We start from the raw sequence: 125,851 nt of genomic DNA, 5'->3' as shown, positions 1-125,851 counted from the left end.
TCTAATATGATAACATAATGAAGTAATGACATTATATATCCATAAGGTTAAAGGTCAGCTTCACTGTGACATCATAATGTTCTGCATAAAAAACTTTTCTTGCCATTATTGAATGTCATATCTCAGGAACAGACGCAAAGACATTTGGTCAGATACTGAATTGGTGACACTCACCTTGTGTGCCCACCCTGAAACTGTGCTGATGGAATAGATCTTCTATGCTGCTGGGGAGAAATGAATATGGACATGGATATAAACTGGGACAAAAACTTGACAGGTGGCACAATGCCTCTAAAACTGGAGCTTCAGGGGCCCTTCAAGGTCTGGGGTCAAACCAGTTCTTTCTTCTGTATTTGGTAATGGATTAAAGTTTGACTTTAATTCATTACTTTAATTCAGTCTTGCACTTCCACAGGCAATTGTTTGGTGATTATGGATTCTATATATTCATGCCATATATGTCATGCCATCTATTATCTTTAAATAATATATATATGTATATATATATATATATATATATATATATATATTTTTTTTTTTTTAAATATTGAATGTCTTCCATGACTCAGCATATTCACCCCACCAAATAATCTACCTATTCTTTCTTCCACTGTAGCTGATCTGTGAGAGAGAATAACTCAGCGCTAATCTAGTCATACTGTGAGAATGTTAAAGATATTTTTTTTTTTTTGTCTAACAGGGTTATCAGCAGTCTGAAGCATGCATTGTCAGCTTATTGCAGGTAACATCCCCCTGGCACTGCAACTGCTTATCAGTCACATTTCATCCTCCACAGAGCACCTCCACATTGAACAATTCGATGAAGTCTTAAACTGCAGATTCTTAGTTCTCTGGCTTGTGGATTTAGTGAGTGAGTGGGTCACAATCATTTAAAAGGATGAGTTTAACAAATGCCTTAAGATGGTAAGATGCTTTTTATCTGTAAGAGTACAACATTGTCATGGAGAGAATGAAACTCCTCCTCGCTTTACTTTTGTTTTCCTTTTCATATTATCTGTATTTTTGCTTTCTCTCAGATTAAAGAGAATAACTAACTTTTAACAAGAAACCTTTGAAGTCAGAGTGGTATTTGCAGGGAGGGGTGTGTTTGTGAAGTGTCTGGGGAAGTCAGGGGATGGAGAGTTTGGCTTTAGCCGTGCTTCGTCTCACGGTCAAAGTGCAAAACACAGCAAGTGGAGGAGAAGATTAGCTGCAGCATTATCAACCCTGTAGCAGACAAGCTTGCGCACTCTGATCTCCCTCTGCCTCTCTGACTGATTTCATTCTTAATTAAACTTCACAGGGAAGGTGGGAGGCTGGAGGAATGGAGGGAGGAGAAGAAGAGGACAGGGGTAAGCTGTGAAAGAGTGACTAGGCAAAAAAATAACAACAAACAATTGGCCCAGGCTAAAAACAGAATAAGAGGTGTGAGAGATCCAGAGAGGAAAAAAATGACTAAGACAGAAGTATGACATTAAAGATGAGAAAGGGCAGAGATGGAACACATCGAGAGGAGATTGTGTGTTTGTATGTGTGTGTGTGTGTGTGTGTGTGTGTGTATGAAGAAAAAGAGAGTAGGATGAGAGATGGAGCCAGTCAACCAGGCTGTGTGCCTCTGTGTGGGGGAGGGTGCAGCAGCAGCAGCAGCAGCAGCAGCAGCAGCAGCCTCGCTGTGACTCAGCACTAAAATCTGCCTCTCTCACTCTCTCGTCTCCCTCAAATATCAGTCCTTAGTCATCGTACCAAACGCACTATTAGACCTTCTTTTCATCAGTTTTTGAAGAGCTTGTCACGACAGTGCATCCTAAGTGATTTGGCTGCTTTGTTGAAACGTTCCATCTGATTAAGCTTATATGTATTCATCAGAGCTGATGTCAAATCATTAAGGCATAAAATAGCACTAAGTGTACTTAAATATATCTCATTTTCTGCTTATGGTTGAGGTACTTGTGCTATACCTGTGTACTTCTACTTTTATGTTTCTTTTAACTTTACTACATTTCAGTAGGAAATATTGTACATTTTCCTCCACTTCATTTATGTGTAAAAATTTGCAACCCAAACTTTAAAATCAGTCTATATAAAATATGATTTATTGTTATGGAATAAACTACTGCACAATATGAAGTAGTTAAAGGGTAACTTCAACCTGGACCCTATTTTTCCATGTTTTAGCGTCTAAGTGACTACTGGGAAGACCAGTTTTTGAAACTGGTCCAGTATTGTGCGAGACCACTGCAGCAGCCACGAAAAAGGCTGCAGTGTAACTACTTGGGGCATTTGTGCACCATTAATTTACATCCACTAAAAGTGTTTGTTTATGCCACTGAAGGCTCAGATTGTTTTTGTGAGTGTCTGACAACATTATGGAAAGGATCCCAATAGAGACAGCCCCTTTTGTTAACGAGTCATTTAAAAAAAAAAAGAAAGAAAAATCCCTGAAATTGCTATTGCCAAACCCACCAGACTCCTTAAAAAAACAGTGTTTGATTCTTCAAAGTTGGCAGAAACAAGCACATACAAGCACCGTCCAATACCGGCACACCTGAGGAAGGAAACAGAGGGATCAGCGCTGACGGGGTACCTGCCGCCGCAAGCGAACACTTTTGCAGTCATTTTGACTTGACCAGCAGACTTTACTACAGGCTGATTGGCTGCTGAAACAGGTGATGTGCTTCGCCTTCTAAAACCAGACCCCGGCGATTTGACCAGTTGCAGGTTACACCATCAGCCAGCTTGAGTCGAGCTGGGACCAGCCAGTTTACACCACTACAACTTCTCTCTGCAATGTTATAAAACTTTTTCGTCTTGTTGCAATTATTGGTCTGAAGTGGGCATAAGAGTGTTATTATGATCTTAACTTAAAGGTTCTGTATGCGACATTCACAGCATTAATATAGCAGCAAACCACTATTTGCTATGTAAAGGTATAGTGGAATACTGGAGTCCTTAGCTGAGGATAAAGTCTATGTGTGTTGTAATTCAAGCTTGTCTAAACTTTGCTGTGGAAGCTGGACCTGTATAGAGCTATATTGCAGCCAAATTATTTTGTACTTGAAAAAATAAAATTTGAAACTGAATATTCAAGTTTTGATCTTGAATTTTGAAAAAATACATCAATGTATTTAAAATAAAAATAAGTGTAAGTTTTAATAATATAATGTAATTATGATTCACTCTGGTAATTCTTTTGAATAAATTATTTATTTTCATTTTTCACTTCATTTAGATATTTGAGATCCTATTTCTTTCAGCTGCACATTTTATCTTTTCAGATTCAGATCTTATTTTTCAACTAAAAAGAATCATCTCTCCCCAGGAGATGGTTCTTTTTAGTTGAAAAATAAGATCTGAATCTGAAATGTCAATGTCTCTATTTAAAGATTCATCATCATAGAGGTGATGACTTAAATGATCTCTCTTCAAATAACAAATCTGTTCACAGAAATTATCATCAGAGTTTGCAGGATATTCGTGCATGCTGTGCAAATGGAAGTTTGTCACTGACATCAGTTTTTTCACTGCCAATCACATGGTGTTGCCTACATAAAGCGTTGAGTTGAATTGTTTTAGTTCCTACGTTCCCCGAGGGCAACGTGATAGGGGAAGGTCCCTAGGCATTTTGTTAGCTATCCATCACGATTCCACACCCCTCTCAGTTGATGCCACACCTCCAAGCTAGATCAGGGCCAAAAGTCTGAAACTGAAAAGAAAAGATCTGAAACTGAAAAAGAAAAATGAATCTGAAAAGATAAAACGTGCAACTGAAAGAAATAGGATCTCAAATATCTAAATATATGAAAGTGAAAATGAAAATAATAATTTATTCAAAAAAATTACCAGAGTGAATCATAATTATATTTAATCTGAAAAGACCTTTTGTACACTTATTTTTAATACATTGATGTATTTTTCAAAATTCAAGATCAAAACTTGAATTTTCAGTTTCAAATTTTATTTTTTCACGTATAAAACAGCCCCAATATAGCTCCATAGACCTGCTGCATGTGCATGTGAGTGTTAACAACATCCAGCTCATCGCTCCTGCTCTGCACTGCACTGATACAGATACCACTGATATCAGGATTGTGTCATCATAGCGTAGCACCATCCTCTGGTAACCCCCCGGTTAACACTGTTAGTTTTGACTGCACTGTTGCTGTTGTTTAGCGCAGTTTAGCACCATGAGTCTGATTCTGGATGAGACAACAGAGTCTGATTCTGACTCATACTCTGAGTCAAAGATATACTCTGAATGTCATATACAGCTCCTTTAAAAAGTATCAAGAGTAAAACTACTAATTATGCAGGGAGAATTACCCCTGTAACAAGATATATAACACAGCTGGACACATACTGATACCTTGATAATATGCGAACAGAATATTAAAGGGAAACTGTGAAATCTGCGTCTTTTTTTGTTTGTGTTTGTTTTTTAGGTTTAAAGAGCAGAAAAACAGAGGTACCCTTATTACATAGTGTTAGTGTTAGTACACAGGAGTTTGACTGCTAGAATATGTTGTGTTTACTCGCTTCATACACGCAAATAACTTGTGTCATATGTGCGTGAAATTGCAGAATTGATAAACAAACCTTACCGGTGCACCCTCCGTGTCACACATCCCCAGAGGATCTCAATGCTGATTGGCCATTGCAGCACAAATCAGTAGCTCAAGTTCAGATTTTTCAACTGTCAAATAAGCATATGATGCAAAATTGCACTACTCGCATGTTTGGTTTCCCATCCATCGTACCACCCGGCAGGAATTGGAATCAAATCACGTCTTTACATTACTTATATTACTTTACATTACACATGTAATTCACCCATGCAAATTGTTTTATATGCGCCCGGTGTAAACACAACATCAAACAAAACACCATACACTACAGACATACTACGGTAACATGCAACATTTTTTTATAATAAAACAAAAATCCGGATTAATAAACAGTGACAGGATATGTTCTAAACCGGATCTTACAGTATATTATAGTCCTAGGGTCAGATACAGTTAATTATACAGTTAATATTGTATGACAATGCAACATATTTTATAAACTAATTACAGTTTTTCCAATCTGGAAATCCATCGGTTAAAAAAAACAAACAAAGATTTTGTTTTTTTTGTAAATTGCAGAATCTGTCTTGAGTGATTACAGTTTTTCTAAAATGTTAATAATTTGGCTTAAGTTGTTCAGTCAAAAAAGCATTAACAAATTTCTTTCTGAAATGTATTGGTGTCTAAAGAAGCATAAAATTGAAATAATCAAAAGTACAGTACATGAGAGAATGTACTTTACACCACTGAATATTGCTGTGTATTTAAACAATAAAATGTTTAGCAGTATGATATATCAGACTGTCTCTGCAGGTTCTCCTCTCAGTAGTCTAGGTCTCATTTCTGATTGCGGTTACCTGCAGGCCTGCTGTGTTGTTTTGTCTTAACAGAGGCGCTGAACCGTGAGCCAACGCACATCAGCAAAGACGTGCATGAAGAATAGTTTCCAGTCTCATTCTGCCCACTGGGGAGAGTGATACTGAATCTCATAATTGAGGTATTGATAGATCGGGAGTGAGTGGCGACATTGATAAGTGTGGGACTGAAGGTCTTGTATCCGATGGTGAGGATGGTTGTCAGAGGGAGAATCGATCCATATTGACCTGCAGCTCTACACCTCATTGGCCTCTTTCTTCCTTGTCTTTCTATCCTTGCCTTTCCTTTTTTTTTTTTTTTTACTTTTCTCTGTTTGTCTTTTCCCTTACTTTCTTTCCTCACTATGTTTTCATCTCCTTTTTGCTTTAATGCAGCCCAGTCGCCAGAAGAAAATGTTGGCATTGTGCATTTTTGCTAACTACAGATAGGTTACGTTTGTATATTTCATATCAATGATTTTAAAGTAATTTAATATATGAGCTGTCTTTGTCATTTGGAGATGGAGGGGATGGTGGATGTGACAGTTAGGCAAGACGCCTGCCACATTGTAGATCACTGCAAACCACTTATCATTACTGTGTTTTCATTGGCTTTTTAGCCACAAAAAGTGTGTATTTTTTAGCAACCTGTCACTTTGTTTCCACCAGGGGTAGTGCCATAAAAAGTGGTTGTTTTTACTGAGTCATCACTGCATTCCCTGCTGGGATAGTGCCATGAAAAGTGATTGTATTTTACCTAGTCATCGCTGTGTTTCCTGCTGGGGTAGTGCCGCAAGGGGTTATTTTTTAATCTAGACATAGCTGCATTTCCACAAGGAATAGATCCACAGAAGCAGTTTTTTTTTTTTTTTTTTTTACCAAGACTTCGCTGTGCATCCACTTGGAATAGTGCTATGAAGAGTGGTAATTTTTTTACAGACATCGCTGCTTTTTCTGCCAGGATACTCCCACTAAAACTTGGTATTTTAAGCCAAAACATGATCTTTTCCTAACCATAACCAAGTAGTTTTTGTGCCTAAACCCAACTAAATGTTTAACGCAGCATTGTTGAAACGTAAAGTTTCAACTTATCCACTACATAATAATGTACATATTTAACATATTTGTGGTTTGCAGAAATGAACAAATGCCAACATTTATTCTGACAACTGGGTCGGTCATTTTGCATCTCCCTCCTCTCTTCTTTTCTTTTAGTTTTTTCTTGCTAGTGTTGCACATAAAACAGACTTTAGGTGATGTGTAGTATATGTGAATCAACAACAACAAGAAAAGCAAAGGCCTGAGTTAGAATCCTTGTGTGTAAACAGCTGAGTACAACAGAGCAGAGAAGACCAGACTAGAGCAGGACAGAGCAGGACAACAGCACCACATGATGCAACATAAGGTTATGTAACTTATCAAGTGTCTTGATCTAATACCAAAAAACAAACACAAACCCTGGGTAGTGTCACATAAAGTAACACAAGACATACTTCAACAAGATAATGTAACAATATAATAGAGAACAGGGGAGGAAAAGGCAACAAACGGAACAGAAGAGACCAGGGTGCATTGGCCCAGAATCTAACATCCCTCCTGGCTAGCTCACAGGAAGTGGCACATTACTGCCAACTGAACTCAAAATGCGCGTACTCTTAATCTCCCATATGTGCCTATGTGCACATATAAATTGCATTTAAAAGTGTGTGAGAGTGACTGAACAGCTGAGATTGCCCTGCTGCAGAACTGGGGTTGAAATGACAAGTGAGCAGGGAAATGTAATGAGCTCTGGATCAAGACAGGGACAGTAAGACATTTCTGGGTTTGTTCAGGGTCCCTCTACTTCTGCAACCATTTTTATCATGATTGTTAGCTCTACCAGTGATCAGTCAACCACTATATACCAGACAACTATTGAATGTAATGCCATTATATTTTCAGGCAGACATTCATGGTCCTCAGAGAATAAATCCCATTGACTTTAGTCATCCCCTGATTTTAACTCTAGCGCCACCAGCAAGTCATAGTATCCACATGAAAATTGAGACAGTTCATCTACATATCTACTCAATTGATTGGCGCAAAATTTTGTACATAAATTCAATGATTAATTCTAATGACTGAGGTTGCCATTTGTGACTTTATGTAAAATGTCTCAAGAACTATTGGATGGATTGCCATGTATTTTAGTGCACACACTCATGTCCCCCTCAGGATGACATGTAAAAACTTGGGTGATCACTGTTTGTGATTGCCTCCCTGTGAAGGGGGAAACAGAAAAATTAGCTGTAGAGACCAGGACCATTTTTTGTACCAGGTTGTAAACATTTAATATGGGGGTCTATGGGGATTGATTCACTTTTGGAGCCAGCCTTAAGTGGCCATTAGAGAAACTGCAGTTGACATTATTGTTTCAGCCACTGAGGTTGCTGCTTGGATAAACATTATACCTGACAATAATGTCAGTTAATTGGCCTAAAAGGTTCTGCACTAAGCTGGTTTAATCTTATTTATCCGATCGTTTCCAGTTTGTTCATGTTCACGATGAATTATCCTTACGTACTAAAGTTTGTTTTGGAGTTCCGCAAGGTTCTGTGCTCAGACCAATCCTATTTACTCTATATATGCTTCCTTTAGGTAACATCATTAGAAATCACTCTGTATATTTCCATTGTTATGCGGATGATACACAGTTGTATTTATCGATGAAGCCAGAATTAATTAAACTTCATAATTGCCTTAAAGACATAAAAACCTGGATGAGCACCAATTTCCTGATTTTAAATTCAGACAAAACTGAAGTTATTGTTCTTCGCCCCAAACAACTCAGAGACTCTTTATCTGATGACATAGTTTCTCTAGATGGCATTGCTCTGGCCTCTAGCACTACCATAAGAAACCTTAGAGTAATATTTTATCAAGATTAGTCTTTTAACTCTCACATAAAACAAACCTCACAGATTGCATTTTTTCATCTGTGTAATATTGTGAAAACTAGGCCTATCCTGACCCGAAATGATGCAGAAAAATTGGTCCACGCTTTTGTTACCTCTAGGCTGGATTACTGTTACTCCCTATTATCAGGTAGCTCTAGTGAGACTTTAAAAACTCTCCAGCTAATTCAGAATGCAGCAGCACGTGTACTGACAGGAACTAAGAAACAAGATCATATTTCTCCTGTTTTAGCTTCTCTGCACTGGCTCCCTGTAAAATCCAGAATTGAATTTAAAATCCTACTGTTAACTTATAAAGCTCTAAATGGTCAAGCTCCATCATATCTTAGAGAGCTCATAGTGCCATATTATCCCACCAGAACACTGCGCTCTGAGAACGCAGAGTTACTCGTGGTCCCTAAAGTCTCCAAAAGTAGATCAGGAGCCAGAGCCTTCAGCTATCAGGCTCCTCTCCTGTGGAATCATCTTCCTGTTACGGTCCGGGAGGCAGACACCGTCTCCACATTTAAGACTAGACTTAAGACTTTCCTCTTTGATAAAGCTTATAGGGCTGGCTCAGGCTTGCCCTGTACCAGCCCCTAGTTAGGCTGACTTAGGCCTAGTCTGCCGGAGGACCCCCCTATAATACACCGGGCACCTTCTCTCCTTCTCTCTCTCTCTCTCTCCCTCTCTCGTTCTATTACTGCATCTTGCTACTAACTCGGCTTCTTTCCCGGAGCCTTTGTGCTCTACTGTCTCTCAGATTAACTCATATCGCAGTGGTGCCTGGATAGTGTGACGTGTGTGGTTGTGCTGCTGCCGTGGTCCTGCCAGATGCCTCCTGCTGCTGCTATCATTAGTCATACTTCTACTGTTATTATACACATATGATTATTGTCACATATGTATACTATCAGACATTTATATATACTTTCAACATATTGTACCACAATAACCAGAATTATATCATTATAATATCATTACTTTAATTAATGTTGTTGTAGGCTCCTGTCATTACTGTCTGTCCTGCATCTCTGTCTCTGTTGCTCTTTCTGTCTCATTGTGTCATACAGATTACCGTTAATGTATTATGCTGATCTGTTTTGTACGACATCTATTGCACGTCCGTCCCTCCTGGAAGAGGGATCCCTCCTCAGTTGCTCTTCCTGAGGTTTATAACGTTTTTTTCCCCCGTTAAAGGGGTTTTTTTGGGGAGTTTTTCCTTATCCGCTGCGAGGGTCATAAGGACAAAGGGATGTTGTATGCTGTAAAGCCCTGTGAGGCAAATTGTGATTTGTGATATTGGGCTTTATAAATAAAATTGATTGATTGATAATTTGAAAGATGGTCACAGTAAAATACTGCACACAGTGGACTTATATCCACATATGAAAAAAGATGCTGTTAACAGTGACACTGTATGGGTTGGTATGCAGAAATTTTCAGCCAACTTTCCCATGCTTAAAAAGAACGTGACATTTCTAAACCTGTAACCTTAAAGCTGCCTTCACTTCCCTTAACTTTTCCTCCTCTCTGCTTCCCTTCCTCTCCTGTCCCTCCCTGTCAACCTCTTTCACAAACTCCTCACCATAGTGCCCTCCCTCCTCTGTCCTTTCCCTCCTCTTCATCATGTATTTAACCTCCAGGGTACAGATCAACACTCCTTTCCCCTAGCTCCACTTCCCCTTTAATCTCACTCTCCTTCCTCATCCCTCTCCTCCTCTCCCTTCTTCTCAACTCCCTTTCATCCTCCTCCCTTCCTGCTGTATCTTTAGTGTGTCCCAGAATGTGTGTGTAGGGTCAGTAAGGCCGGGGTCCTGGCTGGCCAACTACATATCACTGGTTCCATGTCAACATATATGTGACCGTCATGATTCATTCTGTGCTCTTCTCTTGGTTTGTGCTCTGCATGATTTTCACCAGGTATGTCAGTGTGGCTCGGCACATGTTGTGTGTGTCTTGATTTTCCTCAAATAATCACATACATAGATCTGTTGTGTAAGTGTACGTTTATGTGTGTGTGTGTGTGTGTGTGTGTGTGTGTGTAGTGTATTGGGCAACTGACACTGCAGTGTGCATGCAAATGTTTCACCCCAGAAGATCGAAAGCTAGATTAGCTCCCAGTGTCTTGCACCTGCCTGTTGCTATGGAAACTGGGTATCCTCTGTGCGTCACCTGTGCCCATGTTTGGTCTGGTTTCCTGCTCCTTTCTATCAGTTTCCCTCTTCCTCTCTCTCTCTCTCTCTCTCTCTCTCTCTCTCATCCTAATTTACTGTCTGGGTCTCTTTCCCTCTTTGTAGTTCAAACCATGCACGCTGAAACAGAAACACACACACAGATTTACTGGACACAAACCGCAGCCCTTAAAGTCTTCTGTAAACCAAATGAATTAATAGGAGTATTTGCATAAGATATAAACTGTCCCTAATTCAGGCACACAATAACACAACTAGAAACACCACAACAATAACAAAAAGAAAGTATGAAATACATTGGAAACACATGGATTCTAATCATAAGGAAAATAGCAACATAATGTTACTCTGTGATGTATTAAACAGAATTGGCTGAGCTTTGATTAACAGTTATTTATGCTTCAAACAGATGTGTCGTTCTTTATGAATCACCAATGGGAAACAGTGTGGCTCACGCCAAAAGCAGTGATTAGTCATCATCAAGGGGACTGTAGATGGGATTATTCATGTCTGAAAGTAAGGATGCATCGATCTGACTCCTCCTACTCCAATATTCAAATAGCTAAACTGATATTTAAAATCTGTAAATTTCTGTGTGAGGAAACGCCTTGGATAATTCTTCTATGTGTAAGTTGAGACTGTTTCTGTTGCAGTTGTACGGGAGGTCATTTAACCGACTGTTTCTTGGCTGGGTGCAGTGACTTCCTGGAGTCTCAGCTGGTTGCCTGGCAACCTCATGGTGAAGACAAGACTTTAGGAAGTCCTGTTCCCCACCAATAATTTGTTTTACAACTCTGTGAATTAGGTAACGTCAATGTCAATTAAAGGTAAACTAATGACCCTATTTCCTCATGTTTTTGTGTCTAAATGGCTAATGGGAACAACAAATTTTGAAATTAGCCAATTGCAAATGTTCAGTTTGTTATTCTTTGTGTCTGACAACATTATAGAAAGGATCCCTACAGAGAGACCCCTCTGTTAAAGTGGGAGATCCTTTTTCATAACTAGAAACAGCCCAGAAATCTCCATCACCAAACCCACAAGACTTCATTTAATTAAACAGTAATTTTAGCATGTATAGAGCCAGGATGTTTTCACATCTAACTGGGGGAATTAAGAGTTTATTTTGACCAAAACAGTGTTGGTGATTGTTGGATTTGTTTGTTGGACTTTGAATGAAATGTGCCTGATAAATGCACACTGTTTATTTATATGGAGTCTGGTGGGATTGGCAAAAGAATTTTGGGGGCTGTTTCTAGGTAAACAAAAGAAAGGTCAGTCTCTCTAGGGTTCCTTTCAATAAGTTTGTCTAACACTCATAATGACAATCGGAGACTGTCAGTGGCAAAAACAAGCACTTGCTTTTATTGGACTTAAACTAATGGTGCAGACATTCCATGAGTAGATACATTACAGTCAGTTTAAAACAGTTTCATACTTTGACACTATGGTTAAGGTTAAGGCACAGAAATGACAACTAGGTTCAGCAAATGGTTTGGGTTAAAATAAGTACTTTATTATGGTTAGGTTACCTTCATCTTCATAATTACAACAATAAACATTTGGTTAAGGTTAGGAGGAAAGAGTGCTAATGCTTTAAAAGAAACAATGTTGACTCTTGGTTGGAAACTGAGAACATGGAAAGCTGAGTCTGAACAATAAATAATGCTACCATGACAATATATTAAATGACTATCAAGGTGACGCTTCAGGCACCAAGCTCTTCTTCAGTCTGACTTGGGGCTCAAAACATCACCTGGTTTGTAATTTAATGCATATATATTCACAGGAACTTTCCATCTCTCACAAGTTCTTCTCTTGAGCAACATTTTGGCATGGAAACAGGAAACACACAGCAGTCTCCTGTGTTAAATCATTGATATAGCAAAAACACTACTTGCTGTGTCAAGATATAGTGGAGTAATGGCATCCTGAGCAGAGAAACAGGTCAGTCTTCCTCTTTGTGTATTGTACTCCAAGCTTCATGTGGTTTGCTGTGGTAGGCTGGTCGAGCATGCATGTTGGTGCATACGTGTATCCCACTGCTCGTCGCAGAGGCAAAGTGCCCACCCTCCACTTCCCCCACCGTAAACACTAGCAAACTTAGCAGTGTTGCTGTTGTTGACACTGTTTTTGGAGTTAGCATCATTTGCTGCTATCTAACTGTGCAGATAACTCATAGACTCTGAATTTTGCACAGAGACATTTAAAGTCAAATGTATTGTTGATCCAAATGTCCATCCTCACCACTTACTGAGATGGACTTTGTTGCTCTGTAATGACATCCTCCTTTGCTCCTGCCATTATTAATATGGCTGCTAGAAAGTTATGTCATTTAAACTTAAGGCTCTTGTTGAAACAAGTGATGCTATTGTTCTTCTTTGGAGGACAGTCTCCAACAGTAACTTTTCTCAACACAGTAAAGAAATGAAGCAGAACAGCAAAGTGTTTTCAATGTCATGTCTGCCCAGTACCCAATAGGTCGGTGTCGGTGCTATGCCGATTCAAAAGAATGCATCAGTACATCCCAACTAAAAGAGTCCTACCCCCTTCTAAACCCCTTTAAACTGCCTTGCAGACAAACTCAAGAATAAGTTTTGTGCAATTGTGCTAAGTTACTCTTTGGCAGACGCTGACGCAACTAATAAGGAAAAGTATAGGCCTTGGCTAGCTTGCAATGTCTGCACACAGCAAGACTTTGACACAACTTCACCAGAGGTTGCCAGATTAGTTTTGGACAGTGGGGCGCCAGGTATCAGAATGCAGAGGAGGAAAATGAGGATAAGGACATAGAGAGAAGGAGATTCAGGCAAAGACAGACAGATGAGACTCTGGAGTGAATGACAGCAGAGAAGAGAGAGAGAGAGAGAGAGAGAGAGAGAGAGAGAGAGAGAGAGATGGGGTCTATCAGTGTGAAGTGAGAGGGGGAGGACAAAAAAGCTTCCACTGCAGTGAAACAACCCCGACCAGGCTGACCCTCCTCCTCCCCTTCCCTTCCCTTCTCTCCTCTCCTCATCGATTTGGTGGTGCAGCAGCAGCAGCAGCATAACAAATGTCTGGCAAAAAAAAAAAAATCTTCTCAACTTCATGCTCTGCAGTGGCTGCCCTGCTTTGGGAAAACACCCCCCCCCCCCTTTTTTTTTCTTTCACTGCACTCCTTACACCCCTCCCCAACCCACTGCCACCTCCCCTTTTCACCCCTCCTGCATTTCGGAAATCTGTACCCCTTCCATGACACTCCGTCTCTACTGCTTGAAATTCCCCGACGCAGCGATGACAGGCCAATTTTTCAGAATACACCCCTTCACCACCTCTTTTCATCTGTCGACTGGTTTATCCCTCTATCACTCACACACACACACACACACACACACACACACACACACTTGTACTTCTATCTTTGTAAGGACCCTCAATGACATGATGCTTTCCCTAACTCCTTAACCTAACCTTAACTACCACAACTTTATGCCTAACCCCAACCCTTAACCTAAACCCAATTGTAACCTGAAACCCAAAAGTCTTAGCCCTAAAACAGGCCTTTGAAGAATTGAGGACTGGCCAAAATGTACTTACTTTCCAAAAATGTCCTCACTCTGTTGCTACATTGTTTTGGTCCTCACTACATAGCATGTCTCAAATCTCATCTTACCTTCTATTGTGTCTGACCTGAAAAACAACCATCTCTCTCTCTCTTGACCTCCCATAACCCCCATGCGGATCCTGTTTTTCAGTCACCTCACTCCTCCATCTCCTCTGTTGCTCACCTTAACTCTTTGTTATCCACCACAGGCTGTCAGGGAAAAACATTCACCCACTGCGACTCTCCTCTTCCCTGCAGCGCATTTCTATCTTTACCCGCATGCACGATAATATCAGGAACGTATGAATATTCAGGGATGTTTGGTGTTTCAGGTTAATTGCTCTCTATTTCCTCAGCTGTGGCAAACTGCAGCTCTGAATGCAGCATCATTACCATGCAGTGAGAGAATCCAGTGAGGATGATAAATGTGATGTGCAGAGCTTTAAGGGAAATAATGCTAATGAGAAACATAATCACAAGTGACAAAAAGTCTTCAGACTCCTCATTAGGCCTGATGATGGTTTACAAGACAAATGAATCGCCCTGTTTTTCTAAGAAAAAAAAAAAAAAAAAAAAACTGAAAATTTTACTTCCTATCAGAGTAAAATGAATGCTGTTCTCAAAGTCTCTGGAGATTTGAATATTATTGGAATTATCCTGAAAGTTGCTACCAGTTGTGTGTTGCTGTGTGAGTGGCAGGAGGATTTCTAGCCTCTTTTACATAACTCATCTGTATTATTTATAGGCTTATCAAAAAGCTCTGCTGACAATTCCTTATATAACATTCATATTTTATGACTGTGTTTCCTGGTTGACGTTTGATTAAAATGTCCCTCTTGCTCAGGGATCCAACTACTGCTGAGCGATTGGCCACTGAGGAGGCCTTAATCAACAGGGAGTGTGCATGCAGAAGTGTGTCTGTGTGTGTTTGTGTGTGTGTGTGTGTGTGTGTGAATGAGAGAGAGTGAGAAAGAGAAAGACAGACTGAGCCCTTCTCTCCTTTCTTTTTTTTCCAGAGTACTGAGGGAGACAGTTTGGGGAGGGTGCAGATGATACTGCAGTATAGAACAGAGCCAAATGCAAAGACATAACAGCTGCTAAACTTTTCTAGAACAGTGGACATTATGCATCCTGTAGGAGCAGCTCAACACATTGTCAATAATTCAATAGAAAATGTAAGAGGACACATCTCTGCTCGACTATGACATGTCAGCTTCATTAAAAGCATAGCTGCAGATTAAAGCAACAATAGACGTAAAAACACACAGAGACAATACATCCGTGATCAGTTCCCTAATTAAATTTTAACATTTTTTTCAATATTTTCCTCTCTTCCAATTTCTCGTTTTATTTTATGGAAGTGATCAATGTAAGTGCACTTGTCCTTTAGAACAGTTTTGAACAGTTAGGAGGCTGCACTGCAATGTACAAATCACTCCTTCTCGTGGCTGCCTGCGCTTTTCCTGTCCTCGCGGCTGCAGCTTATGCTCTCTTCATCTACTTCATTGCCACTGCTGTACACAATTTAAAAACTACAACACCCATAATTCATGAAGGAACTGCTACCTTGCTCCCTATTGCTATACACTGCTTCTCAGGAAGAAGAGCATGCAGCAGCTCTAGAGACCCATCTTCAGTTGGTTGCTACAGCTGCTGACTGGGGGTCCATCTCCAGAGCTGCTGCCTGTTCTTGTCTGTGGCGGCAGGAAGTGAGGTGGAGGAAACACTGTTATTTAAGGCTCTAGCTAACGTTAGCTACATGAACGTAAACTTAAAGCCACAGCTGTGGGCCTTTGGCTCCTGTTAGCAGAAGGCTAAACTAGTAGTAACATTTTTTCTCCATCTCTGACACACTTTGCTGATACTGACACGTCTTATTTGTGTTTTGTCTCTCTTTAAGAATCTGTTCTTAATAAGTCAGTCTTTATTTTCTGGGTTGCTTTGCAGTGTAGGCAGTTGTTCCCAATGCTGGAAGACCAACTTTCTCTGCTTGACTCTCTGCCATTGAATCAGGCTTTTACCATCTGAGGGAATGTGCACATGCATCTGCCAAAAGGAACACCCTCTCTCTGAAATGACCTGTGAATGGCCAGTCTCCTGTCACAGCCTAGGTTTTTTTTTAAAGCCTGAAAACAGAGCCTAGAAGAGGTGCAGAACTTTGCACTACATTTATACATCGGTTACTGTTGATATCAGGACAGCATCTTCGTGGCTCTCACCCCTTCAGTTCCCCTCTAGTTAACACCATCAGCTGTTCCAGCATTGTTGCTGTTGCTAGCCCTGTTTATGGTGTTAACACCAAGGGGATGGATCAGGCTTCGCGCTGGCGTAGCTCACTGGCGGCCACATTGTGTCAGGGTCATTCTGGAGTCAACTGCTGTGTGTTGGTGAGTATGCAGCCATAAAATACTCATAACTTGCAGACTTTTTGATCAGTTTCTAAACGGTTTGGTGTCTTACAAACATTACCATTTTAGTAATAGCTATGTTACAGAATACGTGGATCCTTTGAAAATGCTGCTTTTCATTTGTCCAAGAAACCGAATAGTCAGGCCAACCTGATCTCACAGAAATACGTGAAATGACCACGACCTCTTAACACCGCATTCCGTGGTGGCAGCACGTAATGGGTTGAAATTATGTGCCGGTACCACGGAAACAATGCCAGTGTAAAGTCAATTAGGATCCATTGTCGTGGTGGACACACGGATTCCCTGATTCAACGCCATGTCAACCTTGTTTTCCTCAATGATATCTATCTAACAATTCTGTATACACACAACAACACCAAAGTGTCCTTGATAACTCAACAATATGACAGGTTAATGTCAAGGCCATAAAATAAAATAAATGTATTTTGCCAACTTTTGATAGCATAGGGCTTTAAGAGCATTGTACTGTGGGTGGATGGGGTGCATTCCACTACCGTTTTGTAGCTACTGTCTGCCGTCTGTGGGCTTCATTCCATTTCAAATTGCTGTCTGTCTGCTGTAACCGAATCCAAATGCCACTAATAAATAAATAAATAAGAAGAGAAAAATAAGGCTGAGCACGGAAGAACCAGAGAGGAAACACCATCACATGGAGCCGTCCACATCGGGAGGCGGCAACCCGGCCACCCTCCACTCCACCAGGGGAGAGCGGACCCCAAGCCAGTGCCACAGAACCAGCGTTCTCCCCCTGGGGCACATGGCTCCCACTGAGGAAACACTGGAGTTAAGAACTAAACTATGATAAATGACATAAAATGTCAAGATGTAGGCCTTTACATTAGCATTGTTTCCGTGGTACCGGCACGTAATTTCAACCCATTACGTGCTGCCACCACGTAATGTGGTGTGAAGAGGTTGTGGTCATTTCACGTATTTCTGTGAGATCAGGTTGGTCAGGCAGTTTGGCTAGGCTAGTGCTTGCTATTATCTAGTGCTAGCTAAGGTTGAATACATCTGAAATACAATCCAGATTTAAACACAGCTATATTATAGGTTTTCCCAAGTCCAGACAACTTTATTACACCCCAATCTTTTGTCTAAATAACTATCATTATGTCTATGGTTGTATTTTGTAACTGGCTAACAAAGAGGTTGCGAGACTTCTCATTAGCCGGTAGCCTGTGTGCATGGTGGTTGTATTGTGGTAAAGATGGGCCTCACAAATTATCATATTCAAAACTCACGAGTCACGACCCTCCACCACAACATAGCCTACTGTGACAAGTTAACTGAGCATTTAGTGTGAGTTTATTTCATTTTGATGTAGATATAAAACATGATGCATGGATACATTGACATTACTGGCTTTGTGTTCACAGCAGTTGAGTGAGTTTTGAGTCATAAGTGAAGACTGATAAAACGAAAAAGCTGGGTTGAAGATGCCAGACTTCTGCGCAGTGTATGGCTGCTCAAATGAGCGCAGCTGCAAAACAAACAATGTGGGATCACCTTTCACAGGTAAAACATATATCATTTCTTTCCCCCCCGGCTTAGCTATGCCAGTGCTGTGGGAAAAGGACCTGCAATATTATATTTCAAGTAACATGTTGCTACCATTTGCTTAGATAATCTTTGAATGTTACAACTTTTGGTCCAGTCTGTCAGAAGGGAATGGAGGGTGGACAATTTTGACAATTATTTATATTTATGGCCACTTCCTCACATTTTTAAGGTTTCCCAAAAATGAAGAGAGGAGGAGGCAGTGGGAGCTGGCCCTAAAGAGAGAGGGATTTGTTGCATCTCAGAGGGCCATGCTCTGTACTGAGCATTTTAGGCTATTGATTTATTTATTATTTAGGCACTATTCAAATGACAAGATTTTCTTTATCCTGATTTTGTCTCCATTTTCGTCAAGAGGAGGTCCCTGAGCCAGTGAAGTACTTTGTCACATGCTGGAGAAAGACTTGTGGTCTCAGAATGTCCTACAGCTTTGTGAAGACAGGAGGCAGTGGGGAAGCTTATGACATCATTGCTGAAGATGTTCTGGGAAAAGTGTTCTTTGCTGGGGAGGTGAGGGTTTCTAATCATTTAGCCTACTACATGTATACCTTTCACATAAAAAACATTTTTCTAAGTAACTGCTTCAAAGGTCTCTTTACTAAATATATCATAATTTCCTCTCTAATATCTGTTCTATATTGCTGTGAAGACATGAACAAATTTCTCCTTCAAACAGCTGTATTTATTTAAGTCTTTCCCCAAAAACGACATTTTACAAGAATACATATGAGTACGTCATGAGAACATTATAACTTATCTTTGCCCTATACTCATTTTTACTGAATTGAACCTGAAGGCATCGTATTGTTACTCTATGTAACCTCTGTTAGCGTTAAGTTCTAGCAGTAAGTTAGGCTACCATTAACTAGCTCTCCTCCTGCTGATGTTAACACAGATTTGTAGTTCACTTTGTAGCATTATCAGGAAAACAACAGGGTATATCCTAGGACACATCAATAGTAAGTTTACTGCATCTTTTCCTCCCTACAGCATTCCAGGAAAAATCTCTGTTCATCCCATAAAACGTATATTGTCCATGGGAAGATAGGACGCCATTAGTTTCAAGCCCTACTGTTTAGCCTGCGCAAAACTGATGTGAAACAACAGTATATATAGTAAAAAGACCTTTGAACAACAGTTCATTCATTTTAGTGCCTTACTTTTTATATATATATATACATATATATATATATATATATATATATATTTATATTTTATATTTTAATCCAGAAAGATATGTACAGTACAGGCCAAAAGTTTGGACACACCTTCTCATTCAATGCGTTTTCTTTATTTTCATGACTATTTACATTGTAGATTCTCACTGAAGGCATCAAAACTATGAATGAACACATGTGGAGTTATGTACTTAACAAAAAAAGGTGAAATAACTGAAAACATGTTTTATATTCTAGTTTCTTCAAAATAGCCACCCTTTGCTCTGATTACTGCTTTGCACACTCTTGGCATTCTCTCCATGAGCTTCAAGAGGTAGTCACCTGAAATGGTTTTCCAACAGTCTTGAAGGAGTTCCCAGAGGTGTTTAGCACTTGTTGGCCCCTTTGCCTTCACTCTGCGGTCCAGCTCACCCCAAACCATCTCGATTGGGTTCAGGTCCGGTGACTGTGGAGGCCAGGTCATCTGCCGCAGCACTCCATCACTCTCCTTCTTGGTCAAATAGCCCTTACACAGCCTGGAGGTGTGTTTGGGGTCATTGTCCTGTTGAAAAATAAATGATTGTCCAACTAAACGCAAACCGGATGGGATGGCATGTTGCTGCAGGATGCTGTGGTAGCCATGCTGGTTCAGTGTGCCTTCAATTTTGAATAAATCCCCAACAGTGTCACCAGCAAAACACCCCCACACCATCACACCTCCTCCTCCATGCTTCACAGTGGGAACCAGGCATGTGGAATCCATCCGTTCACCTTTTCTGCATCTCACAAAGACACGGCGGTTGGAACCAAAGATCTCAAATTTGGACTCATCAGACCAAAGCACAGATTTCCACTGGTCTAATGTCCATTCCTTGTGTTTCTTGGCCCAAACAAATCTCTTCTGCTTGTTGCCTCTCCTTAGCAGTGGTTTCCTAGCAGCTATTTGACCATGAAGGCCTGATTGGCGCAGTCTCCTCTTAACAGTTGTTCTAGAGATGGGTCTGCTGCTAGAACTCTATGTGGCATTCATCTGGTCTCTGATCTGAGCTGCTGTTAACTTGCGATTTCTGAGGCTGGTGACTCGGATGAACTTATCCTCAGAAGCAGAGGTGACTCTTGGTCTTCCTTTCCTGGGTCGGCCCTCATGTGTGCCAGTTTCGTTGTAGCGCTTGATGGTTTTTGCAACTCCACTTGGGGACACATTTAAAGTTTTTGCAATTTTCCGGACTGACTGACCTTCATTTCTTAAAGTATTGATGGCCACTCGTTTTTCTTTAGTTAGCTGATTGGTTCTTGCCATAATATGAATTTTAACAGTTGTCCAGTAGGGCTGTCGGCTGTGTATTGACCTGACTTCTGCACAACACAACTGATGGTCCCAACCCCATTGATAAAGCAAGAAATTCCACTAATTAACCCTGATAAGGCACACCTGTGAAGTGGAAACCATTTCAGGTGACTACCTCTTGAAGCTCATGGAGAGAATGCCAAGAGTGTGCAAAGCAGTAATCAGAGCAAAGGGTGGCTATTTTGAAGAAACTAGAATATAAAACATGTTTTCAGTTATTTCACCTTTTTTTGTTAAGTACATAACTCCACATGTGTTCATTCATAGTTTTGATGCCTTCAGTGAGAATCTACAATGTAAATAGTCATGAAAATAAACAAAACGCATTGAATGAGAAGGTGTGTCCAAACTTTTGGCCTGTACTGTATGTATATATATGTAGTATATGTAGTATCTACATATATAGTATAGTATAGTATATATAGTTTGTTTTTGTTTTTTTAGTATACATTATCACTCTCCACTTTCTGTCAGTGCTTTGAGCTGCTGTGACATGTAAATTTCCCCAGTGTGGGATCAATAAAGTTTATCTTATCTTATCTTGAAAACATCGGCCACTGCCATCAGTGAATGCCATCTTATTTGCTGATAGGTCGATGGCAGTCAACAAAGTGAATATCGGCTGATACTGATGTGCCGCCGATAAATCAGTGCTTCCCAACAGCATATCAGCATTTAATTGTTTTAATCATGAAATAAATGAAATGGCTAAAATGAGCTGACATGCACACGTTTATAGACAGTGAAACATTGCTCAGTGACTCTCTGTGGCTGTTTCTTGGACATTTTTAGCTTCATTTGTTTGAAGCTATTTAGATATTTCAGACTAAAACAACATCATAAATTTATTCTGACAGCCAAAGTACATGAGGCAGAAACTACAGTGGTTTTAGGCTAATGGCACCCCTCTGTTTTTTATGATCACTGCCAGTGACACAAATGAGCTGTTTTCGGGGCAGAGGAAACGTGTATTTCTGCAATTTAAAGAAAACAGGCAAAGTAAAGCTAATATATCCCCTTACAGAAACAGCATAATAAATTACAACTTCAAAGGGTTAAGTATCTTAAGTGTTTTCATTATGCGCACCATGGAATCTGGTTGAAAATCACTCTAAGCTCAAAAATGTTGTGGGTTTGATTCCTTTTTTCCTTTGGTAACTCAGCAAAAGAAAAGATGGTGATAAACTTGTATGGTAAATGTATTTTCTGATCTTTTACAATTTACGTATTTTCAAATCCCAGTTTTACACAGGAAGTTTAGTCAGTAAAATGCTGCAGCTGTAATCTATCCTGCCAGATATTTATTGAATCTGTTTTTGGTCTTTTTCCCAAGAATTGGTGTGTTTATCTGAGCCAAGACACAGTCCTCTGTTTACCACCCAGCATTATTGCTCTCACTATGAAATTCAAATCAATATCCTCATAATAAAAGTCCCAGGCCTGCAGCAAATTGGAATCTATAGCTTGGAAAGCTAAAGCAATCTATGGCACTGCCAAGGCTGCACTAATGAATGATGAATCACTGCAACACACACACACACACACACACTGAAATACATATGCTCACTCAGTAAACCTGCACAGATAGCAAACATCCACAGACAAACCCACTAAATCTGCTTACACACATTCAGTATACACACATGAGGTGTTGTTGTGTTACATACAGTCAGTCGGGCTGGTGTGAAATATGACTCCCTCATCAATAATGGATGATAAACTAGGATCTTTGCAACACCGCCATTGTTTCACTAGACACAGCATTTCCATAGCCCTGCTTCAGTGTTTACATTTATTGGCTCTGTGGGGAAACAGAGACACAGTGAGCTCTGAAGCCATCGCAGCATGAAATTACAGGAAATAGATTTTCTTTCAACTTGAACCTGTGAATACATACATATATATATATATACATATATATATATATATATATATATATATATATATATATATATATGTATATATATATATATATATATATATATATATATATATATATATATACATATATATATATATATATATATATACATATATATATATATATATATATATATACGTATAATAGCAAAAAAAGGTGCAACAGCTATCTATTAGCACAGTGGTTAGCGTGGGAACTGCACAGAGAAAAGAGGACTCCACAGTGGTAAGATGTCCTCTTGCATGGTCCGGTATAATTAATGATTTTCTTAAAGGTTTCAAGGTTTATTTTATATTTTGCTGTGTAATGTACTCATTGTTATGTCTGCTAACTGTTTTGAACGTTTACTGTGATTTGTTAAGCCATAAAGCTACATTTTGGAGACTTGTAATGATGCTAAACTAGCTTAAATGCTTACCCTTGTTTCACGTGTTGTTAAGATTATCCTGAGACTGACGATAATTTTCACACGCCATTGCTGTGGTGTATGCTGTGTTGCAGGAGAGAGCTCTGTGTAATAAACACCCCATAATTCACCTGGTCATCGTCTGTGGTCTGTAGAAGTGACAGTAGTGTGGAGCTGCATTTCACAGATAGCTGTGACCCACGGGTCATATCATAGTATTATGATGTGCCATGTTATATTATATAATAATTTACTTATTGTGTGATATAGTATCATATTATAATATATTATATCATAGTATATTACTTCATATTACACTACAATACATCACACTATATTATATCTTGCTATGCTTATGTTATACTGTGTTACATCATATTATGTTATATTATACTGTGTATTATGTCATAATATATATTTTTATAATATATTATATCTCTTCATATCATGTTGTAACATTATGTTACATTATGCGTTGTTGTTTATTTATGTATTTATTTCTTTATTTTTTATTTATTTCTTTACTTTTTATTTTTTCTCTTCTCATCACTACAACCCTAATGCCTCAAATATATTTATATGTTTGCTTTTTATTCTGTTTACTTATTTTTCTCTTCTCATTATTCACGGCATACCCCACGCTGTCTAAGCCATATAACACGGACGGATTTGCCCCTCATTCAAATATTGAAATATGCCCCATACATATGCTGTTTTTGTCTATTGTTGTTTGTATGTCTACTCACCTTATGTCTACTGTTTATGTCCTATGTTACTGCTTCTGTCTTGTTGTTTTGTTTTGTCCCTGTCACTCCGTTTCACCAATTAACAAAAAAAAAAAAAAAGATAGCTGTGACCCTTCACATTGGTGCTGTGACCATCTTAATGGATGGCTTCTACTTTGTGCTTTCAGGTGGACGGTGTATCAGCCAGTGTGTAGCATAACTGGGGCACTTGGGCAACTGGGGACAGTTTCTTTGTGTTATTATATGCTTTCTTGTTTTGATTGTGTTTCATGTAATTTTGTCAAGTGAGTTTTGAAAATAAGCTACATACACAGGAATGCTAGTACATCTCCTATTCGGAGTGTTGGCAGAGGTAGGGGTAGAGGTATGGTGTTGCAGTTTGTCAGTACTGTTCAGGGGGGTGAGCAGGTTCTAGCTAAGGCCTCTTCAGTCAGAGCCACCACACTGAACCTCCACCGAGCACACAGGTTACTGCTACTCTCACACAGAACCCTATTCACCTTCACCTGATGTAGTCAGTCAGATGAGTGACATAATTAAACATTTTGGCCAGCAGCTGGCGGATAGTAGGCCCTATAGTTGCACGCCTCAGCCTAGCACATAGTACAACCACACCAAGCACCCCAATTGTACAGAATGCACCCACTGGTCTGGACTTGTCACAAGTCCAGCTAGTGCCTCACAGGAAGGTGAAAGAGCATCCGACCTTCAAAGGGGATGACACAGACACTGTGGATGTGCATGAGTGGGAAGACCTGATGAAGAATTACATAAAGAGGACAAATGTCAGACCAGAGCAGCAGGCTGAGGAAATACTCATTCACCTCAGAGGTCGAGCTAAAGATGTTGTTAAGTTTGGAATGAGGAATGGTGGCATTGATGTGACTCTGAACCCGGATGCCATTTATGTTCTCCTCCGTTAACATTTTGCTGCTGTCCCCTGTTTGCTTCTCCCCCTAACAGACTTTTACACTACACTGCCAAAGAGTAATGAGGATGCGTATGACTACTGGCTGAGGCTCAACCAAGCTGCAGATGTTGCTGCTGATCGCCTCAAGGAACAAGGCAAGGAACTACAGCCTCGAAGTGACACGTATGTTTATCAAGAATTGTCCCTCCAAAGAGCTTGCCATGTCTTTCAGGTCAAAGACAATTGATAAGTGGACTGCGGTGGAGGTCCAGGATGTGCTGGATGAGTACCACACTGAGAGGGGTTCAAGGGGTGCTGCTGCTGCTGTGAGCAGGAAGCCCAGTGAGAATGTGTATGTGAACAAAGTTGAAGTAATTCACACTGCAGCACCTCCACCTGACTCAAAAGACTCTCCCACACCCAAGTCACCAGACTTAGCTGCTCTTGAATGTGTCATTATCATGCTGGAGAAAGTTCTGCTGGACAGATCTACTCCAACCCAAGCTAATTCCACCAGACAGCCTAGATCGAAGCCCTCCAGGATTGAGGGTTTGAATAACCTACCATGTGCTGTCTGTGGCGATGCAACCCATTCTGCTCTCAGTCATTGCTGCAACAAGAAACTCTGCTTTAAATGCTTCTCACCTGATCACTCCAGACGCAGCTGCCCTGTGCAGATGACATCCACCCCATCTGCACAGTTGGGAAACTTAATGGATCTGCATCCAGGGGAGGATGGTGCAGATCCTCTTAGTGTCCCTCCCATGAGTGATATTGAGGATTTTGAGTCAGTCTTTGAGTCAGTCTGTTCCAGCTTGCCCCTAAACAAAACTGTCATATTTCAAGGTACACACAGAATTCACAAGTCAGACAGTTTGTTCTACACCACTGTAACTGCAGCAGGTGTCTCTTTGGAGACGATGATCGAGGGAGTCATCTGGTCACGCCTTAAGCTGCATATGATGTGGAAATACAAGTGTATGATTGAAAAATGGTTATCCCGATGCTTGTAGTGCCTGGAAAGACTGATGACATGATCTTGGGCAACAATGCCATAAAGACAATTATTCAACTGATAAGAAAGACTGTCAGCTATTGGCGACTCATGTCTGAGCCCAGTAGTGTCACCGATGAAGACTGCCATCACTCCTTCTCTCTTCTTTCCAACACAGAGAGGTGGAGAGGTGACACAGTACCGGACAAGGTTGGCACACTGAAGTTGCAACGATGTGTGACACTACAACCACAAAGTGAACATCTCATGTGGGGCAAGCTTCCTGCACCTATGTCAGTTGGCAGTACTGTGATTGTTGAACCAACCCAAGCAAGATGCAGACCCAGAAATGTCTTGGTTGGTAGGATTGTTACATCTATGTGGGGCGATCGATGTCTGCCCATGAAAATCATCAACCCCACCAATGAACCCATCGTGCTGAAGAGGAACACAAAACTGGCGGATGTGTTTCCCTGTGTTGCAGCTGAAGATCTGTCTCAACCTGAACACATCCAAGTTCACTCTCAATCTATGACTGACACTACAACAGCAAGGTACAAGGAGGATGTCAGAAGAGCAATGGTCTAACTGATCTGGACTTGGATTCATGTGCCGTCTCTGACCCGTGGAGAGACAGGCTTCTCCAGATCATTGAGAGACATGAGTCAAAACACAAGATGGACTGTGGAGAGGCATCTGACTTTGCACACAAGATACATCTAGTGGATGAGAGGCCATTCCGTTTGCCCTACCGCAGAGTGCCATCAAGCCACTATGAGAAGCTGAACAGCTCTCAATGAAATGGAAGAAAAAGGCATCATTCGCAAATCCTCCAGTGAGTATGCATAACCCCTTGTCCTCGTATGGAAGAAAAATGGGGATCTGCGCATCTGCACGGATTTCAGATGGCTCAATGCTAGGACTGTGAAGAATGCACACCCGCTGCCTCACCAGGCTCATGCTCTCGCTGCACTGGGGGAAATGTCTTCTTTTCCACCATGGACCTCACCTCCCGTTTTTACAATGTACCTCTGCATGAGGACCACAAAAAGTACACTGCCTTCTCATCCCCGTTTGGCCTGCATGAGTACAACCGGATGCCTCAGGGTCTGTCCAATAGTCCGGCTACATTCATGCACATGATGCTCTCCATTTTTGGAGATGAGAATTTCACCAGCCTCTTGTGCTACTTGGACGATCTCATGGTCTTTGGGCCAACTGAACAGATAGCACTTGAGTGCTTGGAGATGGTGTTCTCTCACTTGAAGAACCATAACCTCAAGCTGGCACTGAAAAAGTGCCACTTCCTGCGAAGGTCTGTTAAGTTTCTCGGGCATGTCATCTCTGAGTCAGGGGTTCAGACAGACCCTGGAAAGGTTGAAGCCATTAACTAGGTACAGGTGTCTGACTTGCTGGACAGTGACGGTGTCACTCCTTCACAGAAGAAGATTTGGTCATTCTTGGGGATGGTGCTGTATTATCAGCATTTCATCAAAGATTGCTCCACTAAGGCCAGGCCCTTTTTCAAGCTCCTCTCAGAACAAAAGACTGGTGACAAAACCTGGCACAGAAGGATGCATGAGAAAAAGCGCTCTAGTCAAGTGAAGTTCTCGGCAGAGGACTGGACGTCCAAGTGTCAGGATGCATTTGACACTCTGAAACACAATCTATTGCACAGTGTGACCCTAGCCGATCCTGACTTCAAGAAGCCCTTCATTCTTGCTGTGGATGCTTCATTTGACAGGATTGGAGCTGTTCTTTCTCACCTTCATCATGGTGAGAAAAGTGCAAGGCCTGTCGCCTTCGCTAGCAAAACACTGTCAAAATCCCAGTTGAACTACCCAGCTCATGGGCTGGAATTTCTTGCCTTAAATTGGGCCATATGCGACAAGTTTTCCCATTGGCTAAAAGGAAGGCATTTTACTGCATTGTCTGACAACAACCCCTTGACCTACATCCTAACGAAGCCCAGATTGGATGCCTGTGAACAGAGGTGGGTGGCGAAACTAGCGGCATATGACTTTGACCTGAAATATGTCCCACGGCCCAAGAACACTGTCGCTGATGCCCTGAGCCGCGAACCCTTCGTCCGTTCCAGCATAAGCCATCGTCTGGTAAAGGAGCCCTATCTGTCTTTGGATGAAATCAATGGAGTTGTAACTGGGACAGTGCAAGATGCCTTCCGGTTAACCACCAACTGCCAGGCCATTCAGACAATTGATGACTCCACTGATGAACAGGAAAATATTTTAGTTTGTCACGCCCGAGTCTCTGAAACAACAAGTCCTTGTAAGCCAGTGTAGTGCTACAGCCAACCTCTGCAGCTGAGGAGGGCTCACCTTTGGTGGAGTGTATTTCCTGAAGCTTCGTGTTGTTGTGCTGTAGGTCATAGTCGGTGTTTCAGACTGAAGGTTTGAGAACATGTTTTTCACAATGCAAAGAGTTTTAGTGTGACTACCTGCAGCAGCAGTGTTCTTGTCATCTTTCTTTCCAACAAAATCAAAGTAATGTAAATATTTCCAACTGCTGAAAGCATTTTCATCTTCCAAACTAGCTTTGTGGCACAACATGCTGATTAGGAAAATTAATCTGCTGATGTGACTGCTGTATTTCAAGTCAGTAGTGGGGTGATAACAAAAGTAACGTTGTAATGTGTTATTTGCATATGGGATAACTGTAATATTGTTACTGAAATTTTATTTTTTATTAGTTACACTGCTCGAAAAAGTAATATTATTACTGTAACACGTGACTGCCCAACACTGACCAGAACCATTCAGAAACATGAACAATTATACAGCAGCAGCCAACAATGTCAGAAGACACAAAAAAGGACTAAATTACAGTCCACAAGTTAAAGGAGCTGATGGGATAACATTTCACTGGAGTTGTACCTTCTATAATTCCATGTAACAAATAAATGATTGATTGATTCTTTCATATTTGTTCAGCACTGCCTACGTTGACAGTTTAACTGCAGTTAACCAGCAGTGATTGACAGCTCTGATTGGTTGTTTTCCTTCAACCGTGGTAGATTCCAGCAAATTCCATTAGAAGCACAATGAGGAAGAGGAGAAACCTGTTTTTTTCACATTGTCTCATGTACTACTGTGTGGATGTCATAATAGTTTGAGCAAATATGACAAAAAGTTATTTTTATAAAAGTTACCAACTGCAGCTTTAAATTAACTATACACTCAGACAACTTTATTAATCCCACAAGGGGCAATTGGTTTGCGCTGCCCAGCACAACAACATGTGAACACAACACATACAATAAAGACGTAGAATAAAAATACAAATACAGTAGTAGAATAAAGTATAATAAAGTATGATTACCAAGGTTGTAGTCTGCAGTGGTGTTGAACTGGACTGGCTCATACTGAGGGGTGTCTCTGATGTTTACCACCGATTATATAAAAAATGAGGACTGATACCAGTATATCTGCGTTCGCATGTATATGTTGTGCTTGCTTGCATACAGTATGCAATTACTGGATTATGCAAAATGCATGTGCAAGGCTATCTGTGTGCATGCATACTTAATGGAAGTAAGGCTATAATGGATGGTAATAATAACATGCCTAAAAGTGGTAACAGTGATACTGTGTGTGTGTGTGTGTGTGTTTGTGTGTGTGTGTGTGTGTGTGTGTGTGTCCCAGTGGGTTGTTTTGGGAAGTGAAGGGTTGGAGTGCTGAGTGCTGAGTAAGCGGTGCAGGACCAGAGCTGGGAGACTGCAGTGCTGCACACACACACACACACACACACACAGACTGATCTGTGCTCAGACTGATACTCAGCAGAGGAGAGGAGAGGAGAGGAGAGATATCCTTGGATATACACTAGTAGTATGTACGTACACACTTACACAGACACACACAAGTACTCCCACTCACACAGACAAATATAACACACACTGCAGCGTTTTCTTCATATGAGGCACAGCAGAGCCTGAATAATGTAAACTTTCATCACACATGCCTACATACATAACACACATGCGTACATAAACATAGCATATTCACATAGGAAACCTCATATCTGTCAATGTTACAGAGCCTTAAATGACACATTGTGAATAAAACAAGCATTCTGATATGTAAACAGCCTTCTATAGTATTTCAACATACTCACTACGCAGGCACACATACTGCAGGACCATATAAGCACGGGCCCACGCCCTGACAGACACACTGCGTCACAGCCAACAATCAGAGCCAGCAGCCTTGTTTACTCCCTCTAACCTGTGTGCCACTTATTGTGCTAGAAAAGCCCTCATCTTCTCCTCCTCCCGCCCACGCCTCCGCTCCCCTCTCATCCCTCCGCCGTGCTCCCTCCCCATCCTCTGAGTCACCCTTCACTGCTCCTTCTCCATCCCCATCCCTCCACCCCCTCTCATCTTCTCACGTCCTTTCGCCTTTCCTTCACTCGCCGTCAGTCCTCCCCTCTCCTTGTCTCTCCTGCCTCATTATGAATGGCTCTGCTGGGTTTTCAGGCGTGTTTTTCATTCTCTGTTCACTGTCTGCATTTTTCTTTCTGTACATCACCACGTATATGCAAGCCTCTTTCTGCCTCCCCTCTCTGCTTTCATTCCTCTCTCCTCCTTTGCCTCTCTCTCATCGCTCTCCTCTCTTCACATCTTTGTCATCAATGCTGTTGTGACTATGTATATTTAAACAATCCAGGCCCTGTGTTGCCAAGCCCCCCACCCCCCCATTATATAACTGCGTCCCCGTGGACCTTGAGGACACTGCAATCTAATTTTATCTGGTGATGGTGGTGGTGATGATGGCAGTGTGCATCAATGCGACATTTAACACAGAATAGCACATTTGTTTTCCTCAGATGATTCTTGATACGAATGTCAACAACTAAAATATGACCCAACTACTGTTCAGCTCCAGTCGGCCACTCTGAAGTTACACATGCAGTCAGTTCATCCAGGCAAACATAACACATGGAGGAGTAAGGTCAATTCTTATCCGTTCTCTAATGGTATCAATATCCTCTGTTTAATAATATGTGAAATTCAGATTTGTTTCAGAGCAGTCTGAGGAGCTAGCATCACAACAGTAAATACACATGGCTGCCATTTTGATGTCTTTCTGTGCTTGAAACACAAGAGCTCCCCCCAAGTTTTTTGTTCTCTTAGCTCAATCAACAACTAAACCCCTGCAGTGCTTAATCTGCCAAACAGTGCCATGCGCTGGTGTCTACATGGAACTGCATCTGACTGAGGAACAGTGCTACTCTGCCTGTAACCTGATGGTGTGCAGTCAGTTCAAGAAAAATGAAAGACGACCAGTGGTGATCAAATATAACTGAACCCAGTGAGCCTGTGCACAAAGAGTAATGATTTGATGAGTTCATGTGTTGATTTTGTGTGACTGTAGTACATGTCTAAGGGCATGCACAATAAGAAAGAAAGAAAGAAAGAAAGAAGAAACAAAAGGCAAAAAGAAAGTCAGAAAGGGAGTAAGGAAAGAAACAATCAAACAAAGGAAGACAAAGACAGAAAAAATGACAAATTAAAGGAAAGCAAGGAACAATATAACAAGGAAAGGAAAGAAGAAAAGAAGAAAGAAACAAACAAATAAAAGGAAAGGAACAAAGGAAAGAGGAAAAAGACAAGACAGAAAAAAAACAGAAATTTGTAGCAATGCATTCTTCAATGCGTGCTGTATTGAAAGATACAGCAAAGCAGCTGCAGAATCCGCATTCTTATTGCATCCAGTTCCATCATTTGACCCAACAGTGACGTAGTTGGAGGCAGGAAGAATTAAAGGTTGGGTTGTGTGTGGTGCGCACTAGATGAACAGAACCAGACTGAAAGCAAAATAAGCACAGCAGCCACCAATTCTGTATTTATGTACAAAATCTTTACAATCAGTACATGTTCCAGTGTACTGACAAATATATGTCTGTTAGATTTGTTAGAGTTTTGTTTTACAGCTTCCAAGAGATACAGTCAATTCCAGCAGAGTATTGTGGATTCACAGTAGTGAGTGGTGTATACCTAAGAATTATCTTTATTTTTAAGTGAATGTTCACATTCTTATTATCTGCATGACTTTGTCATTTGATTATTCACAAAAGTGAATTCTACCTTTGCTAAGTTAGCTTGATGAATTTACATTGTATTGTCCTCAAAAATGTATTCCTATATAATGAGATTGTTTTAACAATGTTTAGTAACATGATGTCTAACTGTGTTGATTAAAGCAGCTGCAATGATTAATTCAAAGATAAACCCAAAGTAAATGCAGTGTCTATAATTATTACAGGAGGCCGGTGCGGCTTCTGCAGTGATACAGGCACTGCATCGGTTCGTTGTGGTGACGAGAGCTGAGCTGGAAGGCAAAGCTTTTGATTTACTGGTCCATCTACATCCCAACCCTCACCTATGGTCATGAGCCCTATGGGTAGTGACCGAAAGAATGAGATTACAGATACAAGCAGCGAAATGAGTTTCCTCCGAGGGGTGGCTGGGCTCAGCCTCAGAGATAGGGTAAGGAGCTCAGACATTCGGAGGGAGCTCGAAGTAGAGCTGCTGCTCCTTCGCATCGAAAGGGATCAGTTGAGGTGGTTCGGGCATCTGATCAGGATGCCTCCTGGGCGCCTACCGCTGGAGGTGTTTCGGGCATGTCCCACAGGTAGGAGGCCCCGGGGAGACCCAGAACACGCTGGAGGGATTACATATCTTATCTGGCCTGGGACGCCCAGGAGGAGCTGGAAAGTGTTGCTGGGGAGAGGGATGTTTGGGGTGCTTTGCTTGGCCTGCTGCCTCTGTGACCCAGCCTCGGACAAGCAGATGAAAATGGATGGATGGATGGATGGATGGATGAATGAATGGATAGGATAATAACTGCAATTTTTAGTTTTGCTGAATATAATATGATATGTGCTGCAGCAACATTACTGCTCTTACTGCATTACTCTCAGCAGAAAACTGCTTGCTTCTTCAGTCTGTTGAATCCACTATGTAAACAGCAGTGTGCTGTGTGACACTCCCATTTCTGTTGTGCCCAAAACACACCTATGATTCATTAAGGGACCAAACACAAAACCTTTGCCCCTTGTGCCTTACTTTTTTTTAGATTATGCTCCATTTAACTAGCAAAGTGGAGTTGGACATGCCCTAACTGCACTTTAGACCATGAGCTATAGATAATTTAAATAGGGCTCTAAGATACCAAAATGTCTGAGTGTCTCTTGCTGTCTAACCTCCTTTGGGTCTACTCTGTGGTTTTTGCCAGCTCCAGCGTTTTCCTCTGGACGTTCTGGCTGAAAGGCATCATGAAGTCATCAAAGTCCACCTCGAGGGATAGAAGCTCCTTCCGTCTCTCTATCTTTGACATCAGCTGGCTGGTGGTGGGTGGCTTACCCCAAACCTGAGACAAACAGAAAAAGTCACAACTGCAATTACTGCCTTGGGGTTGTATGCCCCCTTGCACTAGTCAAGTTGCACTCACAGTTTACATCCATGTCTGTGAAAATATGGATGTTCACACACAGAAGATCTATACAATAAGCACAGTTTCAAGGTGGGCACCCAAGATTAGTATTACCAATTCAGTATCTAACCAAATGTCTCCCCTTCTGTTCCTGAGATATGGCACTGACTAATGGCCAGAAAAGTGATTCTGCAGAACATTGTGATGTCACAGTGAAATTGACCTTTTGATCTTCACTTCATCATTATATGTTTTGTCTTCACACAACTTTGGGAAATTTTGTCATAATTAGTGTATGAATTCCTGAATTATGGCCCAAATCATGTTTTATGAGGTCACAGTGACCTTGACCTTTGACCACCAAATTTTAATCAGTTCATCCTTCAAGTGGATGTTTGTGCCAAATTTGAGGAAACTCACCCAAGGCAATACTGCATTCATGAGAATGGGACAGACAGACAAACGGACCGACAGATGCATGTATAGACAACCTGAAAACATAATGCCTCTGGCCACGGCTATTGCAATGCAGAGGCATAAAACTAAGCAGGACACAATACTGAACTGGCGGGAATACTGGATAAGTGTGCTTGTGGTACCATAACTCCACTGCTTTTTCTACACAGTTAGTGTAAGTTGTTGAGTGAGGAGGCAGGCTGCTCAAATGATGATTCTAACATATGCATTAATGGACTGTGTGTTCAAATGCTCATTACAAGCTTGTGTTGTTAATTACTATCACTAAAACACCCTGTTCAAGTGTTTGTGGATTGGGAACATATTTATCTTGAGTGTGAAATAAATGTAAATAATAATCCCTTTAAACATTTGCATATTTTGATCCTATTCAGCAGCAATACCTATGAGTTATAAGGCCTTCAGAATGTATCAAAATTTGTCAAGATGCACTTCACAGGTAGTTTGTTGGATTTTTTGAAAGGCATGTTAAGACAGGAAGTGTAATGAAAGTACAGTATATTGAGGCATACTGCAGTAAGTGGTGATAAGCCCTACCGTTTTTGGCACAAAGGTGATGTCCACAGTGTTGGTTTTCCCTGTAGTGATCCTGGTGTTTTGCAGGATGACACTCTTTGAATCGTTCTGAGGAGGAGTCTTCCCTGCTGTTGTGGCAGTCGATGTACCTGCACCTTCTGCAGAACCACCCTGTGGGGAACACCAAGACTTTCAGGTTTGCCTTATTTTCTTCCAAGTATTCTGTGCAGTCACCACAAATCAGAAGTCTTTGGACTTTTTAGTTACTTTTAGATTTAAGTAAATGTGATTAAAGCTGGGGTATGCAGTTTAATTTTTGGCATCATTGGGCAAAAATCTCATAATAATCTTTGAGCATATTGTAATTTAGGTGGTGTGAAAGAACACTACACTTTTGCACCTGCTCTTGGCTCTGTTTTCAGGCTTGTGAAAATCTAGCCTGTGCAGGGAGACTTTGGCCAATCACAGGTCAATTCAAAAAGAGCACTTTTCAATCATGTCAATCACTGCTCATGAACTGCGGTCAAACTGCATTGTCGATTTCTCACCTCAAATGTTTTCTGAAACATATTTTAGTGACTGTTTACCTGTAACATAAGAAAGTTGACTAAATTGCAAAATTTTCACTCAATTGTTTTCGACATGGCGGCAGGGCCACAAACTTTCTCATTTCACAGCCAAACATTACACTAAAATATGTTTCTGAAAACATTTGCAGTGCAAGGTAGGCAGTGCAGTTAGGGCTGCCCCCTGGAAGCTGGAGATTTCAAATGTTTTCAGAGACATATTTTGGTGTACTCTAGGGGTGGCCGATATGGCCCTAAAATAATATCACAATATTTCAGGGTATTTTTGCAATAACGATACTCTTGATGTTATGACAAATTAGTGAAAAAAAATTTACTATTAATCTAAGAAGGTAGAAATGCAAGCAAATAAGTGATTTAATTTTACATGTCAACCTAACAGTTTCCTGCAAATATTCAGTAAAAACTGAACAAAAATTCCTAATTTCTTTAGTTTGTTAACAACAGTAACTCAAAGTGAGATTCAGATTCTGTATACAAAATCAAATGTTCAACAAAATAAAATCTACCACAAATGACACATTTAAACAGGTCCCAAATACGAAAAATGTACCCTGAGATCTATGTATATAAATCAACAGGTGACTTCCTTCTCTTTTAGCAAAATCCTAAATGATTGAGTTGTTTTTTTGACACATGGACCTTTATGCTCTGTCATTTCTCTTCTAATCACCATGCTGTTTCACCTGTGACAGGCTGCTGTTATGCTACCATACCTATTCCACATCCACATGTATGTATTTTTTTTGTTGAGCCGCGAACAGAGGTTTACATTACCAAAGGTTTATGACAAAATCACTTGAGGACACCAACTCCCGTGTGCACACGGTGAGAGAGGAGAAGGAGAGACAGAGTTCCCTCTGAGCGGTAAGTGGCTTAAAGAGTCAGAGACATAGGCGTTATAGGCATAGGCACCCCTAAAATTTGAGAGATTTTTTTTTTACTGTATGTCCCTTTTTAACAAGCTAGAAAAGTGTCAAAACCATACAGTACTTGGTTGAAACGTAATATTTTAACAACAAAAATACAGCATTCATAATCGTAGGTCACTGTTTATGTTGTTAGGCAGGAGTTGACATTTTTTCTAGCTAGGAAACGTTACAGGTGGTCAGTACCACTGTCCTCTGTTTGAATTGGAATGAGAGAAGCTAGCTGTCATGTCATGTGCATGTGTTTCAAGCACTTTTCTTTTTTGAAGTGTATTTTTATTTATGTATTTGTATTATATAATACAGACAAGAAGGAAAAAGGCAGAGACAAACATTGAAAAAGTCAATTACTGTTAATGTGTTAATGTTACATGTTGTGCACTGCATTTCAAATAAAAGTCCAAAAAATAAGCCCAAGGTCCATTTTTGGTATTTTTGGTACTCACTATAGGGGGCTGGTTTACTCCAGAAACATACATACTGTTTATGTGTATGTTGAGGAGCTGCTGTATCAAAAGAGTTATCCTCCCCCAGAAATTAGGGTTACGATATGTTTCTTTTATGATTCCAATCCATTCCTCTTTTGCTGTGGCTCAGCATTTAAATAACCTTTATCAGATTTGATGGTTTAGTCACAGACTTTCCCAAAAAGTGTTGTGCTTTTCTTTCACAAATGTGGGAATGAAATTGAGTTAAAATGTACAAAACAGTGAAATTTATTTTGCCTGGCCGGGCAGCTCTCTGGGTGCTCTGCACCCCTAAACCTCCGATCCTAGAATCGCCCCTGGTCTGAGAAGTCCAGGGCTGTTAATAAAACTTACAGGACGCCACAGTTTATTCCACACTACTGAAGCTACTCATGTTTGTGGAACCACCACAGAATACTTTAGCTTTTAGCCATACTTATTGAAAATGTCTGAGGTGAGAAATCGACAATGCAGTAACATAATCTTGATATTTGATCAACGCTGCCTAGTTTAACAGTCTGACCACAGTTCATGAGCAGTGACTGACATGATTGACAACCTTGTCAAAGACCCCTCGCCTCTGATTGGTTGTGTTCATGATTCTTGCAAATAGAGTGCCCCTGACTCCTAAAACCCAGAAATGAGTTGGTATTTGAGTGGTGGTTGACTTCAAGATGGTTCCCTCACATTTTAAGCAAGTGGCTAAAAAAGACTACAGAATGCCATCACGCAAAACACTGACGGCTTCACAGCCTTATTGTAAAGTCATGCTACCATGATGTAGGTCATTTGTAGCCTAACATTAGCTTCTTATTTCTAGGTATTGCATTCAGGCTTCAAAAATAATAAAGTGGTGTTCATTTATGAACATTGCTGAACTAAATGTGCAAGTACCATAAAGGTTTGCTTGCCACAGAGCTTTTTTTGTGCAATAATCTAAAATCAAATTGAAAAATCGCATAGGCTTTTTGACAAGAGTACCAGGGTGATGCTAACTTCTGCGTCAGCCTGCAGCAAAACAACATCCCTGAAAGCACCTCAGAGGTGATGAGTTTCACGAGACCATCACGATGGAGCAGCATTTAGCTGGAAAATTAGGGATGCACAATAACACCGGCACATCATCGGTATTGCCCGATATTGGCTTAATGAACTATCGGAATCTGCCAACATGCTTTTTCTTATTTTGCACAATGAATGAATATTAAATACTAGGGCTGCACGATATTGGAAAAAACTGACATTGCGATTTTTTTATTATTATTATTACTTTTGCAATATATATTGCGACATTAAAAAATAGAATTTTCACCAGATGACTTAAAGTAAAAAAATTAAAAAATAGTGGTGGGGCTTTTACTCACCACAACTGCAGAGGCTACCAGCTTCATTTGAAAAGACTACATTATAAAAGGGCCGTTATTTATTAATCCCTCTGTATCTTTATATTTTTACTTTTTATCCGCTCCTGTTTGCCTTGATAAAGTTAATGCATCGCGCCATCATTTCAAACTCAACACTTTCTGAATGTGTTTCAAATTAAAAGCCCCTTATAACCTCGGCTGAGAGAATCCCTCCATTTTCTAAATAGGCCTTTATTGTGAAACATTTGTAGGAACTTATTGTGGAGGATTCAGTGACTTGTATGTTTGTGTAAGGTACCTCAAATGGAGCTCCTGCCACCTGCTGGGGCTTTTTAGGTGACCACAATAACATTTCAGCTGGCACATGAACAGACACAGTGACTGAAATAATAGTAAAAGTAATAAAAATAGGACAAGAATAACCCGATGACATCAAACACGTTTGGAAAGACGACCGGGGATAATTGCAGCGTGTGCATGGGGGGGTGGGGGGTTGGGGCTGCTAAGGGCTAAGAGAGGGCCGAGCGGAGCGGAGCGGAGCAAAGAGCTTTCTTCAGGGCTGTTTTCTAAAGCAAAACAAAAGTTAACATGTTCTAAAAAAAAAGAGAAAACATTAATTCAGAAAGTGTGTGGTTGTATTTCTCTGTTAAGTAAGGAAAACAGGTGTAGGAATATTTCCTGTCTAGACAGTTTATCTGAATTTTTTGTGAGTCAATTGTACTGTTTATTATAGACTGAAAAAGACTACAGGCGGCACTGACACTGTTGTCAAGCTCTTGTCAAGAATTGGCAAGTGGATCAATGAGGAATAATAACAAAAAAGGCAAGCGCTTTAGACATTGGAGACACTGCTATTGAGGCTGTTATAAATCGACAGTTCTTCTCAATACCGCTAAACATTGTAGTTTGTTTTACTTAGCTCCGCTCCAGTCTTAAAACCCAGGAAAACAGGTCTGCTGACACAGCTATGCATCGGTGTGGACTTAAAGGAGCTATATGTAAGAAATCTAAAGCAAATAGTCGTAAAATCATCCTAATATGTCACAGAGACTAAGGAATAATGTTCATATAACATACTGATCTCATCGACAACAATAGTACAGCCACAATATTCGCATTTAAAAAAAATTTTTACAGTCCGCAAATCATGTTTATGTTTTGAATTTGTGTTTAGGCCTGTTGCGCCACCCACCGCTGTCTACCAGTCACGCAGTCAGTAGAGTCTCAGCATCAGTTACAGTTATGACTGAGCTACAGCAGCACGGCAAGCAGCATTAGCAGTGTCCTGGTACATAGCATTAGCAGCCGGCTCCTCCTCTGCTGTATCCCGGCAGCAGCGTTAGCAGCAGCATTAGCAGCAGAGAAGCTGGACTTGCTCGAACGGTCCGCTGGAAAACCGAAGATCAAGGACGCGGCGACGCGGCCCTGCCACGGCAGCCGCCTGTGGGCAAACAAATCAGTCTCCAGCGTGTTGCTGTCCAGCAACCTCGAATCTGTAGGGGAGGGGGGGCGGACACGACTCGCGGCAGTATTTTGAATTTGAGTGCAGTAACCGTTTTGGCCACATTCTTACATACAGCACCTTTAAAATTACGTTAGGATGAGGCCGATACAGATGAAAACAGAGTGTAACGAGTTGACAATTCTGATATCAGGCAAAAACAGCTGATTTAAAACACTGGAATTATGGCCATATTTTACATGTGTGTCTGCCTCATTTACAGAATGTGAACTGCATGTGAACGTAAATGTGATAAGTAATCGTTCAGGTTCAAAGCTATAAGTAAGTAGATTACATCACAATGAAAAGCATGTACTTTGACTTGAGGGTGCATGCATTATTAACAGTGATTGGCTTGCTCATAAGTAACAGTGGATGGAGGTTTAAGGGGCTAATCAGTTTCTTATAGAGTGAATTTCTGCAGGTCTGTCAACATTGTCATTGTGTGTACAAAGCTCCATAATATGCCTGTGTGTAATTTATTTTGTTTGATGGACATTCTTTTGCCCCCCAGAACTGCTGCTTGTAGCAATATTGAACTGTGAATATTCATGATAAATTTGTGCTACAACACCACTTGCTACTTCCACAGTCCTTATGACAAAACCAATCCATTATGTCAGATTATAGGAAAGGCAAAGTAAAGTTCTAACATATTGTAGTTGTAACATAACACATCTGCTCTAATTTGCTTACAAGCTGCTGCCTTATAGTAATCAGATCTGTGTACAGGTTTAGGTTTCTCATGCTGAAGGAAGAGGCTGGAGAACAGTGGGAGATTACCTCCAGTCACATGTGAGTTAAGTTTTAATTTGACATAACTTAAAGGGACAGTTTGTAGGACTGAAGGGGATCCATAGGCAGGACTCAAATATTATATTCATAATTATGTTTTCATCATTGTATGTCATTACCTGAGACTAAGAATTGTTGTGCTTTGGTTAGCTAATAAGCCCAACATATCTACTGTATATAGGGAGTGGTTATATACTGTATGGTAGTTTGACATTACCTGAAAACTACAGTAGGAGGCCTTAGACCATGGTCTGGGTGAATACTCCATTCTGATTGACTGAAGGGTGTTAAAAACTGATAATGGACACCTACAAAGTAGTTACAGTGAAATTGTCTGTTCACCATTCTAAATTAATGTGCCAGCTACATAATAGTATCAGCCTGTATCTAATGTGAGTGAAGAAGACAGTCAGATCCTCTGTTTACAATTAATTTGCCACACTAAGAGTAGTGCTTTAGTGCCCCATCCTCTGAACACCAGAGGATGGAGACTGAAACACACCCTCTGAACTTAAGCAATCATTTCACATTCAGTTTGCTATTCAACTCGCTACTTCAGACTATGGCTGTAAGTAAGATTACACATGGTGTATCGTTTGTTCGTGAAAATCTTGACGTAGATCTGGGGACAATAACATAGCTGGATAGCTAGCTAGCTAGTCTTGTTGTTAAACATACTGCCAAATTTGTTTGCATAATGTTAGCTTTATGGCTAATAGCTGGGCCAAAGGGTTCCATGAGCTTAACGGACTACTATATAAAAAATGTCTCCCGCTGCCAGGTCGTATCTACGTTCTGTTTACTGAAGATGTAAATAATGTTTCCATTGTATAAAAACCTTATGGGGCAGTAATGATTGTTCCAGGTATTAGGGAAATCCTCAGGTGCTGTAAAAGGAAAAAAAGAATTATGACTTGTGAAAAACATTTTGATTGCAAAAAGCATAAAAACAAATGTTTACGTATGTAAACATGGTTTAATGAATGAAAGTGAACCTGTAACCATGTGACCACATCCTTGGGTCAGAATCATTATACCAAATTAATCACACCTGTGGGTGCTTGGCTCCCTACTAAGCCCCATGCACCCACACACTCTTCCTCTTTCTACCGACTGGGAAGGAAAGCAGGGCCAACCTTCACTGCCGAATGACAGTGATGGGTTAGGTTCACTTTCATTCATAAAACCGTGTTTACATGCGTAAACATTTGTTTTATTTCATTTCAGTGAACCTGTAACCATGTGACTACAGTATACCAAATCAGTCACGAGGAGAGTGAGGTGGCACCACTCAAAGACAAAAAAGGCCAGGTAGTTCAAGAGTCACGCAATAAGCAACAGAACACAATCAAGTTCAGTTGAAACATTTTATTGTAAACCATAGTGTTTTTGTTTTCTGTTTTGGATCTTTGTTGTTTTTAACCTCTGTGAGGCACTTTGTGTTACTGTCGTATGAAAAGTGCCATATAAATAAAGTTGATTTGAGTTGATTTGATTTGAACAAAAAGTGTCTCCAGTCCAGTGTAAAGGCAATAATCAGCACAGTCCAAATGGCAACAAAAACATCCTGGAGCATGAGCCAAACTGCTCAAGTACAAAAAAAATTAACTCAGGTATTTGCAGCTACCCCAAGAACTGAAAAAGACACAGTGGATGAAGCCAGGTACAAAATCTGGTGAAAGTCAAAGAGGATGCCCATCCTGCTGCATCACACACATCCTCCAACAGAGCGCCCCGAAACAGCGCCCATGAGGTAGCCATTGCCCTTGTAGAGTGTGCACCAAGTCCTGAGGGGGGATCTACCCCAGCCTGCACATAAGCCAGGACAATCAAGTCCACTATCCAACGGGCGAGGCGTTGTTTTGACACAGGCGCCGACCAGCGCGCTCTCTGGAGTGTGGGCGAGAATGCTCATTGCCCTGTGACTGCTGTGGTGGAACCCCCTGTCCCGCTCTATCAGAGTTATGGGAGGGGTCGTGCTTAGCAAGGCTGGTGAATGGACTCTGTACACTGCCAAACCTTCTGAGCCTCATCCGACGCAGCCTCTGCTGCCAGCCCAAACACCTCTCCAGGAGTTATCCTGGCATCCATGACTGCAGCCCGGTCTGAATCTGGTAAACCCGACTGACTCAGCCAAATATGCTGCCGAGCCATGGTCAGTTGCGCCAGGGAATTACCCAGGACCCTGGCCTGAGTGCTAGCACCCTGGATCACTGTATCCACTACCTCTGCCTTTTCTGACAGAAGTTCAGCTGGGCTCTTGGATACCAGATCCCATATCAGCCCCTCCAGGAACACCATTAGGAGGACATTCGTGTTCGCCAGCCGAGAGGCCATGGCTGTAGACTGAAAAGCCTTTGCCACCAACCCATCCGTGGTGCGGCACTTCTTATTCGGATGCCGAGCAACCCTGCTGCCCGTGGAGGAGGCCCCACCCAACATCAAAAAGGTTGGACCTACCCTGGCCACACCATCCAGACCATGCTCTGAAGCCCCACTGAGGACACTGAGAGCAGAGCGGGGGGCAGGAGCATCCCTTGGTCGTGCCCATATATATATATATACATATATATATATATATATATATACATCGTTCAGTAGGTTCTAGCAAGATTACTGCACTTGCAAAACAAATTTTCTTTATTTTGTATAGTGTCAGATCAACCAGATCTGTGTGAGGGCCATTCAACTGGAAAAGACTGCACGCCGTAATACTGATGACCATTTGAGCGTGTTCATGTGTCTGATGGATTGTGTCATGCTGAAACACATCTGTGACTGTACGGTGGCAGAGGTGCGTCGGTGTGGAGCGGTGCATGGTTGCCAACACGACTCCGCCGTGCGCGATACAGAGAGCAGAGGAGAATTGAAACCATGTGCAGAAACGCATTTTGTTAGTCTTAAATATGAAGAGCTGTAAAATGTCACTAAACTAACAAATTTTGTTAGTTTTAAATATGAGGAATTTTTATATTGTCACTTCGATGAGGCTGTCAGTCAGTTAGTGAGAGATCACAGGCTGAAATTGGCATTTCATCCTCACATGCAGCCGCAACGATGGTCAAGCTGCACATAGCCTGCAGAGTGTAACTGAAAAGGAGTGAACTACATTCACTAACGCAACATAATGTGGTCCTGTTTATCTTGGAAGGTGAGAGAGCTCAAACACATAATTAGCATTACCATGAATCTTTTCATTCTTTCTGAATGGGTGAGTGTCTCCATCTGAATAGGTTTCCCACTCACTCAGATCAACACACTAAGTGGGCTATACGAACTTTTGATGCAAACATTCACACATCGTCCCTGTCGATGTCTGAATTACCACATAAAAGTGGTATTTTACAATTCTTCACATTATAAACCAAAAAAAATGATTTTGTCTCTTAATAAATGTTAATGTAATTAATGAGCAACTTTTCGAAATGATTTAAGTAATTATTTTCAGGCACAAAGTTATTTTCAGAACGTTTCTCATTATTCTGAGAGACTAAGTCAATATTTTTTTTTAGATAGGGGAGACCTGGGCCAATTGTAGCACCATTTTAGGTTTTCCTTAATAACTAATGCATTTATAAGACTAATGCTGCAGCAGATAAAGGTGGTCATTCTGTTAACTTAAATACTGCTGGGTGGCTTATTGTAACCTGCAATAATATAACAAATAAATAAACAAAAAAACAAATTTATATCATTGTACAAAAGTACTGTAACTAGTAGGCCAAACTAAATCTTTAAGATAAAAGTAGTGCAATAAAAGTGTAATATTCGCACCTGAGACAGTGGAGTAGATTAATAATGTAGCATAGAATGGAAATACTACTAGGTAAACTACAAGCACGTCTAAATCTTTGTTAGTTTTTGTGTTTCTGTGAGGGAAGCGCCATCTCATGGTGAGTGTGGAATCTAGGCATACCCCCAGAGAGGTGGGGGGGAATGGTATTTGCCTGGAAGTTGGCAGGCATCCAGAAGGCTTTCGGATGGCGTGGGAAATTTGAAGTGGCTGCATCTGTACATTAGCAAGGGCTGAGAGGAGGAGTGTTTAGATGGTTGCAATTTGCAACCTCACCACTAGATGCCACCAAATCCTACACACTGTCCCTTTAAGGTGCGTTCAGACAGTGAGAAGCAGCAGCAGCAAGGAGAAGGATGACAACTTCAACTCCGGTAAGTGTACTCACCTACTTTCAGTTGCATTTATAATGCCTGATGGTTTACCTTTTTCAACTGGCTGCAGTGGCTCACCATGTAACTACAGACCTGTACTGCGAAGCAGGGTTTGAAATTAGCTAAGTAACTTCAGGGTTTACCCTAGTTGTTGTTAGTAATACAAATCTTGTTCACTTTGTAACAGGATAAATCAACGTGGTAACTTATGCTTGAACAGCTATCCCACTCTGAAGCAGGTTACAAGCTGAGGATCAGTTGCTGGCCACCAGGCCACAGCAAAAGAAATGGGAGATGATATCAATCAATTCATATCAATATATAATATCTATAATATATGTTGGATTTAAATTTTAATCAGCAACACATATTTGGCCCTAACCCAGTCCAACTAATTGGGCTTTTCAGGACCCATCGGGCTCAGGTTGCAATTAAAAACTCTTCTGTCAATATCCCAACCACTGACCAATTACAAAAAAAAAGTAGCTTTTCTTTTCTTTTCGAGGTGAGTAGAATAATATTATTGTTCCAGGCTTTCTATTCCCACTCTCTTTTTCAAATAAAGTTTTCTTAGCATCGAACCAAATAGCAAAAAATGCTCACTCTTTAGGCTACTTAGCTGAAAATAATACTGATACATATTTTTTAAGTCTTGACCTACTTTGACTATTTAAAAATTATTTCTGGTGTTTCTACATCTTTTTATTCTGTTTTAAGATTACAAGCTATCGTTTGCTCCTAAAACAGAACATTCCTGCCAGTAAGTAGTATCACCATTTCATTTCTTATCATATGAATTAGGCCTACTTTATTCGTGGTTCTGATAATGTCACTCATAATAACAACCCTGCCCTGTTCACATGTGCATGCTCATGGCTGGATAGGAAAACCCATAGTTGACTGAGCTAGTTGATAACCAGCTTCATGATACCAGTAATCAAGACAAACAATGTTAGGGTTAGTGAAGCCAGATAACCAAAAGATATCCTAGGGATGTTGAACCTGCTTTGTAGTGCACAAGCCTGTTTCAGAAAGCAGGTTTTACAAACTCTGAGTCTAACCCTCAACTCTGAGATGACAAGTCCTGAGATGGAAAACTTGGAGTTTTCGGTTGCAGAAGAGCTGGGGGGTATTCCAGAAAGCGGGTTTAGTGAAAACTCTGAGTATGTTAACCCTGAAATGAGGGAAACACTGGGTTTTCAGTTCCAGAAAGAGAGTCAAACTCTGAGTCAATCACCATGGCAACTGACTCTGTGAACCTAACCTGCTCGCTGGCAGGTTTTCTGTAAGAAACCCTGAGTTCACCCTGTCTCCTCCCTTCTGCCGAGCCTGAAGCAAGCTGGCAGACACACGAGTTGTTGGTATGTAGGAAATCCCATCGATATCGAGGCAGAATTAATTCGCAATGCTTTACGCCGAGAGAGGATCTTCAGACCCCGTTTAGATGTGTTGTCTTTCCCCAATGAATATCTGTTTGAACGGTACCGTTTTTCATTAGGCTCAATCATTTACCTGCCACACCTATCAAATCTGACAAACTGTGGACGTGCACTCTCATCAGAGCAAATGTTGTGCATCGCACTACGTTGTCAACGGTATACATGATATTGGTGGCCTACAGTACATGATGACATAGCCACTGAATGACAGGTTATTTAAGCTACTTTGTTTAATAAATCAAATATGTATAAAACTCAAGAAAGGTACAGTCGTGGCCAAGTAAAATATGCCTTACCTGTTTGAATTATGTTTTTATAGCCTATTTCATTTTGAGCTGCTCTCAAGAGTGTTTTTCCCCTGTGAGATTGTACCTACATGAAAATCAGATTTTATTCCAAACCACTCCACCACCTTTTCACCTGTATGCTACGATTTTAATTAAGTGTGGTTAAATGTAAATTAATGGCAGGGCTCTCAAGTTTTGATGTCAGTTCAGAGTGAGATTTTTGCTGGGTGGCGAAGGGGGGGTGGGGGGGTTCTTGGGTATGATAGTTTTTAAAGGATTCAAATTTCAAATAAGTCATCAACCATCTATATGTGCTTAAAATAGCTGCTGAAATTAGCAAGTATTCTTTTTTAATATTTTTGGGGGGGGAATTTTGCCTTAAATTGACAGGACAGTTAAGCGTGAAAGGAGGAGAGAAACAAAGGGATATGGCAAAAGCCATATATATGGGATGCCTGCTCTACCCACTGAGCCACCAACATCCTGTCAAAGAGGATTCTGCTTGCTAAATTTCACATGCCGCCTCTCTCTCCTTGGCAGCTTTAGCGGCGTTACTTTTTTAATGAAATATATGCTCATATTCGCTGTAGGCATTCATGAGCACCTCCAATTCCACAGGTGTAAAATAAGTTGATCGCTTTTTCTCTCCAGTTGGTCCAGAGTAACAAACTTATATCCAACCACAATCCTGATTCTGACATAGCCTACAACAAAATTCCACTAATTAATGCACTTCAGTAATTGCTTTGATGCGGACTGAACCAATAAGAAAATGAAACAGTGTGTAGCTGGCAGAGAGACACTCAAAGTTTGTTAAAGAAACCTGCCAGCAAGCAGGTTAGGTTGACAGAATCAGTTACCACAGCCTCTTCCTCATCTCAGGGTTAACTCAGAGTTTTCACAAAACCGGCTTTCTGAAACAGGGCACAGGCCTAAGGGCAAACCCATACAACACAGCGAGAGAAACAATACAGCAGCTGATTTTTCTGCTAGCTTATCTGAGTTCAATAAATGATACACCTTTACACCAGCAGAGAGCAACAAAAAAAACCCTGCTGTACATGCAGAAAATTACCTTTTCAAGTTGACTCCAGAGAAAAGGAAAGCTTCATTTCCGTAGTTACTGCCCCACCCCCCTTTTTATTATTAGTAATGAGCCTGAATTAGTTTTGTGGACAGTGAATACAGAACAGAGTGCAATTTTTCATTTCACATATACAAAGAAAATAAGAAAGATTGAAGCCACAGGATTTTTATTGTAGCAGGCTGGTAAAAAGATTTTAATGGAGTTACATGGTTACCTTTGGCTTAGCAGGTTTAGGCTTTTGATCTTTGCCCCCCTTTCCCTTCGCTGTCTCCTTTGGTTTAGGCAGAGAATCCATTTTGTCTTTGACCAAGTCGATTATTCTGGAGTCTGCAAAAGCTCTGGCAATGTCCAGGCAGTTTTGTTCTGAAACGAAAAACAAAACATGGTCAGTCAAGTAAGTACAAGTAACAGAGGGATAGCTTGCCACAAGGTTGAATACTTTTTATGAATTGATTGGGCCTTTCAACCAAATCAGTGGCTCCCATTTTCTGTGTTGTTTCCTCAAAATGTTATGTTTTATGTTTTTACTATGTTATTCAGTTATATTTTCATATGTTTATTTTAATCTGTCACTAGTATACATTGACAGTATTCCAGATAAAACTGATTTCAGCATTAGTATTTTAAAAGAACTTTGCGATATTTCAGATTACAGTCAAACCTTTCTTGTTCTCTGCATTGACACTGGCGCCTGCCTTGATGAGGAAGTCCACACAGGAGGGTTGAGAGCTCTCGATGGCCCTCATGAGGGGTGTGCCTCCACTGAGGGCCCGTGCGTCTATGTTGGCCCCAGCCTCCACCAGAAGCTCTATAAGTTCCACTTGGCCAGCATGAGCCGCATGGTGGAGGGGGGTCCAGAAGAATTGGTCACACGCATTCACATCCGCCCTGTTAGGAATACACGTGTTATCAGTAGGGCATGGGCCTTGTTACACACTGAATATAAATCTGATCTGGGAGTCTAAATAGCCTATACTTGTACCATGCAATCAAAAACAAACTTTTCATATAAAAAGAAACACATTTTATAGTGTAACTAAAACACTTAACTACTGAAGCACAGGTTAGCCTTTATTGTGAAGCAGTTGCAATGTTTTGTCAGGTGTTTTTGTGAGGTTAGCACTGACAGTGATCTTTTCTTAAAAATGTAGTCTACAAAATTGGACATTGTCATTTTCTGCATAGTTTTATTTGGTTGCAGTGCAAACAGATACACCAGTTTTTATTTTGTCTTTAGTGACATAGTAACTGCTCAGTGAGTGCTGCCTGCAGAATTCTGGGACCTGTAGTATCAAACCACACTTGCTGATACCACCCCTTACCACATGTCACCAAATCAACAAAGGTGTAATGAATTATAACTGTAAACCTGCAATATCTGTTTCTTAGGCCACTTAGGGGCAACAGAACCAAGTTGTAGACAACACTGACATATCAACAAGCTATAATCTTCTACAATGTACACTACCAGCAGTGATTCATTTGGAGTTATGTTTTTGGCCACCCGGCAAATTTAACTCAAATATTTTATATCTCTTTTAACTCTGTTTTTGGTCTCTACCAACTCCTGTGGGAATGCTTCACTGTGCGTAGATGCTAGTCTCTAACTGTGTCTGTCTGCTGCTGAGCAGGTAGTGCAGACAAGTCACAACAGCCAAATGCTGCGGCAGAAAATGACATGCCGAGGGAAGCTGCAGGTTCAAAAGATCATTCTTTATAGGTTCATCACTATAAGCGACCTCTTTCAAAATATCACATTGTTTTCAGCTGTCATTTGGTACGTTGAATGCGCTTACTTTGTACATGAACACTAATGTTTCACTATTTCTGAATCTCACAATATTCCATATTTGATGCAGGTCATGTAAGCAATATATTCCGTCTGGATATTCCAAGTTAGGCCTTCTCATGGATGAACAACTTTTCAATTAAGACATGGGGGATATGATATAATATTTTGGTCTTAGAAGCATTTGTGTATGTATACATGTATACAGTGCATTCAGAATCTGTGTCTCACTTGGGGTTTTTGCTGCAGCTTGTGACACACAGCCTCTTGGCTTTTTAAAGCAGGCTCTGTGTATTATCATGGACACCCTGTACACAAACCAACTTGCCAAGAGTTTGCAAGGCTGGGGTAGAGATGCACACCCAAAAAAAGGCTTCATTTCTGATCAGATGGAGAAACACCCCTATCTTAAACATTGTGAAAGACTTGGATATCAACAGGTTTTTGGATATGCATAAATATCGCAATACCCCCTTATACTTTTCTATATTTCATGGATGAGGTAAACTGGAATACTGGAATATTGATTTTCATTAGCCATGTAAACAGCTTAGTAGGAATATTGCCGTCTTTTAGTAAAGACAAAAAACCTGAATATTTTGTGCATGTAAACATAGTCATTGTTACTATTAAAATATGGATTATAGTGGCATTAAATTAGCATTATTGTTTATCTATTTTACCTAACTATGATAAATAATCTTTCACCCATTCATTATAACTGGGATAAATCATGTCCGCCATGTGGTTGTGTCCTTCTATGCACCTGTCAAGTTTCTCTTCTCTTCTGCTTCACACACACCTTACCCCCGGCAGCACATAAGATCTATACAATAAGCACAGTTTCAAGGTGGACACCCAAGATGAGTGTCACCAATTCCATATCTGACCAAATGTCTCCCCTTCTGCTCCTGAGATATGGTGCAGATTAATCGCCAGGAAAGTCTTTTATGCAGAACATTATGATGTCTCAGTGAAGCTGACCTTTGACTGTTTGGATATAAAATAACATCACATCATCATTTTATCCTGACATTTGTGTGAAGTTTTGTCAGAATTAGCACACGAATTCTTATGGTATGACCAAAAACATATTTTATGAGGTCACACTGACCTTGACCTTTGACCACAAAACTGTGAGTTTATTCTTCACTCCAAGTGGACGTTTGTGCCAAATTTGAAACATCTTGTGCTGGAGATTAGTGATGGCCTCATGAAGCCTCATGAAGCATTTTCTTTATTTTCTGAGCCCACTAGTTGGCGCTTTTTATTCAACAAAAGGTTTAAAACACACTGAATTGCCATTCTTTGGGCCTCTCTTTTTAAACCAAGAGCACCATCTAGTGGGCTTAGAAAATGAAGAAGATGCTTCATGAGGCTTCATGAGGCAATCACTATTTGAGATATTGCCTTCACAAGAATGAGATGGATGCAAGGTCACAGCAATCTTTACCTTTGACCACTGACCATCAAAATCTAAACAGTTCATCCCTTGAGTCCAAGTGAACGTTTGTGCCAAATTTGAAGAAATTCTCTCAAGACATTCATGTTTCACAAATAGGACTAAAAAGCATTTGTGTATTGCTGAAGGTGGTGAAATCTTTGTTTCCAAAGTCTAAAATCCAATAGAAAAGCAAAGATGATCTGACTCACCCCTTACTGAGGAGGTACTGAGCCACTTCATAGTTGCCACTGGAGCAGGCCACCATCAGCGGGGTCTTGTAAAACTGGTCTTGAACATCCACAGGAACCCCCTGACTGAGAGCGAGGTCCAGAGACTCCAGGTCTCCACTTTTCACACAGTAGTTGATATTGACATAGACCTTCTGTGGCTGTTCTACATACCATCCTGAATCGTTCATTATAGGATGTTCTGGTGGGTGATCATGGTCAAATCGGCTGATGTCTGAGCGGTTGTAATATGTCTCAATCATGAAATGGGGTGGGCCCCCGTCTGGTCGCCGGGGCATTAGCTCCTGAGGGAGGGTACAAATGGGCATGGGGAGGACAAATTTACCCTTCTTCTTACCTCCCTTTCCTCCCTTTTCTCCTTTTTTCTTTTTAGGCATGTACGAGGAGAGGAGGAATGGTTTCTTGATGTACTTGACACCTCTGATGAAATCACTGATGTTGATACACCCCTCTTTTCCCTTATCATGGGCTGAGATGACTGTCTGGAGCTGGTCTAGTTCAACAGGAGCTTTTAGTTCTTCTAACACTGAAATAAACATCTCAGTGGTAACTGTGTCTGATTTGTTCCCAAAGGCTTGCCGTAATTCAGCCTCATACTCGTGAGACCAGTCGTGGAGGGTCAGGCTCCAAGGATCTGACATGAGGGTGACACTGCCGGATTTGTTGCCTTTTCCCTGTTGCCGCTCTGCTTTCCTAAGCTCCTTGGCTGCTGCTTTGTGACCAGCGTCTTTGGCAATCTGACGTGGCAGCAAACCTTCCTGGCTCCTCAGTTTGGGGTTACAACCTGAACACAGAGCATAGTTTTAGGAAAAACATAAATACATGGTAAATGTTTGCATCAAAACAAGACTGTTCATTATTCACAATGCATTTCAGAGAGGTAAATATGATTAAAATTGTAACAAAACCTTTTATCCAAAAATTAAATGAACAGAGCAGTTTTGCTTTCACTTTCGGGTTGTGCTATAATCCTGCTAATTAATCAAAATAAGACATAAAATAAGGTTCTTCTTCACCTGAATCCAGTGCATCTCCTAGAAGCAAAATAAAATTGTACCTAAAATATATGTTTACTAAAAATAAATATGCCATCACAGAATGCAACCACATGAAGACAGTGTTTAGTGGACACATATCTTTGGCCAAACACAACTGCATTGGTTATTTCAGTCTGTATTTGGTAGGAGTGGCTACAGAAACCTGGTGCCAATAAAGCACCAGTTTCTATACAACAGGTACTTACTGGACCAAATCATAATGCAAACTTTAGTGTCTCATTTGGGTGCAATACTGAAGAAACTTTTGTACATTTAAACCTACTAAAAATTATTAAGTTCATCACTCTGTTTTTTTTCAAAAACTGTAAAACTTGTTGAACCTATCTCCTCTCACAATTTTTGCTCAATTGACACCAAACTTGCTACAAAGCATCTTCAGACTGTCCTACAAAAACTACGTTTCTTAGATTTTTGATTTATCAAAAATTGAGCCTACAGTGCATCAAAATGTTTGACTGTAAATGGTACTGTAAACATATACATGCAAATTCTTGCTAAATAAATCTTTAATGTTCATGAAAAAAATGACAAAATTCTAGAGTCATGGTAGATGATGTGTGGCAAATTTCAGAATTTTATCTCAAAAACTGAATTTTTGACAGCATTTTGAATTTTGCTCTAATGTGAACAATTGGAGTCAATGTAAAAATGGCACTTTTAAACATCGGTTTTTCACTTATGGAGCAAATCAATCATTGTTAAAATAAATTACCAACATCTCCATGCTGTCTAGATGCAATATGTGTATTTTCAGATTTTTGTTTCGATAACTGAATTGTTTACAGTGGTTTGAAATCTGCTTTTCCATGCATGGAAGGCTGCTAAACCTGCACGTCTGGCTTAGTCAATTTGTGAAGCTACACACACATTGTCACTGACTAATTAGCTCAGTGAGATAGAAATTGATCCTTAGTCTCAGAGGTTGTGAGTTCAAGCCTCAGCTGATGCAAAAGGCAGATTGTGTTGCTAAATTCCTAAATGTCTTCCAATTCTTCTGCTTGTTGCTCAGAATTGCCTAAAAATGCCCGGACCCGACCCATCACTGCGCAGCAGCTATAATTCTTTCTAATCTTCACTCAGTATTATGATGTGAAGAATATGATTTATTTTATTGACAGTTTAGATTTGTTATCAGTAAGGTATTAAGTTCATATTGTGACTTTGCTGTTTTACTCTTAACTGTTGCTGCTCTAGAAACAACATTTAGTTATCAAATATTCAGTTTTAATCCTATTCTGAATTTATTCTTTTTTAAAATTATTCCACACAGTGGATAGTGCCGGCGCCCCATGTACAGAGGCAATGCCTCGCTGCAGTGCTTGCAGCTTCGACTCCAGCTTGCAACCCTTTGCTACATGTCAACCCCTCACTCTCTTCTCCCATTTCACTCCGTCCTGTTCATTAAAAGGCAAAAAGCCCAAAAAATAATCTTTAAAATAATTCCACATAAATCATTTTAAGTATTAGATCTCTGAGAATCTCTTTCATATTGCAGCAAAAATTGGTATTGTACTTGGAATATCCCCAGTCAAATCAGTATCGAATCGGAAATTGAGTCATATCGGGACCTTGTGAATCAAAATCGCATTGATTCTGGAAATCAGTGGCAATATCCAGCCCTAGTAGCAAGTGTGCAGCTCAGAGAGGGAGAGAGAGCCACACATGACACAAGACAGTGAAGAATTTGCAACCAAAGCAGACGGTATAAAGTTAAACCCAGAAGTGCAGTGAGTGTACAGTTTAGGCTATTAATCAGTTAATAAATGCTATAACTCCTCAACACCCAAGCCAAGCTCCCGTGTTTTGCTTGCTGATTAAAGTGAGGGAAGTTATTCACAAAGTTAGCGAGCAAAGTTAGCCTCACATTGAAAACTGACCAGGCTTATTTAAGGTGGACTGTTAAGGTGGATCAGCTATTCTTATTGCAGTGACATAAGCCACTCCTAAAAAAATAATGATGAAATGTCTGGCTGCTGAGTCTCTCCTGGTGTAAGGAGACAATTACCAACCCCAACTCAAAATTATTTTTGCTATTATTGTTAATGTAACTGTTATTTAGTGTTAAATTATTCTAGATGGTTTGGCTTTATTCATTTTACTATTCATACTAATAAGTATCCTTTCAACTGTTAAGAGTTAATGTATTGTTTTATTTTAAGTTTTAATTTGCCTTTGCAATGAAAACAAAGCTCGGGCACTGTTTCGGCACCAGAATGTTTTCAAAGTCTCATTTTGGCACTGGTATTGAAAAAAACCCAACAATACCCAACCCTAGTTAGATGTATACAGTGATGCGCATTACAGCATTTGTGATATGGATGTTTGCGTTGACGCTGGACAGGGACAGGGATTCAGTGAAGTAACATTGGCAATGTTGTTTCTCATGGTCTTCATGCATTCATCATACTGCAGTTCGCACAAGTTAGTTGTGTTGTTTTGTGGTACAGACACAATTCTTATGCACTCTTTGCATATAATTCGTTATTGCTAAACATCACTTGCCCTAAATCCGGAACACTTCCAAACAAAGGAAGTATTTCACACTTTCCAAAAGTGGCAGTTGGCTGTCAGTTTAGAAAGCACATGATTTGATTCACATTCTAAATGTCAATATTGCAGTTGATCATGTGTATTTCATTGTAGGAGGCCAAAATTGTTATTGAGATGAATATTCAATTAATTGTGCGGCCCTACCACAGAGCTCTCTTTGCCTTATCTTTGAAAACCAAAGACCTATTACACTGTTTCACAGCACCTCTCTGTGCCAGGAACTTGCAGCAGTTAGCATCTCCCGTGGCTGCAGCGTAGTGTAGAGCTGTGCAGTCCTCTAGGTCGATCACACCCATGTCTGCTGAGTGTGCAGACAACACCTGAATCACCTGGAAGGCACAAAACAACACAGAGCAAACACACAAAATCTTAAAAATCTAACATCCCACTTTTACTGATAGTAAACACAGTAATTTGAGTTAGGGCCTGAGTGAGCAATTTAAAAAAAAAACAGCTAATGTAGGGGCCAATAACAGCCACTTCCACTTTGATTTCATAGGTTGGATGAGCAGATGCTACCTCAAAGAAGCCCCCCATGGCGGCATAGTGTACTGCAGTGAGATGTTTTCTGTCCAGAGCGTTGGGGTTTCCTCCTTTCCTGAGAATGGCTTTAACGAGCTGCAGGGAGCCAGCCCTGGCTGCCTCCATCAATGCTGTGACACTGGTTTTCTGACAAGAGAGAGGAGAAGAGTCAGTCTTACGTTAAACAGAATGCATGAAGAACATCTTGGCTGGAAATATTTCAGCATCACCAAGCATGAGCTCAGTTCCCACATACTAAATGCCACTGCCTCAAGGTGTGTTTACATGTACCCTCATATTCCATTAAAAACCAGAATAAAAATGCCTTATGTAACCACCTCAGAGGAGGAGAGGAGGTCAGAGGAGACTGGTCTGATCGCAAGAAATTTTCAATTAAGTTGAGGGGGATGGTGTAATCCATTTAATAGAGAAATATTAGCAATATTAGTTTCTCTCTGGGTGGGATAATAAAAAATTTTCTGCACGTTCCCCCCAAGTGAGGGTAATATCAGGTTACCTGGGGGATGCATGCGCTGCATATGACAGAAAACTATTTTGGACTCTGCTCATGCTACTTTCTCTGCTCTGATATATAAATGTATTCTTTGATAACAATCTTCTGGTGCTACTGCATTATAATGAATCCCAATGAGTTTTACAAGTCCTGCCCTACTGGACAGTGACTGGCTAGTACTCATCACGTCAATGTATCAAGGTTGGAAATGGTTATGGTTAGGAAAAGAGGTTATGGTTAGGGCTACTATTAGCCAATCACAGCACAGTCGGTGGGACTTGCAAAGATTGATTGATTGATTTTATTTATTTAAGTGTCGTGCACCGTGGTGCCCTGCCCATATGGGCTTACAAGACACTAGAACAACAGCCTGGATGGCCACATGACAGATCAATAACAAAAAGTCCACAAAAGGAAAGCAAACCATTCAGAACAGCCAAATTCCATAACAACATCTTATTATGTTGGGTACGTTCTCTGTCTTAAGTGCCAAGCATTTTCTATAAATCTTGCCTAGGCAAAGGTCTCCTCATCAAAAAGCCAACACAACATCTCACCTTCGGACAACCAAAATAAACTCCTTTCCACTGAATTTTTTCAAACAGATAGTTTCTTAAATCACAGCATAAAAGGCAAAGAAACAGATAATGATATTCATCTTCAACAACATCAAGATCACAAAGAACACATATACGTTGCTCCTCCAGGATACCTTTATATCTGCCTACTTCAATAGCCAGAGGAAGGGTACCAGTTCTCAACTGGGCACAACTGCAAAGAAAAGCAGTGGGATCCATAATACAAATTGCTACCAGTAGCATTAACCTGCATTTGAGACATTTAGGGAACACTGGTAAATTGTAGTTTCTACCGATAGTCTGCATGTGAAGTGTTTAGAGGATATCTGTAATTTGTAGCAGAAAATAAAATGGGTTTTACTTTCATTAGTTACTGCTAAAGTGTGCTAAAAGGCAGAGCCACTTCTTCTCCTTCTATACTTCACATATTGAATTAAATATAATATCGAATTTTCTCAATAACGTTTAAAAAAAAAAAAGGCTATTCTTATTCTGGCAGATCACTTCAAAGCAGGTTTAACAAATTTGCCCAATTCAAAAAAGTTCTGATGAAATCCTTTGGAGCATGTAAACGCACACCTTATTAGCTCATTTTATTTAGCGTCCATGTAAACAGTTCATTTGGAATCTCTAATTAGAATGATTTTATTCAGATTGAAAAAATATTGCTAATGTGACTGCTAATCCCCATTTTCAGTTTTTTACCTGATCTACTGCATTGGGGTCAGCCCCTCCATTTAACATGATGAGACACATTGGGGTACACTCCTGGGCTCTTTCACACATCAGCTGGAAAACATGAGTCCCCTGCGCTGACACATTGTTGACGTCTGCCTGGCACTTCAGTGCTACCTGCAGGCAGCGAGAGTGGCACTTGGTGGGGTAGATACAGTAGAACAGCACACCTATAGAGAGAGACAGATAGAGAGATAAAAACAAATCATTTTTGGCAGGGGTGTCCTGGTAGCAAATTCACCATATGACTGCAAAGTCTGAGTTTCAGTTCTAAACAGACACCTGTGTTGTTGGTCATACTTATACACACACACGTCTGTGTGTGTGTGTGTGTGTGTGTGTGTGTGTGTGTATATATACAGTACAGACCAAAAGTTTGGACACACCTTCTCATTCAATGCGTTTTCTTTATTTTCATGACTATTTACATTGTAGATTCTCACTGAAGGCATCAAAACTTATGTACTTAACAAAAAAAGGTGAAATAACTGAAAACATGTTTTATATTCTAGTTTCTTCAAAATAGCCACCCTTTGCTCTGATTACTGCTTTGCACACTCTTGGCATTCTCTCCATGAGCTTCAAGAGGTAGTCACCTGAAATGGTTTTCCAACAGTCTTGAAGGAGTTCCCAGAGGTGTTTAGCACTTGTTGGCCCCTTTGCCTTCACTCTGCGGTCCAGCTCACCCCAAACCATCTCGATTGGGTTCAGGTCCGGTGACTGTGGAGGCCAGGTCATCTGCCGCAGCACTCCATCACTCTCCTTCTTGGTCAAATAGCCCTTACACAGCCTGGAGGTGTGTTTGGGGTCATTGTCCTGTTGAAAAATAAATGATTGTCCAACTAAACGCAAACCGGATGGGATGGCATGTCGCTGCAGGATGCTGTGGTAGCCATGCTGGTTCAGTGTGCCTTCAATTTTGAATAAATCCCCAACAGTGTCACCAGCAAAACACCCCCACACCATCACACCTCCTCCTCCATGCTTCACAGTGGGAACCAGGCATGTGGAATCCATCCGTTCACCTTTTCTGCGTCTCACAAAGACACGGCGGTTGGAACCAAAGATCTCAAATTTGGACTCATCAGACCAAAGCACAGATTTCCACTGGTCTAATGTCCATTCCTTGTGTTTCTTGGCCCAAACAAATCTCTTCTGCTTGTTGCCTCTCCTTAGCCGTGGTTTCCTAGCAGCTATTTGACCATGAAGGCCTGATTGGCGCAGTCTCCTCTTAACAGTTGTTCTAGAGATGGGTCTGCTGCTAGAACTCTGTGTGGCATTCATCTGGTCTCTGATCTGAGCTGCTGTTAACTTGCGATTTCTGAGGCTGGTGACTCGGATGAACTTATCCTCAGAAGCAGAGGTGACTCTTGGTCTTCCTTTCCTGGGTCGGTCCTCATGTGTGCCAGTTTCGTTGTAGCGCTTGATGGTTTTTGTGACTCCACTTGGGGACACATTTAAAGTTTTTGCAATTGTCCGGACTGACTGACCTTCATTTCTTAAAGTAATGATGGCCACTCGTTTTTCTTTCTAGTTAGCTGATTGGTTCTTGCCATAATATGAATTTTAACAGTTGTCCAATAGGGCTGTCGGCTGTGTATTAACCTGACTTCTGCACAACACAACTGATGGTCCCAACCCCATTGATAAAGCAAGAAATTCCACTAATTAACCCTGATAAGGCACACCTGTGAAGTGGAAACCATTTCAGGTGACTACCTCTTGAAGCTCATGGAGAGAATGCCAAGAGTGTGCAAAGCAGTAATCAGAGCAAAGGGTGGCTATTTTGAAGAAACTAGAATATAAAACATGTTTTCAGTTATTTCACCTTTTTTTGTTAAGTACATAACTCCACATGTGTTCATTCATAGTTTTGATGCCTTCAGTGAGAATCTACAATGTAAATAGTCATGAAAATAAAGAAAACGCACTGAATGAGAAGGTGTGTCCAAACTTTTGGCCTGTACTGTATATATATATATATATATATATATATATGTATATATGTACATGTGCATTGTAGCTAACTAATGCCTAGCAGCACAGATGGCCCAGCTGCTAAGGGATGGGACCCACCCAGAATGGTTGACACAGGGCAGGACAGTCCTGATCATGAAAGACCCCCAGAAGGGAACCATCCCATCCAATTACAGACCAATAACCAGAGTTGGGTATAATGCATTACAAAAGTAACACTATGTCACATTATATGATTGTGGAGTCATAAAATCATGCCGTGACTTGGCCGACAGACATGACACACTACATGATGGTACTCACCAATTACCCCCGGTCGTCTTTCACGACGTATGTGATGTCATCGGGTTATTCTTGTCTTTTTTTTATTACTTTTACTATTATTTGAGTAACTGTGTCTGTTCATGTGCCAGCCGAAATGTTGTTGTAGTCACCTAAAAAGCGCCAGCAGATGGCAGGAGCTACATTTGAAGTATCGTACCCAAACATTCAAACTACTATATCCTCCACAACAAGTTCCTACAAATTCACAATAAAAGCCTATTTAGAAAATGGAGGGATTCTCTCAGCCGAGGTTATAAGAGGCTTTTAATTTGAAACAAATTCAGGAAGTGCTGAGTTTGAAATGACGGTATATGTTATAGATATGTTAACTTTATAAAGACAACGGGAGCTGATAAAAAGTAAAAATATAAAAACACACAGGCTCTACACTAAGCGGAAAGAGGGAGGCTGAGGACTAGTGAGCATCCAGAATGAAACATCCAAAATCCAGGAGTACATCAAGAAGATGGTCCCAAAGGATGAGCAGCTAAGTGAATGCCTCAGACAAAAGAAACCTGATGAGAGCAAAGAGGCGGAGGAGCAAACAACATGGAGAGACAAGCCCCTACGTGGTGCATACCATCGTCAGATAGGCAGACAGATCATGAGGCTGGGGAAAGGGCTTGGCTGTGAGTGTTGAGAGTGAGCTGAACCAGGCCTTAGGCAGTGCAGGATAATATCAGGTTACAACTCAACCACCATGATCAGTTTTTAATGTTTTATTAGGCAATAACTACACCAGACTCTGCTCTAGTGTAATTTTCGGGACAATTAGGGCAGGATTTGTCTGTCATTGTCGACATTAGTCACATATTCCAACGACATTTAATCCAGGGCTAGAAGAATTGCCGTTTGAATCGTATTAGGTTAACCCATGTATGTGTGAAAAGTGGTTAAGGTTAGCCCAGGGCAATTCTTAGCCCAGGTCGAAGGGTTGCCCTGGGCTAAGAATATGCAGCGTAAAAAGCCTGACTGTGTGTTAAGGCCAATAAGTCTCTAAATGTATGTGCAGGTGCGCTGCCTCACTGGTACATCAGTGACTGTAATGAGGAAGGAGCAGGTGCTCTTCTCCCCATCCAGCCCATCTTTATAACACTGAGGATAATACAGACACATGTGTATGACTGTTGACACTCAGCCTACTGGGGGAAAGGCTTGGCTGTGAGTGTTCAGACTGAACCAGTCCTTAGGGAGTGCAGGATAATATCAGGTTACTCAGCATGTTTCACAGGAGAGGATCACCATTCGTGGTTGATCTGTAATTAGATGTACCCACGCGGTCTGACACACATGCATGACACCCACACATACCATACACAATTGTGCGCAGACAATCACATGCAACATACAGTGCATGAATTATACAAGAGCATGTATTCATACACACAAATCCTTTTCTTCCTGACTCCCCCCTCTTTCTTCCCTCAATCTCAAAAGAGAGCCATTTGCAGTAATTGAAGCTGCAGACACACTGTAATTGGTGTCATTATCATAATTGGTTTAAAAAGTTCCTGAAGTTGTCTGGGATACCGCCTCCTCATCAATATCTAAACAGAAGCAGCATGCATTTTCATGAGCTGTGAGACAAGGCAGGGCATTCACAGTGAACCTGCTGCTCATACTTGAGATGGAAAACACCGCGATTTGAGAAATCGACACTTCAGGCTCAAATGAGAATACATTAGTGGAAGGGAAGTTGTTCCATTACCACTCATCATTAAAGCCAAGATAACTTACTGACATTACAGGTACATTTTTGCACATTTTATAAGAGTTTTACTTATAGATTCAAATGTTTTGTTGTTTTTTGTTGCCAGATAATCATACGTATAAACTGAAATAAAGGTCAGTTGTCTCGTGTGAATCAGACCTGAATGTTCAGTTCTCTCTCAGTTTGAGACTTAGAGCAGTTTCTATTCCTGTGTTTTCATACTTCAAGTTAGAGCAATGTTGTTTTCATAATTTCATGATGAATTATCAGCCTTTTCCAATCGCAACAATTAATAGTAATTCAACCCATTACCATAAATTCTACCCCACCTTGCAATTTTCAATCAATAACCACAACTTTAACACATTTTTGATCAATCATCATAGCTTCCTGTGAGTTTCACCGATCATAGCAGTCCCCCACATAACATTACCAAACACACTTCCTGGTTACTGGCAAGGAAACTAGTAGGAAAGGATATGACATCAGTGACAGTATTTGAATTTTGCATTGGAGGCAGAGTTTGGTGTCAGTTCTTTTGGAGTCAATGGGGCAGGCACAACAAATCACAATATAACATCATATCTGTGTTGTTTTACTTTTGACTGAAAAATACTTCCACCGGATTAAAAAACACACAATATGTGATGTTGACTGACATTTGTTATCTAAATGTGTGCATTCGTTTTCTTTGTTATTGGTCTACAAGCAGATCATGGCTCTATCCAATCCAGCAGCTGCAACTCAAGCCCTTGTTGGGTCCAAGATTGCTAGATAGTATTGTAGGTGACATGTATTTGATTAACAATAGCTAACCAACCTTCAAAGGACTAAATATTTAGAAGGGCTAACATTAATTGCCAAATCTGTACTTTTATTACTTACTGGTACTTGGTAGTTTGTTTGTAAATTAATTAAGTTAGCATTTGCATTTTGTTTAGCTAATGTTGAACAACTCAATTGACACGCCTCATGTTAATTTGGACTGTAAGTGTCAGTAAGAAATATCCTTACGAAGGCGTACAAGACACAGACAGGAAGCTGCACTTTTGGTAAGTGATCACAAATGCAGCCTCTCTGGCTTAATGATTGTCAGGACTTATGTGAGTGCTATCTAATAATATAGGCTAACATTAGTATGAATGTAAATCACTGTGGCAAACTGCAAGGCATTGTTGCATATGGTCCAGTTTGGCAGATATTTACCTCACTCTTGAGTCTAGCCAGAATAATAATCACAGCCATTAATAATCATGATGTATCATAATGTAGCTTGGAGCAAACATGGGCCCCATTGACTCCAACAGAACTGACACCAAAGTCTGGCTCCAATGCAACATTTTAACACTGTAAATGACCTTTTCTTCTTTTATAGTTACCTTGGTTTATGGTTGTGAAGACGCACATATGTAAGACACGGACGTCTCACATTTGCCAATCTGGAAATCCAGATCCAATCGTAGTTTTTCGACTAACGGAAGTGCAGGGGCCTTGGGGATCGCTCAACCCCTTCACTTCCAGCGGTGCCCCCAGGGAATCGCCTTGTTGTTTACAAATACTTCCAGGTACAAAACCAGCAGAGTTTAGCTATATACACACATATACTGTATATATCACATTTTTCACGTCACTGTATCATCGTTTAGACTAAACATTACTATCTCTGTGTGCACGTTTTGTAATTAATAACATGGTTATCGTAGATTAGCTGGGCTAACCGTTAGCTGTTAGGCCCGTTAGCGGTGTCTGTAGTAACTCAGTAACTCGATAAACGGTCCGTGAAAAAATATTTTTTCCAGCGGATATCTTAGTTACAACATGATTGAGCTAGCAAAGCAGTTTTGTGTTGCTATGTGTGGTATTTATTCAGTTTTGGGAAATCACGATGTCTAGAAAACATCAGTGGCTGCAGCTGATAGGGACAGCTAACAGCAGCAGCAAAGCTAACATCAGTATGTCATCTGTTAAAAGCCTCCTGTTGTCGGATACAACATGAAACTACTCCAGTTAGCTCAATCATGTTGTAACTAAGACATCCGCTGGAAAAAATATTTTTTTCATGTTGACGAGATGGCGTTTTGGGTGGAGCGGTCGCCATGGACGCAGAGCTTGCTGTTTCTGTAGTTACACATTTCCTGGGGACACCCGCACGTCTCGGCCCCGCCCCCTCAATTGTGATTGCCCCCCCCCGTAGTCGTCTTTCACACAGGGCTGCCGACAGATTCTACAATGTAAATTGCAGAATCTGTCTTGAGAGATTACACATTTACTAACAAAAATTACTACAAGAGGCGATGCAGTGTAGTTCCCTACACAAAAGCAGGGGTACACTAGCCTGGAATTCCAGGCTCAAATCTAGAAAGATTTTGAGTCTGGCCCTCACCGATACACCCTTCCTACCCAAGGGGCGGCACTAACTGAAGCATATTACAGTAAATGCCGCCGCACGCAATTGGATAGCACGATAGCCAGTCAGAGCAAAAAACAAGGTGACATATTCATTGCAGTAAGCCCCATTGGTTTGCCGACCAGTGGGGCTAACTGATATATATTATGCTTTTGCCGTATCCCGTCCGCAAAACAGCAAAAACGTCCTTCCTGGAAGCGAAGGCTTCTAGGGCAGACTTCTGTTCCTCTCTCAAGGAGGATAAGTGTAGTTGGCTCAGCGTTTCTTACAAAGCTAAATTGAATGGATGCGGTCCTTCGGCAGCTGCCATCTTGGCTGTTTACTTTTCGACTCCTACGGCGCAGCACTGTCCTCATCATGTTACACCCGCCCAGAGCCCGCCTCTGTCAGATAGACTGATCTGATTGGTCCGATGGCGATTCAACGGGCTCTGATCGTCGGGGCCAGATCCCCATGCAGTGCAAATTCGAATTTGCTAGGGGCGGGGCATCTGGATTTCCAGGTTAGGGGTTCACTGTTCTGCACCATCAACTGACAAACATCTTCTTTAACCACAAAACACACCGGGAGCATTGCTGAAACATGTGGACAACAAACAAGACAAATAACCACAACAGAGGCTGTTGCATCCAAATGTATTGCCAGTGTCGAAAGAATCAAGGTGAGTTAGATTAGTTATGTAAGGTTAGTGGTAACGTTTGTGTCTACAAATCACAAACAGTGTGGTTTTATTCTCACTGGAATAGGTTGCCTTTCAGTTTTTATTATTTACACAAACAAATCACAACTACCTTTGCAATTTCCTCTTGCTCCTGCAATTTCATTGCAAAAAATCATGTTGTTAAATCAGGCATTTTAGGCTGCAACTATGCTTGAAAAAGCCCAAACGTCCTGGAAAGATTATGCCTTTCAGGTGAATTAACGGAAATAGACACATCCACAATATCCACTTTAAGGTGATTTGAAATATTTAAGAGCCTACAAGCAACAAATGTTTATACTTTTACCTGGTAAATTACTTCAGACATCAATCAATTTTCTTTTTGCCAATTATTCAATACTTAAGTAATCTTTTAAGCCCTCATGCATATTTGCATTTTGTTTGATACATAAAATATTAAAACCATGACACCCTACATTTAGGCTGGAACTGTATGTACAATTCTAACATTTGTCCTCCTCTTTACTAGGGGTGGGGGAAGTATCGATACAGCATAGTATCGCAATATTTTGGCAATACTGTATAGATACACAGAATGCAAATATTGTTTTTTTTAATCATATGAATTATTAATATTACAAATATAGATAAGACTTTTGGTAGCCTTAAAGAACACTAAAATCAATTGTTTTTCAGTCCACTAGATACTTTTTGCTAAAATAAAAATGATAAATGTAAGAAAAACAAAACAGATATAAAGATTTACTTTGGGGACATGATTTTTAGTTGATAAAAGGTAATTAATCATAATATTTTGCAATATACATTACACCAATACTCAGCAAATTGCAAAACATTGAAAATTGCAATAACGGTGAGGCCTCTGATTCCAACCCCTACTCTTTACTAAAGCCACTGCATTCTTTACCAGTAGATCTGGACACTTTCATCCAACTGAATCATGTTGCACTGTATCTCTGGATTTCTATTACTATGCACCTCCAGAGGCTTATCATCGTCATATGATAGCAGATGGGTTCCGAAACTGGTGATGATCTGTCACTTCTATGCAGACTTTTTATTATTCAGCTCTCTCACAATTTTCAGATTTCAATTTCAATAAAAGTACTTAATTTAAATAAAGTATTAAATCTATCAAATATATGATACTCTTCTCTCCCAAAGTCTTTTGTTTTTCCAGAACCCACCATCTGCACATTATATGGTGAATGGTAATGCCTGCAGCTGCTCACCTTTACCCTCACTGTCTTGGAGCCTCAAGTCAGCATGGCTCTGGGCCAGCAGTGTCACTATGACATCATTGCCCAGCTCAGCAGCTAACATGACTGGGGTGCGGCCCCTCTTGTCCTGCATGTTGGGGTGTGCTCCCTGGGAGAGAAGGAAGCTGACCAAGTCTGTAAGGAGTGGAGAAACAGTCAGGACATTAAAGTGACTTTAAAACAATACTGATTTTGGTTTGCAGTACATTTTATGAACTGTTGGATTTCTCTCACAAACATTTTGGACTGTAGCCTTGTGCATTCTAATAATTCCTGGATATCATCAAGTTACTGTACAGCAGGAACTCAAAAATGTAATCCACAATATTTAAGAAATACCAAGAAACAACTAATTTAACATAGGAATGCACAGTGTCTAAGCTATGTAAATACCGTCTAAAGCCATTGCTTTCAAATGTTAGCCACTACTAATTATGACTTATTGCTCCAGCAGGCCAGGGCAGCACCATGTCTTAAATGGAATAATGTGACGAAGTAAAGCAGAGGCCCATCACCCTGATTGTTGGTTGAAACTGCCACGTGAAGCACCCCTGTGCCGTCCTTTGGTTCAGTGAGATTGATGAGGTTTTCCACCCCAAGGTTCACCATCTTCTCTATCTGCACCTTATCCCCTTCATGGACGCACTGCAGCAGGCGGTAGATCTGAAGGACCTGCAGGCGGCCCACTGCTACTTTGCTGCTCATCATAGGGTCACACAGGGGTTGCTGGGAAAAAAGAACAACCCATATCACTTTATGACCAAAATGCAGTGATAGAAGAGGTACTCAGATCTTTTAAGTAAAAGTATCAGTGCCACAGTGTAGCAATACTGTGTTACAAGTAGAAGTCCTGCATTCAGCATTTTATTTAAAGGTCCAGTGTGTAGGATTTAGGGGGATATATTGACAGAAATGGAATATAATATGATAAGTAGGTTTTCTATAAGGTGTAATCACCTGAGATTGCTGGTCAGTGTGCTGTGCAGTGTACTTTTGGTCCCCAGACTTTGCTGTGGAGTGAACGCTCTTGATTTTCATGCTACTCTTTGATACAGTCAGCTGCAGATGAGATGCAGCAGCACAAAGAAGGAGAAACTCTCTGCTGCAAGGCTCCAAAATAACTTCAATTTGTCTCTTCTGCTTTAAAGTGGTGAATTTCCAGCTCACAGCAACTTAATTCGACAGTCTCTGGCTTTTGTTTGATATGTAGTGTTGGCAAAAAAAATTTTGCTGAACATTTCCGAACCATCTTTATTGCCGTTAGCTTGTTTACATGACTGCCGCTGTCACACTAAACGTCCCACTGAGTCTGTTCAAATTTTATTTGGAAAAAAAAAAAGAATCGTTGAATATTCATAATAAACAGCTGAGTCTGAGTTTGTTTTGGAGAGGAAGATACCTCTGTGGATAATGCAGCCCCCGGTAAAAACAAAACAAAAAAAAAACCTTAACAAAGAACAATGAGGGAATTCTAACCTGGAGTTCCTGCTTGGCACATGAGAGAAGTTTCAGCTAGGTGCAATCTGCAGTCCTTAGCGCTAGCTAGACACCACTAAATCCTACACACTGTTTCTTTGAGTAAAGGTACAAAAGTATTGGCATCAAAATATACTTAAAGTACCAAAAGTAAAAGTGCTCATTATGCAAAATGGCCCATTTAAGAATAACACATATAATATTATTGGATAAAAGTTATTGATGCATTAATGTGTTACTATAATGTTGCAGGTGGTAACGGTTTTTACCATACACTCTGCTAGGTAGCTTGTAAATTTTGCCAAGGGGTTAATAAAGTTTTACTTTATCATCATTTATTTGTTAATTACTATTTGCATTATTTATCTGAATCTGCCATTAACTAAATTAATAAAATAAATGTAGTGAAGTAAAAAGTATAATATTTCCAATTAAAATGTCATGGAGTACAAGTATAGAGTAACAGATGACAGAAAAACTCAAGTCAAACACAGCTGCATCGCAACCAGCTGTGGTACAGTACTTGAGTAAATGTATTTACTTAGTTATTTTCCACCACTATAAATATGCAGGTATACATGCTAATGGCTAGGGTGAGAGCAACTGTGCAGCTTTTATTTAGGTTGGTTTTTACATAAGAAGTGGAGAATGGGGTTGGTTGTCACATGGGTTTGTTATCACATTCATTAGCTCTCGCTCCCTAGAGGATGCAGTTAAAAAATTTTGATACAGAAATTTTCTGACTTAGGGTCAGAGGTCACCTAAAGGGTCATTTCAGGAGTTAGAAACTTGGCATGAGGTGAGATGACTTTTAGTGTTTAGTGTAAAAATGTAAATATACAGTTCTATATTTCTCTTCTAGACTTTCACACAAGGGGTTTAGAATAAAACAGTTATACCATTAAATTGTATGAAGGGTGAGCTAAAGTTAAGACAGTTTTTTTTTCTGAGCAAGGCTACAGCTAGTTAGCTAAGTCATTCCCATCCCAGTAGGGGACGACTCACATTCTCTATAGGGTTGATTGTCATATGTTTTTGTTGTGTTCTTTAAAATGTTACATAAGGATGAAAAATGCACTTGTAGGAATGATTTACCTGCTTATGTTCTCTCCATACAGGATGAGTATTAGGTTGTTGCATTTCAATGAAAATTTTTAATGAAATGTAACTTTAAAAAAAAAATTAAAAAAATAAGACTGCTTTCATATTTTATTTTCCCCATTAAAAGAACACAGGGACAACCAACCCCACGTCCCAAGTGCAAACAGTGTATTTAGCAGTCCATATCTTTTAAACAGAAAAAGCTTAAAGATCACTTCATTCCTGATATGTTATTTCCATGGCCTAATCAATATTGGTGTATATGAGCTACTGTCTCTCAAAGCCAGAAACCAGAGAAGGAAGTCTCAAACTTGTGATGTCATATAAAGTCTGGAGCTGCTCCACAGACAATGAACGGGAGACTGATTTAGTGGACTAACAGAATGTTTTATTCTGTTGTTGTGTTCTCAGCTCTGGCAAAACTCTTTGATCAATTGATGGTACTCCCCATGATCCACCCTCTTTTTTAGGGTGTCATGTACCCACACAGATCTCCGTTTCCCTGTGCCCAACAAACTATTTGCTGGCAGCCTCTCACCCTCACCCAGAGCTACTCCTCAGCCTGAACAATTTAGGAAACAGCTACTAATTACTGTGAAATAAATAAAATGTGTGACAAAGGGGTGAAGAAAATTCCGAGATAAAATGCATGTTTATTGAACAATAACGGATATACAAACACATGGCAACCCCCGTACACCTTCCTAACATCTGTGCCTATGAGGTGAGTACATTACATGTTTGATTTGAATGTTTATGGAGACGTGAATCAGTCTAGACCGGGAACCCCCAAACGAAAAACGGGGTTCGTTTTCAAGACGTTCATGCAATGAATGTCTTGGTCCAAGGCTAGGAAATAACATGAATGAATGTTGAAAATGGACATAGTTCCCCCTCAAGGACACATTTTTTGTGAGATTCAAATTAAAGTAAAAAGTGTGACAACCGACCCTATTCTCCCCTATTGTCCAATTGTACTCACTCATAATGTGAGCTCAGCAAACAGCACATGGGCTGTGTTGATAGTTGTCACTTAACAACAGTCTGCGGAGCCATTCTAGTGAGCAGTCAGTCCAACAAACCTGCTTTGGTTTGTTAGCGCACAAATTTTCACATTTATTCAACTAAAACAATCAACTTTTACCTCAATTTAGGTCCAACAGAGACCACAGTCTGTGACCTCTAGACACATTTTCATAAATCTAAGAGACTTTTAACGTTACTTTACCTCCAATACATAGAATTTTCAACCTGTCAAAACCATGGCAATCTAACGTTGACGTTACTTGCGTATGAACAGTACTTCACTGCCACTTAACCCAGTTTGTCCCTTACTGAAAGCTGTTACACTTTTACCGCTGTATTAAGCAAGAAAAATGACCTCAGTTTAGCTCAATAACGCTGTATAAATAAAACATTTAGCGGTATAAACACTAAATTTGAGGCCATGGTAGACCAATACACCATCAGCCATCATTATACCCACCCGGCAACGTTAGATTAACGTTAAAGGAATGACGTTAGCTAGCTACCCTGTAGTTCCTTGTTTGACACGCGCTCCTTACCGTGCTGAAAACTTGGACAAAAAGTCCGTGCACTGTTGTTCACATGATCAGCACGTCAAGACAGAGAGGACAGTCACACTTACAGCGAGTTTCTCTTCTGAGTCTTCACCTTATTATAAAGCACAACATCTCACTTTGTGTGAGCCGGGGAGAGGAAACAAACTCAGCTCCATGGCAACGGAACGCGTGAAAATCCCGGGAAGGATTTTGCAGGTGGTTTTGGTGGTGTCTGATGCTGCCTTCAGGGGCTGGTGATGAGCTCGGTAATACGACGATTGTGGCACCAAATACAACTGCAGCAAGAGAAGGTGTACGTTACCTGAAGCATATCATATTCTTTTTTAATTTTTGATAAACTAAACAACAAAAATACACTTAAACTGAAAACAATTAACATAATGGGGAGGCGTTACTTAACACCAGTCACATTTTGTTCCCTAAACGTCACATTTCAGCAACATTCAGGTGTACCAGAAATCCCTGAAAATAGTAATCAACACATTCTGCTTGTGGGGTGAAACATCATTTTTAATTTGGAAAAAATAAATAAATAAATAAATAAATAAATAAAATTAAAAAGAAAGGGGGAAAAAAAGAAGAAAAAAGATTTATTGAATATTTTGGTCTGCTATCATTTTTTTTTTAAAACTTCTAAACCTGCTCTGTGCCAGAAAACAGCCTTGCTCCAGACAAGAAGTCACAACTTCAAACTATTCAAAATGTGTTAAAAGCCTTCAAAATCTAAAACTGACAGTAAATACTGATAACATTGATGTCAAAATGTAGTTATGATTGTCTTTGTTTAAAAATATGAAGTTTTTGTGAAAATTATGGCCCTTCGCAGATGTGTCAGATTTTTACAAAAACATGATTTAATCAGGCATAAAACAAGTTAGCGTTATCCCAAGGAATCCTGTCTCACTTCCTGGTTTCCAAAAAGGCAGGAATGCTGCTTAAATACTGGTAAGCTTTCTATTTTTTGATAAATTCATTAAATAGTACTGCTGTCAGGTATGTCTCAACCTTAACCCCATAGCCCTTCTAAATCCAAACTAAATAAGAATTATGGTTGAAAATGAATATTTTGACAAACTTTACCAGAACTCTTGGCAACTTTGAAAAATTAAATGTCTACCCACAACTGCTGTAAAACTTACAAATATATAACTTTCCGTCAATTCTGTAAGAGGTTGACTCTGTCAGATCTTACCTCTGACATGCATCATGTATGCTATTTAAGAAAAAAATAAATCTCTGGGAGGTTATAGTCCAGTCAATATGTGCTTTGACTCAGAGAGAATTGCAATAGTAACCATTCAGGGTTTTAAAAATTATTCTATATATATATTAAAAGTACACCATTATATACTAAATGGATCAAAGTAAATTTAGGGGTTGACATTTGGGGCCTTTGTGTCACATCATCACACCAAGAAGTGTGAATCTCTGCCATCGAATGAGGGGGTTGGTGTCATCTGTAAAAGGACAGCCCTTTGTTTCAGTGTTGTCTCACAACTTTTTGTACCTTGAGCACATCTGTGTCTTTCTGAGGATTGTGAACATCAGTCCCTGCTAGTCTCAGTCCATCCCCCAACAGGTGTATGAAACGTGTTGTCATTATATGACAGAAACTCCTGCTTTTTCAATCTCAGTGACATAGCTGATGTGAATGAAACCTTCCAGCCAGTCTTTGTATTCCTCTGTACAGGCACTATACTTTGTAGATAGCTGGCTGCTTTACCCATCAAATATTATCACCACTGATTGCCCATAATGTTTTCAAACATAACAAATTTACGTTTCCACTATTGCACCAAATGTTTTTCCTATCTTCCAGGGTAGTCTGTGGAGGAGAACCCCTCATCTAAGACCTACAGGATGTCTCTTTCTAGCACATCACCAGGAGGCAAAGTGTCCCAGATTGCTTTTGCATTTTATGAAAATTTAAATATACTACTTTAATGTATTGAAAAAAAGATAATGATAATAAGACTAAAGATGCCTAAAGATGTGAATAGAACCAGTAAGCCCACAAACATTCCATATCTCCAACCCTTCATGTCCCCTGTGCCAGGATTCCCTACATACGTGTCAAACTTGAAAGGCTGATGACATTATAGATGCTAAACATATGTCTATACAAAAGAACTTATACCCAGTTTAGATGCAGATACATCCATACCACGATTGACCCTAAAATCTTAAAAAGACACCAAATGTTTTGGATAGGTTTGCATAGACATTCCAATATTAACACGATAATACCCAAACCGTGTTACTGTTAAATGTTAAAAATTTGCTTTTGACCTTGAAAAAGAACATGTTCCACTAAATCCATGAAGACCTACTGTTCGTATATGATTCAGAAGGGTATTTGGACCAATAAAATGTTCTCCTGGTTGAGACATTTTTTGAGTTAGATTAACTGGACTATAAGCACAGGGTTTAATAGTCCAGATGTTGATCTTATAAAGTATATTTTCCCAGCCTGATTGAAGAGTAAAAACTCCAACCAAATTGTCCAAATTGTCATGAATGACTGATAATCTAACCCATAATCACAGGTTTCTGACAGCACTGGATTGGACTGAATACTAGTCTGTCTGGGGTCCACACAGAATTACAAGCATAAACACCATGTGCATGTATGTCCCATGTCATCATGCATCCTTACATCCTTAAGTAGCATAGGTGGAATTACCAGTTCTTTGCCCTTGACCGCTAGTGCATAGATCAATTTACAAAGTCTTGGGCATGACTTTGTTTTTGTGAGTGACAGTGGAATGACAGTACCTGAGTGCAGAGAGGTTTATTAAGAGGCCTGTGATTCCTCTAAATAAGTAATGAATGCACAAAGAATGGCAGATGTGATATTTCTCCAGCAGCAACATCACAGCTATGAGGGTAATGATACTGAACACCAGGTGTCACTGCAGTGCAGCATAAGACATAACTTTTCATGCATCTTCTTCAAGTCCTCGGCTAAAATTAACCTATAAAGTCAGGAAAAAGGGATGTGAGAGTTCTAAGCTGGGCCAAAAATAAAAGTCAACCCAGCTGTGTGTATCTTTGAAAGCCAAAAAAGTGCCACATTAAATAAGTCTAAAGCAGGCTAAACAGTTTGCAACGACTGGCACACACTAACACATTTAATAAAGGAACACAATCCAAATAAAGGTGAGACTGTTGACATCAGCTGTGTAAAAGTGGGTATCTGTATTTGAGGCACACATGTGGCAAAAACATACAAAACATATACAATACCTGACAGGTGAAGTGGTAAAAATCTTATATGGGCTAAAAATATTTACATTCCTTCAAGGTTATACAACGCATAAAAACATAAAATTACATTCCCATACTGAACACTAAAGAAAATGTGAAAAGATATGTATTGTGAACAAACCCTGATATGCTGGTATCAATCCATTCATCCTAATGTAATATAATGCAATATGTGGCCCAATCTGCTCTGCTTTTCACAGGTTTGAGGTAAAGATCTAAGACTGTTTTCATGCACTCAACACATACTATTATCCAATTATATTTGTTAAAATCCATGTTAGTGGACACTTCTCATTTTCCAAGATAATCCATCAACCTGACAGGTGTGGCATATGCTGATAAAACAGCATCATTACTACACAGGTGCCCTGGGATGGTCAGAATAAAAGGTCACTCTAAAATGTGTGCAATTTGGCATGCTGACTTCAAGAATGTCCACTGGAGCTGTTGTCCATGTACATCAACAACAACAACAACGTTGATTTTACTACCATAAGTGGTCTCCAATGTAATTTCCTTCAATTTTGCAGTACTTCCAACCATCTTCACAACCACAGATCACGTATAACACAGTGCATTCTCATCCCAAGTCACCGCTTTGTCAGTGGCCTTTCACATCTAAATATTACACGCTAGGTATCCTTATCTGCTGCTGACGTTCTGGGCAATGGGAAACAAAAGCACATGGTTAAGTTTAGAAAAAGACATCATGGTTTGGCTCTACATTCACACAGTAAGCGAACACTGGGCTGACAACTTCGGAACAAGAACGGGCTGTGTAGCCACACTAGCTCAGCATGTCCACATCCAGTTCACTTCCAAGAATGTCTGAGACCAGCCACCCGAACAGCTGATATTACTGATATTACAATTTCTGCACAAACAGTCAGAAACCGTCTCATGAAAGCTCATTTGTATGCTTGGTGTCGTTACCAGGGTATTGACCTGACAGCAGTTTGTCATAGTAACTGACTTGTGCAGATGTGAGGACGGTTGGATGAACTGCCAAATTAAAATAAATCTATCGAGTGCATTAAAGAAAGTCTAAGATCTTTGAGTGAAACCTGTGATAAATCGAAGCAAAAACAAAAATATTGTGGTTAAATTTTTGTTCAGTAAAATCCATTCAAAATTATCTACAAACTTGATATCATGCACGTGTTATTCCGGAGACATTTTAATTGAACTTCTATAGGCAGGAAGTGTCTGCGTATACATGAAAGAGGTGGGATTTGTAGCATAGAGACAAGGGTTCAGCTTCATTATTTGTTTTTGTTAGCTTTCCACAAAAATTCCATTGTAAGATAGACTGATAGTAACAGCTTCATAACTTTACTTGATCCTCCACCAACTTTGGATGGCCCTTATTAAATCAGAGGGGGAAAAAATCCCCATTCTTCCTCCAGGCCATCCTCCTCCTCCCCTCATGTTTCTGGGCATAGCTAATGTCCTAAAATGGTCTTATTGTTTTGCTGCTGTATGATTTATAAAATCCTGTGGTTTCTCGAATGAACTGTCAGTGACTTCATTTGTGTATTTCCTTGTAAAGAATAGTGGTTTGGACTGTGTCCCCTCCGCCTCCATCACTCTGCATTTTTTCCAAGACAACTGGCATTCAGCATTATGTTGCTGGGAATCTGCTTGTGGTCAAAATGAAACTGTGAGCATGAAGGAAAGAAAACTAGATTAGAAATGGGAAGAAATGGTGTGTAGTAACCTCTGAACATACAGTATGATATGCTGTGGGTGGATTACATGCAAAAAAAAACAAAAGACTACCCACATCCTTAATCTTCTATCATCTTACCAAATGTCCTTTCATTAACACCAGACCTGAAGGCTGTCTTGATGGAACAGCATGATATATGGAATTATAAGATAACCCTGCAGAGGCTTTTATCTGAAGACAACAAAGAATAAAAAAACACAATGACTCTTTGCACAAATAGTTTTTCTTAAAGCTGTGAAACACAAAAATTATCGTGGTTGAAAAGGATTCCTTTCCTTCTTTCTTAGCACATAATGTAACATATTTTTCTCCTTGCTGAATGAATCAGTCCAGGTAATTCAGTTATTCGCCTGTTCAACCAGCAGCTCTGTCTCTAACAATCCAGCAAACAAATTAGATGCTCTCATGCTGAAAGTTTCACCAAGAGGTTGAGACTACATCCAATCAGATGGTCTCGTACAGCAGCATGCCACTGAAGATGGTCAGGGGTTCAGAGGAGTAGGCCAGTTTGCCAGTGACAAGGTCGATGCAGACTGTATCCCCTGCCTCCAAGGGCAGGATGATGTTGAAGACAGCCAGAGCCCCAGGGATGTGTTTGGCCTCTGCCATGGGCTTCTCCAGGCCTTCAGGCTGATACCCAGCTGAGTCCACTCGGGCCACACCAGTGTTGGACTTGGACAACACAGCCTCGATCTTCATGTTCTTATGGCCCGTAAGGATGCCGCTGAAGAAGTACTTCCCACTCACTGGAGCTGTGAAATACCCTGGAAGATGAAAGCAGGTAACATGGAAGACTTAATATTATGTATTTGCTGGGTCATGAGGAGCTCCTTATTTCATCAAAAGTTTGCTGGGATTCTTGTTGCTAAGTAGCTTTCATAAACTTTGGAGGTCAATTAAATAATTACAGTTGAATCACATTAATAGACAATGCATGAAAACAATATTTTAAAAGGTCAGATTAGATAGTTTTGTTTTTATATGCCAGGTTTTATCTGGTCAGAAAATAAAGAAAATGGTTATGAAGACTTAATTTTGCCATCAGTAACTGTGTTCACTGACAGCTGTTTACCTGATCTGGAGAACAATTCATCAATCAGAGAAGGATGATAAGGCTCTTTTCTGTGCTGGCTACCTCCCTACAGTCATGAAAAACAGCAACAGCAAAATGGCTACAGGAGTGCATCAGTAGCTGAGTGGTTACAGCGCATGTCACATTATCGCATCGTCCCGGGATTGATTCCAGCCCTTGGACCTTTGTTGCATGTAGGGTTGCAACAGTATGAGATTTTCACTGTACAATAACCATCTCAGAAAATATTGTGGTATCATGTTATTACAGAATTTTATTATTATCAGTCAGAATGACCCTTAGAGGAATAAGAAACAGAAGGGTTTTCTTTGGCTAAACAAACATTTTATTACTTAATTGAGTGTTTTTGCAGAACATTATGATGTCACAGTGAAGTTGACCTTTAACCATTTGGATATAAAATGCCATAATGTCACCATTTTATCCTATTAGACATTTGTGTTAAATTGTGTCAAAACTAGTATATGAATTCCCAAGATATTACCAAAAACATGCTATGTGAGGTCACAATGACTTTGATCTTTGAACACCAAATCTCATCATTTCATTCTTGAGTCCAAGTGGACATTATTGCCAAATTTGAGTAAATCTTCTCTAGCAGTTGTTGAGATATCACATTCATGAAAATGAGATGGACGCAAGGTCACAGTGATCTTGACCTTTGACCATAAAATTCTAATTAGATCTTTGTTGAGTCCAAGTGGACATTTGTGCCAAATTTGAAAAAATTCTCTCAAGGCATTTCTGAGTTATCGCTTTCATGAGAATAAGATGGACATGAGGTCATAGTGACCTTGACCTCTGTCCACCAAATTTTAATCATTTTATCCTTGAGTCCAAGTAATGCCTGGTTTACACTACACAACATTTTTGTCTGTTCTGACAGTCACTATGTCAGATTAGGCGATTGTTGAGTCATAAAACAGTGCCATGACTTGGCCAACAGACATGACAGACTACACAATGGTCCACACCAATCATTCCCGGTCATCTTTCACAACATGTGTGATGTCATCAGGTTATTCTTGTCCTGTTTTTATCATTATTATTATTACTATTCACGTGCCAGCCGAAAGGTTGTTGTAGTAATGTAAAAAGTGCCACCAGAGGGCAGGTGGTACATTTGAAGTACCGCATGCAAATATGCAAGTCACTGAATCCTCCACAACAAGTTCCTGAAAATGTTTCACAATAAAAGTCTGTTTGAAAAATTAAGAAATTCTCTCAACCAAAGTTATGAGGGGCGTTTAATTTTATACAGATACAGGAAATGTAGAGTTTGAAATGATGGCGCGATGCATTAACTTTATCAAGACAAATGGGAGTGGATACAAAGTAAAAATATAAAAATACAGAGGGAATAATAAATAACGGCCAGTTTATAATGTAGCCTTTTTCAAATGAAGCTGGTACCCTCTGCAGGTCTGGTGAGCAAAAGCCCAGCCACTATTTTTTAATTTTATTACATTATGTCCATCTTCATTATGAAGAAGTAACATTGTTTACTAGCTTGATGCTAATGGTAGCACTCAGCGGGTTGATAAAGTGCCTCTGCTGTTTCACCCCATCCTTTTTCCCTTTTTACTCTGTGTGGAAACATCTCTAGAGGAAATATCAAAAAGGCTGGGGTGTTGTTGTACAGTTATCCACAGCAGTAGATCGCTCTGTGTTTCTACTGGTCAAAGCGACGGCTGTGACGAGAGCAGTCGTGAACGACAAAAAGAAAATCAAACATGCTAGAATTCTGTCAGGATGTCGTGAGGCGTTCCAGACGTGGCGTCAGTTGTCGTCTACTATGACACACTACACGAGATGAAATGATGGATTATCGCGTACAACACTCATTGTCGTTCACAATCCTGTACGACGCTGTGTCGGGCTATAATCAGGCTGATATCATGTAGTGTATACCCTGCATAAAGGATTGAGCCAAATTCGGAGAAATTCCCTCCAGGTATTCCTGAGATATTGCGTTCACTGTTTGCATGGCTATTAGGGGTGTAACAGTACACAAAAATCTCGGTTCGGTACGTACCTCGGTACACAAGTCACGGTTCGGTTTTTTTCGACACAGTAATGAAAAAAATAGACAACTATTAAATATCTTTTACTTATTGGTAACCTCATTAAAACATACCACCACAGCAGTTAACTCTTTTTACACAATTTTTGAATGAAACAAATATATATAAAATCCTGCTTTTTAACATTGTTTGAATGAAAATAGAAATATAAAAGTGAAAAATAAAATCCTGCTGTTTTTTTAACACATTTTTTGAATGAAAAATATAAATATAAATTGCTGCTTTAACAGTTTTACTCAATTAAAATAAAAAGTATAGTGCAGCTGGTCAGCTTTAAAGCCTGCTCAGATTCAGTTTTACTAGGAACTTACTTAGCTTTCCCACTTTGTTAAAGTGCAGTAAACAAAACATGCTTGTATCTAAAGTGCAGCTTAAACAATTTTACTCAACTCCAATGGCGTTGATTATTTCTTTAGCACGATTGTCAGGGAAACGCTCTTTCTTTTTAAACGACGATGATATCGTAGTTTGCACCAGATTGCTTTTTCTAGTCATGCCGGTTAACGTTCAAACTCGGGTGGTGTCGCTTTAGATGCGTTAGCACGTTAGACGTGTTTCCAAGTACATACCCGACCGCTGTTCTGCAGTGTCGACACAGCTTTTGTCTTGTCAACTTGTTTATTTCCATCTTCGTATTTTACCCTGAAACCAAAGTGTTCCCAAACGGACGACTTAAGGTTTGTGGGTGGGTCTTCAGGTTCGTCAGGCTCACTTGCCATGTTGTCAAAATGCGAGAATGCGCTGCACAAAGTGAAAACGGAGATTTATGGGACTCGGTCCGTCACTCAATTATGTCCGTCGGGGAACTAGATATTTTAAATGGTTCGGCTCGCAAAAACGGAATTAAAATAAAACAAAATAAAATAAAATAATATCCTGCGCCCAATAATTCGGTACAGGGTCGTGCCGAACCGGAAGTCGCGTACCGAACGGTTCGACACAAATACATGTACCGTTACGGCCCTAATGGCTATGGTGATGGATAAAATACATTTATTTTATAATTTGGGTGAACTGACCCTTTAAGTTCACATGAAAAAGACTTATTTTTCCTTGGTGTAATTTTTAAAAAAGACAGTAATACTCTTGGCAGGCACCAGTTAAAATTCCAACCAATCTAAAGCTTACCTGTTCTGGGATTGTAGACATTATTTTCATTGACAAAGACCTCATTGAACACTATGGTTCCTGCGCTTCTCATTGGACGAGTCAGCGCCGCAGAGAAAGAAAGGCGTGGAACGTGTGCATCAGACCCTGCAAGACCTGATCATGGTGGAGAGAAAAAGAGTAGGAATTAGTAAGAAACAAAGATCAAACAGTAATAAGTGCTTTGATCTGCTGGTTAGTAAGAACAAAACATACCCTGTTCGCCTCTGAGACCTGAGAAGTATGAAACACAAAAACATTGAGTTAATCATCCAATTGTATCATTCTTTCTGTTTATTTTTTATCCCTATCAGAATGTATCCACAGTCGACGTGAAGAAAGACAGATCAAAGATACACCTTGTGATTTAAACAGTGTAATCAAACTCAAAGACAAAGTTTGTTGTCTTTACCTGGGGGTCCAGCTGGTCCCTGCTTGCCCTCTCTACCTGGGAGTCCTACCGTCCCTTGGGGTCCGACAGGACCCTGGGCTCCGCGCTCACCTCTCTCTCCTTGAGGGCCCGGGAGACCAGGTGGACCTGGGGTAGAAGGATATTTGATGAGACATCCCAGCTGGGAAACACCCTTCTGAAAATCCTCTTTACCAGTAACTAGTAGGTTTAGAGTATGACAAACCCCCCCCAAAATCTTTCAATTTTTCTTTTTAAAAAATCTCATTTTTCAAAGTCTCATGAAACCTTCAAACCACAAAATACAGACCTCAGGCATTCAGACAATGTATGACTTTCACAGATACATAATACAATTTGCAGAAAGTGCTCACCATCCAGTCACCCAAAAAATGCAATTCACACAGAAATCTCCAAGTGTCAAAAGTTTTTGATACCAAACCATTGCCTAGATTTTTCTACAGTGTTCTTAGAGGTCTTGATGTCTTAATGTGGTATTTTGGAGGGATTTTGTGTGGTCATAAATGGTCACAATTTGCACCAAGTCTGTGATGGCATCAACCCAAAAATTGGTGCAACTCATGAGACGTATTTGAGGATGGGAATGGCATCATATACTTTCATCATAATGTTCTAAGCCCCTATGCACTCTAAACTCTTATAGTTCGAACAGGCGCTAACCAATCACATTTTAAGAACTTGACACACTTGAGCTGCATCGCAAATTAATCTTCTGCTTCACTTCCCTGCTTTTAGATAAGTATACCACATCCATGTGGCATATACTGTTGACCTGCTATATCCCTCTTAAGATCCCATGCCTCCTAGAAAAGACAAAATGGAACTATATATACAGCTCTCATACCACTGTGGTTAATTATAATAAACTATAATGATAAATCATATAATAAAACAATATCTTTATGCAGGCATATCCTGTCAAATTTAACCATCATTGTTCTTTGCTTGTAGGTCTTAGCATGTCCAAAACTTGGTCCACAGCCAGATAAAACACTGGAAACACTGCATTTTGTGTGAAAAAGAAACTGGCCCATTTGTGGTGCTTACAAGATTAGATTCTTAACCTCCATGCCTGCAACCAAAGAGCAAGCATAGGAAGAAGAGTAATGTTCCAGTTGATCATTTGATTCTTGGACCCTGCAATCTACATGTTGAAGTGTTGTTGGGAAAGATACTGATTTTTTTGTCACTCTTGATGAGCAGATCAAAAACGTGTTATGTGAGGTCACAGTGACTTTGACTTTTGACCAACAGATTCTCATCAATTCATTCTTGAGTCTAAGTGGATGTCAGTGCTAGATTTGCGGAAATCTCTAGGTGTTGCTGAGATATCACATTCACGAGAATGACAAATGGGAGGTCAGAGTGACCTTGATCTTTGACCACCATATTCTAATCTGTTCATCTTAAAGTCCAAGTGGACATTTGTGCCAAATTTGAAGAAATTCTCTCAAGGTGTTCCAAAGTTATCTCTTTCATGAGAATGGGATGAACATGAAGTCACAGTGACCTTGACCTTTGTCCACCTAAGTCTAGTGATTTTCTCCTTGAGTCTGATTGAAGGACAGTTGGACATACAACGTAATGAAGTGTTGTTGGGAAAACTACTGAACCCCCCCCCCCCCCTCCCCCATCAGTGTGTAAGTGTGCATGTGGGTGTTTGTCTCTCCTGATGAGTAGGTGGCACCTTGTATGGTAGCCTTGGCCACCACTGTATAAATGAGCTGTGAATGGGTGCATGTTAACTTGTGTTGTAAAGCCCTTTGAGTGGTCGCTGAGACTAGAAAAGCCCTACATAAATGCAGTCCATTTACTATTTACAACTGCACAACATAAACTCTGAAAAACAGTAATGCTTACTGGCATAGCAAGTGTTACTCCAGTGCCACCAATAAAGTTCACATGCAGCATGCTAGAGACTGCTACCAACATTCCCCGTCTGCTGCAAGGACAAGGCGTGTCCACATGATTTTTTTAGTTGATGTGAATCTCTGAATAAATAAATGTATGGTTTGCCACCAGAAGTAAACATCTGCATAGCTTGGAACCTGACATTTTGAAAAATAAGTGTATTGATCGTTCATCATTTTTAAAATAGATTTTTTTTTTTTTTTTTAAATTAAATATTAGTTTTTATATTTCTTATATTCCAAGATTCCAAAAAAAAAAAACAACAAAAAACTGACAGTTAGTGTCAGTTAGGTCAGCAGTTGCTTGGTAGGCTAATTAATTCATCCACTGTCAAACAGCCAAAAATATGGATTTATTTCCTAAAATAAGTTTTGAATTGAACTATGAATGGTCATCAGAGGAAGATGAGGGAAAGGAGAAGCTGAATCCATCTGAGCACACATCCAGGTTTGTCAGTGTTTCATCAGCGGAGCTCAATGACTTGGAGAAAAGCAACATACTGTCAGATCAGAAGGCAGAGTTGGCTGTGCCTGTGAAGCGACAGTCCACCATGCAGTCACCAGAGACTTATTTCACCGGCTCCACAATTAATGGAGATAAATGTGTATAAAGAGTAAGTGCCTGGCGCACCATGTCTGCATTACATAGCAACGGTGACAGCGGAGTCCTGAGGGAACTATTTTTGTTGGCGGAAGACAAATAAAATGCTTAAATTATCTATTTTGTCCTCATTTTTCAACATTTCTTAATCAGCCTTGCTTATTTAACTGTTGTATAAAAGCAATATCACACTCGAGCTCGTGATGTTGTACTGTGATATCGTCACGGCTGTGATTGTCTTTGGCACTCGGCCTGCGGCCTCGTACAACATCACTCCTTCTCGTGTGATATTGTTTAATTAACTCCCCAAGAATTTTGAACCAAACACAGAGACTAACTAGTTCCTCTAAAATGAATTCTATAAACATGAACAGTAAGCCAAGAAAGCTAAGACATTTAACCTGGTGTGCCTTAGGATGTACCTTTCACCCTCATGTTTACTGAAACTTCTCTTTCAGACAGATTGCAGACTTTATAGGCTCTTTAAGTGATGACAGACTGGATTCTTTCTTTGGTCTATTTTTCCCTGACCTTGCCTCCCTTCGGCTGAGTGCTATCTCTTGTCCAAAAGTCAAATCCCATGCCCTCTGTCCACTGCAACTCACCCATGAAGTCCTGCTCTATGAAACTGTGGAACTCCTTGACCAAGTCCACCACTGAAGAGTTCAGTCTGTGTATGTCGGAGTGGACATTCTCCAGCTGGACGTTCTGGATATCATCGATAAGATCTCCTTGAGACGTTACCGTGACATTGAGTCCATTAACACAGCTCCACAGCCCAGACACATGTCGGTCCAGACCCTCCTTGATCCTCTCCAGGCTGTCTGAAAAAGAGTCCATGCGTGTGCATACTTCCTCCAGCTTAGAAAGTCTTCTGTCCAGACCATCGCTGGACCGCCGGCACTCCCCGATCTCCGTCACATAGTTGCTCCTAATTATTTTGATCTCTTTGCCCAGACTGCCAAATCGAATCTTGGAGTCATCAACATGATCTGTCAGCTCCTTCTGCAAATTGTCCACCTTGTAGAGAATGTAGATACTTGTTAATGTGTGTATTTTGGACAACGTTTGACAAAAGTTCTACTATAAATATATCTTTTACTCAATCTATGCTCCAATTTATTTTTCTATGGTATCTTATACACACAAAAATATGTAAGCATATTATCCAAGCTATGTCTGTCAAGAAAACCCAAATGTTTATAATATACTCAAATATTTTCCTTACTATAAGAATATTATGTGAAGACACTGTTGCCAAGATAGCCATTAGGAATGTTTGAGTGACATAGTGTTGTTTTCAAAGTCCATAAAGAAAAGTTCTGTTTCAATAGATACAGTTTAATGCTCTGATGAAGGTCAAGTAGACTGAAATCTTAAGAAAAAGTGGTACGGAAATCTTTTTTTTTACCAATACCGCACAGATCAGCACAATTACCATCATCTTTATAAAGGTAGCTTGAGCTTTCCTGTTTAATTCTGATCTATGTATTATAGTACGATGCTTCCCAAGCTTGGGCTCTGGACCCCCACAGGGGTCATGAGATAAGTCAGAGGGGTCATATATTCAGAAAGGAACAGGGGGGAACCATATTATGCCACACAGATTATCATTATTTTTTATACGTTTTTTTTTTTTTGGCCAAATTAGCAACATGGCTCAAGCCAGCAGCAGCCTCCAAGGCCGAAAAATGAAATCACAGTGGAAGTGCCAAAAACTGCAGTTCACTGAATGGCTAATTTAGGCTGGCTCCAGTAGCCAGTCAATCACATATTAACACATTTTGTACCAGCCTAGTACAAAAAAATACATTTTAGTCTCCAAACCGTTTCATCTCGTCTTGCTAATGGTTAACGTTAGCCTACCGTGGCGTAGCCTCTGAAACATTAACGTTATCTTCCTTGTGCGTTTCCACTTACTAGTAACGTTAACGCTACTATGTAACATTAGCACTGTTACCTTATTCTAAAACTCATCAATCATCACTGACTCCAGGTGAGTTTTAAAACTCTAGGGTTGCGTTTGACTGTCTGCAATCAGCAGCGTGTTACGGCCTATTTCCACCAGATGCGTGTTGGTTGCGTCTCCGCTCCGGCACGGCAGCGGAGCCGATAGGATTCAATTCTAGTCAATGTGTGTGTTTCCAGTGGCTGCGGCTGTGCTGCGCTCCGGCTCCGTCTCAGCTGCGGCACTCCGGAGCCCTCCGCAACAGATATGCAGGACTTCTATTTCTGCCGGACGCCGGAGCACTACGCAGCAATTCAGCACAGAGCAGTTCGTGCGGGGCAGGAAGTCGTGCACAGAAACAAAATAAAACATCCGGTTAATTTTCAAAATAAAACACACAGTGTTCACAGCAGATCATATTTCCCTGCACTACACCTTGAAAACTACATAATGGGTAGAGGCAGGCCTGAAGTCAACAGTTCAGAGGTTTTCAGACGTCATTTCACCCCGTTGACACCATGGACGAGGAGATATTAATCATGGCAGTGCACCGAGATGTCTTCCGGCGAAGCTGCACCGCTCCGCACAGCAAACGCAGCCGGTGGGTATTGATGGACGGCAGAGCACGCAGCGGATAACCAGCGCTGCCGTTCCGCAAAAGACACGCATCCAGTGGAAATCCGGTGTTACACTCGCTCTTCTCTTCCGTGTATCTAACGTTACCTTGCCAACACCTACATCTATCATAGATAGATGGATGGAGGAGGGGGGAGTAGGCCTTTGGAGGGAGGTGGTTTTGCAGGAGGAGGGGGATGGGACTTTGGAGGGAGGCAGGAGTTGTGGATGTTCAATTTTTTTCTAAATGCTGTGTGAAATGCAAGAAAAGTAAGAGTAGCTTTAACCACAAGATGATTATTTCAGGTATTTAACCAAAAACCCATTGGCTTTGAGATGAGAGAACCAGGAGTGCAAAAATGCCAACTCATTTCAGTGTTTAAGCACTCATTTCTGGGGCACTCTTATCTGATTCTAGGGGTTTTTTCACCAACATTCTATATTTTTCCCACCACAATTCCCGGCAGCATGGAGAAGGCTTTGAAACAGTACCTTTATGTCCAATAAAATGGATCTATATGTCTAATACATTTCTGACGAAATTGCCTGGGAGGAATTATGTAATCTGGTACTAACTGTAGGAAAATAGAGATAATGTTCAGATAAAATTAGAAGAGGTTAGTTGTGTACCTTACCTCAGAAATTATGTTGTCCTTGGTGTTGGTCAGATCAGTCAGTGTGTTCCCATGCGTCTGTATAGTCCTTCCCAGGCCCTTCAGAGTGTCATTGATAGAGTTAAATGTGACCATGACCCCAGCCAGCTCTCCTTGGATGGACTTCAGATCCCCACCTAATCTTCCACTATGGACACCGTGACTGTCCAGGCGTTTCTTCAGATCATTGATGTTGACTTTACATTGTCCAGTACACTCCTCCACATCCTCTCTGAGTCGTCCTACCTCCTCCTGAAGGTTGGAGCACACCTGAGAGCAGACAGATTCTTCTGAGTTGACCTTTCTCCGTAGATCTGTAAGTTCTGTCTGGCACTTGCTGAGGCCGCTCATAGTGGAGTTGGTGAGCAAGCGCAAATCCTCCTCTACGCTGCTACAAATAGAACAGTCCTCAAAATCACGGCCCAATGTTTCAACCTCTGTGACAATCCGGTTGAAATTTTCTCCGTTCTCCCCCGTCACAGCTATTATCTTTTTGACATCGTCTGTTAAGCTGATCACTCTGTCAATCAGCGAGTCCCCTGAAACTGACAGATCGTCTAACTTGGTGTTGAACTTCTGAATCTCCTCTTCATTAGCCACAACTCTCCACTCTAAGGTTTTCACAGTGTCGTCAGTCTTCTGGACTTTTCCATTAGCCCCACAGGTCTCATTGCAGATGTTTGCGATTGATGTTAGCCTTCTGTCCAGGTACGTTGTGATGTTCTCCATCTGACTTAAACGCCGGCTGTGGTCAGTGACTGTATCTCCCAGAACAGACACGTCCAGTTCTATCTTGCCGATCTTGAAGCTGTTATCATCCAGCCGACTGAGGACCATGTTGCGCAGCTGTGTGACGTCTCTCTGGACACTGTCTTTCACATTGTTCCCTGTGTTTGTACACCGCTGCTCCGTCTTCCTCACTGTGTTATTCACCTTCTTCTCCAATTCTCTCAGTCTGCCATTCAATCTGTCCTCTGTCACTCTTCCCTTTCCTCCACTTGTCCCTGCTAGCTCCTTATCCAGTCGTCCTTTAATAGTGTCACATTTGTTAGCAGTGGAGGTGACATGGACCTCCAGATCAGACATCCTGTTCTCCAGCTTAGTGACTGTGGTGCAGCAGGCCTGGGAGCGTTGAGTCTCACTGTGGGAGATGTCCAGGCTCTGCCTCAAGTGTTGGTCCATGGAGCTGACCAGTTTCTCCAGGGCTTGGATCCGCTCCCTGTCCTCTTGCTGCTGGCGCCTCAGGTCCTCCACACCAGCCTGGAGAAAACAGAGATCACAAGGACTGGAATTAATTTGCTAGTTGTATAATTTGTTTCTATAATATATTAAGGTTTTTGGCAATTTGTCTATGTCCCCAATTTTTTTATTCCAAATTCATTTTTAAAAGTAATTTGAATCATAAGGTGTTTTTGGACTAAACAGTTCGGGGACTCCCTAAAAGGTACTGCCACTGGTGAGCTCCTCCAAGAATTTCATACCTTCAGCGTTTCTTTTCTGTTTTCATTTACATATGCAATGTGAGCCAGCCAGGTATAGCAGGAAGAGCAATGTCACTTTCACTTTGGTGAGTCAAAATCATGTATTTCCACCATTGCATAAACTGCATGTTAAATACTGCCTGGACTTTACTGTCAGCCCATTTGTCTGTGTTTTCTCCCATTTTTTTTTTTACAAGCTGTTGTTTGTGTTTTCCTACGAAAAGCAATGCACCCAAATTCGTATATATCTGCAATCACATGACCAATGCACTGACGGCAGTTAACAAGGAAGCAGTTCTGTGTCCTTGTAAAGAGGCAGGTTGGGGTGGTGGATGGGCTACAAAAAATTGACCTTTTTTTTATTTTCGAACTTTTTTGATCATACAAACTGTTCCATGAGAATAGGTTGCCTCCAATTTGTACCAATTATTGGCAAATCTTTGTCAGCTAAGAAATCACCTTATTTGTTTGGGGTTTTTTTTTTGTATAGCACCCATGGATAGATTAATGAATGCACAGACTCAATACCAGTCACTGTTTTTAACAATAAATAACCTCTGCTTTAAGAAAATGGAACCTGCATCACAGTTTTTTTCTTTGATGCATTCCTATAAAACTCTGGATAGTATACTTAAGTATTTTGTATACTATGTGTGGAAAGTCAGCCCAGTCCCCAGAATGAAATGCTGGCATAGTACAACTCTGCAAACTGCTAATATGTTACATTCAGATGTTTTATTTGTATCATATCAACATTTCTAAACTTATATGAGCTGACTTTGTCATCTGGAGGTTCAGGGGATAGTGGATGATGTGAAACCTAGGCAAGACACCTGCCAAGCTGCAAACCAAAAAACAACAAATGTGGTTGTGTTTAAGTGAGTCATCACTGTGTTTCAAGCTGCTGTTCTGTTTCAAATGTGGGTGTTTTTTAGTGACACGTGGTTGATTTTCCAGCGGGAATAGTGCCACCAAAAGTGGTCATTTTTCACAGTGACATCACTGTATTTCAAGCAGCTGTTGTGCTACAAATGTGGGTGTTTTTTAGCGACATATCATTGTTTTTCCAGTGGAGATAGGGCCATAAAAAGTGGTCATTTTTTACAGAGACATCACTGTGTTTCTTGCCAGTGTCCCCAAAACTTTCCCTCAACATAACCATCTTGTGCTAACCTAACCCTAGCCTAACCCTCCATTTCTTTCAAACCACTAGAAAATTGTGTTTGGTCATGTTGCCACTGTTTTTTTTTCTATTTTTCTTTTACTGCTTTTGTGTTATTTGTTGTTAGTGCAGCGGCCTATGTGGGAATGTTGTTTTCTTGTTTTTTACTGCATGGATGTGGCTGATTTTATATTTTAGTGCTTTAGGCAGCAGAAATCACTTACAGAAGGCCACAGGGAACAAAGTCAAAACATTAAAATTTTACAACCACACAAACTACAACTAGACATTACACAGGGTGACATCTAAAAATGTCTCTAACAAAATCAAATAAGGATTTTTCTATGCTGAACCTCACCTGACAGGCAGAGCAGGACAGAGTCACCCTTGTCTCCAGCTCCGTCAGTATCTCCTCCTTCAGGGTGTTCAGCTGGTTTCCCCCAATTCCTCCTCTGACCACTCCATCCAGTTCATTGCCTCCTCCGTTCACCAGGTGGTTGTTGATGTTAAGCAGGGTCTGGTCATGGACCTGAGCAAGCAAATGTCCACAGTGTCATTCAGACTGTTCATCCTTGGATTTGATTTCAGAATAACCCTACTGACTGTAAAGAAAGAAGGAAATGCTGTTTACCTGGGTTCTGTTGTAGAGATGGTCCAGCTTGGTCTGGATGTTGTTGATGGTTTCCTTCATCTGTGGCTGAGCTGAATCAGCAGGGACCACTGCCCCATTCAGACCAGGCCTATAGAGAAGGAGAGTAGAGATTTCCTCAGTTTTTGGTTAACATTTGTCATATATGTTAAATAATATGAGACATCAAAGTGGAGGATGAAAGGATAATTGCCACATTGCGTGATTTGAAAATGTATCATACACAGGAAGTGTGTGTGGAGAGGATGGGTTTAATCTAAATTTAGCTCATTCTGCTTGTGCACAGTTTAGGTTAAAGGGCACATTCTGTATATTTATGTAGCATCCTATTAAGTTCTTATTGAGGATTAACTATTTATGTCTTCCTAACCTACCCTACCACAGCTCTGTATATACAGTATGTTAATAAGTGTATCCTCTCTCACTAAACTGAACTGCTGAAATAAACTGCAATAAATATACTAGAACGATACACAGTGTACTTAGATTCTACGGTACTAAACGTAAACAGGACTTTGGGATGCTTGCAAATACATTCCATGAAATAAAACATGTAGATGATGTACTGAAAACAACATTTACGTACAGCCTCTGGTTCATGCCGTGGATGGTGGTCTGCATGTTGTGGAGGTCTTTAGTCAGACCGCTGATCGTATCCTCCAGCTGTCTGATCCTCTCACTGTCACCTGGAGACAACGAATAACATATAGCTAATATGAAAGAGGATATGTGGTATTTAATTCTAATATACTGTATAATAAGTACTGCTTGCAAAATTCAAAGTCTAACTAGAATTACTGCTTCACGGTTGTATGCCTCCGTGCACAGATCAAGTTTCTCTTAGAGTTTACATCCATGTTTGTGAAAACATGGATGCCCCACACCCATTGTCCCCTGACAGCACAGAAGATCTATACAATCAGTACAGTTTCAAGGTGGACACCCAAGATGAGTGTCACGAATTCAGTATCTACCCAAATGTCTCCCTCTCTGTTCCTGAGATATGACATTGAATAATGGCCAGGAAAGTGTTTTATGATTAACATTATGAAGTCACAGTGGAGCTGACCTTTGACCTTTTAGAAATAAAATGTCATCACTTCATTATTGTATCCTTGTGTGTGAAGTTTTGTCATGATTAGCATATGCATTCTTGAGTTATAGCCAAAAACATATTTTGTGAGGTCACATTGACCTTGACCTTTGACCTTCAACCACAACATTCTGATCAGTTTATTTTTCAGTTTAAATGAACATTTGTGTCAAATTTAAAGACATTCCCTTACTTGAAATATTGCGTTCACGATAATGAGACAGACAAGGTCACAGTTACCTTGACCTTTGACCATAAAATTCTAATCAGTTTATTCTTCAGTCCAAGTCAATATCTGTGCCAAATTTGAAGAAATTCCCTCAAGGTGTTCTTGAAATGTCTCATTCACAAGAACGAGGCAAACAAGGTCATAGTGACCTTGACCTTTGACCCATGGCCACCAAAAAGTAATTGCTTCATCGATACATCCAGGTGGAGATTTGTGCCAAATTTGAAGAAATCTCCTTGAGGTATTCTTGAGATATTGTAGCCTCTGGCCACGGCTATCGCTGGTGCAGAGACATAAAAAGTATGCAACCAAATGGACTGAATCACAATGTTTGTTTACAGTAACTTACAGGTAGAAAACCCCTGTGTCCCATTAATACAATTTAACAGCCCAGAGCAAACAGTAGTGAGGATCAGCTAAGATATGACATGGTTAAGCCTTGTTGTGTATGGGGGTGCAGGGTAACAGTAAAGAGTGGGGAAGGGTATAGATTTTTCAGTTTCAGATCTGCGGGTCTCGTGTATCAAACTTCTTCTAAAATGACTGAAAAGGACTCTCCTTTTTTGAATTAATGTTTAAGCATGTTTATTTTAAATGCACATGTAGAAAAACCAGCTTCAGGGTTTCTGTAACGTTTATTTGTTCACTTTTATGAGTAGGCTACTGAACCCCTATAGATCGCTAAGCTAAGCCGCAATGCTAACCACTGAGACCCAGCCACTGGACGTACGGACACAAAAAAGATATCTATCATGTTGTCTCAACATGAAAATGATAGCGAAAGGGCATAACTCTGAATCGTCGGCGTATTCCTTTAATCTATGCTCTCTTCAAAGCCAGACTCCATTGACAAAAACAGTTTACCTAACTAAACAGGTAACCTCGCTGCTGTACTACAGCTACCTTGATCAGTTAGGTGTTTGTGTTATTGTGTGACTTTGGTGTTTTAAAGGGTTAGTTCACATTCAGCAAAGTCACACAATAACACAAACAAACTGACTGACTGAGGCAGAGGCAGACCAGCAGGTCCCCTGTTCAGGGAGGTTAGGGTTAAAAGTAAGGTTGCTGTTTTCAATGGAGTCTGGGCTTGAGGAGAGCATAGATAGAGCATAGATATCCCTGTTGTTAAATGTGGATATTTACTTCAGTCAAGTATTTATTTGTTTTTTGGATTCTTTGAACACAGTTGAGAAATGCAAGAAAAAACAAGATTCTTTACAAATTCAACATAACACAGATGAGTAATTGATATACAAATGGTCATTCCGGGGTAAAGTATTCCTTTAAGATACATGTGAGAAACTATGTACATGCTGTGCATATTTTGATACTTTTACACAAACTGAATTAAGTGTATCCTAATAACATAAAACATATTTTCAGTAGATGCCATTTGGATTTCATAGAGCTTTGTTGCAGTCTCTACCTTCTCCTCTCTGTCCGCCACCTGTGTTGTAGCCCGTCTGCGTGACGCGGGGTCGCCCTCCATTGACCTGAGTGTCAGTGGTTACCTTCGGCCCATCGTGGCAGTCTTCCCCAGAGTAACCATGGCAACACTTCCACTCCATTTCTGTCACCATTTTGTAAGCTACCTTGTACCTTGGCCTCCTGTATGTCCGGTAGCTGTGGATGAAATGGAAATTTCAGATATAAAATATCATCAGGACTTTTATTTGCTCTAATTTCAGATTTAACACCAATGACATGGATTCAATTCAATTCAATTTTATTCAATTTTATTTATAAAGCCCAATATCACAAATCACAATTTGCCTCACAGGGCTTTACAGCATACGACATCCCTCTGTCCTTATGACCCTCGCAGGGGATAAGGAAAAACTCCCCCAAAAAAACCCTTTAACGGGGAAAAAAAACGGTAGAAACCTCAGGAAGAGCAACTGAGGAGGGATCCCTCTTCCAGGATGGACAGACGTGCAATAGATGTCGTACAGAACAGATCAGCATAATAATTTAACAGTAATCCCTATGACACAATGAGACAGAGAGAGAGAGAGAGAGAGAGAGAGAGACAGAGACAGAGAGAGAGATGCAGGTAATGACAGTAGCTTACAACAACATTATTGAAAGTAATAATATTATAGTTATAGTTCTGGCTACTGTGGTACAATATGTTGAAAGTATGTATTAACATCTGGCAGTATACATGTGTGACAATAGTCATATGTGTATAATAACAGTAGAAGTATGACTAATGATGGCAGCAGCAGGAGGCATCTGGCAGCACAACCACACACGTCACGCTGTCCAGGCACCGCTGCGATATGAGTTAATCTGAGAGACAGTGGAGCACAAAGGCTCCGGAGAAGAAGCCGAGTTAGTGACATCCAGAATGGCCGAGTTAGCAAGATGCAGTAATAGAATACGAGAGAGAGAGAGAGGGAGAGAAGGTGCCCGGTGTATTATAGGGATTCCTCCAGCAGACTAGGCCTAAGTCAGCCTAACTAGGGGCTGGTAGAGGGCAAGCCTGAGCCAGCCCTAACTATAAGCTTTATCAAAGAGCAAAGTCTTAAGTCTAGTCTTAAATGTGGAGACGGGGTCTGCCTCCCGAACCGTAACAGGAAGATGATTCCACAGGAGAGGAGCCTGACAGCTGAAGGCTCTGGCTCCTGATCTACTTTTGAAGACTTTAGGGACCACGAGTAACCCTGCGTTCTCAGAGCGCAGTGTTCTGGTGGGATAATATGGCACTATGAGCTCTCTAAGATATGATGGAGCTTGACCATTTAGAGCTTTATAAGTTTATAGTAGGATTTTAAATTCAATTCTGGATTTTACAGGGAGCCAGTGCAGAGAAGCTAAAACAGGAGAAATATGATCTCGTTTCTTAGTTCCTGTTAGTACACGTGTGGCTGCATCCTGAATTAGCTGGAGAGTTTTTAAGGACTTACTAGAGCTACCTGATAATAGAGAGTTACAGTAATCCAGCCTAGAGGTAACAAAAGCGTGGGCCAATTTTTCTGCATCTTTTTGGGTCAGGATAGGCCTAATTTTCGCAATATTACGCAGATGAAAAAATGCAGTCTGTGAGGTTTGTTTTAAATGAGAATTAAAAGACAAATCTTGATCAAATAGTACGCCGAGGTTTCTTACGGTAGTGCTAGAGGCCAGAGCAATGCCATCTAGAGAAACTATGTCATCAGATAAAGAGTCTCTGAGTTGTTTGGGGCCAAGAACAATAACTTCAGTTTTGTCTGAATTTAACATCAGGAAATTGGTGCTCATCCAAGTTTTTATGTCTTTAAGGCAGTTATGGAGTTTAGTTAATTGATTACTTTCTTCTGGCTTCATCGATAAATACAACTGAGTATCGTCCGCATAACAATGGAAATTTATAGAGTGATTTCTAATGATGTTACCTAAAGGAAGCATATATAGAGTAAATAGGATTGGTCCGAGCACAGAACCTTGCGGAACTCAAACAAACAAACTTTGGTACGTAAGGATGATTCATTATGAACGTCAACAAACTGAAAACGATCAGATAAATAAGATTTAAACCAGCTTAGTGCAGAACCTTTTAGGCCAATTAAGTGATCCAGTCTCTGCAGTAGAATTTGATGGTCAATTGTGTCAAACGCCGCACTAAGATCTAATAAAACAAGTACAGAGACAAGTCCTTTGTCTGAAGCAATCAGAAGGTCATTTGTAATTTTAACTAGTGCTGTCTCAGTGCTATGATGCATTCTAAATCCTGACTGAAATTCCTCAAATAAATTATTATCATGGAGAAAATCACACAGCTGGTCTGCAACTACTTTCTCAAGGATCTTTGACATAAAGGGAAGATTAGATATTGGTCTATAGTTGGCTAACACCTCTGGATCCAGGGTGGGCTTTTTTAGTAGAGGTTTAATTACAGCTACCTTAAAAGACTGTGGTACATAGCCTGTTAATAAGGATAGATTGATCATATCTAATATATGAGTGTTAACTAAAGGAAAGACCTCCTTAAGTAGCCTAGTTGGGATGGGGTCTAAGAGACACGTTGATGATTTAGATGAAGAAATCACTGCGGTCAATTCTTGAAGAGAAATTGGTGAGAAGCAATCTAAATATATATTAGGTTTTACAGCTGTGTTTGAGGTTAGATAGGTACTATCTGAGGACAGGAGGTCATGAATTTTGCCCCTAATAGTTAGAATTTTGTCATTAAAAAAGCTCATAAAATCATTACTGCTAAGGGCTAAAGGAATACAAGGCTCAATAGAGCTTTGACTCTCAGTCAGCCTGGCTACAGTGCTGAAAAGAAACCTGGGGTTGTTCTTATTGTCTTCTATTAATGCTGAGTAATAGTTTGCTCTGGCATTGCGGAGGCCCCTCTTATAGGTTTGAGACTGTCTGTCCAGATTAAACGAGATTCTTCCAGTTTGGTCAATCGCCAATTCCTTTCAAATTTTCGCGATATTTGTTTTAACTTACGGGTTTGAGAGTTATACCAAGGAGCGAACTGTCTTTGCTTTTTTAACTTCTTTTTAAGAGGAGCTACAGAGTCAAGTGTTGTTCGCAGCGAGCCTACGGCGCTATTGACAAAATGATCAAAGTCGATACAGGAAACCTCTGTTACTGAAGGACTTGTATTGAATTTAACGACGGAGTAATCTTTTCCTTAAATTTTGCGACAGCACTATCTGATAAACATCTAGTATAGTAACTGTTGCTGAGTGGCGTGTAATCGAGTAAAAAGAAATCAAAAGTAATCAGATAATGATCCGATAGCGAGGGATTCTGTGGAAAGACTTTTAGGTTATCAATTTCAATTCCATACGTCGGAACTAGATCGAGGGTATGGTTAAAACAATGAGTGGGTTCATGTACACCCTGACTGAAGCCAATGGAGTCTAATAATGAGATAAACGCGGTAGCCAGGGAGTCATTATCAACGTCGACATGAATGTTAAAATCGCCTATAATAATAACTTTATCTGATTTAAGAACTAAACTGGATAAAAACTCTGAGAATTCAGATACAAATTCAGAATACGGGCCAGGAGCACGGTACACTATAACAAATAAAAGTGGCTTCGAGGTTTTCCAGGTCGGATGTTAAAGACTAAGAACGAGGCTTTCAAATGAATTATAATCTAGTTTAGGTTTAGGGCTGATTAACAGATTAGAGTTAAAAATGGCTGCAACTCCCCCTCCTCGGCCGCTGCCTCGAGGAATGTGGGTATTATTATGACTGGGAGGAGTGGACTCATTTAGACTAACATATTCATCTTGACACAGCCAGGTTTCAGTGAGACTGAGTAAATCAATATGATTATCTAATATTAATTTGTTTACTAACACTGCTTTAGACGATAGAGACCTGATATTCCTGTCTTCATTTTTAAGCCGTGCTTGCCAAGCAGCTCTATCAATGGCAATGTTGGTCTGTCGGTTTGCCACTTTTGTCCAGACTGAAATATCTCTATCTAGCTACTGGATGGATTGCCATGAAACATGTACATTAGGCTACTAGTACCAATAGAATGAATCCTACAGAATTTAGGGACCCTAAATCCAAAACTCCAAAATTTAATATATTTTGGTCATTAGCAAATGTTAGGGTGCTAGCATGATAAACCACAATGGCGTACATGGTATATATAATATCACCTAAACATTAGCATGTTATCATACTGATGTTAGCATTTAGCTAAGAGTACCAATGTGTCTGGGTGCAGCCTCACTGACCCATTCTCATTCCCAAGTAGACAAATACTGACACCTTGTCACGCCCCTCTGCATCTGATAGTGATGCACAGGGCACCGTTTAGTGTCTCTCTGGGACACACAGCTGAAACACATTGTGATACGTGGTTAATGTTGTGAAACAGTTGCAATTAGATTTAGGCAATAAAACTACTTGGCTACGTATTATTCAGATAGTGAGATGCATCTACATCAGAGTCCTGCACTGGGTACCCGACAGGTACCCGCAAAAACAGCTGATTTGCGGGTGGTTTTTAAAAAAACATTTTTTCCCAGGTTCAGATCTGGGTGGAAAAAATAACATGCGGGTCAGATCGCGGGTTTTAGATAAACACATCAGTCATTAGTTCGGTAAACTACAGATAACTATCTTGGTCATTATTTACTCTCTGAGGATCGCCTCCGCTATTTCGCAACTGTCAGTAGTTCAGCTGTTTACACGCGTTTCACCATCTAATAACACAATTTGTGATTGGACGACAGAATCAACATGGCTGCCACCGTCTAACAAGCGCCGTTTCAAAACAGTAAATAATTATTTAGGTATTTGAGAAATAAGTGGATAAAACATACAACTATCACTTTATAATGTTTCTGAAGTGTTTCCCTGATGGATTACCTCTCTCCTCGATGGATTCTAAAAACACGTGACGGCTCGTAACTGCTGAACGTCGTTCTGGACAGAAAGTAAGTCTATTATTACACATGTAAAGTTCCTTTACATAGATTAAAAGTTTAAAAGCATTAAACGTAACAAACGGGTGCTTTTACACTTTTATGGGAGAAGAACACAGAGGGTTGATGATGGAGCTGAAGTCAGGTTTTTATTGTGAGAGCTGCTTCATTCAGGTCTTTGTTTACTTACTGGCACCTTAACTGTGGCAATATGCTGTTCAATATTCAGCCAATATGACCCAAAATGATTACTTTAAATCCGGGTTACGGGTCGGGCTGCGGGTCGTGTTTCAACGGGTCGGACCGGTTGCGGTACTAATTGGCCTGATGCGCGGGTTTGCGGTTCGGGTGCGGGTTTGTACGTCACCGGGTCGGGTCAGGGCAGATCTTGAAAACTGGACCCGTGCAGGACTCTGATCTACATAGGCCCTTGTCACACAGGGACACACGGATTGGTTGGGTTTAAATAGGGTCCTTAGTATTGTTGCTTTGTGTCTCAAATAGAGTTGTACCGATACCAGTATCGGAAATGCCTCCGATACTGCCTAAAATACGGCATCAGGCATCTGCGAGTACATCCTATGACCAATCCGATACCACGCACGCTATTGTTTGAACATCGCCATCACGATGTGTGCATGTGCAATAGTCACATTGCAGGACATGCGATGTTTTTTCTTTTTTTAGAACATGTAAACTTTTGTTTTGCTTCAGAAAAGCAGCTCTGAAGCTCCGCTCCGCACGCCTCTCTCTCTCTCTCTCTCTCTCTCTCTCTCTCTGTCGCTCACCTCTCTGAGCACGCAGCAGCCCCTCCCCCTCTCATGCACACGCTGCAGTCACGCACTGAAAATGAGTGACATGCAGGAGGGAGAAATGGTAAAGGAGGATTTATGCCTGGTACACACTACACGACTTTTCTGCCCGTTCTGAAAGTCACTATGTCACATTACACGATTGTGGAGTCATAAAATCGTGTCGTGACTTGGCCGACAGACATGACACACTACACAATGGTCCACACCAATTATCCCCCGGTTGTCTTTCACGACGTGTGTGATGTCATCGGTTTATTCTTGTCCTATTTTTATTTAGTCACTGTGTCTGTTCATGTGCCAGCCGAAATGTTGTAGTAACGTAAAAAGCGTCAGCAGACAGCAGGAGCTACATTTGTAGTACCGTATGTAAACATACAAGCTACTGTATCCTCCACAACCAAGTTCCTACAAATGTTTCACAATAAAAGCCTATTTAGAAAATGGAGGGATTCTCTCAGCCGAGGTTATAAGGGGCTTTTAATTTGAAACAAGTTCAGGAAGTGTTGAGTTTGAAATGACGGCGCCATGCATTAACTTTATCAACGCAACGGGAGCGGATATAAAGTAAAACTATAAAGAGACAGAGGGGTTAATAAATAATGGCCCTTTTATAATGTAGTCTGTTTCAAATGAAGCTGGTAGCCTCTGTAGTTGTGGTGAATAAAAGCCCCACCACTATTTTTAATTTTCTTACTTTAAGTCATCTGGTGAAAATTCTTGTATTTGTTAATACAACCCCTATATTCTACTGTAGCCTTTAAAATGTCTTTTTTACCAAATCGTGTGGCTGCACTTTAACCTGTGTCTTGATCTGTGTCAACACTGGATAATAATAACAAAAAGTTTTATGGCATTAATTCTACTATTATGTATTTATTTCTTAATATTTTACATAGAGTTTTAGGAGTTGAGACATAAAACAATTCATATCCCATCCATTTTTATTTTACGCGCTGGTATCTGATCGGTACTCGGCAGATACCTAAGGTTCAGGGATTGGAATTGGTATCGGGAAGGGAAAAGTGGTATCGGTACATCTCTGGTCTCAAGACTCAAAACTAATTCTGGACTTGAGCTAAGATGACTTGTACTAGACCATGATGTTAAAATTTAAAAATTGTGGTGTGACCCTGATAACCAAGTTAAGGACCTATAGGGGTCCCTTAATCTTGTACTGAATACCTCCACTGTACACTGTTGATATTAATGTGCACTGAGTCACTGGATGTCTGGGAAATTGCTCCCAATCATTTACTTATGATGGATGGGATTAAGAGTGCTTTGTAAACTTTCGAATGTTATTTCTGTCCCAGTTTCCAAAAGAAATCAACTGCATTTAGCCTTTACTAAATCTTAATTTATTGCTTAAAGACTATTATTCTAAAAAAAAATTGAGTGTTTTATTTGGATAACTCTTCTGTAGCTTTATCATCAATGTGTCATTTAGCTCTGCAACTGAAAAGACTCCCTGTTAGAGTAACATTGCAATAAATAGACCAGGGTTGGCTGGAAGTCTGACTAAAGATTTATGACAGCATCAGACACATTAACAAGCCCTGACTGTGAAAGTTTAGCAGGTTGCTCTCCTTAATGCCAGCCCACAAACATTAATGTAGGTATCACAGAGCCTTTTCTGCGCCATAGTAAAGATTTCATCTTCCAGCTCCCTGCTCTGAGAGCGTGAGAAAAAGGGATCCGCTGTACTCTCAGAGGAAAAACAAAAACAGGGCGCAGAGAGGCGGCAGGAGGAGGAGTTGGAGAAAGAGAAAGAAAGGAGAGTCACAAAAAGAAAGGAAGACAGAGAAAGAAGAAGAAATTGTTTTTACTGGGTAGGAGACTAGACTGTGGTGCCTGGAACCCCCGTCGGCTTCATTCTTAGCATAGTCCAGGTTTAGACTGAGGCCCCTGGCAGGCATTGGGATCAGGCAGCCAGGCCAGGGTCAGAATACACGGTGAAGACTTCAAAGGAGGAAAAACATCAGGAGCACTTGATTAATGTGTCCAGCGGGTACAACATCCACATTTGGACAAACCATTTAATCATTCATATCTAGAATAAATTTTCTTCAATAATGATATTATTGGATATCCTCAGGTCTGCAGCAGGCATACTGGGGCTCTACCACTGTAACATGTGTCAGATTGAGATGTCTTTATTGGGATTAATTAGCCAAACACTGAGCTGTAATTATGTCTGTCCTGATGTTCATGCAACACAGCCAGACACCGTCCTGACCAGACTGAGAAAATGAAAAGGGCTGAGTGTATCCACAGACAGGACATAGGGCGGAGGGTGTATGGGTAGAGGATACAAACCTCTTTGGAACATAGGACAGGAAGTTGGAGGAGAAGGTTGAATACACATTAGATTCCAGCAACAGAGAGGGAGAATCTGAGGAGAGATACTTACGCAACTCGAGGACACTGGCCCCAGGTACACCGCTGATAGTCCGGTTTGATGTACGTTTCCACCCCATCCTCCATCACACAGCTCACAGTGCGTGTCACCACGTAAGCACACCAGTTCCTGTGAAAGCACACACAAGCAGGCAAAAGGAAATGACAAATGAATAACTGTATGATGACTGGAAGTTTACTGTAAGTTTAGAGTCGGGCGTTGGCACAAACATAGCAGCCCTCTGACACGCTCAGTACACACTCTGCTGCTGCTCTTTGTTTCCAGGCAAAATAAAGGCAAAGACTTGCAAAAACAATCATCAAAAATCTGGTGACTTGTTTGACTGTGAGGCACTACTGTGAGTTTCCAGATCAATATCTCAAACTGATTATTATTCTGTACAACATTCAAGAGAAATTGTCCGCTGGTGCAAATGTCAGATCAGTTCAGGATAACTGCATGATTTTAACAATGGCTTGCATTGTGTGCCCCCCAACTCCACACTATCAGTGGTTATGTTCATTCCACACAGTGGGAAAATGAAAACATGGAAGCCAAAAGTGGCTATATAGAGTTACTTGCAACAATACGAGTCATTAGTATTTAAGGTAATGTAACTTGTGGTTGTACACTTGAGACTACACCTCCTTTCATGCAGGAGGTTTAACTCTTAAACAGGATTTATACTTCTGCATTGAATCAATGCTACCCTACACCAGAGTCCTGCACCATGTCATGACAAAAGTTGTGTAATGGGTAAAAATATGTATATATAACTTCACAGGTACACGCACAGGTAAAACTGAACTACACCCAGGCAGGCAGCGGGTGAGAACAAAAATATTTTTTTAATTTTCAGAGTAAAACAAATGAAAAAGATAGGCAGTGCATGTGCAATATTTTGACATCTAAATCACTATTATCGAGCCACATTGCCTTTTATTTTGAAAGCCATTGACATTTGACATTTGACCATGTCGTCACATTTCACAGACATTGAGGACTGCAGCCATGAAACTTTGCAGCTCGAGGATGAGGTGGTAGCCTACATAGAGTTCAAGACACCCAAGGAGGATCCTTTTGAGGTTTGATGGTGCTGGAAGGAGCATGCTAAAATGTTTCCTAACCTGGCAGTGATTGAATGTTTTCGCCATCCCGGCATCGAGTGCAGCCGGTCAAAGAGACTTTTGACTTTTGTAATTCAAGAACAAAGAACCCAGCTTAATTTGAGTGACTGTAGCTTGTGTGTGTGTTTGATCACAGGTGCAGGTCGGGTCGCAGGACTTTTATTAATGAGTGTGGGTGGGTGTGGCTTTGACTTCAACATAATGACGGGTAACAAGTTGGTTCTGTTACTGAGCTTTACGAGTATGGGCAGGTGTAGGTTTTCGAAAATGGACATGTGCAGGACTCCCTGCACCCGAAATGCAAGTACACATTGCAGCAGTGCAAACCCCCTGTTTATTTCAAGCTGAAAACCATTTTCCTAAGTGAAAACAAAGCTTTTATTTACTTTTAGTTCAGATAAGAAACAGTAAATTGTGAAGACAATAAAGACCTACAACATAGTATATGAAGTGTTTAGTCTGGCTTCATATGAGTAGCAGAAAAGTCCGCTGGCCACTAGACTCAGTTTTGCAATGGGAAATACCACAGGCTCATGCAAATAATGTAAGCATGTTGTATTTGCGGGGCAAACTTGTCTACTATAAGACTGTTGTTTTGCCAGTGAACCTTGTGAGTTATAATGGTGCTGAATTTTGTAACTTTACCTGTGTTTAATGTTGCAGTTGTTCCTGTCTTCATATGACTAGAGGAAAACTCTGCTAGATGCTAGGCCAATTTATACAATGAAAAATGTCATAGGTTTAAGTTAATAACATTAGCAAATTAATTTTGTGAGGAAAAATTGTGTCAAGCAAAAGAAAAGACTTTTGTCTGTGAACCTTGTCAGTTATAATGGAGCTCAAAATTTGTACTTGTGTTTGATAATGTTGCTATTAAGCCATGTTTAATGTGTTTTAGGTATAGATTTGATAATAACTAGACTCCAGACATGAAGATGGCACCTATTCATTCCAATCAAGTTGCTTGTCTGGTGCATACGCCAAAAAGTTTCCTAGCTTCTGGGTTTACTTGTGTGGCATGAGGGCGACTGAATATGCGCTTTAGGGTTTCTCCCACTGGCTCCACCTGCAAGCTCCTGCTCTGCTCTTAGACATTACACTGTGATGACATCACAGATTTTTAAATCACTTTTCTCAGCTTGAGGAAAGTTTTACAAACATAAAATCACTATGGATCAAAAAGTCATAACAAAAAGACTCATAATTGATCTTGTTTGCAGTTGGAGGTGTGCTGTCAAACAGTTTTACAGAAGTGTTTTTTATAAAGGTGGTCTAAAGTAAAAATGCTTTTTGGGCCGCATGGGATTTTTGTTGCTACAGTTCCACCAGTGGCCCTGGTATTAGGTGTGTTTATTTAATCAATTAAATTTTACTGCATTTCACAGAAACTAATCACAGTGGCATAGAAACCCCACTGCCAACTTGTGCTTAGAGGTACTAATTTAACTGAGTGACCCATACAAACCCCTGCACAAGTAATACTCAACAGTGCCATAGGCCACTGGCATAATTTATTAATCTCATGGCCATATACGTTGATAGTGAAAATGATTGAACAGCTTTTTTGCACATCCACCAGACATGTGCAACATTAGTATACATATGGAATATTCAGTCTCAATTAAAGGCATAGATATTAGGGGCCACTACACATCAATATTTACAACATATGCACGCACCCCATTAAAACTTATAATGACTTTTATTTATTTATTTATTTATTTTTTAAATTAAGACATATCCACCATAAATTGATGCAGAAAAAGCACAACTTGGTGCATAAAATTCACCAAAATGCAGGAAAAGAAGTGACTGACGCTTCAAATGTTGAAACAAAACCTACACCCTTTCTCTTACTTATGCACTTTGTCACTCTCCACCAACTTCTAAAGGAAATATCTAGTTTATACAAGCCCCCAGGAACAGCACTGGAAGAACTTCCAGGTCCATCATGTGATGCCATTGGGCCCAAAAAGACTTTACCCCATAGACTAAAACTGTGAAAGAAAGATACGTCTGTAAATCAGCTTTTTTTTTCTCTCTCTCTCTCTCTCTCTCTTTTTTTTAAGGTACTAACACTAACCCCAATCCTAATCCTAACCCATCCATATGTTTGTCGCTGGTAGCAATATGATGGCTTTGTATTTTGTGTGATTGTATGGTACTAAATAAAAACATTTGATCGCAAAAAGAAAATGTTTGTCGCTGGTAAAAGCTCAACTACAGTACAGGCCAAAAGTTTGGACACACCTTCTCATTCAATGCGTTTTCTTTATTTTCATGACTATTTACATTGTAGATTCTCACTGAAGGCATCAAAACTATGAATGAACACATGTGGAGTTATGTACTTAACAAAAAAAGGTGAAATAACTGAAAACATGTTTTATATTCTAGTTTCTTCAAAATAGCCACCCTTTGCTCTGATTACTGCTTTGCACACTCTTGGCATTCTCTCCATGAGCTTCAAGAGGTAGTCACCTGAAATGGTTTTCCAACAGTCTTGAAGGAGTTCCCAGAGGTGTTTAGCACTTGTTGGCCCCTTTGTCTTCACTCTGCGGTCCAGCTCACCCCAAACCATCTCGATTGGGTTCAGGTCCGGTGACTGTGGAGGCCAGGTCATCTGCCGCAGCACTCCATCACTCTCCTTCTTGGTCAAATAGCCCTTACACAGCCTGGAGGTGTGTTTGGGGTCATTGTCCTGTTGAAAAATAAATGATCGTCCAACTAAACGCAAAGCGGATGGGATGGCATGTCGCTGCAGGATGCTGTGGTAGCCATGCTGGTTCAGTGTGCCTTCAATTTTGAATAAATCCCCAACAGTGTCACCAGCAAAACACCCCCACACCATCACACCTCCTCCTCCATGCTTCACAGTGGGAACCAGGCATGTGGAATCCATCCGTTCACCTTTTCTGCGTCTCACAAAGACACAGCGGTTGGAACCAAAGATCTCAAATTTGGACTCATCAGACCAAAGCACAGATTTCCACTGGTCTAATGTCCATTCCTTGTTTCTTGGCCCAAACAAATCTCTTCTGCTTGTTGCCTCTCCTTAGCAGTGGTTTCCTAGCAGCTATTTGACCATGAAGGCCTGATACGCGCAGTCTCCTCTTAACAGTTGTTCTAGAGATGGGTCTGCTGCTAGAACTCTGTGTGGCATTCATCTGGTCTCTGATCTGAGCTGCTGTTAACTTGCGATTTCTGAGGCTGGTGACTCGGATGAACTTATCCTCAGAAGCAGAGGTGACTCTCTCCGCCAGTGTAGAGTGGGTTTTCATAGAAAAACAGCTGCTTGTTGCGCCTGTGATAGCATTCGTCCGCCAATACAAGCAACTTCTCACATCATATTTGATCTATTGTTAATAAAAACATTAATCGTAGCAGCTTTAAAGTTAATTTAGGTTTAAACTTATTTTAACCCTTACTCTAATACTAAAATAACTTCCGTGGAGTGAAGGCTGCTCAAAATGACTCCACATGAAAAAATGTCCTGACTAAAATCTTATAAGTCAAACTCAAAGGGACCGAATTAGACACACACTCCCACACACTCCCCCTGTCTACATGTGACTCAATTTGTCCTCATCCCCCTGACCTCCCATGACCCTCAGATATCTCTTTTGATAACAACTGCAGATAGATTTAAGACACAGACGTCCTTCAGTCGCTTTCTATCATCATTTTCATATTACCCAGAATCCGCATCCACTGCTATTTCCCCAGTGGTTATTACGGCCAATTAGTGTCACTCTCAGATTCATCGGAGCAGAGCTATGAAGGGTTTACAGATAAGTTGGAGAATACAAGGAGCTCCTTCATGCTGGAGAGTCAATCAGCAGCTTCCTCACTTTGTCGGTCACTCTGTCTTTCTGTGTCTCTTTGTCTGTCTCCATGTCTGTCACTCTTCCTCTCTTGTTCTACATGTCTCCTTCTGTGGAGCTCATTTTGTTTTTTAGGGCTCCTTGTGTGTGTGTTGATCTCATTCTTCCCATCTCGCTCTTTTTCTCACTTTTGCTGTCTCTTTGAATTCACCTTTCTCCACCTGCTTCACTCCCTGTCCATCTCTGTTTATCTCCTCTTCCTTTCCCACACGTTTAACTTGTTTCTTCCTCTGTCTCACCCTGTGTGAGACAGAGGAAGCTTCTCCCCTGTTCCCCGAAGATGTGATCCTCCCCTTCATTCCAAGGCTTTTCTGACTGATAGAAAGAGTTTATCATCCACTGTTCAACATCTGATTCTCCACTGTACCTCATGACCTCCTGTTCCTGTTGCTACTGTTAAAGTGAACAGGGCTAATTATCTGTCAGACTCTACTGTCCATCTATATTGTCTTATGGCTGATATTTGCAGTATTTGCGCAATTTTGCCAGCCGATAAGTAACAAGTAATATAAGTACAGAAATGCAAAAGCTGTTTAGGGTCATTCAAGCTGTTCTCTCTGATCTCAAACATGCATACACTGCAAGGTTTGAAAATAATGGCATATCACATGCTGCAGTATATCAAAAAGACTATCATGCCAGAGGGAGCATGAATGCACCACCTCACATAATCTCATGGGGAAGCAAATGTAAAGGAAATGGAGACTGGCATGTTGCAACAACTTGCTATAATGTTACTAAAGCTTTGCATTGAGAACTAGAATTACCACCCTGTGGTTATATGCCAGGTGGCACGGTGGTGTGGTGGTAAGCACTGCCCCCTTACAGCAAGAGGGTTCTTGGTTCGATCCTGGGTGTGGCAGCCCTTCTGTTCTGGAGTTTGCATGTTCTCCCCGTGTCAGTGTGGGTTTTCTCCGGGTACTCCGGCTTCCTCCCACAGTCCAAAGACATGCAGATTGGGGAAAGGTTAATTGGTGACTCTAAATTGTCCATAGGTGTGAATGTGAGCATGAATGGTTGTCTGTCTCTACATGTCAGCCCTGCAATAGTCTGGCGCCCTGTCCAGGGTGTACCCTGCCTCTCGCCCAAGGTCAGCTGGGATAGGCTCCAGCCCCCCCCCCCCCCCCCCCCCCCCCCCCCCCGGCGACCCTCAAGAGGATAAGCAGTTAGAAAATGGATGGTTATATGCCTTCACACACCAGTCAAGTTTCTCTTACAGTTAAAATGCATGTGTGTGAAAACATGAGAAAATGTTAGGGGAGATGTGTCAACGCAGGTTTACAGAGGTTTCAGACTACATACATACACCCATCCCAAAAATGGAGGAGGAATCCAGTCTTGGTCAGAACTGATATTTGGCCCAGAATATATGGTAATGGTATGGTAATGGTAATGTGAGAGGTTTACAGATGCAGTCTTCTACCTCTGCTCACTCAACTGCTCACAGTCTCAGTGGGGTCGTTCCGATAATTTCAAACATGTTGGATATTTAGGAGTTAAATCTGGATGATTACACTTATGATTATGTCAATATGGAGCAGCTGATGGTGTTGCCAAGCGACGGTAAACATTTTAGCCCTTAAGGCTAACGTTAGCTACAGTATATGCTACTGATGACAGACATTGAAACTGACAGTTAAAATCTCACCTCCAGTTCTCACTGATGAATAGACAAGCCATGTTGACTGTGTCTCCCCAACCATTATCTAATCTAAACTAGTTTAACCTTCTACTTTTGTTTTTCTCACTGCAGACTATTGTTAACATTACAGCAGGTAGTTGCACCATGTCAGTCTCTGTTTTATTTATAACTGCTTCCCCATGAGATCATGTGAAGTGGTGCATTTACTGTATGCTCCCTCTGACACAATTATTATCTTAATAATATCCTGTAGTGAGTGATGTGCCATTAATTTGAAATCTTGCAGTGTGTGCATGTTTGAGATGAGAGAGAAGAACATCTCTGAAGTTTGTCTTTATGTGCGCCATGCAACCCAATTTCAAAACTTATTGGGATTTTAAAAACTCCTGCAGTCTAAGCCTGGCTTTAGAAAACAGGGTCTCCATTTGCCTACATAGTGGACAAACTAGTTTTGAAATTGGGTTGCATGGCGCACTAGAATGGCATTAGAAAGACACTGGACTCTTAAACTGGACAATTTTGATTGGAATAAAAATCAGGTTGGCATTAGAATGTTACATTGTGTGGACATTAACATTATGCCATTTTGCAGACGTTGGGCTTTGGTCTCCAAACCTTTCAACTAAATATTTTTATTCTGCATCAAGTTGCTGTGGCATGAGATGTTTGGAACACGTTGGATTTTGGTCACTTAACAACACAACTTAAAACAAATAAAATATTATCTGTCATCAGCATTCTATGTCAAATTGACGTTCACATTAGATGTCGTCCTGATGCCCTTGAGGCTTTTATCACAGCCTAAATTCAACAAAATATCAACTTCTAACAACACTGGTGGCCAGCTGGGAAAGCACTACAAGTTCTTCTTTCAAATGTAAAATGCCATGCAGTCAATATCAGCATCAGCCTCAAAAATACAATATCGGTCACGCTATACATACCACTGGGTAAACGGAACCTTAAATATAAAAAAAACTAGAATTACCACCCTGCAGTTGTATGCCTCCGCACACCAGTCAAGTTTCTCTTACAGTTTACATCCATGCCTGTGAAACCATGGATGCTTCACACCCATTGTTCCGCCGACAGCACAGAAGATCTAATCAGCACAGTTTAAAGGTGGACACCCAAGATAAGTGTCACCCATTAAATATCTGATCAAATGTCTCCCCTTCAGTTCCTGAGATATGACGCTGAATAATGGCCAGGAAAGGGTTTTATGATGAGCATTGTGATGTCACAATGGAGCTGACCTTTGACCTTTTAGAAATCACTTCATCACTTCTTTATTTTATTAGATATTTATCATTATTAGATATTATTAGATATTTGTGTAAAGTTATTAGCAAATGAATTCTTGAGTTATGGCCAAAAACATATTTTGTGAGGTCACACTGACTTTGACCTTTGACCTTCAACCACAATATTGCAATCGGTTTAATCTTCAGTCTAATCCTACTAGTGTAAAATCTTGTCATACTGCGTATGAATTCTTGGGGTATAGCTAAAAATCGAGTTTTGTGAGGTCACAGTGACCTTTTGACCACCAAAAATGGTTCATCCTTGAGTCCTAGTGGACATTTGTGCCAAATTTGAAGATTCAGATTCCTTCAAGATGTTCCTGAGATATTGCAGTCACAAGTATGAGACAGAAGAAAGGACAACCAGACGACATAATGCCTTCAGTCACCGCTGTTACTGGCGCAAAGGCATAAAGGCATAGTAGTGTGGATTGCAGAGAAATAACCTTTCACTATGTAAATGTATCTTATTTTGCACATTCACAGTATATCATATTGCTTTCAGCCAATGTGAAACCAAATCTAATTTTGGGTGCTTGAGCTCAGCCTGGAGTCAACACCAAGTGAAGCATAAGTGAAAGTCATTTGGCTGAAATCAGCCAGCGTTCATGCATCCAAACAGTTCCACAACTCCCATTCCAAAGATCTGTGGTTCTTCACAGTGATCCACATGGCCTCCTCTAGCTATGCATTGTGCTTCGCTCATTTGTGGTTTGTTATGTAGTATTTAATGTTTCTATCAGAGCTCGTAGCGCCGGTGACTCAGAGCAAAACTCTGTCACCATACATTTGAAATCAGCCAGCGTCAGTGCTTCCAAACACAGCTGTCTCTCCCCTCATGTCTTTCCACAGTCTTGCGGTTCATTGCAGTGATTCTTATTGCATTACGCCGTGTGATGGTTTGCTATACTGCACTGTGTATGTTGGACTGGAGGTTTGTGAGAAAGGGGAATCTAACATCTCCATCAGGAGTTGGAGCAATACAGAAGGGATAGACAACATGTAAAATAAGACAGCAGTGATAAATCATAACCACTCCCCCCTGTAGTCCCACTGTGTTGTTTTTTGTCACTGTGATTCAGTGGGCCAGTTCTGCCAATCTATTATCCTGACTTACTGACTCCCAGGGTCACACACACAGCAGATAAAGCATGAAGTTGGCAGCGTTCACACCCTATCTTCGCTGATGGAGAACAGCCACTGCACTTTACATAAATAAACCTCACCATGTCTCTTTTTTCACTGCTGAGCAGACACAGATGTGGACACATGCACGCACACATACAGTACATGCATACGCAAACACACACTTCCCTCCAAACACCCACTCTGACTGTACTGTACACACCCCCCTCCCTGATGGTTCATTTTCCATCGTGGGCTCCTCACTCTAATACATAAGAGGGGCCTTTATATTTGTGGGAGGATGACTAAGTGTTAGTGTAGCACTGTAAGAGTGTGTGGGGGTGTCTGCTGGTGCCTAGGCGTAAGCCCTGCACAAAAAAACAGTACAGTGAGTTTGGTCATGTGCCTGTATGGAAGTGTTCTGTGGCATGGGTGACACCTTCAAATATTTCAGCTCCAAACCCGATGGCCTTTCCATCTCCCACTCTCTCTCTCTCTCTCTCTCTCTCTCTCTCTCTCTCTCTCTCTCTGTAACCAGCATGAAGTTAAGCATTCCTAACAGTAATCCTATAAAGTCCCATTAATCCAAATGGCCTCTGAGAAACGGCTAAGATGAAAGTCCACTAACTAGACTTGGCATCTTCTCCACAAGTGTAAATACAATTACAGGCACACACACATCATTTACCAGACAAACAAACTACACACGCATTTATACGCCCAAAGGAGACCAGACAAGGGCACACTCACAGAGGCAGATACACACAAAGACCCAAACATAATAAGAACATAAGGCTAACCTGACTATTTATAATATTTTTTCCACTTCAGTACATCATATACCATTATAAACAGCTGCAAATTAAACATGGACATGACAGTATACAATAGGGTTGGGTAAAATATCAATATTATATCTATATGAGAATATCAGACTAGATATGTCTTAGATTTCAAATATCCTAATATTTAGTGGTGGGCAAGAGGGGGCCATGGCCATCCTGATACAATTGTTCCAAAAATGATTGGAGGTCAACATTACTGTCTTTAAAGGCCCTGACACACCAAGCTGAAGGTTGGCTGTCAGTCAATGTTGGGCCGCTGATGACCGTCCATGGCCCTCGAGCATCAAGACTGCAGAGCCCATGGGTGAATGAAATCACTCTTGAGAAGAGAAACTGTAGTAAGGAAAGTAAACAAAGAGCTAAATTCAAGAGGGAATGAGACCAAAACAAACTTGTTTCATAAGGTCAGATTATTTTTCTGTAACTATTGAGCAGTTTAGCAGAAATGTTTCATAATGGTTTGTGTTATTGTTCACTGGTGCATGGCAAATATGCTCTTTTCTTTTAACACTGGATTGTGTTGTTAATGTGCTAACTGGATAGCTAGCATTAAGACAGCCTTCTGGTTTTGCTTTTTGAATGACGATTGTGGTTTGCTGGTGTGCAGAGGTATTTTCTCTCTGGTCGGCCGTTGGTTGTAGCCTTTGCAGTGTGCAACTTTTTGGCCTAGATACTGCAAGAGCTGGTGAGGCAGCGAATGGCTTTCATCGCCTATAGTTCTCCGAAGTCAGTTTGGTGTGTCCGAGCATTAAGAGGCTGTGGCACACTAATTTTTTAAGCTAGCATTAAAGTAGTGGTATCTTGTGAAACTAGACAACCTGAGGCATCCATGGTTACCAACCATATAGTGTATATAAAGATGGATGACATGACAGCTCCCCCAAAGTGAATCCAAAATATCTTGATCTCCACCTGGTGGCTGGCTGTAGTAAAGGTCATAAATCCTGCCCCCTTCTTATTAGCGAATGGAGCATGGGCCGAACTAAAGTCTCCAAGTACACATCAAACGAATTTTTCTCAAACAGGGTTTCTGTCATTTTAGGTAGTTATTACCACACTGATGTGTTCATTTTTCTTAAAAGTTTGGTTATAACTAGTAATTTGATGTTAAAAAAGGGGGTATTGAGGTTACGATTGATAGCTGTGTGTGCTAATTGGTATGCTTGCTATCAACAGCGCTGCTTGCCATTTTCAGAGGTCCCTTGAACACTCACTTCAAGATTTCCCTATAAAAATGGTTAATATGGGTGTACCTATGAGTGTCCCCTAAACTTCAGAGGGCTTGTTCCCAGTAAATGCTCTGGTCTTTATAATTAATGCTCTGACTCAAATTAAAGCTGTACTGTATGTTCGTCTTTTTGAGGACCAACCAGCCTATCGGAAGAACGATGAATCGTCTGTATAGATACATAACACATTAACAACAGGATTATTGTAGAACTCAAAATGTTAACTGTACCAGTATCAGTCTATGCACATTAGATAATTAGTAATATTAACTATGAAATAAGTAACCAAAGTATATGTGATTCCTTTACTCCACAAATTGACATAGTCTATAACTAGCCTATATACTTAAACAGGATAATCAAATTCCTGAAATTCAGCTATGACTTTTGGCTCTCGTGTGCCACCCCAAGAATTTAAGCAGCCCCATCTGGCCACCCCTATAATAAAATTTCTGGGAGTGTCACTGTTAATATGGTAAGCGTTGTCCTGCTTTTAAAGGCTGCATTACAGTAAAGTGATGTAATTTTCTGAACTTACAAGACTGTTCTAGCTATTCTATTATTTTCCTGTAACCACTTAGTCATTATATCCACATGACTTATGATTATTTATTAAAAATTTAATTTTGTGAATATTTTGTGAAAGCACCAAGAGTCAACCCTACAATATCATCACAATGCCGATATTGAGGTATTTGGTCAAAACATCGTGATATTTGATTTTCTCAATATCGGGCAGCCCTAAATAACCCAACATGGTGTTTAATGGAGACCTGACAGTGTGGGTGTGTGTGCCTCCTAGTCTCCCTGCAATGGCATATTCAGCAGCTAATCTCTGTTTCCTTCACTATATCAGCACCACAGAAAAACACTGCACATAAACAGTCCAGTTCCTGTGCATATTACTCAATCTTTATAACTACAATATGTATTTGTAGAATGTTTATCAGGCAGCAGCAGATAAAGACAGAAATGTCAAACTAGAGTACAATGCTTACTTCAGATTTAGACTTTCAGGTCGTTTAAACCTCAATGACTCATGTTGTGCAACCAAACACTGTTTGAATTTATTTTCAAATTCTAGTGGAGATCCCAAAGTTTCTAAAGATACCAGACGTGTCAGACTGAGTTTTGGGGAAATGTTTAGCTCCACTTCCACTCCTCTCATGCTTCCTTTAGAAAAATGTTTTGAAGCAGTTGTGTTGGTGCTGGTCTTTATCAGAAGAGGGAAAGTTAACCAGATTTGGACTGGCAAACCAACCAACCAGACAGTCGTCATCCTTATTGCCTTTCTCTTGTAAAACCAAACATTTTATTATCTGAAATTTTGTCTTACATCATGTTGTAGTTTTGCAAGTGGAAAGACTTCAAATATGAGGGCAAATGGCTCTGACACACAAAGCCGACTGTAGGCCTTCGGTGAGCATCTGTCACCCTAGTTTTTGGCACTAGCCAAGCCTTGTCAGCGGATTTTTGGCCAATTCAATGTCGGAGCCAGCAGAGCCTAATGGTGAGAGAAATCCCTATGATTGTCAGTTCAACAAAGTGCAAAAGAAGAGGAACAGAGGTGAGGAAAGCAAACAAACGACAAAAGTCAAAAGACAGTGAGATCACAACAAATTAGTTATATTAGATAAGATTATTTTTTAGCCATTGAGCTCTGAAGCAGAAACAGTTTTAATTGTATGTATTACTGTTTACCAGTGCACGGTAAATATCATTAATAAATATGTTTTTTCAACATCAGCAGTGTTGGGTAAGGGTTACTTTAAAAGTAATCAAAGTACGTTACTGCGTTACTTTTTAAAAAGTAACCAGTTACTTTACTGCGTTACTCCCTGAGTAAAGTAACTCAATTACTTTAAAAGTACTTCCAACGTTACTCCCTTAGAAAAGTAACACAAGCACTTTTAAAGTACTTTTGAGTATTCTACATTTCCTATTGGGCAATGGACCACAGGGCGCTAAGCCTACATTTTTTTGTCTCCAAAATTAAAGTTATGGACCACTTGCCCTTCACTGAGATCCAATTCTCCCATCACAGTCGTCACTTTGACCAGTAGAAACACAGAACGATCTGCTGCCGTAGACAACTGTATGACAACAACACCCCAGCATTTTTAATATTTCCTCTAGGGATGTTACCATACAGAGTAAAAGGGGGAAATGATGATAGGCTTAACGTTATCTCCGTTATTAGAACCAAACGACAGCCATTGCTGTTTCGGAGCTGAAGGACCAGCGTTCTAAAAGTAACGGAAGTAACTGATGTCTTGTTTGAAAATGTACTAGTATTTGATTACTCAAACAGAAAACTAACACGTTAGGTTACTCGTTACTGCAAAAAGTAATCAAAGTACTCTAACGCGTTACTCTTTGTAACGCGTTATGCCCAACTCTGAACATCGGGTTGTGTTGTTAATGCGCTAACTGGCTAACTAGCATCTCAACTCCATCCTGTCGGTCTTCCGGTTTGCCTTTTTCGAATGTCAAATACAAACTACCTCTACATGTTGCTATTAAGACTTATTTCTTCTCACTCAGGCGCAGAATGTACATGCTAGTTGGTTGCAGTCTTTATGGTGTTTTCAAGTGCAACTTTTGGCCCAGACACATGGAGGCCTTTGTCACCAGTAGTTCTTTGATGTCGGCACTGGCTGGTTTAGCAAATCCACATCCGGTTAACTTGCCAAATATAATTAAACATCAACACCAGGTAAACACCAGATTGTGTTCCTAGGCTATTTCAGTTTGGATGCAGCTGAGACCTTGCTCTCTGATTGGCTCCCCACTCTGTTTCACAGAGTGACACGGTGGTCAGATTGATCCAGGGGAATTTTTCAGGCTGCACCATGGTGTGTGCACAGAGCTGTGATGCGTGTGATTCATGTTACGGAGTGTAATAAAGTGACGGTGCTTGCTGAACATGTGGTTTCACTACCTGATCTTCCTCCATCTGTTTCTAGGGAGGAATGGGTGAAGAGTCAAAGGGCTGATTCATCTGTCTGATATGGGGGATGAGGCTCTGCCAGTTGATAAAGTTCTGGATGTTGTTCATGGGTTGTTTATTCAGAAGAATATGCTGGTGAGAAAGAGGGAGGCGTGTTTTGTAGTTGTTGTGCTGAGTAATGAGTAATGTGCCGAGTTCCTTGATGTGGTGTTGCAAACAGTGCATGGTAGTTGTGGGCATTTGGGGGTATTGCACTATTCCTTTTGGCCTTGGTATATGTGAAGTGCTGGTTTACTGAACTTACCAGATGGTTCTAGGTGTAATATTATTTGTCTTTACTTACTCATTGGTGTGTAAATAACAAGTTTCATCACAATACGATACTATATTGATATCACAAAGTCTGCTATGATTTTGATTCGATACAATTCCTGGGCCTGCTATCAAAATGAGATGGTATCCGTAGATTTCCTCATTGTCTTTTTCTTGGCTGCTTGCTATTCTCTGCCTGGCATTAGGCCTCTAGCACTGTTTGAACATTTAGGAAGGTGGTGTCCTTGGACAAAAATGCTGACACAGAATTTCAAAATAAAGAATATCCTAAAAATGATGCGTATTGATGCGTTCACTTTGCAAATGTTACTCCTGCACGTCTGATTGTTTCTGTGTTTGCAGATCCTGAGGTTCCTGCTGTGAGTTGGGACTGTCAGAGGGACCTAAAAGCTTCTGATCCTTGCATAAAAAATCTTGAGTCTTAGTACTGTACTGTCCACATGTAGCTTCACTCCGCTCTGCTGGATGGGATCTGTCACTCTCTGCTACATACTCAGGTCCTCCAGCTACTTGGCAAGGTCTCTGTCCCAGCTGAGGTTTGTTAGTCAGCCCTAGTGACCCCTGTGGTGTCATCTTGTTTATTGCGTGACTGACTTTTCTGTGCTCTCTCTGGAGGTAGTAGGCGATGTTGGGCCACTGGAAACGATCACCTGCCCTCTGGCTGCCTCCACACTCTGCTGCTCCAGCTCTCTTCTAGTTTTGTCTTTTGCTTGTATAACATCTGTGTTATTTTTTTTTTAAATCTCCACAACGTACCTTCAAACCTGCATTAACTGATTTTTTGGGCCGCATGGGGCAGTGGAAACAAGTTGTAAACACAACATAAACATATTATTACTTTTTAAATTGATATTGCAGTTGCTAATTTACACAACCCGCAGATATGGAGCAACATTATCATTCATTTAGAGTTATGTTTGTGTCCAACTGGCCAATGCCAGTCCAACATTCACTCTCTTTTTGTTCTCTACTTACTCCTGAAACATCTGACTCTGTAGCTGCTAAATGACTGCTCAATAACTTTGTCTTATATTTGGTGCGGCTAAGTAGTGCACAGTGGGTTTTGGGGGCTTTTCTGCAACTGCATCTCGAGACAACACAGATGAGAGCCGTGAGAGTGAACCAAAGCATTAAAGTTGTGGGCTGTAAAATCAAAACAGTGAGCTGAAAAACATTAAAATGCCCAGGAGAGCTGAGCGGCACTGCAAAGAAGTGATGATTACCAGCTAAACCTGATCTGTAACTGGTGCTCAATTTAAGAACACTTGAATGATTGACTTGTTTCACTGGGGCGCCTGCACTGATGCAGTGATATTACAATCTTATCAAGATGAAACTAGTGATTTACACTCCTACTGAGCAGACACTATTGCTTCAGTTCTAGCACTTTTTTCTCTGCCATTGTTCAGCAAAATCCTGTGTGTGCTGAATATTTCCGTCAACGGTGACACGTGATGAGTGCATGCATGGAGGAGAGAGGGACAGAGGGAGGCTCAGGCAAGACGAGACATGAAGGCATCTGATTGGTTCTTTCCATTCGCACCAAATGGCAGGGATTGGTCACAGTTTTTACAGGCCTGCAGCTGCCACAGAGGTCGGATTTTTTTCGTTCCTGGAAGGACCATTTCACCCAGTATAACAAGAAGTGTTTCTGAACAGGATTACCAACTATAGCTTTAATAGCCAGCAGGAAGTAAGGGCACCTCCACTTTACACCCCTGGCCCATATTCATTTTAAGCTGCAGTTTGTTGTATCTTGGCTGGAGTGATCCAAAAGCAAAATGGCCTCTGGTTTTCCGTGTGATTATTAGAACAAGCGACCAATTTCTTCTACACATATGATCCACTGCTGATGATATAACCTGACTATAGCAGCTTTAAGGGGAAAGAAATGGGAAAACTGTTTGTTAACATGGATACATATGGTGAAATGTTCACTGAAGGAAAGAGACAACACTGAAAAGGGTGAGCTGAAACTCTGCCATACCATGCCAAATGACAGAAAATTGGCAGACAAAGTAGGATAAGCTTACAAGGAGCTGTTATACTTCACACATTTGAAAAGGCATATCCAGGCGGACACACAAACAAGCACAGGAAATGAGTCTTAACACACTAACATGCATGATAATTACGACAAATACACTTTGTGCTTCTCCTACACACACACACACACAAACATTTGCATTACTTCTCTGCTAGGCACCGAGCATTGAAACTTCCATCGTACATGTCTTATTTTTATTTATTGAGCCATAACTCAGCGTGAGTGGAACTCATGCACCTGTCTGAGCATCACTTTATTCCCCAATAAATTTCACCTCCTTATAAAACAGCAGACAGACACTTCACAGCCAAGCAGGAAGCCGCGGTCTGACATCTCAACCCACACATACCATGTCCATTTTATTTACCAGCATCTCTGCATGAGCCCTGCAGAGGAGCACTGTGGAACAGTCATTGACTAAAGTGACACAGAGAGTAAGTGGGAGGAAGGAGGAATGAAAGACAGAGAAAGGCGAGCTGAGGTTTACTACTTCAACAAAGAAATCACTTGGCGGTGCCTATTGTTGAGGGATCTTTCATTAAGCTTCAAGGGAAGGCTGGGACAGCACCCTGAATAAATGGATGGAGAGGGGCGTGTCTCTGTGTTTGAACTGTGGCCCAGAGGTCAAGCACCCCTCCTTGTAAAGGTATACCCCTGCACACACACCGCAAAGCACACACGACAACATACACACTCGAGTGCACTCACTCACGCTCGAGTGATCGCACACCGACAGACAAACACAAAGGCAGACACACACATTTTTCCAGTCTCTCTGCGCTGTCTGAAAGTGAAGCTTTACTCGCACACAAACCATTTTCCCTTTGGACCTGTTCCAGCATTAAGGGACAGCATGACTGTGTAAACTTCTCTCTGATTGTTTAGCCTGGCGGTCATGAAGATATACAGAGAATGTCCATGATACTGCCATTTGCTTTAGCATTATTGCTCAGCCTCAGACACGTCAGCATTTGAAGGCTGCAGGGCTTCTTTGTGGCTCACTTGAATTTTAACCATTTATGGAGGCATGTGCATTTCAGACAGAAGCCTTAAAAATACACTTGCCCAAAATAGCACAGACTATTTATGCAGGTAAAACTTTATAAGCTACTCTGAAGGACAAAACACTGAGTTCAGTATTTAAATGTCTTGTCATGTTGCAATAATTCTCTAAGTTGAGAAGAGGTTTATATTTTGAGTCATTTATGTGTGGTGGGATGGGTTGAACATTTGGAAACGATCCAAATCTCTTAAGTATTTTGTGAGTTATCTAAATAAGGTAAAGACAGCTTTCTCCAGTGAAATGCATGCTGGGAACTATGGTAATTGAGTAACAATGGCTGTGTCCGGAAAGGATCCCTTTTCCCACATTCACATTACCATATCTAATGAGATCTGTTTGTTGGCCTAATTAGCAGAAAGCAGAAAATCACACAGATGAAGAGAATGTGGGTCCTTTTGGTCAAGATGAGGACAATCCTGTTACAGTCTAATCACCAGGCAACACACAGGCGCATTTAGGTATGCTATCACAAGTGACCAAGCTTTTTCCACAATTATACAGTGCCTTGTGGGAAATATATGCTGTCAAAACACACCTAAAACACACATTACATATGACTTAATGGTGACAATTTCAAATACAAGTACACATATTGGCTTCATTATAACTTGCAGGATTCACAGACAAAGCAATTGTGTTTTGCTGGACCCATTTTCCATACAAATACAACATGCTAATGTTATTAGCACGAGCCTATGGCATTTTCATTATAATTAGCCTAGCAGCTAGCAGACTTTTCCTCTACTCATGTCAACCCAGAAACAACAGCAACATTTAACAAAGGTAACGTTACAAAGTTAAGCTCCACTACAGCTCACACAGTTCACCAACAAAACAACTGTGCTTATACTAAACATGTTTTCCAAACAAATACAACATGCTAATGTTATTAGCACAAGCCTATGGCATTTTTACATTGTTAGCCTAGAAACTAGCAGAGATTTCCTCTACACATATGAAGCCAGGATAAATCACACACAAAACTTAAAATGCTATTTTGATTTTCAACTTACAAGAATAGACTGGAGGTCTGCGTCGCCGCGACGTGTAGTTACATTTCTGGGGAGTTGTAAGTCAGGCTACAGCGTAGGGTAAGACTCTGTGTCAACGCAGAACCTACGCTGTAGGTACGGCGTTGATTCAACGCTGAAATATAAATTCCACTTAAAAATTGACCGTTATCATACCATGTACATTTGCTTATCAACGATACTGAAAAAAAAATGCTACTGGACGGAGAATCTCCCAGTTGTTTTTGTTAGTGTTAAAAGGGAGACTTCTTACACATACATCCATTGACAAAATGGGTCAAGTTTCAATTATAGTAATGCTTGTTCAACCAAAAATAACCCTTCCATTATCATTCTTTTAAGGGTCATTTTGACTAATAAAAAAAATATATATATATTGTAATACCGTGACACCGTCAAATTGAGAAATTTTCTGATACAGTTATTGTGCTGTGAAAATCTCATACCATTGCAACCCTAGTACTAACTCACACAAATGTAATTATTCTAATATAAACCCTCACATATGACCAGACCCAAACTGAATCTGCAGAATTCTGCTGAATTCTTTTTTGCTTCTAATGTGAAAATGTTAATTTAAAGGATTACTTCACCAACAAAATGACCATTTGTAAATCAATTAGTCATGCTGTGTTACCTTGAATTTGTGATTTTTTTAAAAAACAAAAACAAAATTTGCATGCCTTCACGGGAAATAGCGAACATATTGATTTATTGATTGATTGGGGACCAAATATAATAACAGCAAATCTATATCAAAACATCTTGTTACAAACTCATATTATGACCTACATTTCACTTAATTCCAAAAGTCAGTAAGAAGAGTAGAAGAGAAGAAGTGTGTCATATGGCTTTATTGCACCCCAGTGCACTGCGGTTTCAGCCAGTGGAGAAACTGCTGTTTCTGCATGTGATTCTCAAATATCAGTGCCAAAAGGCAGCAGCAGACAGAAACCCTTCTCATTTTATTCTGAAAGATTTAAACTGGATTTTTACTATTGATGAATAAGAAAGACATTAGTGTAAAAAAAAAAAAAAAAACACAAGCCAACACAAGGAAATATAGGTTTTTTTCCCCAGCTACTCTGAAGCAACTGCACTAATTATTCTGACATTCTTCTCTATGAAACAGTAACATGTATCAGTGTCCTAATGGCTGAGCTGCAACAACAGAATGTGGTATTTACACCATGATCTATCATCAGAGGATGCGTTTAACATCATGCCTCCAAGCATTCCTATGAGACAGCACTGAGCAGGTTTTTTTCACTCAGCAAAGCGAGACGGTCATTGGATAAATGCAACCAAATCGTCACTTCCAGGCTCAGCTTCCCTGGGACCTAATGGAGCGGTAGGCGGGAAAGGATGCTCGGTGTATGTCTGATGATTGGAGGAATTGTCTAAAAGGCTGAACCCCTTTGTGGTTGACAGCGCTTTGGAAATATACACCGGCATCGACCAGTGTTAAGGTGCTGCTCCTTTCAGGGAAACTTATTTTGAAAGAAAATCAGTTCTGGTGGTGTAGACACAGTTCAGGAGTTTAAACCCATCTGAAAATCTTTGAGGTGTGTTTTGCTGTGGTACTATGGCATGAGTGTGGTTGAAAAACTGCTTCAATTAAATGTTCCTTTTATAAGTTACTGCCTTGCTACAATATGACAAATTTTATGATGTAAACTTAAAGTGAGCTTCCCCTGTTTGAAAGATGAGCAGCCGCCACTGGTTGACAGCTATATAGCCTTTCCACTACTGCAGTTCTGCACACAATTTGACCCGATATTTGATTAAAGCAGCCTCAAGATTGAATGTACAAATGAAGAAAAATCAATCAGTGTTTGATTTTACTCTTCTCCAATCATTCATCAGAGGGCATTTTTGGCCCAGGACACACACAACTACCTCTGTTATTTAAAGTAAGAAAATAAGGAGTAAAGTGCAGAGTAAATTCAAAATTTATGAGGAGATATGATTACTTGGATTATATTTGCATATATATAGTATAGTGATATGGAGATGGAAACACTGCAGTCCGTCTTAAATGGAGGAGTTTCTTGTTACATTACAGCTGCCTTGTGCCGTTACTTTTCAAGGGTTTAGGTCACTGAAACACTAGTCTGGCACTGAATTTTGGCAATACAGTTTTCACAAAGGTGTTTGATGGGTGGAGGGCTCTGTGTAGGTCAGTCAACTTCTTCCACAGCACACTGGGAAAACCATTTCTTTATGGGCCTGGCTTTGTGCATGGAGGCATAGCTTATTAAACTGAAACAGGGAGAGTCCCTTCCCAAACTGTTGCCACAAAGTTGGAAGCAAACTAGTAACTAAGATTATGGTAATTAGGATTATTTCACACCATATCCACTTTTTTGGCTATTACTGAGCTAATGGCCCTAGAATACAGTGTTTGTTTCTTTGGCTGTCATGGTTTTCCTGTTACAAGCCACAGATTAGAAGGCCATGAAAGAGCCTACTGTAAACAACTGAACTCTAGTAACGTGTGCAGTTGTCTATCTTTATGGCCCCTGTATGGAGCACCCCAAGGTTAATGTTAAAAAAAAAGTATGATAAATGAAAGAGGAAGATGATGGTGAAGCACACTGTGTATCTTCTCCTTGCCACCCTCCAGTGGTGATGTAATATCTTGTCCTTCAAACTATACATGAGGCTAAACAGACCAGCAGTCCACCTGCATCCAGCCGATCCATTCTCTTCCTCTGCCGCCGTCTGGAGCTGGTGGGATGACATGCAGCTCTGACATTTTGGCAAGAGATGTGTTGGAAAGCTCAGGGTCCTCCTGAGCCTCCTGTAAGACCCTGCTGGATGTCTTCACTTCATTCAGGAGCCTTTATCACTTATGGAATACTTCACACATCTGTCAAAACAGATCATTTGAGTTCAAACAGATGTCACAAGGGCAAACCGCATCGCCACAGGCCAGCGCATTCTTCCCCTGGATGCATCACTTTGTGTATGTGTGTGGTTGTGTGTGTGTACGTCACAGGCCAGCCATGCTGACTCCTCCATAGCCTACTGGTTTCAGCAGGGGGAAGGCATTTAAGGACCCAGGCCCTGTCTTCTCTTCTACTGTCAGTCTGCCTTTCCTCCCGTCATGTTGCTCCTCCCAGCCTTCTCTCTCTGTTTCATCCTCTCTTGTCACACCTGCTCAGCTTCTTTCTGTCTTCTCTCCAGATCTCCTCGTTCTTCCTCTCTTTTGTCTTGTGTTGACAGTGTTTTTCCTCTCACCCTCTCTCAACAAGATACTTTCTCTTTTTCCATCTCTTCACCTATTCTTCTCTTCACCTTTTAACCCTTATGTCAACACTTTTTCAACAGATTTCTACATCTTTTGCCCTGTGTGAGTAGCCTGAGTGTCAGACTGAAGCTCTCAGAACCTTCAGTCTGACATGGCTTCCACTGAAGGCGATTTACAAGGGGGAGGGAATTTGATTTTTCCCTAACCAATCAGTAGAGATCAACGACTCACCCAGAATCTGACGTCATTAGTATCCATGCGTCGGGGGTGCTGAAAACAAGCGAGCATTGCCCGTTTAAAATGTCTCCGTCGTCGTGCACGCCCAGCTGCATCACCGTTAAATCCAGTTTAGCAGCTTCCTTAATTTGGTCCTCCATTAACGCGAGTAGTGGCGAAATACCTCGATAGCATCGTTAATGTGGTCTGTAGGATCTGTAGCGGTTGCCATTGTTGCTATCCTTACCAGTTACCCACCGGTATACAGCTTGACATCAGCGTGGCGCTGATTGGCTAATCGCTAGACCCGCCCCCACCCCCGGCGTTCATTGGTCCTTCCATCATTTGGACGAGATAAATCGCAAATTCATTGAAGTATGCCAGACCAGAGATGCAAGCCTACTCAGTTGAGTGGGCGGGGTCTATGGTCTGGAACCAGGCTACTGTGTGAGACCTCCAGGGCTGATGATTGAAGCCAACACAAAGAACCAAACACCGCAGTTTCTTTGATGGTCACTTGAGGCTGACTCCAAGAGTGAGTCAATCCTTACAGATCTCCATGTTAAAATGACTAACTTTACAGCAGAAATAATGACTAACTTTAAAGCAGAAATAATGACTAACTTTACAGCAGAAATAATGACTAACTTTACAGCAGAAATAAACATGTTTATGGCGTAGTATAAATTTGGTCTCTATAGTTAATTTCCCCGTTTGTGATAACTGTACGGGGGGTGAATTTTTATACAATTCACCTGTTTAAAAGTTCATTCATCTTCTAACCACTTCATCCTCTTGAGGGTCGCGGGGGGGCTGGAGGTTATCCCAGCTGACATTGGGCGAGAGGCAGGGTACACCCTGGACAGGGCGCCAGACTATCGCAGGGCTGACACATAGAGACAGACAACCATTCACGCTCACATTCACACCTACGGACAATTTAGAGTTATCAATTAACCTAGTCCCCAATCTGCATGTCTTTGGACTGTGGGAGGAAGCCGGAGCGCCCGGAGAAAACCCACACTGATACGGGGAGAACATGCAAACTCTGCACAGAAGGGCTCCCACACCCGGGAACAAACCGGCAACCCTCTTGCTGTGAGGCGACAGTGCTAACCACCACACCACCGTGCCGCTCTCTGTTTAAAAGTTATCAAGGCCAAAAGTTAGAAATAATTAAGGGTATGGCTACTGTGAGTGACAGGTGGCTGCCGTTTGTTGAAAAGTTGCTACCATGGTGACAACATTAGTGAGGTAACGTAACAATCCAATGTATCCTCATAGAACAATTTGTATGATATCCTATAAATTAGAGCCCTACAAATGGCATTGCGTCTTTTACGTAAAGTTACATAATTAATGTAAAGGTTAGGTTTAGGAAAAGAATCATGACATACCTTAAAATGACTCAAATTTTACTCAAAGTTCACACAGTTCCGAAAACGCGCCCCTGAGGAAAAGTCCCAGGTGAAAGTCCATTGTTTTGTGAACCATCCAACATGCTGACAACACCAATGAGGTAACGTAACCATCCAACATATCCTCATGGAACGGTATGTAAATTATCCTATAAATTAGCGCCGCTTGAATGACATTACACCCTCAATGTAAAGTTACATAATTAATGATAAGTTACATAGGTTAGGTTTAGGCCAGTAAAGTTACTGTGATTAGGTTTAGAGAAAGAAACACAGTGAGAACACGCCTTAATGACTCAAAGGTCACACAATTCCGAACATGTGTCTCCATGGGAAACTTCTGGGGGAAAGTCTTAAGTTTTGTGACCCATCCACCACCCCAACCTGCCTCTTTACAAGACCACTCAGGACCACTTCCTTGTTAACTCCTATCAGAACATTGGTCATGTAATGGCAGCCTTCCAGAGCATGTGGGTTATGCACAAATTACTGGCTCATGATTATGTAAGATATGTACAAATTTGGGTGTATACTTTTCATAGCAAATGTACAAACAGTTAATGAGGATAGCCTAAGCCATGGCGTAAACCCAGATTTACAGAGTATAGGCATAGCTTTCAGTTCATGAAAGCTAACTGTAATGTTCTGGTCACCTAAAAAAAGTCTTATTAAGCAGTTGGTCCTACTAAAAGACCCTCTGAGGAGTCGGATGTTCAGTTTTTCCAGTAAGTAACTTTACATTTTGTTTAAATAGTTTTATGCCTTTTTCTCTTAGCATTAGCATCATCACAGTTAACCAGCTGGCGGGTTAGGTCCACCTTCTCATTGAAATATAGTCACTTCTGGCTCCTAAAATCCAAGATGGTGACAGCCAAAATGCTAAACTTGAGAGACATGTACGGCTGCACATTACATCTGAAGCCTATATGACACATCCCTGCAAACCACGCCCAATTCAACTTACGTATAAGGCCAAACTTAGCAATAATCCACTTCATTCATTGTCTTTATTTATTACACATGAAAACATTATTCACCTTCTAAGTAACAAGATGTAACTCTTACCCTTACTCTAAGCACCTCTCTTAACCTGGCACTTTATGCTAGCTAAACTAATTATATTAGCCTATCTTCAGGAATTCCGCTTCCAGACCAAGGAGTGAAGGGGGCTACGTATGGTGGGCAAGTCATGCAGCTGGCTGGTGGGTCATGTAGCTGTTCCAGGCACAGCTATACCTAATCAAAACTCAAGGCCTCAAAACAGAAGTCCACAAACCAATAAGTGACACCACGGTGGCTACGTCCATTATTTTATAGTCTTTGCTCATCACTTAGGCAGCAGTAGCACACTGTGCTCTGATGTGGAGAGAAACCTGACAGAAGCTCATATTGCAGATCCCAGAAGCCTGGCCTGCCTTGCACACACACACACACACACACACACGCACACACACTAAGTACAAACACATGCAGGCATGCAGAAACCACATGTGAGAGATAGACTCTGTCATTCATTCACTCCTTCACCCTTTTATTCATGCACACACACCTACATTCTCAGTCAGTTTACCAAAACTTCCTCATTCATTCATTAATTTATTCATGTACAAGCACACAAACACATCACACATCTGCCCACAGAGGTGAGGGGTCATTCCTCAGGCAGAAGCTCAATTACATGCTAATAACACACTATGGGGCTGCAACAGCACAATAAAAACATACATGTGTTGGCTCACTGACAGTATTAATGAGCAAAGATTCCAACAGCCATCACTGATTTACGAGAGACTATTAATCATCTGTTTCTAAGATCTAAATGATTTCCTTACTGTTACATAAAAGAGGGCAAGATGGCAGTATGAGTATCCTAAATCTGAATCACTCAGTTTCAAATTCCAAGACTGCACTATCAGTCTTCTGGATTAATGACGTCCAAAGTTCAGTATCCTTGCAGCTTGTCATTTCCAGTAGAGCCCATTCACATTTCCTTGCCAAAATGATGAATTCTTCTCCATGTCTAATGCTGCGGGCACTGCAAAAAAACCCTGGGCCCCCTTTAAAACGTTTCACTTGGGGCCCAGAAACAGTAAATATCCCCCCCATTATAGACTGATGCTGCCTAGCACAATGTATTCTCATAGAACGGTTTGTATATCCTATGAAAAATGCATGCACAACAGATTGTATGATATCCTATGAATTAGCGCCCCAAGAAATGACTTTACCACCTTGATGTACGGTTATGTAATTTACATAAAGTTGTAGAGGTTAGGCAAGTTAGATTACTGTTGCTAGGTTAAGGAAAAGAAACATAGGGAGGACATACTGACTTTAAGTTCACACGATTCTGAACACATGACTCCAAAGGAAAGTCCCAAGATAAAGTATATGTTTTTTTTTTACCCTTCCACCACCCCAATCTGCCTCCTTACAAGACCACTCAGGACTGCTTCCAGGTTTACTCCCATCAGTGCAGTGGTCATGTAATCGCATCCTTTCAAAAAATATGGGATATGTATAACTTTGGGTGCATTACTTTTAATAGGAAAACATACATACAAACAGCTTTTGAGAGCAGAATATGTGAGTATGGTATCCATGAGTATGGAATGACTACGACTGGATATTTTCACATTACTGTCTCAGAAAGACAGTTAGCCCTGTGATACTCTGGCAACCTGTCCAGGTTGTACCCCGCCTCTTGCCCATTGTCAGCTGGGATAGGCTTCAGCCCCCCCAGCGAATCCTAACAGGATAAACAGTTACGGAAATGAATGAATGAATGTCTCAGAAAGAGACATTCATAAAGCAAATTATATTATTAACAATATCCTCCCAACATGGAGAGGATTTTGTCCCACTCTGCCTCATATGTAATGGTTTTTGATGGTGCTGATATTTTCAGTCTTAAATAATACAAGAATTTATCATTTTATTTCTATTCATGATCTATTACTTTAGTAGGATTATGATTTTATGTAGCCTATTGCAGTATGAAGTATAGATTATCAGCTCATCAGGGTTTTTTTTTTTTTGGTTGTTGTATTTTTGTTTGTTTCAACTATCAGTTTTCTAGGACCAAAGAGAAGTCTTCAAATAGGCTACTGTATGACTAACAGTCCCAATCAAAGATATTCAATTAAAGCACTTCTGTGAAGCTGGAATCTGCAAACAATCCCTAATCAATTAATGGGTCAATTGTTTCAACCCCAAACTACATTATATTTAGTCAGGAATGACATAGCCTACTGGACCCGTGAAGGTCCGCGGACCTCACTGTGGGGACCTCAGCACAGGAGCAGTTAAATGGACTCTAACCGTTATCATAAATCTTAACTAAACATATTTTCCAGTGAGGGTTTTTAACTATAGCTCTTCTCTGTTTCTGGTGCAAACACAGCTCCGACTGAACAACCACAGGTAAAAACATGTCCGCACGTGTGAATCTGTTAACGCTGACCGTAGCCTACCTGTGTCTGCTGGCCGCTCTCTGTCCCGACTGAACACTGGACTCCGCATATCCAAGACCCCAGCTAACCCGGGCCAGCAAGAAGGCGAGCAGGTAAAACACCGTCTCCATCCTCATGTGCGGTGCGCGTTAAGTACAAAGAAATGTCATTTATTTCCAAAGTTGATCCTTGAAAAGTTTCGCGATTAAGCTGCTGTTTATCTTCAGTGATGCGCTGTCGATAAATGAAGATGGAGCGCCATTACTTCACAGGATGACAAAGTCCCGCAAACCCCGCACAGTCCAGTCAAGTGCATTTCAGATGGTGAATTGAAGCGGTTCAGTGTGAGTGCTGTTGCTGCTGCAGAAGAGCTGTGCAACAACAAGAAAGTTTCCTGTCAGAGATCCAACAGCACTCAGGGTCTCTCTCTCTCTCTCTCTCTCTCTCCCCCCCTCCGCCCCTCTCTCACCACGTACATGTTCTCTTTCTCTTTAAATAGCCCTCAATTCAGCTCATTTCAGTTCCATTCAAGTGAAACTGAAACTGCTCCTCTGGCACAGTAGGGTCATTTTAACCTTGCCAAAGTAAATTTACAACAAAATAACGAAGA

At 40.7% G+C, this 125,851-nt stretch overlaps 2 protein-coding genes across 2 annotated transcripts; both read right to left on the bottom strand.

Moving 5' to 3' along the window:
• Positions 1-32,687: 32,687 nt before the first annotated feature.
• Positions 32,688-56,279, bottom strand: ankef1a (ankyrin repeat and EF-hand domain containing 1a). The gene is made up of 8 exons (XM_033648423.2): positions 56,080-56,279; positions 54,280-54,429; positions 53,966-54,089; positions 50,114-50,936; positions 47,333-47,559; positions 46,886-47,034; positions 34,070-34,219; positions 32,688-32,992 (listed from the first exon to the last, which is right to left on the bottom strand). The coding sequence occupies exons 1-8, from the start codon at positions 56,158-56,160 to the stop codon at positions 32,837-32,839; spliced, it is 1,860 nt and encodes a 619-aa protein (XP_033504314.2). The 5' UTR covers positions 56,161-56,279; the 3' UTR covers positions 32,688-32,836.
• A 15,529-nt stretch (positions 56,280-71,808) lies between these two features.
• On the bottom strand, positions 71,809-125,650 carry emilin1a (elastin microfibril interfacer 1a). Its single transcript, XM_033648886.2, has 12 exons — positions 125,263-125,650; positions 98,335-98,451; positions 90,146-90,342; positions 87,984-88,083; positions 87,380-87,488; positions 87,107-87,277; positions 84,088-85,365; positions 81,495-81,909; positions 78,361-78,486; positions 78,165-78,182; positions 77,931-78,065; positions 71,809-74,389 (listed from the first exon to the last, which is right to left on the bottom strand). The coding sequence occupies exons 1-12, from the start codon at positions 125,376-125,378 to the stop codon at positions 74,070-74,072; spliced, it is 3,102 nt and encodes a 1,033-aa protein (XP_033504777.1). The 5' UTR covers positions 125,379-125,650; the 3' UTR covers positions 71,809-74,069.
• Positions 125,651-125,851: the final 201 nt, after the last annotated feature.

The sequence above is a fragment of the Epinephelus lanceolatus genome, chromosome 13, assembly GCF_041903045.1.
Source record: "Epinephelus lanceolatus isolate andai-2023 chromosome 13, ASM4190304v1, whole genome shotgun sequence".
Taxonomy (NCBI): domain Eukaryota; kingdom Metazoa; phylum Chordata; class Actinopteri; order Perciformes; family Serranidae; genus Epinephelus; species Epinephelus lanceolatus.
This window is presented reverse-complemented; position numbering and strand designations above follow the sequence as displayed.

Bases quoted from the DNA above. Each gene is read 5' to 3' on its own strand.
- ankef1a (XM_033648423.2), bottom strand. From the start codon at position 56,160: ATGTGTGAAAGAGCCCAGGAGTGTACCCCAATGTGTCTCATCATGTTA. The intron at 47,035-47,332 runs GTTTGACTGTAA...TTTTCGTTTCAG, and splicing joins CAATGCAGAGAACAAGAAAG to AACAAAACTGCCTGGACATT. The intron at 32,993-34,069 runs GTAGGGCTTATC...TGTTTGTCTCAG, and splicing joins TCACCTTTGTGCCAAAAACG to GTTTGGGGTAAGCCACCCAC.
- emilin1a (XM_033648886.2), bottom strand. From the start codon at position 125,378: ATGAGGATGGAGACGGTGTTTTACCTGCTCGCCTTCTTGCTGGCCCGG. The intron at 87,489-87,983 runs GTACGTAAATGT...CCTTCTCTATAG, and splicing joins CACGGCATGAACCAGAGGCT to GCCTGGTCTGAATGGGGCAG. The intron at 87,278-87,379 runs GTAAACAGCATT...TTGCTTGCTCAG, and splicing joins ATCTCTACAACAGAACCCAG to GTCCATGACCAGACCCTGCT.